This window comes from Saimiri boliviensis, chromosome 8, assembly GCF_048565385.1.
Source record: "Saimiri boliviensis isolate mSaiBol1 chromosome 8, mSaiBol1.pri, whole genome shotgun sequence".
NCBI classification, from domain to species: Eukaryota; Metazoa; Chordata; class Mammalia; order Primates; family Cebidae; genus Saimiri; species Saimiri boliviensis.
In genome coordinates, this window is record NC_133456.1 from 122,478,242 (window position 1) to 122,622,420 (window position 144,179).

Here is a 144,179-nt window from a genome sequence, read left to right on the forward strand (position 1 = left end):
ACTGCTTGCGTGTGATGGCCATGTAAGTCTTACAGAGTCTTCCAGAACCAGCTCAGCAAAGGACTCCATGGGAGGCATCGGGGACAGGCATGTTTGCGGAACCGCAAAAAGCAAATGAATGAAGGTTAGTTACCGTATTTCATCAACTGTACGGGCACATTGTTTTTCACATTTTAACGTCTCCAAAATTGGGATGCACTTAAAATCAATGGCAAATAGTAATTTCATCAATAGCCTTGTCTTCGTTTTTTGGAATGAAGCAAATAAAATGATGTATCTTCTACATGCGTTGAAACACAGCAGTTTTCTTTCTTCATAGTGCCCCAGCCTCTCCCTCATCTAGAAGACCCACCAGAGGGCATAGACTGTACCCTTTGGAATATTTGCTTCCCTAATCATTTGTATTGCGTGAACTTTCTCCCTGGACACAATTTTGCCCCTGACATCTTTCAACACTTTCTTGTGGCACCTGCTTCCTTTCTGCCTTTAGTCACAGAGTCTGATTTTGAAAACTAAAAACTGTTCCTGGGTGCACCCTCTGGATTTATAGAGGTATCTCTACGAATAAAAATCTCAATAACCAGGAAAGTGGGTTCAGAATCCTTTCCCTGCAACTGAGACCATCCGAAAGAATGAAACAGAAAGGTGGAGCACTCAGCGGTGAAACTTGATATCTGAACAGAGAGGTCTGTTCTGGGATTGCCAAGGCTGTGGGCTCCATCTCAGGCAGGAAGGCAGCGGCAGAGGCCCTTCCTGGGCACTTCCTAGTAGGATGCGGGGGGCTGTGTAGCTCCATCCCTCTCTGTGTCCCCTAGTCCTAACCCTTCCCCTTCCCCGGCCCCAGTCTCATCTGCCAGCTGCCCCTGCCCCAGACCCCTGATGGTTTTCTCCTGAAGACGTTAGAACCCTCATGTAGACAGTCTCTGTCTCTGCCTCTGCAGAAAGTGGTAAGAGTCTCCTCCTCAGAGCACGCAAGGCTGGATGAGGTCTGCTGTTCCCAGAACCCAGAAACTTGGCATCTAGACCTCTGTGTGTTCCACTCACCTCTTCTCACGTATCCTGTTACGAACAGTAAGGGCCACTATCAGAGCAGTCATTTCCTCCATGGAAGGGACATCTCTCAGGAATGGGAGAGTTTGCACTTGGCAGACCCTGGGACAAAATTACACAGGCGATTGCTTACAGACATCCCTCTTGGCCTTTGTGGTCGCTCCCTTGTTAAACTGAAGACACTACTAACCTTCCCCCAACTTGTTTTGTTTTTTGTTTTTTGGTTTTTTTTTTTTGAGGCAGAGAGCCTCCCTGTTGCCCAGGCTGGAGTGCAGTGGAACAATATTGACTCACTGCAGCCTCAAACTCTTGGCCTCAAGTGATCCTCCCTCCTGGGTCTCCCAAATGGGGTGATTAAAGGTATGAACCCCCCTTTTCTTCAGGGTACCATGTTTTGTTTTGGGGTGAGACAAAATCATCCGTGCTGCCTGTGAGGTGCCGGTCACACCAGCTAGTCACAGAGACACGGGACACACACAAGCTGCTTGGTATTGCTGCCTAGTGAGCGTCCATCTGCCCTGGGGCTAAGACTCAGCTCATTGGTGGTTTAACTGTGTAAGGGGCCACGGGTTGCCAATCAATAACTATTGTAACTCTTTTTACCAACAGATCTTTGATTTTATTAGAACCACGATGGTGCCCAGTTAAGTGGACTACATTTCCAAGACTCCCTTGCAGCTGGTTTGACCATGTGACTAAATTCTTGCAAATGGAATACAGTCCTCCTGGGGGATGCCAGGGATTGGTGCCAGGTCCCTGAAAGATACCAAAATCCATGGATGCTTGAGTCCCTTATAGAAAATGATGTAGTATTTGCATATAATCTTTATATGTTCTCCTGTAAACCTTAAGCCTTCTCTAGATTATTTATGATCATTAATACAATATAAATGCCATGTAGTTATTATACTCTGATATTTATATTCTTAAGTTGTTGTATTGTCATTTTTTTCTTGATATTTTTGATCTGGAGTTGGTTGAATTTGTGGATGCAGAATCGTGAATATGGAGGGCTGACAGTATATGCAGAAGAGTATAGAACTTCCTGGAAGTCTCTAAAGGAAGCTAACTTGTCTGGGAGGAGAATTTTTCCTCGTCAGCTGCCTGGAAAGGGTCCAAGATAACCAGCACTCCAGCATCCATCTTGGACGTGAGGTTATCTTGAGGATGGAAGTCATTGTGCAAGGATGCTGGAACAGGAAGGTACAAGGAGCTCAGATCCTTGATTGCCAAGGAGCTTCCGTGCTAGTTCTGGACGGCCTGCCTCTGGACGCCTTTGAAGTGTGAGAGAAATAAGCTTCCACTTCACTTAAACCCCTGCTAGTTTCAATTTTCCAGCATCGGCAGCTTAACCCAATCCTAGCGAATGCATTTAGTATTGGAAGAATATTACCTTTGAATTTCATGACTAAATAGGGGATCGTTCTGTCATCCTCCTAGGATGTAACAAGCTAAAGGGAACAGCGTGGATTTTGGGATTAACGTGAATAGGTCTGAATCCCTGCTTGGCTGCTAGCTGTGTGGTGCAAGCAATAATTCGGCCTCTCTGTACCTGTTTTGTCTCCCATGAAATGGTGTGCATTAAATTAATTAATGCGCATAATATGTGGTGCCCACAGTAAGAAACCAACAATGTTAGTTTCTCTGTCTTTCTCTCTTCCTCAGGTTGTGCATTTTATTTTCAATATTTACAAAAAGTGCTAAGTATAGGTTGAATATGCCCTTATCCAAAATGTTTGGGACCAGAAGTGTTTCAGATTTGGGAGTTTTTTGGACTTTGGGATATCTACATTTACATAATGAGATATATTGGGGATGGAACCCAAGTCTAAACACAATTTTTTTTTTGAGACAGAGTCTCACTCCGTCACCCAGGCTGGAGTGTGGTGGCGTAATCTTGGCTCACTGCAATCTCCGCCTCCTGGGTTCAAGCGATTCTCCTGCCTCAGGCTCCTGAGTAGCTAGGATTACAGGCACCTGCCACTACACCCAGCTAACTTTCATATATTTAATAGAGATGGGTTTCACCATGTTGGCCAGGCTGGTCTTGAACTCAAGTGATCCGCCTGCCTTGGCCTCTTAAAGTGCTAGGATTACAGGCATGAGCCACTGCGCCTGGCAAAAACACAAAATTCATTTATGTTTCATACACCCCTTAGGCACATAGCCTAAAGGGAATTTTACATAACATCTTAAATAATTTTGTGTACCCATCACTTGTGGCATGATGGCATTCAAAAAGTTTTAGATTCTGGAGTATATTGGATTAGGGGTACCCAACCTGTAAATGCAGATTTGGTTTATTTCTGCAACAGCTGACCCTGCTATCATAAGCTTAGAAATATACCAATGGTGCCAGGCACAGTGGCTTATGCCTCTAATTCCTACTTTGGGAGGCTGAGGCTGGTGGATCACTTGAGGTCAGAAGTTGAAGACCAGCCCGACCAACATCACCATGTTTCTTCTGAAAATACAAAATTAGCCGCGTGTGGTGGTGCATGCCTATAATCCCAGCTACTTGGGAGGATTCTCCATCTGAGGCAGGAGAATCACTTGAACCTGGGAGGTGGAGATTGCAGTGAGCTGAGATTGTGCCATGGCATTCCAGCCTGGATGACAGAGCAAGACTTCGTCTCAAAAAAAGAAAAAAAAAAAAAAAGGAAAGAAGGAAATAGAAAAGAAATATACTAGTGGAGTTTGGTTAGGTAAAAATACCCATGGTTGGCCAGTGTGGTGGCTCACGCTTGTAATCTCAACACTTCGGGAGGCCGAGGCAGGTAGATCCCCTGAGCCCAGGAGTTCAAGACCAGCCTGGGCAACAGGGCAAAATCTTGTTTCTAAAATTAAAAAACATTAAAACAACCAACCAACCATGGCTAACATAGCAGGAAGCACAGGACAGAGTGAGGAAATCAAGAAAAGAAACAGGCAACAAGGTCTCCCGAATAAATCTCCTCTAACTCTAAGAGAAGCTGGGCTTTCCAGCAGAAACCAAACCAGAGGCCCCTGGAGCCCATAGGGGCTAGCACTCAGTTTCCCATGGAGTTTTGGTCCCCAAAACCGTAAGCAATGCAGGACCGGCAGCTTTTCCAGCCAGTCAATTGCAAGCTGATCGCTTGGGGAAACACTGGTGTGTGGGGTCGAAGCAGAAAGGCAGTTTAGCTGGTGAGACACAAACATCTCCAAAACAAGTGCGTTTAAAAGGACCCCAGCAGCCAAACTGTGAGAAAAGCAGTCTATGTGGGTGACTGCAGATTAATGCCTTGGGCTGACTGCCCAGTTTATAAACACCCCAGTGCCCTGCCCTAACGTAAGAAAAATATGTTGGGAGAATTCAATATTGTCAGTCCCTTGGCTGGGCCATAGCGACGGCGATGGGGAGACACATGATAAGTTACTGGAATGGGAGAAGTGGACCACCCTGGTGGGAGAAATAATGGCAGGACTCCCACCCTGGCCGTGACCCAGTCCGCAGCCACGTACAGACATCGTTTTCCAGTTGTTTTACTCTTGAACCCTCCTGGCAGGACAAAAGACCCTATGGACTTTCAGGTTTGCCAGAAAAGAGTTATATAAGCTTAGAGTTGGAAGGAGCCAGCCAACGTAGCTCAATTCCCTTCTCCACTTACAGAGTGAAGTGTGTTAGGGAAAGGGGGTCCATGTCACAGCTAGTTAACGGCAGAGCCAGGCCCAGGATGAGTCCCCCAACTCCTGGGTTGTGTGTTTCATCTTCTAGCATTAATGTGGGATTTTTTAGTCATATGTTAATATGTGGATTCAATTACCAACCAACTAGGGGATAATCCTTACTTTAAAACCCACGTCTTAATGTGATCTGAAATTTCAGACTAGCTAGAGGGCCCTGCGACGCTCACGCTTTGGGGCTCCGCACACATGGAGCCAAGGAAGAAGCAAGGGAACCAGCTTACAAAAGCTTATGGGAGACAGAGGAAGCCTGCATTGGAAAGAGGGGTCATGTTTTTAAAAACTCAGAAACAACAGCTTAGAGCTTTATTGGTCTGATGACAGACTCAGTTGGAGAGTATGTTGCACTGAGTCTCTGTCTGCTTCCAGAACCGCCCTGCAAGAAGACCGAGGCCTGGAAGGTTAAACCTACACACGGCCAGGCCAGTGTTTTCCACTAAGGTCCTGCTCCAGCTTCCTTCTCCGTGTGCCCAACACCCATAATGTGCTGGAGGCTCTCTATATGTTGGATTAGTATTTTTGTGACAGTCTCACTCTGTCACCTGGGCTGAAGTGCAGTGGTGTGATCTTGGCTCACTGCAACCTCTGCCTCCCAGGCTCAAGCGATTCTCCTGCCTCAGCCTCCTGAATAGCTGGGATTACAGCCTGCCACTATGCCCAGCTAATTTTTTACATTTTTAGTAGAGACAGGGTTTCACCAGGTTGGCCAGGTTGGTCTTGATCTCCTGACCCCATGATTTGCCCACCTTGCCCTCCCAAAGTGCTGTGATTACAGGCGTGAGCCACCACGCCTGTCTTTTTTATTTTTTTTTTGAAATGGAGTCTTGCTCTGTTGCCCAGGCTGGAGTGCACTGGCATGATCTCGTTTCACTGCAACTTCTGCCTCCTGGGTTCAGATTCTTCTGCCTCAGCCTCCCGAGTAGCTGGGACTACAGGTGCGCTCCACTACGCATGACTAATTTTTGCATTTTAGTTGAGACAGGGTTTTACCATGTTGGCCAGGATGGTCTCAATCTCCTGACCTCATGATCCACCTGCCTCAGCCTCCCAAAGTGCTGGGACTGCAGGTGTGGGCCACTGTACCCAGCCTATATATTGGATTTTTTGGTTCTTTTGGTAGGAGAGGCTGGGGAAGACACAGAAACGCACCTGTGGTCCCAGCTACTAGGGAGGATGAGGTGGGGAGAGCGCTTGGGCCCAGGAGCTTGAGGCCGCAGTGAGCCACGTGGTTAGTGAGAGTCAACATTCGCACCTAGTCCCTGAATTAACTCTAGGCCTCTTTCCACAACATGAGTAAGCCTTGGGGGAGACATAAACAGGAGCTTTACCTCCCGAGAAATCCCAGTGGAGACCCATGGTGCTGGAACCCTGTGGACTACCTGTCCCTGCGTTACCCACACCATCTGAGCTGCTTCCCTGCAGCCCACTGCCCTTCAGGAACCAGCGTCCAGGGCAGCTCTTGCACCCACAGTCAACGACAATGGACACAGGTACTTTCATGCAAAATCTTTATTTGGAACATGTGTGTTACCGAGCAGGCCAGCCGCCATCCTGAAATAGCAAGGGTATTTACATTGTGCAGAGAAACACAAGAGCTCCTTGAAGACATTCATCAGTGCTTTGCCGGTATTTATCTGCTACTTTGTCCTGCTTCTCTGTTCCCTGTGCTCATTATTCTTCACGCACCCTCACCTCGTCACCTTAAGGCATCCTGTACCAGCCTGATCTGGGGGCAGTGACTGCAGCCAGCAATCGGCCATTGCCAATTGTCTTTCTAGGACCCTTTCTACCTGCCTTAGGTATTAATAGTGCCCAAAGAAAGAATGAACAAATGAAAGTTTCTGTAGTTAGCTGGGCATGGCGGCACGCACCTGTGGTCCCAGCTACTAGGGAGGATGAGGTGGGGAGAGCGCTTGGGCCCAGGAGCTTGAGGCCGCAGTGAGCCATGATCACGCCACTGCAATCCAGCTTGGGCAACAGAGCAAGACCCCGCTGTAAGGGAAAAAACCGTTTCTTTGGGGTTGCAAGGCCTTGTCTTCACCAAATTTTAGAAGTTCTCCCGACCCCCTGAGATGTTTCTGCTTAGCTTCTCTGACAGGCCTGACTGTGAGGGCTCGAATTTCAGCTGACCCAGGTGGAGAGTACTTCACTGATTTTTATAATCTGGAAGTGACTGCTTTTCCCCCTGGCCGGGACATATGGTTTTCATTTGTTTGCTGCCATATGCTTTTCAACTTGAACTTGCCTTTGTCTTCTTGCTCCATGACCATGAATGTCTCACATCTCGGCCCTGCCGCGGGGCAGGGGTGAAGGAGGGTGGTTAGTTGTAAGCCCCAGCAGGACCTGCCTTTCATACGGAAAACGTTCCTCCTCACCCCCATCAAGGCATGGGGATGAACGGCCAGACACTCTGGGCTTGCCTTTGGGTTTCAGTTTCAGTCACTAAGCAGAGACCACAGAACAAGGACCTCCCTGTCCTCTGCTGTGTTCGTACACACAAGTATCACAGAGGCTTGCCGAGGGCAAAGCCAGGAATCTGCAGGAGCCTGGACCACCTCCCCACACTGCTGATGAAGCAAGGACTGTTTCGACGGGCAGGTTGCTAGCCCGCGTCAACCTTTTCAGGAGGACTCAATCTGAATTTACGGTCTTCATCACTCCCTTTTGATTTCTTTCCAACAAAACGTGCAGGCTGGAGGCCATTCTTCCTTTCATGTTATTTTATCATCCCCCCCTTAGCGTGGTGGGTCCCAGAGTGGACCAACCCACACTCCTGGAGGTCCTCCCGCCAGGCACCTCTTAAAGGTCACTGGAATGTCTCTTAAATCCTGGCCTGAGTAGCAACTCTCCTCCCACAGACAGATGTACAGAATCTGCAATCGAAAACAAAACAAAAGGAAAATGCAAAAATCCCCCAGGCCTGCAACAGCTTTGGCTTAAGAAACATACTCCCGCCCCACATCCTATCTCTTCAGCTTCATCTCCCCTGCACAGATGGGTCTGGCAGAACAGTGCTCCCAAACTTCTACCAACTTAGGATGTGGGAAATGTTTCCCTAAGCTCAAAGGCGGATAGACAACTCTGCTGCACTGGTCACTTTGCAAGAGATGCTATCCTGACACTTAATTGCCTATTATTTAATCATTTAAAACAAACAAATAATAACAAAAAAACTGAGCCAGAACACTGAAACATGATCTCTGGGTGTGGGGTGGGGGGGTCACAAGATGAAATGGTAGGTGAATGTTATCTTCCACCAGCCCCTTCTGCCTCTGAGTTGGAAAAGTAGCTGCTTCAACAGATGAGCTTCATCCTCTTTCTTCAGAAGCCCTAAACCGAGATGCTGTCAGAGTAAGTCATGTTGCTGCTGCAAAAAATGGTCAGGGTCTGGTTTTAGAGTCATTTGAGTTTCGAAACCTAAACTTGCATTAACAATGGCCCTTCACCAACAGTAAAATGGAGCAGCGTAAGTTCGACTTAGAATTTTCACGTGAATGAAAACCGTAACCTACAACTCTAAGGAAACCAAGATCTCAAACAACAGATTCATGTTTTAGGGACTTTAAAGAAGAAATCCAAGCAGTTATGCGCATGAACATAATCCTGAAGACCCAATCAGGGGCTGGACGCACGGTCAGTGAGGAGTTTTTCTGTAGTCTGCAGAAACATGAGGTTGAAAGCGATAATACAGATATTTGGTTTTCAGTCATTCAGAAATTTTTCAAAGAAAGGCAATTTGAGCCAAATTACCATCATTTTCCCCTTCTTTTGCAAACTCAAGAAATACTAATACAATGCATATGTAATTCCTCATGTAATTTTCAGTCCAAATGGTCAAAATTACAACTTTTAATTTAATTTTATGAGCTCCAAATTATTCAACATCAGCAATAAACTGTGTGCATGAAATAAAGACAAAAACAAAATACAAAAACTTTTTCTTCCAGCCACAAATAATAACGGAGTTATGTATGTTTGAGAAAGAGAAACAATAACTGAATAATTAGTGTTAAATTCAAGACCCCTCTGGGAAAGCTGTTGTTGATTATAGGCTATTATTTACCTTAGAATATGAAAGGTTAAAAGTCAAAATTTCAAGTTAAGCTTATAAAGTTGCCTTCCCCTAAAAGAAGATTTACATGTAGGCTTAAATTTAGAACAATTAAAGTATAAATACTGATAATTTCAACTTAATTCAGAATGGTTTCAGAAAGATACGATACAACAATTTAAGATAACAAAACAGAAGGGCATCATATTTTGGTTTGAGAATCACAGAACGTACTATAGTATTTTTTTCCTTGGGGATCCTTCTCTTTCTCTTGAGAAATGAGCTAAAATTAAGTTATTTTGATTCAAAGAAGCATTTAGATGGTATCAACAAGTATGTGTATATATATGTGTATGTATATAAATGTATACATACATATACCTTCTTACGTTTGCTTTTAAAGAGGGAAGTAAAGGGCGGAAACAGTGGCTCACGCCTGTAATCCCAGCACTTTAGGAGGCCGAGGCAGGAGGATCACGAGGTCAGGAGATCAAGATCATCCTGGCGAACACAGTGAAACTCCGTCTCTACTAAAAATAGGAAAAATTAGCCAGGTGTGGTGGCACGCACCTGTAGTGCCAGCTACTCGGGAGGCTGAGGCAGAAGAATCACTTGAACCCAGGAAGTAGAGGTTGCAATGAGCTGAGATTGCACCACTGCAACTCCAGCCTGGGCGATAGAGCAAGACTCCTTCTCAAAAAAAAAAAAAAAAAAAAAAAAAGAAAAAGAGGGAAGTAAGACCCCACAAAGACCTGCAGGTGCCTCAGCCCTGACTTGGTACTACCAGGTAACTTGAATGATTCACCAACTACAACAGTGTCCCAACTCTTCCCTACTGGATTTTTTCTAGGAAGAGGAAGTTTTTGTCCAGCCCGACAATTGCCGCTGTGAAAACTGGAGCGCAGTATAACTTTTCGTAAGAGCTGAATTCTGGACTGCAGATGACTGTTTTGAAAAGATTTGGAAAGATTGTTCGGGACGACTTAGATTCTGTTTTGCTCGTTACAGTCCAAATACATGAAGTTCTTATGAAATAAAATGGTACGGTGCAGATGAGAACAGGCCAGGAGAGTCCAGCCAGCCGTTTTAGGGCCAAACGACAGATCACCCAATGGTTCACATTTTAGGAATTTGAAATGTCTAAAAATAGATAAGGTGGTTTCTCTAAAAGAAAATAAAATGAAAGAGAAGGGGAAAAAATAAAAGGAAAAGGAGGACAAAGTGAAGGAAGGAGGGAGGGAGGGAGGGAGGGAGGGAGGCAGGCAGGAGGGAGTGAGAGAGACACAAGAAATGATTTAGGGAATGTTAGTTATCAAGAATATCTTACTTAGAAAGAAAGAGAAAAATGCATAAAAAATGTATGAACTTTGTGCAGGTTAATGCAATATTAAACACAGTAGGATACATAGGCCTCATAATACTTTTGAAATGGCATATATATAATGTCCCCAAGCACTTTTTAAAAATACGCAGAGACTAATTCAGGACCATTCTAGATAAAAATACATATTTCTTTAAAGGGGTGGGGTGGCGGGGTGGAGAGAAACATATGGTCTCAGGGATCCCCACACACATACAAAGATAAAACTATGGGTTTTTTTGGTAATTCTAGTTGATATGGCAGCAAAAATTGTCATAACAATGTTGGCTGGTTTTGAGAGGGTTATTTTCAAATATAACCTGATAGCTACATTTGTAAAAAAATCTTTGTGAAAAGTTTATTTTATTAACCCTGTGATATGTCTATATTGACATTTTCTAAGATAAAATAAAAGTAGCAGAGTTGTGAATGGGTAAGGGACAGAGCTTTAAAGCAAAAGTGAACCCTCTTTGGGTTCCTCTCACACGAAGGGATACAGACTCTTAAATAAAATAATACTTCCTTAAAAATCTGCTGCCTAACAATTGTTTACATCATAGAAAAATAGCATTTTTGTAAAAAGAAATATAGTCACTTTGTTAAAATGGTCTATTTTAAACCAGCAATTGTTTTTCATATAAAGAATTTCTAAATACCCATACAGAAAATAAAAATAGATAATACTGAGTGCAAAGCAGACAATGGCATGTTTGCAAATGATCAAAATATTTCACTGCCAGATAAATAATACTCTTAGTATATTACAGTACGAGTTTTAACTTTTTAGGAACTTAAAAGATATTGCTTTTATTCTCTGATGGCAAGTTACTTATAAGTAAAGTTACTTCCAGCAGCAGAAGGCCAAATTGATTAGAAATGGATCATACCTATTGATTCACATTTCCCCTGAACTGAAAATGCTGAAACGCCAGGCAATGGCCTGTGTCCCCAACTCCTTCACAGGAGCACGGATCGCAGGCCATGGAGACACAGAGGGGGCGCACACCATTCACGGGCCTTTCCAAAGCATTTGCTAGACCTTCCACATTCAAATCTTCACCCAGAACAAGAGCAACACCAAACTATTTACCAGCTTGGTCAAATCTCCCATGAGGGAGAGTTTCTGTGAAAACTCCTTCCTAATCACAGGCATTAAATCTTCGTGCTATAAAAACAGATGGTTTCAACGGACGATTGCTCTATCGCCACAAAGCAATTCTGAGAGGGTGGCAAGGTTCCTAGTGGCAGTAGTAAAGAATGTTACCAGGATGCTAAAACCTGGCAGCTTCCAGCTTCTACATGGGGAAGTGGGGCTGATAGACGAAATCTACCAGCTACTTGAGAATACTCAATTAGCAATGGAAGGCAAGCTCCACCAGCATTTCCTCACACCCTCTCCACTCTGCTAGGGTCATAGGAATCTGTAAAAAAGGGAAAGAAAATGCAAGAAAATTAGTGGTATATTCAACTCTTCTATTTTCTGTTTAATCCTTAGACCATAAATTTGTCTAGGGAACAAAATCTACAAGTGTATAAAGGCTAATTTTTAGATATTTTAACAATCCTGTTTTCACTAAGGAGTAAAAAACTATTTGTTAAAAAGGCTGTTTTCAAGGAATGTGCATAGTCATTCCCCAGACACAGATGGGAAAATACGAACTGCTGACAACTTTGGCGGCTCCTTCCCGTTCACCGTGGAATACACTTCACTTTAAACGCAGTGTTTCCAAACTGGCTGTGATGTGTTTAGCTGATATTAAGGGGATGTCTTATCTTTCTTTCTTCTTCTTCTTCTTTTTTTTAATTTTATTTTTATTTTTTGGTAAATTACAGCTCAAAAGAAAGCTTGCTTTAGAATATGCATCTTTGTGATCAAACGCTGTCCCCTGAAGGCTTGAGGATCCTGAAATCCGGACACTGGGCTGGCAGTGAGAGGCTTTCTTTTTTTTTTGAGACGGAGTTTCGCTCTTGTTACCCAGGCTGGAGTGCAATGGCATGATCTCGGCTCACCGCAACCTCCGCCTCCTGGGTTCAGGCAATTCTCCTGCCTCAGCCTCCTGAGTAGCTGGGACTACAGGCACGCGCCACCATGCCCAGCTAATTTTTTGTATTTTTAGTAGAGACGGGGTTTCACCATGTTGACCAGGATGGTCTCGATCTCTCGACCTCGTGATCCACCCGCCTCGGCCTCCCAAAGTGCTGGGATTACAGGCTTGAGCCACCGCGCCCGGCTGGCAGTGAGAGGCTTTCTGTCTCTCATCACCACCGACCGGCAGGCAGGCCCAGGGCTGGATGCTCGCTCACCTGTCTGCACAAGGCTTCCAGAGCCTTCCAACACAGGTGTGTACGAGTCTGGGCCATCATGCTGATCCATTCTACTGCTAGTAATGGAAAAATCCCAATCTGTGCCCAGATGACCTGGATTTCTAAAACAGGACACGATACAGAAGAGCAATCATCCTAAACTGTCACTACTGCTGCTGCTGGGTGCTGCCAGGTCCCACAACCTCCAGTTCACAGACGTCTGTCTGGAATCCAGAGAAACCTGAAGCTCACACATGCACCTCCTGTGCTGAGATCTTCCTGCCATAGCAGCTCAAAGGCTTCTTAATTCTTAAAGAGAAAATGTTTAAGCAATCTGGAAGGACTACAGCCATTATGGAAACATTATGGAGGTTTCTCAAAAAAATTAAAAATAGAACTACCATATGATCCAGCAGTCTCATGACTGGGAAAGGAAATCAGTATGGAAGAGATATCTGCAGAAGAGATATTTACAATAGCCAAGGTCACTGCAGCATTGTTTACAACAGTCAAGATAGGAAGCTACCTCATCACTGAGGTGTTCGTCACTGGATGTGCAGATAAAGAAACTGTACATACACAAACAATGGAATATGATTCAGCGCTAAAAGATAAGCAAATCCTGCCATTTACAACAACGCATGCGTGAAACTTAAGGACATTGTGGTAAGTGAAAAAAGCCAGACACAGAAAGACAAATACCGCATGATCTTACCTATATGTGGAATCTTAAAAAAAAAAAAAAAAAAAAAAAAGGTTGAAATCACAGTAACAGAGAGTAGAAGGGTGGCTGCCAGGGGCTGGGGTGAAAGAAAAGGAGAAATAGTGGCCAAAGGGTACAAACCCTCAGATGCACAGAAATGAAGCACCCAGCTTTGATGGGTGAATAAGTACTAGAAGTACTTAGATGAGTAAGTACTAGAGACCTTCAGTTACTCACGCCATCGTGTACACTTGGAATTTGTGCAGACAGTACATCTCGAATGTTCTCAGCACACACTTGAAAAACTGGTAACTGTGAGGAGATGACTATGTTAACTGCCTCGACTGGGGTACTCACTTTACAACCTATACATGAATCAAAGCACCATGCTCTGCACCTTAAATATATGCAATTGTTGTCAATCATGACTCAATAAAGCTGGGAAAAAAAGAAAAAGGAAAAAAAATAGCACGGCTCAGCATGGTCAAAAAAGGTGATTCATGGGAAAGAAAGAAAGAAAGGAAAGAAAGACAGAGAAGAGAAGAGAAAAAAGAAAGGAAAGGAAAGAAGGAAATCTGGCAGGATTTGACAGTTAGAAAAACAATCTTTGGGCTGGGCTAGGTGGTTTGCACTGGTAATCCCAGCACTGTGGGAGGCTGAGGCAGGTGGATCACCTGAGGTCAAGAGTTCGAGACCAGCCTGGCCAACATGGTGAAACCTTGTCCCTACGAAAAATACAAAAATTAGCCAGGCGTGGTGGTGCATGCCTGTAGTTCTAGCTACTTGGGAGGTTGAGGCAGGAGAATCACTTGAACCTGGGAGGCGGAGGTTGCAGTGAGCTGAGATCTGGGATCGCACCACTGCACTCCAGCCTGGGCGACAGAGTGAGACTCCATCTCAGAAAAAAAGAAAAAGAAAAAAAAAAATCTTTTCTGAAATCCATCTGGACAACTGTGCATTGCAAAGGCCATAGACATTCCAGTTTCTCCAGCAGCAAAATGTCTTACACATCCTCCTGACTCCTTTTCAACCTGGCTGAGACAGGTTTACGACACAACAGGTACCACGACTGTGGCGACTGAGACAGCGCTGAGAGCACTTGGAGTCCTCCATCACCAACCAGATGGGACAGTCTCTGCACTAGGAAGAGGAGTCTGCGCCTGCTCAGACATCACCATCGGCATGCAGGGGCAGTCTGGCTAAAAGGAAGGGGAGTTCACATAAGTTCCTTCTGACTACTGAAGTTTAATGACATCCATGAAACGTTGTAAGACATTAATAGCTGGGTGCTTCGCTTCTGTGCTCAATCAGCCTCACAGTGTTCACCTGAGAGGGTCCTCCTGCGAGCAGAGGTGTCTTTTTCTCCGTTGAGAAGAAGGTGGGCAGTCACTAAATGATGAGAACATGTGGAGGTCACACTTCTGGCTACCGGGAGCATCTATTATTAAGATGCTCAGTCTCTTCCAGGCTAAGCCTCACATTACATAACACTGGGCACTGAACAGGCCATGCCATGTCTGTCTGTACCACACTACCCAATGCACACACCCTTTGGGGCCCTTATTATCTGTGCTGTGTTGTACCTATCATATCAAGTGTCTTTAGATTACAAATGGCCATTTCAGCTCACATCTTTTTAGTGGTCTTTTGTGCCAGGCACACCACAGACACCTCCACAGGACAAACCTGCCGCCTGCAGTCCCATGGGCTCCTTCTTCAGCTCATGGACTGTCTGGGTCCCATAAAAGTATAATGTGGGCCACGAAACATTGTATTATTTCCTAAAGACAGGGTCTCACTCTGTCACCCAGGCTAGAGTGCAGTGGCACGGTCACAGCTCACTGCAGCCTTGAACTCCTAGACTCAAGCGATCCTCCTGCCTCAGCCTCCCAAGTAGTTGGGACTAGAGACATCCACTACCAGGCTTAATTTTGTTTTTTATTTTTTGTAGAGCTGGGGGTCTCACTATGTAGCCCAGGCTGGTTTGGGGCTCATATAATCCTCCCACCTCTGCCTCCCAAAGTACTGGGATTATAATCATGAGTTACCACGCCCAGTCATCAGTATTTTGAATTTTCTAGTAGCTAGGTTAAAACAAATAAAAACCGGTGAAACTAGTTTTATAGTATATTTTATTTCACCGAGTATATTAAAAATATTATCATTTTAATACGTAACCAATATAAAAATTATTGAGATATTTTAGGGTTTTTTTTGTACTAAGTCTTTAGAATCTGATGTGTCTCCTACATGTACAGTACTTCTCAATTTGCATGAGCCATATTTCAAGTGCCCAGTAGCTGTATATGATGAGGAGCTATGATATTGGACAGCACAGGTCTAGGGTACAGGGTGGTTACCTGGAGAATTAAGAATCCTGTTTCCTGTGGGATCCGTTTCATCTGAGGACAACACACTGAGGCCTACCTTAAAAGGTAGTAATGCCCCGAAGATGTCCTAACATCCAGCCTTCTAATGGAGCCATCTGGCATCATGAAGCCTTCCCCCTTCCCTTCATTTCGGGCTTCACACAGGTACCTCTTTTTTCTTCCCTTGGATTCATATTAACAGGGTTTGCAACAGAGGATGATGGAACCAGGAGGTTCCGTGTATGATGAGAGCCTGGGATGACACTTCTGCATTAGAGCCTAGGTCACCCAGCAAAGATGGGAGTCCGTGACCTGAACTGGCTTTGCACTGCTGATTTCTTAACCAGAGGCACAAAAGACCACTACAGACATGTGAGCTGAAATGACCAACTTTAATCTAAAATAAAGACGCTTGATGACGCAACATAGATAATAAAGTTCTAGAAGGGGGTGTGTGTAGGGTGAGGTGGTGCAGGTGGACACAGCATGGCCTTGTTTTACAGTTCCGGCACACGGGCTGAATTTAAGTGGGCCACGGATTTAGGAGCAATGAAGCAGTTCTAGCATGCTGCGGTCATGGGGGCAGCAGTGGGGCGGGGAGGGAGATGAGGAGTCTCGTGTTTAAAATCATTAAATGCTTCAAAAGGAAAGCCAAGTCCAAGAGCTTATCAGTGACATGCCAGCAAGGCTATGGGGTCCCCTTCAGCTGAGGACAACGCACTGAGGCCTACCCTAGAGGAACAGTGAAGGGACTCTTCAAACTTGTGAAGGAACAGTGAGTGGAAGAGTGGACATCTGTCAACAGTTTTACTACCTCTGTCATGTGACCTGCTCTCAAAACCAGTGGTTTTGAATACTGAAGCCTGGTGACCATCACATGAAAGGCCTATAAAGGGCCACGTGAGCCAAACAGATGTGAGTAATCGCCCCTAATGGTGCTCTCCCCTCCAACCACGGTCATGCACCACAGAACAACGTTTTGGTCAATGATGGGCCACACATATGACAGTGGTCCCGTAAGATGATAATGAAGCTGAAAAACTCCTATCATCTAGTGACATCATCATGTCATAGTGCAATGAATTTTAAACAAATGTGGTGTAGCCTAAGTGTACAGGGTTTATAAAGTCTACTGCAGTGTAGAGGAATTTTCTAGACCTTCGCATTCAGGACCTCCACTCACTGACTTGCCCAGAGCAACTTCCAGTCCTGCGAGTTCCATTCATGGTAAGTGCCCTAAAAAAGTGGTCCTTGTTTTTTGTTTTTTGTTTTTTTGACACAGAGTCTCGCTTTGTCACCAGGCTGCAGTGCAGTGGCTTGATCTCAGCTCACCGCAACTCTTCCTCCCGGGTTCAAGCGATTCTCCTGCCTCAGCCTCCCAAGTAGCTAGGACTATAGGCATGCACCACCATGCCCAGCCAATTTTTGTATTTTTAGTAGAAATGGGGTTTCACCATGTTGGCCAGGATGGTCCTGATCTATTGACTTTGTGATCTGCCCGACTCAGCCTCCCAAAACGCTGGGATAACACATGTGAGCCATCACGCCCCACAGTCCTTTCTTTTTTAATATTTTATACCATATTTTTACTGTGAATTTTCTTTCTTTTTTATTTGTAGATGGACTTTCTTCACTCCTGTTGCTGAGGCTGGGGTGCAATGGCATGATCTCAGCTCCCTGCAACCTCTGCCTCCCAGATTCTCCTGCCTCAACCTCCGAAGTAGCTGGGATTGTAGGTGCCCACCATTACACCTGGCTAATTCTTGTATTTTTAGTAGAGACGGGGTTTCACCACGTTGGCCAGGCTGGTCTTGACCTCCTGACCTCAAGTGATCGGCCCGCTTTGGCCTCCCAAAGTGCTGGGATCACAGGCATGAGCCACCATGCCTGGCCTGTACCTTTTCTTTAGACGTGTTTAGATCCACAAATGCTTACCACTGTGTTACAGTTGCCTGCAGAATTCCACACAGTAACAGGCTGTACATGTTTACAGCCTGGAAGCAATAGGCTCTACCATGAAGCCTGGGAGTGTGGTAGATTCTACCATCTCGGTTTGTGGACGTGCACTCTCTAAGGTGTTCACGCAACGATGAAACTACTAACAATGCATTTCTCAGAGTAAGCCCCGTCATTAAGTGACACATGACTGTACTTGAAAGTGCCCCAGGAAGCTGTCAACATGAGTAGCTCTCTGCCTGTAGATTTTTGGCCATTTTATGGTGTATTAGCAACTGTATCAGATGGAGAAGAGAAAAAAATAATTAGGTTCTCTGCTTGTTAGTAGCGATGGTTAAAAAAAAAAAAAAGGTCACGAGGAAGGTGTTTTTAGTAACTGGCTAAAATTAAAATGTGCACTACCTGGGTGTTTTTAGGTACCTACTGGACCTTCTCATTCTAAATGGTCAAGCTAAAAATCAAGGAAGTGCTTTTCTGAACTGGAAATTTTGTCTTATCAAATATTCCCTGGACAGGGCACCATGGCTGAGGCGGGAGGATTGTTTGAGGCCAAGAATTTAAGACCAGCCTGGGCAATGTGGCAAGACCCCATCTCTACAAATAACTTTAAAAAAAAAATAGCTGAGTATGCTGGTGCATGCCTGTAGTCCCAGTTACCTGGGAGGCTGAGGCTGGAGAATCACTTGAGCTAGGAGTTTAAGGCTACAGTGAGCTATGATCATGCCACCGGACTCCAGCCTGGGCAACAGAATGAGACTCTGTCTCAAACAAAACAAAAAACCTCCCTGAAATAGGTATCCATGAACTGAGACATAGAAATATTTACCAACTGGTATTTTATTATAACAAGATTAACTTGTCTTATTTTAAACTCCTTACAATTCTCAGGAAGCCACAGAACTGAGAAAATCATCCTGATTTTACAGATGAAGAAACTCGCTTTAGAAGTCTCTGACAAGTTTTAACTAGCCTGAAAGTCTAGTGGGCATATTTTTTGAGGAGGAAGGGGGGACTGCAGAGGAATTACGCTGAAGGCTATAATAAACCCCAGCAGCTCAGAAAATGGGCAGGTAACACTTTTTCCACCATAATGGCAAAGCCTTCACATTCCCGGTATTCTCTACCACAGCAGAGCCCCAACGCGTCCAACTAGAGGATCCAGCGGAGCCCCGACCAAGGATTAGTTCAATCACGTATTTTGCATACGGAGCAGATGAGCAACGCCTGCTAACACCCCTAAGAACCTCACTGTATTTGGGGAAAACTTGAACGTGCCCATGTACATTTTCTTGTTCAATGGAAATCTCTGACTACTTCCAACCGAAACAGCTGCTGTCTCCTATCTGCTTCAAAATTCTTGGGTTTCAAATCAGAAAACAGAAAGGGGTGGGAGGAGCAGAACCACCTGCTGGAGTCTGGGAAGGAAAAAGGAAGGGCCCGGCTCAGGAGAGGGCGTTCCCCTAACTCAACTCGTGGCGGCCAAGGCTTCCTTTTTTCCCTTATTGTAAAACAGCTTACATTGGGCTGGGCTCAGTAGCTCACACCTGTAATCCCAGCACTTTGGGAGGCCAAGGCAGGCAGACACCTAAGGTTAGGAGTTCAAGACCAGCTTGGCCAACACAGTGAAACCCAGTCTCTACTAAAAATACAAAAATAAGTCAGGCATGGTGGCGCGTGCCTGTAGTCCCAGTTACCTGGGAGGCTGAAGCAGGGGAATCGCTTGAACCCAGGAGGCGGAGGTTGCAGGGAGCCGAGATGGCGCCACTCCAGCCTGAGTGACAGAGTGAGACTCTGCCTCAAAAAAAAAAAAAAAAAAAAAAAAGAAAGAAAAAAAAGAAGGCTTGGACTAAATGACAGAAGGTCCCTTCCAGTCCATGGCTTATGATGGGGATCTTTTGACATTTATCTTTTGACATTTATCTTTTGACATTCTGATCATTTCTAGGATCTATAATTGATTGATTCCCAGGCTCTGAAGAAAATGCCTGAAACAGACATGCCAAGAATTCTCTGAACCTGTTTCTTTGAGAGTTGAGATGGTAAAGTCACGATGGGGGGAAATCTCTGTCACCGTGGATGGGAACCTGCCTTGTGGTTTTATGTTATCAGAGGAGGCTCCAAAAACATATTAAGGGAAGACGATGGAGAGGACTCAAAGGAAGACACCTCACCTGAGTTTAGCAGTCGAAACTTAGGGGACCTTCAGAAACGTGGCAGGTGGGCAGGTTTTCTGGGGGCTGGGGTGTTGAGAAAGCACAAACTGAATTTTGTCTAGGAAACATTTTTACTGAAACCTGAAAGTTTCATGAATCGCATGGCAGTGGAAAAGGGAAAAAAATGGAAGTGTAAAGAATTGTGGAGGGTGCCAATGTAAGGCAGCAGAATGGGAATGGTGGTTTATTCAATCAACTTGCTAGGCCATCTTTTTTAGGCTGGTAAAGGGCACTGAGGGCTGTTAGGGTGAACGTGCCTGTGACTTGAGGAGAGTAGAGAGTACATGTGCTGTGTCTCCAGCGAGATTCCCAGGGGCCGGCACCAAGGCTGGAATGCTTGATTGATTTACCTCTTCACATTAAGAGGCTTGAAAAGTTGTTTATGTAGACAACACGTAGTGGTTTACATACTTTCTCTAAAGATATATTCACTTGAAAGACACTGCAAGAGGCTGAGCATAGTGGCTCATGCCTACAATTCTAGCACTTTGGGTAGCCAAGGCAGTAGGATCACCTGAGCTCAGGAGTTCGAGACCAGTCTGAGTAACATAGTGGGATCTCGTCTCTACAAAAAAGTTAAAATTTAGCTGGAGATGGTGGCGCACGCCTGTGGCCCCAACTACTCGGGAGGCTGGGGTGGGAGGATCGCTTGAGCCCAGGAAGCAGCGGAGGTTGCAGTGAGCAGAGACTGCGCCACTCAACTCCCACCTAGGCAACACAGTGAGATGCTATCTCAAAAAAATAAAATAAACGAAATATACTGCAAGATCTTGAATTTTAAAGACAGCTTCTGCACCATTCTTTGAAACTGAGGACTCTTTTGATAAAACATTTCCCAGGGTCAACTTGATCTATCTGAATATACAGATTTACATTATCCACCAACCTGGTATTTTTAAAATAAGGACTCCAAATGTATGCCGAGCCCCTGCCTGCCTGATTCCTCACCTGGGCACCAGAAGTCTTGATCCAGGCTCTTCTCCTTTTGCGCTGCTGGATGCTCCTTCTCTTCCTTGGAGATGCAGTCCTTGGAGACAGTGAGTGAGTGGCCCCCTCTCCAGGCGCGGTCCCCGCCGCCAGGAGACACGAGGCCTCCCGGGAGCCCGGCCTGGCCCTTCGTGGTGGCCTTCAGTTCCTCAGCCTCCTCCAGGCAGTCGGCATTCCTGGAGCTCAAGAATCTCATCCGCGACACGGAACTCACCTCTTTCATTCTCATCAGGCGGTCAGCGTCCGCTCTCCTAGGCGGGGAGGCTAACTTCTCTTGTAAACTTTCGATCACTTTGGAAGGGCTTCTGAGTCTCTTTTCTGAGCCTGCCACACTTGGGGGTCCTTCTACCAAATGGAACAAAGTGGACCTGAAGGGTGGTTTTGCCTCCACATCCTTTTGTTCGAAGAACTTGGACTCCGAAGGGCTGGGCTCAGGCTCAGGGACCGGGGCTGTGCTGGTGACCACCCCGTCCACATCTGAGTCCTCAAAAGCCTGAGGAGCCCGCTTGGCACTGTCCCTGTCTCCTACAAAGAGAGGGCTCTTGGTCCAGCCGCACTTCCGCCTGCCATAAAAGGAATCGGTGGACACCCTGGGGACAGCTGCCGGTGCTGGGCTAGATGGTGACTCTTCCTGGGGGGACTCTGGGGTGCAGGCACTTGCGGCAGGCTCAGCAGGATGGTTCTGTCCTGCTCTCTGGGTGCCCGGCAGGAGGGACTCCACTGCCACCTCAATGCCCAGGATCCTTGCAGCTCTGGCTTGCAAGGACTCACCTGGGGGGATTTCTACCACACTCGCTTCACCCAAAGACCCCTCTAGCTCGCTGGCACCCTGCTCTTGCCCAGGGGTGAGCCCCACGGACCGTAAGTCTGGAGCTGAGAGCCCTCGGTTCTTGTTAGACAGGGACAGCGGGAGCCCTGCGCCCCTCTCTCCACCGCTGTCAACCTGCCGAGGGACCGCTTCGCTCGGTTTCACAGAGCTGAAAGCACTGGTGAATTTCTGACCTCCCTGGGGCTCCCTAGGTTCCTCTGGATAGGACAGGGGCACTGGTTTTGCGTCCCTTGATCTTGAAGACATGCTCGTCACAGGAACTGGACTGCCTGCTAGCCCGTCCATGCCGTTGCTAACCTCCGGGTGTCTCTTCTGTACACTCACGCTTCCATCTGCTGACCAGAAAGGTGCACCGCCACCGTCTTCCGCGCGACAGCGGCCCGGGGATGGAGGCCAGGCACGCGGGTGGCCAGGCCCCCACTCGTCACTCCAGCTCTCAGACTTACTCTCACCTCTTCCCGACCTGCACACGGGGCTCTCTGGCACCCACATCCTCGGCTGTGGCTCCCCCCTCATTTCCGGGCTGTTTCCGCGGAAGCCCACGTTCCCCTGCTGCGGCTCCGCCTCGCTTTCCTCGCTGCTGCTGCTGCTGCTGCTGCTGCTGCTGCTGCTGCTGCTGCTTTCTTCGTCTTCCTGGAGCTCCTTGTTAAAACTTTCTAACTGACTGATCAAATCCCAGGGACGACGGCTGACCGGTTTCAGGAGAAACTGCCCGAAGAGTTGTTTACTGTTGCACGGGCCTGTGGGCTCCCCCTTCACCACCTCCCGCTTAGGCTCAGGGTGGCCTCCGAGCCTGTGGACATCCACGCAGGGCTGACTTCGGCCTGCTTTTGGCACCAGTGCCTGATCTACGGACAAGGAAGTCCTTGAGAAAGCACTGTTGCTGGACGGGCTGAGGGACCTGTGACCTTTCAGGTGACGGGCACTTGGCCTCTGTTTGTGGTCACCGTAAGGGAATGCCGTGTGCGTCTGAGCTTCGGAGGCAGCAGGGTCTGAACCTTTGGGACTCGGGGATGCATGACTCGACCCTCCCGGCTTTGCACCAGGGAGCAGCTGCGAGCTTTGGGGTTCCTCGGAGAAGCTGGTTTGAGTTTGCTGATCCCTGTACCGGTGCCCTGGCCAAGAGCCAGAATGCTTGAGTTCTCTGTGCTTTGTAAGGTGGATGAATCTGAGGTCATTTGTTTGTCTGTCTTCTTCTGGTTCCCCCAGCTCTTGTTTTTGGAACTCTGTTCGACCCCCCATGCTTCCTGTGAGGGCCTGCAGCTCCAGGTCGGTGGAAGACATGCTCAGCAGACTCTGTTCTTGCAGAGCTGGGCTCTTATCAGACCCATTCTTTTGATCAGCGCTGGGCTTTAAGTCATTGTTGTCCATATCTCTATCTGGCAGATGTGACTCTGATTTCACTGGGATAGAAACCAAACAAAATATAGTCTCGTTCATTTTTTTCTTTGAACTTTTCTTGGTGCGACTCCCAGCTTCGAACTTTTTGAGCTTGGTTTGAGTTTCACAGGTGCTCTCGCCCTGGGTGTATGGGGAGGAAGCTTGCCTCTCGGTGTGCCTGTGCTGGCCGCCTCTCACGTCAGGCCACTGTCCCCTTGCCACACAGCGGTCTCTCTGGTTGGGGAGGCCACTGTTTTCCCCATCCTCAGGGAGCTGGCCCCACAGCCACCGGGGGCTGAGATTGGCCAAGACCGGGCCCCTCTCATCCCCTGACGGGGGTATCAGGCTCTGTGGATTCCAGGTAGCACCATCAGCCTGCATTCCTCCATGAGCCGGCTCTTGGGCAGTGACAGGACTGGAGTTATATGATTTATTGTCAAGTTTTATATCTTCACAGAAACCCTGGGGCTGAGCTAGTTTAAAATGTCGTAACCGTGGATCATCAAAGGGAATGTACTGAACGAAGCCGTCGTAGGCAGTGACAGGTCGGGAGTGTGCAGGGAGCCCCTGAGGCGAGCAGGGGCTGGCACCATACTCATTCCCAGTTCCAGGGGGGCCCGAAGGAGGCTGACCGCTGGCCCCGGCCTTCTCAGTCGGAGACTGCTGTTGGCTGTGACCGCCACACACATCTACGGGCGCCGTGTCTTCTAAGTAGGGGTTTGGGATGTTCTGTGGGGGTGACCTGTAAGAGGGCGGAGGCACGTACACTGGAGGTTCCAAGCCCGGGTCCGACAGGCAGAGCTCGTGCCTGGGGACATAGGCATCCGTCTGCTGGCTGTCCTGAGAGTCACTGCTGTCTGCTCCTCCCCTCGATTGCTGGTGTGAGCCATAAGATGGGGGCTTCAGAGGCCTCCCAAACTTAGGCCGGGGAAATGGGGCCGAGCAGCCACCCTTCTCCGAATTCCTCGCGGAGTCCAGATTTGGTGCGCAAGTGGGAGGATACGGTGGCAATTTAGGTGAATGCCTGTCATGTAATGGAATGGGAATTTCCGTGCAACCCAGGCTCTCAGGGGAAAGAACTTTAGGCAGTGAGCGGGATTTCCCTTTGTTCTGAGAATTCAACACGTGTTCTCCTTGAATGAATGGGTGCAGGTCTTGAAACAGTCTCTCCCTATCCCCATCAGACATCTGCCTCCCTAGTTTCCGTGGCTGGCTCCAGCTTTCCAGGCTGACGTTCTGCCACTTGGCAGGGGCCGACATTCTCACCTCTTCTTCCCACACTGCCTTCTTCATCACATGCTCTGACCTTCCTCCGGCTTCCCATGGACCCTCCCTCACACGGACAGGCAGGCTGTGGGCTTGGGCCGGGCCTCTGGCCTCCAGGTCCTCACGACCCCTCGGCTTCTGGCTCCTGGCTGCCTGCCGACCTCTCCTCCTCTGGCCTTGATCGTTACCAGTCGGGGGATGAGCGGACCATGCTGAGGCGGGATGATTATAGAACCTACAAAGTGAAGAGGCACACACGTCAGGCACAGAAGGAACATGGCTTCATCGGCTTCTGGGACTGGCGTTCAAAGTCAAACTCAGGTCAGCAACTTTGAAAACTTGGTTCCCAGCCACAGTACTTGCCAGCTTTAAAGAAAACATATCCCATTAATTATGGTTGGAAGACAGCCATGTGTTTTGGCATCAAGGGCCAAGAAGGGGCAGCAGCGGGCGGCCCACGAGAATACACGGATGTTGGGTGTACTCCAGAGATGTCAACGTCCTTATAAACTTGAAAATGCCCAAGTAGGGGGACCCGGCACTGTGGCTCATGCCTGTAATCCCAACACTGTGGGAGGCCAAGGTGGGAGGCTGTCCTGAGGCCGGGAGTCCGAGAACAGCCTGTGCAACAGTAAGACCCTGTCTCTACATAAAATTTAAAAATTAGCCCGGCTTGGTAGTGCCCACCTGTCTCAGCAACTCCAAAGGATGAGGGAGAACTGCTTGAGCCCAGGAGTTCGAGGCTGCGGTCAGCTGTGATCGCGCCACTGCATTCCAGCCCAGGCAACAGAGTGAGATCCTGCCTCGTGAGAACAGAGATGCCTGAGGGAACAGGGGTTAACCCTTCAGCAGTGCTTCTCAAGGTCTCGTCCTGGACCACTTGGAGCACACTCCCGGCTCAGTCCAGACATCCTGTGCAATCTCTGGGAGGCAATCTGGGAACCTGCTTTTAACAACATTGCTTTTCGGCAGCGGTTCTGAAACTCTAGTGAGAATCAGAGTCACCGAGTCCTGGAACTGGCGAGACACAGATCACTGGGTCCTGCCCCCAGCTTCTCATCTGGCAGGTCTGGGTGGGGGCTTTGTCATCTGCAAGTTCCCAGGTGATGCTGAGGCTGCTGGTGATGCCCAGGGGCTTACTTTGGGAACCATCATTGCTGGTGGCTGTTCACCTTGACTGTGGATTAGAATCCAGGAGGACTTCAAAAACCCAGATGCCAGGCAGGATCCTAGACACATTACATTACGATCTTAGACATGTGGGTGGTAAATGGGGGGGAGGCGGCCAGGCATCTGAGCTTCTCCAAGTGTCCCCAGGGATTCCCAGCGTGCAGCCAAGAATGAGAAAGTAGTCTCTCACGGAGTCCCTTCATCTCTCTGATGGGAAGCATTACCCAGCGGGCTTGTAAAATATACACAGTACCAAGTCTCTCCCTCTGAAAGTTCAGACTTGGCAGGTCTGGGTTAGGGCCCAGGCATTTGTATTTATATTTTTATTTACATATTTATTTTTGAGACAGGGTCTCACTCTATCACCCCGGCTGGCTGCAGTGGTGCAAACATGGCTCACCACAGCCTCTAACTCCTGGGCTCAAGCAATCTTTTCACTTCAGCCTCCCAAGTAGCTGGGACTGAATACAGGCACACCACCATGCCTTCCTAGTTTTTAAGATGTTTTTGTGGAAATGGGGTCTTGCTATGTTGTCCAGTCTGGTCTTGATCTCCTGGCCTCATGAAATCCTCCTACCTTAGCCTCCTAATATGTTGGCATTACAGACATGAAGCACCATGCCTGGCCCATCTTTTTTTTGTTTTGTTTTTTGTTTTTGTTTTTTTTTTTTGAGACTTGAGTATCACTCTGTTGCCCAGGCTGGAGTACAGTGGCACAATCTCAGCTCACTGTAACGTCTTCCTCTTGGGTGCAAGCGATTCTTGTGCCTCAGCCTCCCAAGTAGCTGGGATTATAGGCGCTTGCCATTACATCTAGCTAACTGTTCTATTTTTAGTAGAGACAGGGTTTCATCATGTTGACCAGGCTGGTCTTGAACTCCTGACCTCAAATCATCCTCCCACCTCAGCCTCTCAAAGCGCTGGGATTATAGGAGTGAGGGACTGCACGGGGCCCCATCTGTATTTTAAACAAACACTTCAGAGAATTCTTATCCTCAATTTTGGGAAACACTGGTAGGGCTCACATTAGGGGAAGAGGGGAGCCCTGTTTACGGGGCAAAACTCTCTGCAAGGCAGGAAATGGTAGTATCAAATGCAGGGTGCTGTTCACTACTGGGCCACACATTAGGATTTCCGTGTGAGTCTTTTTTTTTTTTTTTTTTTTGAGACGGAGTTTCGCTCTTGTTACCCAGGCTGGAGTGCAATGGCGCGATCTCGGCTCACCGCAACCTCCGCCTCCTGGGTTCATGCAATTCTCCTGCCTCAGCCTCCTGAGTAGCTGGGATTACAGGCACGAGCCACCATGCCCAGCTAATTTTTTGTATTTTTAGTAGAGACGGGGTTTCACCATGTTGACCAGGATGGTCTCGATCTCTCGACCTCGTGATCCACCCGCCTCGGCCTCCCAAAGTGCTGGGATTACAGGCTTGAGCCACCGCGCCCGGCCCGTGTGAGTCTTTAAAAGATACCAATGCCCAGGGCTCATCTCCAAATACTTGGATGTAACTTGTCTAATGACGAGCCAGTATATTTCAAAATCTCCCAAATGACTCTAGCACGCCTCCAGAGTTTAGAATCACAGTTCTAACACAACCAAAAGAAAGTATCTGAAGAACACTGTTATTCAGCTTAATGTGCGGAAATATTAAGCTACTACCTATGAATGATCAAAGACTAGGGCCATATAATAGGGAAAAAACCATTAACTGGAAGGAAGTTCAGGGGACTCAACAGTTTTGATTCACCATGGGAGAGGCTAACATTGAAAAATGTTTCAAGTCTAAGATAGCTGTTGGCTTTTTAAATTATTAATGTATTCATTGTTGAAAATGAATGTTGGAAAATACAAAAAATTACAAAAAAAAACAAAAATTGCTTATAATCTTCCTACTCAGAGATAGTTACTTTGATGCATATCTTCTTGCCTATGTGTGTGTCAGCATGTGAGTTTTTGAACAGCCTGAATAGTCTACTAGGTACCTGGTGTTATGTGAACATTTCTCGACACTTGTAGCACCAACAGCAGCAGCCGCTTACCCGGTGGTTGCTGTGTGCTAGGTTCATGCCAGGCGCTTTCTGCGTACTAACTCATTTAAGCTTCACCAACATCCTTCTGAGGTAGAAGCTACTGTCATTTCCATTCCACAGAGGCGGAAATGGAGTCCCAGGTGTTAAGTAACTTGCTCAATACTAACATTTGCTGGACACCATGCATGGTGCTAAGCCTGCCAAGTGAATTATTTCATTTTGACGTTACCATTACCACTATGTCCCCCTTTTACAGATAAGAAAACTGAGGCATAGGTAGGTTAAATGATTTCTCCACATTACACAGCTTGCAAGGATTTGGGAAAGAGTTCTAAGCCAAGAAGTGTGAACCTAAGGTGCATCACTTAACCCCGGGTTTTACTTCTTCCATCCTAATGAAAACCCCTCAGGTGCTTAATGTTCATGGACGAATTACATTCCATCACACACATGTGATTTACTTAACCCTTTACAACGTTGACATTGATGTGGGTTCTATTCTAAAACACTTTGAGACACACCATTATACACAAACACGTGATGCAGGTCTTAGATCATTTAGAGTAAATCCTTAGAAAAGAAGTGAGTAGCTCATGTGGGATGTTGTGTTATGCATATTGTCAATTTGACCTTAGATAAACCATTTATAGTCCCTCCTGTAGTGCAGAGAAGAGCTGAGAAGAGCTGGCCTTGCTGAACCTTTTCTTTTTCTGTTCCTTTTTTTTTTTTGAGACAGAGTCTTGCTCTGTCGCCAAGCTGAAGTGCAGTGCAACCTCCACCTTGCGGGTTCAAGCGATTCTCCTGACTCAGTATTCTGAGTAGCTGGGACTACAGGTGCATGCCACCACGCTAGGCTAATTTTTCGTATTTTTAGTAGAGATGGGGGTTCACCATATTAGCCAGGATGGTCTCGATCTCCTGACTTCGTGATCCACTTGCCTTGGCCTCCCTAAGTGCTGGGATTACAGGTGTGAGCCACTGCACCCGACCACTGAACCTCTTCAGTCCTAGTTATTACAACGACTTTTCCCCATAACTTCTCATTACCTTTATTACGTTTCTTTTATTGCATTACTTTTATTTGCATTTCTTTGATTACTAATGAGGTCAATTTCTTTTTCTCCATGTACTTAAATGTTATGACACATTTTGGGATTTCAAATGATTCGGGCAACACAGTCTGCTTTTCAGCTGGTGGCACAGCAGAGAGAACACAACACCAAACCAGGACGTGCGAGGCTACCCGCTCTATATGGCAACAGTGCGTGAAGCCTGTAAGAGTCCCTGCGGGGACGGGGCTGCAGGAGCGCCCCCCCCCCACCCCCTCAGAGAGGCAGAAGGCTGTGGGCAGGAGCCTCTGGCAAAAACTTAGATTTTTATTGCTACTATTCTTATTTTGGAATTACCTCTTTGCCTTAAAAGGTAGGGATAGCCCCTCAAATTCTGTATCTAAGGCCGGGTGCTGTGACTCACGCCTGTAATCTCAGCAGGCTGAGGTGGGTGGATCACCTGAGGTCAGGAGTTTGAGACCAACCTTGGCAACATAGTGAAACCACATCTCTACTGAAAATCCAAAAATCAGCCAGGCATGGTGGCGGGCACCTGTAATCCCAGCTACCGGGGAGGCTGAGGTGAGAAAAATCGCTTGAACCCAGGAGGCGGAGGGAGGTTGCAGTGAGCTGAGACTGCACCACTGCACTCCAGCCTGGGCAACAGAGAAAGACTCCATCTCAAAAAAAAAAAAAAAAAAAAAAAAAAAAGCCAGGTGTGGTTGCTCATGCCTGTAATCCCAGTACTTTGGGAGGCTGAGGTGGGACCAGCCTGGCCAACATGGTGAAACCTCGTCTTTACTGAAAATGCAAAAATTAGCTGGGTGTGGTGGCAGGTGCCTGTAATCCCAGCTACTCAGGAAGCTGAGGCAGGAGAATCATTTGAACCCAGGAGGCAGAGGTTGCAGCGAGCTGAGATCGCACTATTGCACTCCAGCTTGGGCAACAGGGCGAGACTCTGTCTTAAAAAAAAAAAATTCTGTATCCACTCCTACCCACGATGACTTGTTAGGCAGCCACTTACAGCAAAGCTTAGTTACGGGCTGGAAAAGTAGAAACTTCCAAAATCAATCTGAGGTAAGACATCTGCCACTGAGCAGCCTCTGCTCCTGTGTTGACAACCTGTACGTGGTGTAAGCTGTCTTAACACCAGGCACAGTAGTAGGAGGACACAATTTCTGTGTCGCTAATGTTGTCATTGAAATTCTGTTTTGAGCATTTGGGTTTTGAACGCTCAGTAGAGGGCTTCCTGGTGAGGTTCTATAAGGATGCGTCATTTTGGAAGCCATCGCCATTGGCCCTCCTGCACAACCCCTTCCTCCCTCCCTCCCTCCCTCCCTCCCCACTTCAGGGAGCCAGGATTCCAGCTCCAGAAGCCACAGTCTTCCCTTGGGGACGCCTGTGTGACCGCCCATCAGTAGCCTGAGAAACACTATAGAAAACGAAACACTGAAAAGTCTTCAGCACCTACTGTCTACAGGCTCTCAGATGCTATAGAAAATCCAAGGGCAAGACTTAAAAATGACAACTTAATAAGGCATTACAATTGTTACACCCCACCGTGAAAGCCTATAAGAAATCATGAGGAAGTATGTGGGGGGGGGGGGGGACTTCGCATCAGAAACAATCCACCTCCCACCTCTGCTCTTAGGCTCATGGAGAGTGGGCTTTTAGTAAGGACCGTTCTCATTCCTGACAGTCCTGTGAAGGCCTTCCTGGAATGCCTGACTTTAGGGAGGAAACTGTACCCCGTGGCTTTGACGCATTTTCTCAATTGATATTCGGGTTTCACAGTGTGCTTAGGGAAGGGGCTAAAATCCTAAGGTGCTGCTTGTGCAAGCACACACCATAAGCATAATTAGAAGACAGATGAAAAATGACAGAAATGGGACGAGGATATAAACAGCCCGTCACTTCCTACGGAGGAAGTGTGGTTTTCTTCTCTGCCCAAAATGTCACATTATCACTTTGACTTTGTCAAAACTGCCATATATAACAGACCAAAATGGCTGAGAAGTTTGGGTTAAACTTCCTTCTGTTTGCACAAGGTGCCAAAATTCCGATTTAATTAAAATACAGGTTATCTGGGGAATCTTAAACTATCTGTTTTACAACGCTGTCCACAGGACATAGAAAACTCTAAACCATCTAATTAATAAACATCTATTTTGTACCTAGTAAGGGGCGGGCTATGGCAGGTGCAAGCGGACCCCCCCATGGGGATCGCTCTGGTAGATTTCTCCTTCAGACAAGTTAGCAAGAATGGCTCTTTTTTTTCTTTCTTTTTTTATTTTTTAAAGACGGTGTTTTACCATGTTGGCCAGGATGGTCTCGATCTCTTGACCTCGTGATCCACTGACCTCGGCCTCCCAAAGTGCTGGGATTACAGGCGTGAGCCACCGTGCCCGGCAAGAATGGCCCTTCTACTAGCTTCACTATAGGACGCCCATCACTAGCTAAAATGACGCCCATCACTGCTGCATGTGGTTTCAAAGCCAAAAATATGTTTTCTGATATGTTTAAGGAAATGAGATCAAATTTTTCTTTTTAGAAAAATGAAACTAATTGGCTTACATTTTAGAAGACATTAACAATGGCACTTTTTAGAAAACATGCTGAACACATTAACACAGGGTGAGAAAAAGATAAGAAAAGCAAAGTAGAATGTGATCACCCAGCAAAACTGTGTCCACAAGTTCAATGGGACAAGTCAAGGCTTTACACAGAATTCCTGGGTGAATGGGACGGAGATGAGACAGAAGTTAGACTTGCTAACAGCCCCATGTCTAATCTCAGGAGAGACGAGGCCAACGAAACAGCCACTAGCAACTGCTTGAGAAATATCTAGAATATCATCATGTGAAAAACAACATGTCTAACCAAAAATGAGCAAATCTATTCATTGCATATGCAGCAGCAGCTAATTATGAGAAAAATTAGGAGACAGTTCTGTTTGTTCACATGAATCCTTCTCAACCACAATGGAAAATGATACCCTTGTTTTAAAAAGTGAAAGCCTCCTTAGAATAGCAACATTTGGGCCGGGCACAGTGGCTCACGCCTGGAATCCCAGCACTTTGGGAGGCTGAAGTAGACAGATCGCCTGAGGTCAGGGGTTGGAGACCAGACTGACCAACATGGTGAAACCCTGTCTCTACTAAAAATACAAAAAATTAGCTGGGCACAGTAGCGGGCACCTATAATTCTAGCTACTTGAGAGACTAAGGCAGGAGAATGGCTTGAACCCAGGAGGTAGAGGTTGCAGTGAGCTGAGATCGAGTCACTGTACTCCAGCCTGGGTGGGACAGATCGAGATTCCGTCTCAAAAAAAAATAAAAAATAAAATAAAATAAAATAACCATTGGCTCACATTCTCCGTCTTCTCAGTGGCCTCCAGAGTCCTCATGAGCCACACTGACTTGTTATCACCTGGGCAGCTACAGCCTGGCACTGGGCCTGATACCCAGGAGATGGGATGGATGTGTGGTTTAACTTAAGAAATCAGCTAGAGGCTTGCTGCCCGCCTGAATGAACTGGGGGTTCTGTGGGAAGTGAGAGAGACGGTTATCCTTCCCTCCTTCATGAACAAACTCCTGAGGCTGGTCCTTCCGTGGGGCCCCTCAAAGTCCAGTCGGTTGTGCTTTGCTGTGGTCGTTGCAGTGGGGCTGGGGAGGCCTTTGTCTAGCGATCACTTCTTGGTCCCCAAATCTGCAGTCTAGCAGATGCCTGCTGCTTTCCATCACTTTCCAACCCGAGTGGCGTGCTCTGGACCAGTGGATGGTCGCAGCACGCTGGCCTAGCCTGTTCCTTCAAAAGCCACTCCCTTTCCGGAGGGGTCTGTAGCTAGGCATCGGTGTCTAGACTGAGCACCAAGGCTGTAGGTCTCACTGAAAGAGCCAGGAGCAGGCTTCTTCCCCAGCTGGGAGAAGGCGTTTTGGGCATCTCTTTAGAGCGACTCATATTTACCAACCCTGGTGTCAGGTGCCTGACATGCTTCTGTGATGGCCAGAATTTGCTCTGAAAGCTCTCCGGGTCTGGAAGCCTGCAATTTCATTTTTTGGCACGCCTCAGTCTATTCAGTAGGCCACCCTGTGCAAATAGCCCCCTGACACAGGGTAACAAGTGGGCTAATTTTGGAAAGAGGGGATCTGGGGCCTGGAAAAGATGAAGACTGAAGTATAGAGGTTAGCATAAAATTAAAGGTCAGTCAGAAAAGAGAAAACTGCTCTGAAAATACAATGGATGAATATCACTCTTCAGCAAAGTTCAATTTGAGCAAGAATTGTAGGTTGCGCTGGCAGAATTGTAACGAGAAAATCCACAAACGCCCAGTGGGACTGCTAATGCATTGTCAGGCCTGCTTTTTATGATGTCGCAGTGAATGACTCTAGATGACAGACAGGGCAGATTCAGTTAAAACATAAAGTACCCGGTGGACTATTTCCAGAGGTTACAGTTTTGTTATTTTTTTTAAAAAAATCCATAAACATAATAATGGGTCTGGAAGAGGAAGCATTAACAAATTTTAGGACTTAGAAGTGATGCTAAATTTGGACATACGAAGAAGGGGCACAGGAAAGCAATTCAAAGGCCCTCGAGTTATCACGGTGCACAGAGGAAATTAAGTAGGAGGCGTTTTGGAAAGGCACCCACTGACATTGACCTGGATGGAAGCCCTTGAAGTCACAGTTCCTCCACAGCAGGGGCTTTGAACTCCTGTGCTTGGGTCTGGCTTCCACAGAGACGACCTCAGAATGGGGAAAAAAAAAATGTTGGAAGCCATCACCACTATAGTGCCAACCTGACCAGCCACAAAACCATAATATTTTTAAGATGCTGATTGCTAGAAAGGGACACAAATTGCTTTTCTGTGGTTGCCAGCAGGTTTCTGAATCGTATTTGGGCTGGCACTTCAGTAGGCTTTTGACTTTGCAAAGTCTAGTGAAGAACTTTTATATACGCAAGGCCAGTCAGAGACCGAGCTCCACAGGCCCTGCCCCCGGGAACGGAGTTTGGGGTTGTTGCTTCCTTTTCATAAATTAGTAAATTCACAACTGGTGCTGATGTGAAGGATGGCGCCAGCTTAGACACTGTCATGGCAAGTCTAGCAGTGTATCTTTTTAATGCACGTAACAAAATCAAGTGCTGGGAGAGCACTCGTGGAAGGGAGTGTCTCAGTGATGTGGACCACTGACAAACCTACAGGTAGAGAAGATGGGAGACCTGGCCCAGAGGCTCACACCTGCAATCCCAGCACTTCGAGAGGCTGAGGCAGGAGGACTGCTTGAGCCCTGGAGTTAGAGACCAGCTGGCTAACATAAGGAGACCCTGTCTCTACCAAAAAAACCCAAAAAACAAAAAAACAAAAAAACTTAAAAAACATTCAGCTAGATGTGGTGGTGAGTGCCTGTGGTCCTAGCTACTCGAGAGGATGAGGTGGGAGGAAAGCGTGAGCTTGGAAGGTCAAGGCGGCAGTGAGCTGAGATGGCGTCAGTACACTCCAGCCTGGCGAGAGAGACACCTGCCTCAAAACCAAAAAAACGAAAACGAAAGAAAGGACAAAGAGGAGAAAGAGGAGAGAGAAGCAGGCTGGAGAAAGGGACAGGAATGAAGGAAGAAGGGCCTAAGGGCCATGTGGAAGGGAAGGAAAATGAGGAGGAGAACAGGTGGGTGGAGCTGGTGAGGGTCCCGGGGTGGCCGCCAGCTGTGTGCCCTAGTGTCCTGGATGAAGAGCATGAGAACCTCTCACTGTGAGTCAAGGCAGCTCTGAACCGCAGCCTTCCTGCAACGGGTACTTCTGAGGGATGAAAGCTGGGTCACAAACCCCTAATCTCTGACTCACGCCAATTATTTAAATGAGCCCACTCCTTTTACTGATTATCACGGCAAGGACGCGCTGACGATTGCCTTCTAATTTAAACCCAAGAAGCCACACTAGGTGGCCCTTACTCTGCGGCAGCCCCCCTACAGGGCCATACGCTGGCACGGCTCCCACGCTGGGGTCCCGCTGATAGAGGACCCTGTCCCTCCACATCAATGAGCATCCTGGGAGCATCCCGGGGCCTCCGGGAAGCTACCCCTAAGGTGTCTTCACAGGCAGGGACAGGAAGCACTAGAGAAATGGGTCCCCAGCCAAGTGACCAGGCAAAGTCCTGGTGACCGCACTCAGGGCAGACACCGTTCCTTCCTACAATGTGCAGCCCTTCCCACCTGATGGCTGGACAGCCAGACTGGCCTCGGCTTCTGATGCCTCGTGTGTATTGCAGGGACAGAAGCCTTCCTTTTGAGTTTTCTGGGAGGGATGAAATGAGATAATATATGCAAAGTTATTCATCACTTTCTTGTGGATCTCCTAACTTGAGGAAGGAAAGGTACAGATGGAGAGAAGTATGAGAAGACACTGTCTGTGGCTGGGCCTGGGGAGGCCGATAAACCTACGGCCGACACCCAAAGATGGCTGCCTGGGGTCATCAGAACAGTCAAGGCTTGGGGTGCCTGCCGGGGGGTGGCTTCTGGCTTCTCACCATACCAACAGGGAGCAGTGTTGCAATGTTTCCAAGAGAGTGTGAGCAGCTGCCCTGGGCATTGGAAGGGCGGCATGGGTTTAAAGGCCAACGACGTGCCTGTCCAGCAGAACGCTGTCTGCAGCGTCCTTAACCGCCCCCGCCTCTGACGCTTCATCTGTACTGCAGGGACCGACTAAGCCTTCCTTTTTGAGTGTTCTGAGAGGAATGAGATAATATATTCAGAGTGTTTAGCACCATGTCTAACACAGAAGCAGCCCTGGTTTCATTTAGTATACACTCAATTAAAGCACACTCTCCATGGAGGAGCTTATCTTGAAGCTCTATTTGCTTGATGACCTGGAGCAGGGGTTGCGGGCGGCGCACAGGAAAGGGTGAAGAACCGAGTGTCTGTCTGAAGGTGATGGTTACTTCAGGTCAGTACTGGCTTTGTCTAAGTGGTAATCAACAGGCCTTCACAATGCCAGGAAAGGGTGACACAGCTGACTGTCATCACAAGAGGCTGCTCCTCCTGGAGATGGCTGGTCTCTGGGGAAGAAGCTACACCCATTTCCACCACAGGGGAGCAGAGCAAATCAACATTTCATTTATGAACACAAGGCAGGAAGAGAAGCCCTAATCCATCAGCTCTCCTGCCTATCTAGTAGGTAGGCAGATTCTTTCAGAATTTTCTCTTTAGTACGAGCACGTCAGATATTGCCTTCACCGGCGTGAACCAGAGCGCCACCACACAGAGGAGGACCAGCCTCGTTTCTCATTTGCCTTTTTCTTGCACCACGCTTGCTTTCATGGATTCATTCATTTATTCGATGAATATTTACGGAGTGTCCCTGGTGCCTCTGACCCCTGGTTCTTCAGAAGCCAAGATGAAGCCAAGAAGCCAAGTGACGCCGGGAAGGCTGTCACTAAGGGTAGTTCCTGAGAGCTGGAGGGGCCCTGTTGCTGGGTCTCTGGTGATGACACCCTAGGGAGGCCACCTAAAGGCCCCCAGGCCCACAGCAGGTGCACAGCAGCTGCCAGCGACACCCAGTCCTTTGTCGAGAATGCAGAGGCACAGCCATCCTCGAGGCACAGCGACTGGACCTAAAGACCCACTCGGGTCTCTTTTGAACCCACAGGTCACATTCCCACCCTCATTTCCTAGCTCTCCAGTTCTCTAGCTGAAGGCAGAATTCCACGTGAATGGCTCTCCTCTTGGGGACGGCGTGACCACCAAGATGCGTGAGGCCCTCGGTGGGGCCGCCGCTGAATCATCTGGCGCTCCAGAAGCCTGCGCCTCCTCGCCACTGCACTTCCAGAAGCTCACGATCAAGGACACAACCTGCTTTCTAGCGGGGAAACTGGTGCTGGTAAAAGTCACATGGGGCACATGTGGGAGACAGGACCAGTGTCCATGCCCTTCTGGAAGGTTCCACACTTATGAATGAGACCAAGGAGAAGGCCACATAGAAGACACTGGGGGAAGAGGTGGCCTGGGTCTTGCTGGTGTTCATGAGCAAGCCAGCTTAAGACAGACAGACTCGGCCCCATGGCCAGGTCAAAATACCAACAGTTAATGCTTAGGATGGGAAACCAGTGGTGAGAAGGCAAATCATGTTTGGATGTCTAAGTTTGTAAAACAAAGAGGAACATAGAAACAGATGTTAAAATTGAAGCATTCTCTGTTTTTAGAAAACCCTTATAAAGCAGGATATGATTTACGAGAAGCTTTAAAAGCCCCTGAAAATGAACTGTTTACCATATCCAGTAGCACTATCTAGAATGGATGTTTACTGATCAAACAGAAACCTCCCAAGATGAGGGCCCCAGACCGCCACATCAGAAACTCTCCCTAGGTCCCTAAGTCTCTCATTAGTTAAGACTGCTGCCGATGACAGGAGATAATTACAAGTTATTCTCATGGAAACTAACACAAAAATCTTACCAGAATTCCTGGGGCTATGCAGAGGAGAACCAATTATGCTGTAACTTTCAGCTTCAAACTTCTGCTATGTTAAGTGTATTTTACAGTTTCCTCTGATTATAATATTTCAAAGGAAACACATTAAGGAAACCCTGAGTGCCTGATAACAGCCTTTTACATATTTTAATGGTCGTTAAGTAGTATTTAGTTTTGGCTACTTGTATTTTAAGCATGTAGTTTCCTCCATGTGTAGATAACACAGTTTTTCCTCTTTGCTCATTTCCTCTGTGTGTGTGTGTGTGTGTGTGTGTGTGTGTGTGTCAGCAGGCAAGTTCTGGACATGGCCTGTGGGTCTTTTCCTGGACCACATAAGTGAGTTTCATGCAAAGCCTACAGCCAGTTTCATCACTACAATCTGTTAACTGAGACCATTTAGGAGTGGGCTAGCATCTAGATGAGCTCTCCGTGAGGTCAATGACTTAAAAGGGGGAAAGTGCCAGGTCTTTGGCATTACTTATCAAATGGTCTCTGAAAAGAACATGTTTTGGGGTACACGGGCAGTCCCTGTGGCCTGGAAACTGTCCCAGTTTCCTGTGGCCTGAAAACCCCCAGCCCCTGCAGTGGGGAAAGATCAGGCACTCCCTCCTCGCCATCCGACCTCCCTCTCCCTGTCCAGCCCTCCCCTCCAATCAGAGGAGGCAGACACCCTAACCCAGACTCAAGCATCCACCGGCTGTCCAAAACTCTTATTTTTTCAAAAGTTTCAATCAAGATGTGCAGGTGGTTGTCAGCAGTGGGCTCTGAAACTGAGCCGGCAAGGGGAGCAAGGGCGGAGTCTAAGTCTCTGCCAGTCAGAGGTAGGGGGAGCAGAAGCTGCCAGGGAAGGGAAGAGGGGCGTGAACAGGTATGCGGAGACGCAGAGATGGGTGGCGATGCGGGACAGAGCTGAATGAGTCCGCAGCGGAATCACCCACAATCCAGGGATATGCGCTCTTATTCCCACATCCAAGGAGGCCAGCCAGTCTTTCTCCGTTTTCTATGAATGGTCCATGAATCTCTCCACGAATCCTTACAACAGCCCCTCCTTTTCCATTCAGGTAGTTTCCACTTCCTGCCTCACAACGGACCTACAAAGGAGGGAAACGTAACCGCAAGGAAGTCTTCAGCCCACTAGAAGTTTTGCTGACTCTTCTCTGGCTGTTACTTTTTCCTCCCTTATTCAGTGGTCACCCCACGAAAGAGTTTGCGTCGAAGGGTAGATTCCATCAGGATGGCTCCCTCAGCTGCCCACTAGGAAGCCAATATCCCTTCTTTTCCAAGAGAACCTTCCCAAACTAGCCTCTCACAAGTCACGGGTAGAGCCTCCTGCACGCCCCGTCTCATTTCAGCCCAATGTTCTGAAACACTCTCGGCATCTAAGTGCTAGGTTTGATCCAATGGATTTATGTTTTTAAGGAAAATGTGAGTGTTTACTAAATGCAAAAAGCTTGAACAGTGATTAGCCAAGTCAGAGATGAATCAGATATGGTACCAGCCAGCAGGAAGCTGATAATCCCAGAGGCCAGGAGAAAATGCTGGAGGAATTCATAGGAGAGCGCGATTTCAACAGAAGAAACTCCACGAAAGGTGAACTGCTGGGGTGCTTTCCAGTGGGAGACGGGGTGGAAGGTCTTGTGGGTACTTCCTGACAGGCTTAGAGAGTGGGTGCACACAGCGGCCCTGTGGGGCAGGTACACTGGGCATGCGAGAAGGCACAGAATGGGCAGCTGGGCTCAGATGAGAAGGTTTGCAGGGCCCACTAAAGAGCTGGGGCTGGGCCGGGTGGATTATATGCCTGTAATCCCAGCACTTCAGGAGGCTGAGGCAGGAGGCTCACTGAAGCCAGGAGTTCGAGACTGGCCTGGTCAATATAGTGAGACCCTGTCTCTATAAAAAACAGAAAAAATTTGCCAGGTACAGTGGCACACACCTACAGTCCCAGCTACTCAGGGGCTGAAGTAGGAGGATTGCTTGAGCACAGGAGTTCAAGGCTGCAGAAAGGAGTGATCACTGCTGTTCTCCAGCCTGGGTGACAGAGTGACACTCTGTCTAAAAAAAAAAACTGGGCTTGAGAACACTGACAACCAAGGGGCCAGGAGGACCCCTAAGCCAGGGGTCCCACAGTCAGTCTGCACAGTCCATCTGCTGTGCTTTAAACGCTGATAAAGTTACCAGCCACACGAACGATGGCCCAACACACTAACATGTAGCTTTCAAAAACAATTAGTGTCTACTCATCAATCGACGTCATCTATGTATGAAAGAGAATGAACTCTTGGTCCTTCTCCCCTACAAAAAATCTCCACGGCGCCTCAGAGGTTTTTAGCGGGCCCCGTTGCCGTTCCTCACACAGAAGTGTCGCTCGCCTCCTGTCCCAGATGCTCAATAGGACTTGATCTGCTAATAGTGAGAGCTCAGAGCACACGCCCCTCAGCACATTAGAAAACAAGTATCCTGCATGCTCGAAAAGCTCATCAAAGCTTCATATTTATGTTCTTTTTTTTTTTTTTTTTTAAGTTTTACTAGATGTCCCTAGAGTAAGAAAGGGAAAAAGAAAAAAAAAAAAAATGTTTTACTAGATAGAGCCGGTTCTTAAATCAGAAACTCTGTTCTAAACGGATAGTGATCATTAGAGAGGAAAAAACAATCCTGACCATTCTCACCAGACAATGCTGCTACTCCAGCTAAGCCCCAGATGACGGATAATCCCGCCTTCCACGTATGCTTTCTTTACGACGTCCACAGAAGAGCGGCGTTATGTGCATTATCTTGTGGAGACAGGTCAGGATGCAGTCTTTATAAGCCTCTCCAGACAGGAAAGGGATACAGCTGGTCTCTTAGAGCTGCCACATGTCCATGCCTGCCAGGGGAGGGTCCAGGGCAAGGAACTGAGAAAAGGCCAACCCGTGAGGGTAACCCCAGGGAGCTCAGACTCAACTTCTCCTTTCAGATGAAAACAGGCCTCACCTGGGGAGAGCACATTCGGCCCGTGTTGCTGTGGGGGTGGCGGAGTTGCGGCGCAAGCTGAGCTCCCTCCACTGCTGCACTGAGTGGCCATGGTTGGCCACCGACATCCTCTGGGCTTTGTGTTTTCTATGGTTTAAGTGTTTATTCACTCCAAAACTCAGGTTGAAATTTAATCACCATTGTAACAGTATTAAGAGGTAGTGAGGTGATGAGGGCCCCACCCTCCTGGGTGGGATTGGTGCCCTTATAAAAGGGTGAGTTCAACCCTCTCTTGCCTGATCTCACTCTCACTCTCTCACCTTCCACCATGGGATGGCACAGCCAGAAGGTCCTCATGAGATACCTTGACCCTGGACTTCCCAGCCTCCAGAACTGTGAACTGATAAATTTCCATCAGCATCAATTACCCAGCCTGTGACAGCAGCACACACTGGACGAACGCAATGTTCTTCCGTCATAAGATAATAACACTGCCAACATGCCTAGGTCTCCACTATCTTGCCTGAATAAAACAAACACATTTTCATTCAACTCCTGTGGCCTTCTGAATGACCTTGACTTCCATCCTTCCCGGGACATCAGTGGGGTGCTGAGGACTGGCCTAAAGTATAGGGACACACTCTCGGGCAGCCTCAACCAAGAAACTGCAGAAGAGGAACCCTCGTGTGCCTTCCCAATCACACTGATGGCTTCAAGTTGGACAGGGCTCTCCTGGGCCCCGGGTGCCCCCTAGACCGAGAGACCAGCTCAGCTGAGGTCACCATGTGGGATGGAGGAGGCAGCAAGACCACAGCTGTGCTTTTGAGTAACCAAAGACTGGGGTCCGACAGCACCATTTATTCATCAGATGCAGAATTCACATTAGCTATCGTAGTACTGGCTTCTCTTCTTTTTTCTCTTTTTTAAATTTAAGCTGTTAACTATTGATGCCTCTTTACTTCCTCCCAGAGCACTTTGTTTCTGATAGGGAGAAATAATTCCTCATGCTTACCTTTCTGTTTCCCTCCAATTTTCAGTTCTCTATTAGGTACCTAAGGGAAAAAAACGTCTTTCATTTCCAACCAGGGAATCTTGCGGCCAGTCTCTGAGGCTTGGGGCACTGGCATGGATGTTTGCAAACACGCCTGCCGTTGCTGTTTCTACCCTAGGTGCCAACCTTCAATCCAAAAGCTGCTCTATACCACGTAAGTGAACCGGCAAACCTCAGCAACATGGACAAGAGGCCAGATCTCTGGGGAACTCCGTCATCTGTATGAAAGCACCCCAGGGCTACAGAAAGCCGCTTATCTGGGCCCTTCACTCAGGACGGGAAAGAAAGGCAGCTTGCGGATCTGATTACGCCCTGGTCCTCAGGAACCTGTCACCACCCCAGGGGCTAGTTTTGGATGAGGTTGGCAGCCGCACTGCCCACACAGAATTCTAAAGGGGATTCTCCTGCCTCCCACCATGGGTGGGACCCGGTCCCTCGAGTTTGAAGGGGGCCCCATGTAACCTACACAGTCCATCTGCAGGGATTCACAGCCCTGTCTTTACTTCATTAGAAACTATCCGCTCTGCCTTCCAACAGTTGCTACAATGGGGGAAAGAATAAATGGGACTCATGAGCGTCTATTAAATGACCACGTACGCCCAGTACTGTAAGACTCTGTACAAGACACAAAAGAAACAGGAGACAAGGTACCACCTCAGTACCTTGAAATCCAAGTTGGAAGATACAGACATACTCAACACGAAAGCAGAAACAACAGAAGGCACAGAAAAAAAAAAAAAAAACAACACCAAAAAACACCAAACACAAGCACCAGTTTGTGGGACAGTCGATAAGGCTATCTTAACCCTCAGCCAATGCCTCCATAAGCCCCTCTTCCAGCTCCATGCTGGGCACGTCTTTCAGGGAATATGGCGGCCAAGAACGTGAAGCCATGACAGTACCCGACACAGGTGTGAGTTCTGAAGCACAAGGTGAAAGAGAAACAGCTTCCAGCCCCTTCTTCACTGTAGCTTTCCGCCTGAGCCTGGCTCCATCGGCGCTGACTCCGCTTGCCCCTCGCCACAGAGGCAATCTGACTTGGCATCTGAAACCTGTTTTTACTACACTGGGCCAAAACAAGGGCTTCACCTTCGCTTTCGTCCAATAATGTGTTAAGTGCTCGGACACTTGAAAACAAAATCCTTTCCATTTTTGCCTGAAAAAAACTGTCAACCAACAAGGAAGGTCCTTTCTCTGCCAGGGTGACCTCTAACCATGGAAGGCACGTCCATCCCCATCAGACTTGCCCGTTTCGTGTGTGTGTGTTTGTTTCTCTCGCAGAAAGGTCCCTGATTCCATCTGTGTCCTTCGTCCATAGCTGGCTGCTGACATGCAGTGACATAACGTGCCCTGTAGACTCAGAGCTCTTCTTCCTCAGTCTGTGCCTGGTCCCAGTGCAACACTAAAGGCAAACGCAGCATTAGGAAGAAATGACAAAGGTTTCCTCCAGGTGGAAACTGGAGGAAAGGTTTCAGGGCTTCTCTCCAGCCTGGCTCTGTGGCAAGCCGCCGAAATTCTCTCTTTTTTTTTTTTACCATCCTGTTCCCCTAGCCAACCCACCCCCTCTTTTTGTTGTAAGGGAACACCCACAGATGCAGCTGGATTCAGAGGGGATGCCCGCATTAGGGCCAGTTGTGTGCAAGGAAAAGATAGGTCAGAAGCCAAAGGAATGATGTGAATACACAAGAAGAAAGGTTTTGTTTCACAAACAGAGGGGAATACAGACCCCTTTTCAACTCTGTAACCTACAAAACACTGAATTGTGTTCAGAAGAAAGCCAAATACACAATGAATGGGTGCATGCTTGTGAACTAGCTTTTATAAAGTTCTAAAATGACTCCTATCTGAGGTAAGATGAAGAGATTACAAGGGAACCGAGAAGCAGAGTCCTAACAGGGTATTTAGCATGATAGAATGTGCTCACTCACTGCTGTTTATTGAAGGCCCCTTATGGCCAAACCCTGTGCTAAGTGCTGCTAGAACACCCGGAATATCGCAGTGGAAACAAGTGATCCTGGGCTGGGCATGGTGGCTCACGACTCTAATCCCAGTGCTGTGGGATGCTGAGCGGGGAGCATTGCATGAGGCCAGGAGTTGGAGGCCAGCCTGGGCAACATAGCAGACTCTGTCTCTACAAAAAATAAAAATTAGCCAGGTGTGGTGGTGTGCACCTGACCCAGCTATTCGAGAGGCTGAGGCGACAGAATCGCTTGAGCCCAGGAGGTCAAGGCTGCAGTGAGTTGTGACTGTGCCACTGCCGTCCCCTCTGGGCAACAGAGAGAGGCCTTGTCTCTAAAAAAACAACAAAAGGCCGGGCGCGGTGGCTCAAGCCTGTAATCCCAGCACTTTGGGAGGCCGAGGCGGGTGGATCACGAGGTCAAGAGATCGAGACCATCCCGGTCAACATGGTGAAACCCCATCTCTACCAAAAATACAAAAAATTAGCTGGGCATGGTGGCGCGTGCCTGTAATCCCAGCTACTCAGGAGGTTGAGGCAGGAGAATTGCCTGAACCCAGGAGACGGAGGTTGCGGTGAGCCGAGATCGCGCCATTGCACTCCAGCCTGGGTAACAAGAGCGAAACTCCGTCTCAAAAAAAAACAAACAAACAAACAAACAAACAAAAAAAACTGTCCTTCTGTCTGACACCGTTTCTCCCTCCTCGGCCCCAGCCAAACACAGAGCTGAAAGAGTCTACCTACACGTCACCCGCTGCCAAACTCCGGAGTCAAAAGAAAACGGTGGGCTGAGAGTGACCCTTACCCCGCGTCGGAGGTTCTGGGAGCAGAGACGCTGTGGGGCTCCCCGTGTCCTCTCGGTGTGCTGCGGCGGCTTTCGGAGTCACTCACGTGTCCTTTCCCCGCGGGCGTCCTACGATGTGCGAGGGCCGCGGAGCCATCCTCATGCCCGTTCTGCAGGCCGTGGCCCGCTCGTGTCCCAGTCCTCGCTGCCTGGCGCCCCTTGGGGTTATCCTCGCGCGGTGCCGGGAGGTCTCTCGACGGTTTGTATCCATGAGAGATCAGGAGGTCTTCTACACTGTACATGATGCCCGGCTTCAGCAAAGCTCGACCGCTGGAACCATGGCGGTGGCAGGACCCAGCACTGCGGGACAACAGAGAGCTCTGTTTGTGACCAGTTCTCCCTGGAGCTCAGTCTGACACCCCCTCCTCCCGTCACCCCCATCGAACCAGACCGCGGTGATGGACACAGCACAGAACCCGCACAGGAAGAGGGAACGCGGGCATGGCTCTCCATTTTGTTCACGTAGAAAGTGGAAGCGGCTCTGGCTCCAGAGGACCTCAGCCTTCGCTGACTGCCTCTGGTAGAAGAGCATGTGGCATCGCTTGAGCAGTGATGTGACTAACACTGTCCACCTTCCCCTCGCCCCACTCACCTACAGACAGCAGGCGGAAGGGTGAGGCCAAAAAAAAATACAGACCTGGGAGCTTCCATGGCTGCTTCATGTTTCTAAAAAGAGAAACTACCAATATCCAGCTTAATCTTAGGACGCGCTCCTGCTTTCATCTTGTAGACATACCCTTTGCTCTACGAGAGAGTGAGATCTTTAATCAACACAGTCATGATACACTTCAGCGGAAGTGATCGAAACAGCAACCACCAGGGCAGCCACCCCAGGGCAGTTAACTGGCAGCCAAAAATAGATTTTAACGAACACACTGATCACATACGCCCTACTCACTGCACAATCCCAAAGGTCTCTTCTCCTCATGAACCTTTTTTTTTTTTTGAGATAGACTTTTGCTCTTGTCTCCCAGGCTGGAGTGCAGTGGTGTGATCTCGGCTCCCTGCAACCTCTGCCTCTGGGTTCAAGCGATTCTGCCTCAGCCTCCCAAGTAGCTGGGATTACAGGTGCGCGCCACCACACCCGGCTAATTTTTTGTATTTTTAGTAGAGAAGGGGTTTCACCATGTTGGCCAGGCTGGTCTTGAACTCCTGACCTCAGGTGATCCACCCACCTCAGCCTTCCAAAGTGCTGGGATTACAGGCATAAGCCACCATACCCAGCCTCCTTAGAAAACTTTTATGAACCAAATTTCTTCCCAGTGGATCTTGGGGAAAAGTTTTGCATCTCTCAGCCAAGGATGTCCACACCCAAATCAACAGCAGCAACTTCCTCCAGTGTAAGTTGCACAAAGACAAGAGTACCTACAAAGAAGAATGAAAATGGGCAGAAATCTATGTAAGTGCAGAAGAGGTAGAGCTGCCCTGTTTATTCCTACATGAGAACATCCTTCTTCCTGAGTCTTCCCTTTGATGATAAGGCGTAAGACAGACTGGTCAGATGGATCCACCCATCGCTGCTTCCATGGGGGTAGCGGTAATGCCGGCCTGGGTGAGGCACAGCCCCATCAGAAAGCTGGGCCAGCTTCAGCCCCACTTCGCTGGTAGATGGAAACAGAGCCGCTGCAGCCACAGCGAACAATGGCCAGGAAACGCCTGCTGGCCCGTGTGCAGGTGAAGGAAGACGCCTGTGGCCTGTGCTTCCTGTCACTGGGAGCTCTTATTCGGGTCTGCCGCATGGTTCTGCTCTGCCTGTCCTCACTCTTCATCACCTGCTAGATTACAGTAGCAGGGAAAGTCTTGCCTGTCAGCATGGAGAGTATCGGACTTTGGAAGTTGATAATTCTCCATCATGTCCCTACATTTTATGGAAGCTGACAAGCTCTGGCAGCCACTGTACTAATAGAAAAATCTCCATAGCAACTCTGCCACTCCTGACACTTCTACCGCATGTCTTTTGGGGAACTGTACAACTTGGGTCACTCGCTTCAACAGACAAGGAAGGACCAGAGAAGCGAGCATTTGTTCTTTGATTCAACAGAGCAAGTTCTGCCATGCGAGAGCTGACAGAGGCCTGAGATCCCATCACAAGCACAGGGCATCAGGAACACAGTCAGGCTTTAGGGCAGGGTCTTTGGTTTGTTCGATGCTTTATGCCCAGCAACTCACACACAGTATGCACGCAATAAATACTTTTTGAGAAAATACACAAATGAGAGAAAGAGCTAGGTTTTTAAGAATAGTTAGGAGTTCATTAGGCAAAGAGCACGTGTAAGTTTATGAGAAGGGGAACTGGCATTGAAAATAGATTATGAGTAGAACTATCCCAAGGGCAAAGAAATGGGGCCAGGCACGGTGGCTCATGCCTGTAATCCCAGGACTTTAGGAGGCTGAGGCAGGTGGATCGCTTGAGGTCAGGAGTTTGAGACAAGCCTGGCCAACATGGTGTGATCCTGTCTCTACCAAAAATACAAAAATTAGCTAGTCATGACGGCAAAATCCCAGTTACTCAGGGGCCTGAAGGAGGAGAATTGCTTGAGCCCAGGAGGCAGAGGTGGCCATGAGCCAAGATTGTGCCACTGCACTCCAGCCTGAGTGACACAGCAAGACCCCATCTCAAAAGAAAAAGAAAGAAAGAAAAGAAAGAGAGAAAGAAAGAGAGAGGAAGGAAGGAAGGAAGGAAGGAAGGAAGGAAGGGAGGGAGGGAGGGACGGACTCAGTAACAGAATCCTGGCAACCTGGAACAAAGTCCCCAGACTCACTGGTTCAATATCACACACAGGATCAGCATCTGAGTTAAAGTTAGCAGTAGGTCTTACGACACTCAGTTTCTCTCTCTTACTATGCCGGGCTCTTTAAAATAAAAGCAAATTGCACTATACTCCAGCTGGCCGTCGAATACACTGAGGACAGGCATGTGCAGCCCACAGCTGGTTATGCTGCAGTCCGTTTGTCAGAACGGCAGAGAAGACATTATGCTCACAACACACAGATGTGGTTCATTTTCTTACTGGGGCTGGACAGGTTGGTCTAATATGGCTATGTGTTTGCACGGTAATTATATTTAGCGAGAATATCTTTCAGCTGTGGTTAATCGATTCTTCCTTCTCACCCAGTCCAATAATCTCTTCCTCTACAAACTCCAAGGAAAAACCTGAACTGTAAACCCAGAATTGCAACACATATTAACTAATAACATCAACTATTCGTGACCATCTATAATGTGCCAGATTCTGTACTGATACACCTTCATCCATTCCATGCTCCCAGCGAACTTCTTAATGTAGACAGGAATGTCTCCATTTTCACAAGAAAACTGAGGCTGACTCCAAGGTTACACAGCTTGTATTAGATCCCAGGTTTAAACTAGGTCTGTCTAGCTTCAAAGTTCAGGCTACTAATTTAGGCTCACCCATCTATATTTTCTTCCTTAACATCAAAAGAAGTTTCCTAGGCTGGGAGCGGTGGCTCACGCATGTAATCCCAACACTTTGGGAGGCCGAGGCGGGTGGATCACCTGAGGATGGGTGTTCGAGGCCAGCCTGACCAACATGGAGAAACTCTGCCTTTACTAAAAATACAAAATTATCTGGGCGTGGTGGCACATGCCTGTAATCCCAGCTACTCAGGAGGCTGAGGCAGGAGATTTACTTGGAACCTGGGAGGAGGAGGTTTTGGTAAGCTGAGATCACACCATTGCAATTGCACTCACTCCAGCCTCGACAACAAGAGCAAAGCTCTGTCTCAAAAAAAAAAAAGGCCGGGCGCAGTGGCTCAAGCCTGTAATCCCAGCACTTTGGGAGGCCGAGGCGGGTGGATCACGAGGTCGAGAGATCGAGACCATCCTGGTCAACATGGTGAAACCCCGTCTCTACTAAAAATACAAAAAACTAGCTGGGCATGGTGGTGCGTGCCTGTAATCCCAGCTACTCAGGAGAACTGAGGCAGGAGAATTGCCTGAACCCAGGAGGCGGAGGTTGCGGTGAGCCGAGATCGCGCCATTGCACTCCAGCCTGGGTAACAAGGGCGAAACTCCGTCTAAAAAAAAAAAAAAAAAAAAGGAAATTTTCTAATTTACCAAACAATCCATAAATAAGGAAAGATAGAAGCCATGGTAGCATTAAAATTAAAAACCATGCGTTTAAAAGGAAAAAAAATTTCCTTTATTCTCTAGGAGCAGGATGGCTCTTCTAGATGGCTCTTCTCACACACCACACACAGGCACACGTGCGCACACACACACACACACACACACACACACATAAGAGTTGATGCCTCACCTGACTATAATGTCTTGATGGCAATGATGGTGTTAATGCTTAAATGCTCAGTAATATGATTCATTCTTGAATACACCATGGGCAATTGCTTTGTGACCTTCACAGACCTCTTTGATCATTTTGGGTTTTGAGCTTTTCATAAATAGCGTAGGGTTATTATCATAAAACACTTTGTATGAAACTGAAATGCACACAAACAACATCTATAATAAGTGGGAGATAAGTAACTTAAAAGAATAAATTCTAAAAGAAAACAAAATGTCCTATATAGAAATGGCCGTTCTTATCTGCAACATTAATAGAATTTGGACTTAATTTGAGTAGACAACAGCAAACCACAAATGGGTTTGGGCAAGGGAAATCTGGCAGGAAAGCAGAAGACTAAAGCGGATAGAGGAAGAACAGATGGGAGACCTGTAGTTACAAGTCCTTTCTATTGTATCATGCAAGCGGGGCTGGAAGAGGGGATTTAAAAAAAAGGAATAATAAGAGTAATTTTCAGGGGGAAAAGTACAAAGGATTTTAGCCTCGGTGATGAGGATAATGATCATTCCATTAATAGAAATATAGAAATTGGAAATAATTGTTGGTTTGAGAAGATGACAGCTAGTTTGATTTTGATATCACCAACCTAGTCTCACAAAATTCTCTTTCCCCAAATCATCATCATCAAATGGATTTTCATCAAAGATTAATTATTTGTCTTTCCAAAGAACCTGATAAGACCACTTGCAGTGATCTTATTGGGTGGTACCTTTTTTTTTTTTTTTTTGAAACGGATCTTTGCTCTTGTTGCCCAGGCTGGAATGCAATGGCATGATCTCGGCTCACTACAACCTCCACCTCCCGGGTTCAAGCAATTCTCCTGCTTCAGCCTCCTAAGTAGCTGGGATTACAGGCATGCCCCATCACGCTCAGCTAATTTTGTACTTTTAGTAGAGATGGGGTTTCTCCATGTTGGTCAGGCTGGTCTCAAACTCCCGGCCTTGGGTGATCCGCCAGCCTTAGCCTCCCAAAGTGCTGGGATTACAGGTGTGAGCCACCATGCCAGGTGGGTGGCACCTTTTCTAAACTCTTTAAATATGAGCTTTACCGTGTCTATTCAAATGGAAGGGATTATAAAATTAGGTAGTTCCTGCTAACGATCCCCTGGCATTGGGCTGGGGCTGGGTTACCTCCCCCTTCGCTGTTGGGATGAGTGTCTATTTCCCCACGGTACATGGTGTTTGTGAGCCTCAGCCACTGCACAGAAGGAAAAGAGAGAACCCTTTGGGTCTTAGTCTTCTCCTGAAAGAGTAAAATGAGAAGGCTGAACTAGAGGTTCTTAAGGTTCTTCTAGCTCTAGGAAGTTGTCCTGTCTTTCTAGCCTGTTCTCGCCTGCAAAGAGCAGCAGGCATCGAAGTCAGCTGCCTCAGGAAAAAGAGTACAGCTTGTGGCCATGATACAGAATAGGGCTAAATAGGTCATCTGGAGACAGAACCTCTGACCTTGGCCTTATTAGCATCCACGCAGAGGCCACCCGAGAGAGCAGAGAGAAATGGCCACCCAAGGAGGAAAGGAGTGGGCTGGGGGAGGCAGGCCAGGAGCGAAACACCCAGCAATTCTCTATCCCAGAGTGTGGGCGCTGCACGCTTACGCCAATGTAAATTCATCAGGGCACTTGTTTTACACGGGACGTGCCAGGCACTAGGCTGAAGAATATAAAGACACATAAGACCCAGTCAGCACCCTCCCTTGCGGATGCTATTGTCTAGGTGGTATTATTTCAATTATGGATCTTCTCATCACTAGGGGCTAAGACCAGCAAATGAATACCATTTAACAGGTACCATTTTCTCCTCCCTTTCCAATTATAAAAATAAACATTTTAATTCTCATATTTACAGTTACAATGCTTCTCAAGACAGTGAAAGGAAACAAAACATTAAGGAACTCATTAAATCAACCAAAACCTTTTTCCTTTTTAAAACTGGCCTAGAACACAAACTAAAAATTAACTTTAAAAAGAGACACGAATGTGCCATTAAAAAGATGAAAAGCATGATCACCCTAACCTGTAATCAAAGAAATGCAAATGAAACCAAAATGCCATTATTCACTTACAAGATGATTAAAGCTTTTAAAAAGCAATGTATGTTATTGGGAAGGGCATGATGAGCTGTAAGGGCTCTTCTGTTTCTGTATGTAAAAATAGCGAGGGGGTGCAGGCTATATGTAAACGAAAATGAGTATTTCCCTTCTTAAAAGTGATTAGTCAGGTGAGTTGGCTCACACCTGTGATCCCAGCACTTTGGGAGCCTGGGGCAGGAGTATCACCTGAGGTCAGGAGTTTGAGACCAGCCTGGCCAACATGGTGAAACCCCATCTCTACTAAAAATACAAAATTAGCCAGGCATGGTGGCGCCACCTAGAAGACTAAGGTGGGAGGATCCCTTGAACCCGAGGTGGAAGGTGCAGTGAGATTGTGCCACTACACTCCAGCCTGGGAAACAGAGCAATACTCTGTCTCAAAATTTAAAAAAAAAAAAAAAAAAAAAAAAGTGATTAATATGTAACAAAATCTTTAAACATCTGAAACCCCTAATTTCACTTCTTAGGATCCGTCCTAATGAAATAATCAGAGATACACATAGTTTTATATAAGGTTATTTATCCAAGTGTTAATTATGATAATAACAAAATTAGGCTAAATGTCTAATTTAGTTTAAAAAAAAAAATTCTGGGCTGGGCACAGTGGCTCACACCTCTAATCCCAGCACTTTGGGGGGCCGAGGTGGGCGGAACACCTGAGGTCATGAGTTTGCGACCAGCCTGGCCAACATGGTGAAATCCTGTCTGTACTAAAAATACAAGAAAAATTAGTCAGGTATGGTGGTGTGTGCCTGTAGTCCCAGTTACTCGGGTGGCTCAGGAGGAAGAATCGCTTGAACTCAGGAAGCGGAGGTTGCAGTGAGCCAAGATCGTGCCATTACACTCCAGCCTGGGCAAGAGACTCTGTCTCAAAAAAAAAAAAAAAAAAAAATTTCTCGTACATCCATATGGTGGACTATAAAATACACACACATGCATAAAATTATGTTCTCAGGTATACAACAGCACAGGGAAATGCTAATGATGCCAGCGAAATAAGAAAGACAGGATACAGAACCCTCCATTCAATGTCATACCAAATTTGTTAATATACGTATACACTGGAAAGGAAAAAACACGGAAGGGAGACATACCAAAATATCGGCAGAGGTACTGGACTCTGAGTTTTTAAAAAATTTCCTTATTTGTACTTTACTGAATCTTAATGATGTTCTATCATTAAATGTATCAGGACCAATCATATGAAATTGTCATTTTGCAGGTCAAAAATAGTCAAATATCAGCAATTTCATATACTTACTATACTTAATATTAACTTCATATACTTAATATTAACTTAAGTATATATAACAACATATATAATAATACTGTTTCATTAGTTAATATATTACTAACATTACATTATAACTTAAGTTGTATCATCAGAAAAAAAAACTTTCAAAAATGAAATGCTGCTTAGGTTAGATTAGAAAAACACATCTTTAGAAATGTTACGTAGTTGGAAGACTCAATGACAATAAAAGAAACCTGAAGAAAAGAATAAATGAATAGTAAATTTTTAAAAGGCTCTAGCATATGGTACATATGCCATATCTGCCAGAGAGACTCTTAACCTGTTTCCAGGAAGCCAAAATCACATGTGCTGCTGAAGAAATCTAACACAAGATTACAACCAGCATTCTAAAAAGGTCTTAATTAGACAGTTACTCCTCTAAAAGACGTAAAACTTCTCAGTTGTATTCACTGACATTCCATGCTTAAGATGTAATTGGTCCCTCAAACTGTTGGCAGTTCAGTATAAATAGCTCTTCAACGGACAACATTTAGGTCTAATGCTATGATTAATAATATATAACAAAGTACTTTCTTTAAACAAGAGGTAAATTGCCAAGACATAAAACAAACCAGAATAGAGCATGTTGCTAACTGATATGGAGGTTTTTAATACTTTCCACGGATTTTTTTCCTAAGGGTAGAATTGTGTGTTTCCCTATGAACAATAGAATTGCCCTTTCCCCTTCCAGTCTTAATCATAAAGTAATGCAACAGTTCCAGTTGAAGTTCTGGGACAGCAAGTTCTCACAGACTGCTGTTACCGTACCACACGTGTGCAGCCTACCTCCGCCAAGGCACTCCCGTTGTTCAGATCTCACAAGATGTAAAAAAGCATACTTAATCTGTGAAGTAATCATTTTAGGAGGACAATCTTAGGTTTCTTTAAGGTGACAAAAAACAAATGAGTTGGAAAACTTGGGTCTAAGATCAAAAGGATCTTGGAACGTTAATCTTGCTTGGGTGGATTGGTATTATGGCATTTGTTCAAAAAAGGAGAAAGAAAAAGAAAAAAGTCCCCAATACTATGCACTGAATTTTTTTCGTAAGTATTATTATCTGACTCCTCTTTTTTTCTTTCCACTACTAATGTGACCACACACATATATACACTTAGAAACACACACTTTCGAGGCCGGGCGCGGTGGCTGAAGCCTGTAATCCCAGCACTTTGGGAGGCCGAGGCGGGTGGATCACGAGGTCAGGAGATCGAGACCATCCTCGTCAACATGGTGAAACCCCGTCTCTACCAAAAATACAAAAAATTAGCTGGGCATGGTGGCGCGTGCCTGTAATCCCAGCTACTCAGGAGGCTGAGGCAGGAGAATTGCCTGAACCCAGGAGGCGGAGGTTGCGGTGAGCCGAGATCGTGCCATTGCACTCCAGCCTGGGTAACAAGAGCGAAACTCCGTCTCAAAAAAAAAAAAAAAGAAAAAGAAACACACACTTTCCCTTGTCTTCTCTTTCAGCTCTAAATTCTGTGTCATATAGTTATTGCTTTGGCTAGCAATATTTTTTATGAAACCCTAAGTACCTTATTAACATTTCTGAAAGACTAGAAGTCATTAAGAAAGGACTCAAACTGGATAAGACTTTTAAATCTTTTGGAATGTTTCGCTATTTGCAATAAATAGCTGTAAAACATAATCATCATAGGTTAGACCTTTATGCCCTTATCATCATATATGTCAAGCCCCACATGTAAAGATACCTAAAATATTCCAATAAACTTACCCTACTTTTGGTTTTGTTTTTAAACATCTTTAGAATAAAAAAGAGCCAAGTCTTTATAAAGGTATTCAACTTAAATTATTTCATATGATCTTTACATTTTTATTTATTTTCTAAGTGCAAAAGGCATGTAAAGTGATTTGAAACGTAAAGACTGCAAATTTCAGTGCTTAACTAAAAAGAAAAAGTTCCTAGTAGCCCCACCGTGCCAAGAGATAACCAGTAGCAACAATCTGGTTTCTGTTTCTCTAACTATTCTTCCTACACAGACAAGTTGCTTGTTTTTCTTTTTTTTCCCCTTCTTTGGAATACATCTTAGTGCTTCTTCCTAACAGTATCTAAATTCTTTCATTTACATACAGAAGAAATATCTTTACAGATAAACTATGAAGACAACCAGTGAGCACAAAACTGTAAGGATACTTCAGGATCTGATAACAAACCTGCCAGTTTAGCTAGGCGATTCCCAAGTGTATCTACAGAAAGTTGTTGAAAAAGATACTTAGTTCCAGAAAGTAAAGGCAATCATCCAAATTTTAAACAAGATCTCTTCAATTCAAATCAAGATAACTGTGGTTTTAGTATTTGAGGGAGGGGTTCCTGTATTTTTGTAAACACCATTTAGCGCTTAAAGAATATATCAAAGCCCAGTCTCTCCCCAGTCCTTCCCTTTCCCTGGGCTGCCAGGGTTTGCAAGTGAGTGGACCTCCTCATTCCTTCAATCAGCAGGCCCTTGAAACAAAGCACAAGAGCAAGGTTTTAATGGGAGAGATAACCCTTGTCATCCAACGGAGGAAAAACAACATCTGTTAAAAACCCAAGTAAACCGCACTAATGGGTCCAGCAATAAGCCCAGAGGACTTCAGGCATATAGTCTTTGCTTATCAAAATAAAAACCACAACAGAACAATTGTTTCACTCCAACGCTCTGTCTTCTAAACTCTCTCAACTCTCTCCAGATTAATTAGCGTGGAGTTTAGCCAAGCTCATTAAAAGAAAAACCCCGGACTCCTAAGGATGACTGGTGTTTACTGTCCTCCCAAACTGGCCAGTGAGAACTCAGGGGAGCCACAGACTTCTGGGCTTTCTGTAGTAATAGGATTCCTAGGATTTCTTTTTAAATTGCATGTTAAAAATTAGACTACAAGAATCTTTTCATATTTACTTCTTTTTAACGGAAAACAATTGGTCCTTATTTATTTTCCTTGTGCACCTCCCAACCCCGTTACACTTTATAGCTACCAAACAACAGACCACAGGTTTCTGAAGTCTGTGACCACTCCGATGAGTTATTAGATAACCCTGATGAGTTTGTCGAGTCCTCCAGAGCCTGTGGACACTCAGGCCAAACTTTTTTTTTCCTGAAACAGGCTTTCCCCACCCACCCAAATCCCCTAATTCTTGGGCCTGCCAAGGGCCTGACCTCCCATTCTCTGTAGTAAAGGGTGAAGTTTTACAGGAGGAAGGCCCAGTAGATTAAAGGCCTCTGTTCAACAAATATTTGCTCGCCCACTCCAGCCGGAGTAACAGTTTGCCACACGCTGCACGCGGAGTGACACTTAGAGACTTGAGGAAGCTTGTTAAGCTGGTGACTAAGAATTAGATACCTCATGTCAAGGTAAATAATTAAGTCCCAATCTACAGAACGTTATGGAAAACCAAACGACTTTACCAAACTCCCAATTTCACAAAAGCCAACACAAGTCCCACGAAACAGAATCTGCATACGATTTCCAAAGAAGCCTGTATGCATTCGTGCCTTGCTGGGTGGTCTTAGAATTCTAAAATGACCTGGGACATTCCCAGAGTTTTACCTGTACAACCATAACCACACGGTTTACACCATGCAGACTGCCTGAATCCTACCCATCGGGTCCCTTCCCCAAATCCCTGAATTTTGCAACCCTCACCGTCAATCTCTGGGATGTCTATTCCTTGTAAATCCGAAAAGACAAAACGCCGGAGAAGGAAAACAAGTTGTGGGAAAACACGTTAAACTGTCAGGACAGACAACTCCGGGAGTTGTGTGGTCTGCACCGCCCCACCCCTCTCCCCAAGACTAAGACCAAACTACTGGATTTGGGGAGGGAATGAGGACACGGGAGGCGGGTGGAGAGGGAGCGGGGGTGGGAGAGTGGGTGTGGGATGGTGATGTGCCCACGCTAATTCCCCCAAGGCCTCTGCTTCTTCTGAAGCACGTGAATGAGCAAACACCAGGACATGCCCAGGTAGCGCTGGCCTAAAGTTCTCGTTTTGATTTTTTTCTTCAGTAGTTAAATCACAGCTTCTTTACAAACGCCCAGAAGAATCCCAGGCGCTCTACTTCTTGACAGCATGCGAGAGGGGAGCTTTTAGCTGCTGGTGCTGGGCCCCACTGTGGCCAAGGCATCGAGGTAAACCCTGACATTCTGGGGGTGAACGGACCCCGACTGGGGATAGAGGAAGCAGAGGGTGCCCGCGGAGATCTGAGCGCAGAGACTCTGGGTGGGCGGGCTTCAGATCCCATAAATGAGCTGATTAACAGGATTTACAGCACTCCCAGGCGGGGCTCCTGCCCTTCTCCCACCCCACGCGCAGCCGGGAGCCCGGCAGCCCCGGGCACTCGCTGGGAGGCAGCCGCGATTAGCGCCCTAATCCCCAGCGCAGACCGCGCGGAGACCAGAGCCGGGCCGCGGCGGGAGCCTCCACCGTCCCGGGCAGTCCCGACCGCCGGGGCAGCGTGGGAACCGGGACCTCGCGGACCCCGCGCGCCGGCTGTCAGCTCCGGGGTGAGGTCCGCCAGGTAGGGGCGCGCGGGCGCGGGAGGGGTTGGTGGACACACGCTGGGGGGGGCGACTTCGAGAGCGGAGTGAGCGACCCCCGCCCCCGGGGCCCTCGGTGCGCCGAGGGGCGACGCGAGCGCTAACGCCAGCCGCGGCCCGCGGTGCCCGCCCTGGGACCCCCGCGCCCCGAGCGGGGTACCTGAGGGGAGGGGATGCCCCTCCCGGCCTTGCAGGCGCCCCCCATCCCGAGGCGGCGGGGCCAGGCGCCGCGCTGGGGGCCCGGGTGGGGCTGCGGCGCGGGGTGCGGACATCCCCCACCGCCGGGGTGGCTGGGATGGGAGCGACGTCCCGGCTGGAGAAGTTGGGGGGAGCGCGGGAGGCAGCGGGTGAGGCCCGCGAAGCGCCGTGGGAGCGGCCCAAATGGACGGTGGGACCCAGGAGGGCGACACGCCGGGACTTACCGAGCGGCTCCCTCATGCCGCCTCGCGCCGCCGCCGCCGCCGCCGCCGCCGCCGCCGCCGCCGCAGCTCAGGCCGGCTCGCCCGGCACCAGCGCGACCCGCCCCGCCTGCAGCCGCTGCGGCCGAGCATGCCCGGAGCACTGCCATCCGCCCCGCCCACCGCGCGGGCCCGCCCCGCCCCGTTCCGCCCTGCCCCGTTCCGCCCCGCCCCGCCCACCGCGCGGGCCCGCCCCGCCCCGTTCCGCCCCGCCCCGCCCCGTTCCGCCCCGCCCCGCCCACCGGCCGGGCCCGCCCCGCCAGGCCCCTCCCACCTCCTCGGCTCTAATGGTGGTATCCGGGCCAGGAGCTGCCTAGGCTTTTCGGGCAGTCTGCGTGGGTCGTGCGGAAGGCACAGGTGGTTTGACCACCCTTTCCTCTTTTCCTGTCACTTGGGTTTGGGCCATGTCAATCCTGCGCAGGTGTCCAAAGGCACATACACTCTTACGGATACACACAAAACACAAACATATTCATATACACTCACACAATTACACACAAACACACAAAGATATATGCAAACACACTCATGTGCACCCACACACAGATGCACAGGAACACAGGAAACAGGCGCACACAAACACATATACAGGACACACAGGTGCACACAAACACACAATCACAGACAAGTCCACACAAACACACAGTCACACACAAGTGCACACAAACGCACCCCTGTACAGTCACACAGAAATACACACAAACACACCCGTATACAGTCACACACAGGTGCACACAAACGCACCCAAATATAGTCACACGCAGGTGCACACAAACCCATCCATATACAGTCACACGCAAGTTCACCCAAACGCACCCATGTACAGTCACACATAGGTGCACACAAATGCACCAGTACACAGTCACACGCAAGTGCACACAAACGCACCATATGCAGTCACCTCCAGGTGCACACAAACACATCCATAAACAGTCACACACAGATGGAGCCAAACACACTGACACATATACATACATACACAGGAACACAGTACAGCAATACACACACACATACACACGCACCCACATAACACATTGATGTTATGAAGAGCAGAAAACAGTGATGGTGACAACAGCTTGGGATTTACTTCTTTAAAAAGAAAAGTCTTGGAGTCAGCTAGAGAACTGGAAACCACCTTCAGATCAGCTGGCCCATCCTCTCCAGTACAGATGAGGAAACTGATGCCAGGAGTAGGATTCCTGGGTATGAGGGGAGATAGGAGGAGGTGAGTGGGAGGGTTCAGAGCAGAGTGAACATTTCCTGACCCCAGACCCACTCCATGTTTCTCTTACAGTGGGAAGGGTCAGAAAGATTAGACTGCTGCCTGGGTCTGCTCAGGGCAAACGTTTTCATAATTTTGGAAGGCAAACACAAGACAAAAAAAATGTGAAATATTGCTGATGCATTCGGGAGAGACAGGGAATGTTAGTTAAGTCCACCCAGACAAAACATGGATAGCACAGCAGACTGGTGTCCTTGCCAAATGAGTTTTTAGAAAACTACTGAGCCACATCATGATTTTAGAAGTGTATTTGCTGTCAGAACACCAATAAGTAACGTTTTTTGCTCTATTACCATGCCTGAACCCTTCATATACATTATTTCTTTTGATCCTCATCATGGTTTGATCATGGGGGCACCACTTTACAGAGGAGGAAACAGACTCAAGGAAGGGTACAGTGGCAAGCTGCAGAATCTAGCCCAAGACCCCTGCTCTGAACCACCAGAGCAAGGTCGTCTCTTTGTTCTCTTGAATCATATGTTCGTCATGGTTACTAGGAACATATAATCTAACAGAGCAAAAAAGTGAAACACTCTATTGCTGGAAAAGAACGAACAATGTAATTGAGTGCTGTGTTGTGCATTATCAGGAGTGCATGGGAGGAAACCAGATGAGGATGATGGGAGCAGGCAGCGTGATCAGGGGCTCGAGAGCCAGGTAGCTCTGAAGTCAGGTAGCTCTGGTCCGGGGCTTGGCTTCTCTGCCACTTTCAAGATGTGGCACGTTACTTCCTTTAGTCTCACTTTCCTCTCTAACAAAATGGGGGTAATGATGGTTTGTATCTCATAGGAGAGTCATGAGAATTTCTGCCTCCAGCCCCAACTAACTGCCCCCCAAAAAAAAGAAAAGAAAAAAAAGAAAAAGAAAAATTAGCCAGACATGGTGGCTGTAGTTCCAGTTACTCAGGAGGCTGAGATGGGAGAGCTACCTGAGCTGGAGAGGTCAAGGTTGAAGTGAGAAAAAAAAAAAAAAAGAGAATTCAATGAGATGATGCCTTTTCATCACTTAGTTCAGGTACGTGTAACAGTGAAGAAAATGGTGGCTGGGAGCAATGGCTCACACCTGAAATCCCAGCACTTCGGGAGGCCGAGGCAGGCGGATCATCTGAGGTTGGGAGTTCGAGACCAGCCTGGCTAACATGGTGAAACCTTGTCTCTACTAAAAATACAGAATTATCCGGGCGTGGTGGCAAGTGCCTGTAATCTCAGCTACTCAGGATGCTGAGGCAGGAAAATCACTTGAACCCAGGAGGTGGAGATTGCAGTGAGCTGGAATTGTGCCACTGCACTCAAGCCTGGGCAATAGAGTGAGACTCTGTCTCAAGAGAAAAGTAAAGAAAAGAGTAGCTACTACCACTAATACTTGCACCATTACTGCTGTTTGAGTTGGAGCCACCAAGGAAGACTTTGAAGGACAAGTGGCTAGGGAAAGACACAAAGGCTGGGGAAATAGAATTTGACAAAATGTAAAAGACGAAAAAGGAAAGGAAATGCAGACGGTTTCTGTGTGTGTGTGTGTGTGTGTGTGTGTGTGTGTGTGTGTGTGTTTTGTTTTTGTTTTTGTTTTTTCTAAGGAGTCACAGTTATTAACAGCAGTGATATTACCTCTTGTCAAAAAAGCATCGTTAAATGATGGATTGCTTCAATGACTTATAGAATTCCTGTTTCTTCCCAATTTGCCAACTCAATGAAATAACTTTTGGCTGGGGTGAAGTACCTCTGTGTGCCCATCATGGTGCAGACACCTGGGGAGCCAAATATTCCCACTAGAACATTTATCGGCCAGTGAATTGAGATTGGGATGTGTTTCCTCATAGAACAATGTCATATTGTTGGGTTTCTGGGTCAATGCCATGGACGTTTTATAATGTACCTAAGTGCTGCAGAGTTGCAATACAGCAGAGTCGAGTTGCAGTAAATCAGAAAACAACGCTGATTCAGTGCTAGGGACTAAGCTAAACCAAACCAAATCAAGTTTAATAAGAAATCGTATTTTAGCAGAAAGGCTAGCAAAGGCATATTCAATTAAGGGAAGGTAATGGGATTGAAATACTGAAGATTCTAGAGAAGATGACTTCACAATTTCAAGATGCTTGTGGTTTCTTGACCCTGGCTCTTTATCCTAACATGCTCATTTCAAAATGTTTGGCTTCCCTCTCTCCTCAGTCCTGATGTATTCCTAGCCCCACTCTAATGTTTTCCTGGCATGACTAAGGCCATTTCAAACGAAGAAGCAGAATGAAAAGATGGGGAGAGAAGATGGTGGTGAGGCTGTGAATGTGTGGAGAGGGGCAAGCAGAAAGGTGGAAAGTTTTTCTAAAGCTCTGGGAATAGAATTAACAAAGAGAAAAGAGGGTATAATAGTCTGTTCTCATGCTGCTAATAAAGACATACCTGAAACCAGGTAATTTCTAAAGGAAAGAGGTTTAGTGGACTCACCTTTCCACATGGCTGGGGGGGGGCCTCACAATCATGGCAGAAGGCAAAGGAGAAGCAAAGGCACATCTTACATGGCAGCAAGCAAGAGGGCATGTACAGGAGAACTCCCCTTTATAAAACCTTCGGGTGTCATGAGAACAGCAGGGGAAAAACCCACCCCTGTGATTCAGTTAGCTCCCACTGGATCCCTCCCACAATGCATAAGGACTATTACAGCCTAAGGTGCGATTTGGGTGGCGCCACAGAGCCAAACCATACCAGAGTAAGGTTGAAAAGATGCATGAGTATGAGCAGATGATTAATTATAAATGTAAGATGATAATAAACACAAAAGGTAGTGAGGAAAACCTACTGGGTCAGTTTCCCTACCAGTCGCCAGTACATGGACAAGGGACAGCGGACAAGAAATAAGAGAAACCAGCCTAACCTCCTAATCCACTAATCCCAACCCACTCCCACTTTCCTGCAATTTGGGTCCCTGGCTTCCGCCTACTTGATCCTGGGAGATAAAAACACAGGAAAAATTTCCTATCACTTATGAGATGTAAAATGCAAACTGCTATTTGAAAACAGCACTTGGCATGCTGCTGTTAGAGGTCTGGCCCAGCCCTGGGAGAATGTGCCAGGGTCCAGCCCCGGATGCCCAATGTCCCCGCCTTTCTTGAGTCCCGGAGAAGGGATTTCACAGACTCAGGAAGGAACTTGGATTATTGAGTCATTGGGCAGATGTGCAGTAACCAGAGAAATAATGCTTAACAGCCTGCTTAAGGAAAAAAAAAAAAAAAAAAAAGCCAAGACCTTGTTTCTCTCACTTACTCTAGAATAACCCTCCTCCCTTTCTACGTTAGGGCCCTTCTCTGTTGATTATAAGGTTTCCTTTAGCTGATTTAGATACTGATTTTTTTTTTAGTCTGTAAAGACACTACCAGTTCTCATTTTTTAAAAAATTAATGCTTTTTTGAAAAAAACATTAATTTGTTGTCTTCATTGACACATAATAATTGTACATATTTATGGGGTACAGTGTGATGTTTTGATATATGCATACATTGTGTAATAATTAAGCCAGGGTGTTTAGCATATCCATCTGCTATAGTTTGAATATTTGTTCCCTGCAGAACTCATGTTGAAACTGAATCCCCAATATGGAGTGTTAGGAGATGGGATCTTTTTTTTTTTTTTTTTCCCGAGATGGACTCTTGCTCTGTTGCCCAGGCTGGAGGACAATGTCTTGATCTTGGCTCACTGCAACCTCTACCTCCAGGGTTCAAGTGATTCTCCTGCCTTAGCCTCCCAAGTAACTGGGATTATAGGCGAGCACCACCACACCCAGCTAATTTTCATATTTTTAGTAGAGATGGGGTTTCCCCATGTTGGCCAGGCTGGTCTCAAACTCCAGACCTTGTGGTCCAGAGGCCTCGGGCCTCCCAAAGTGCTGGGATTATAGGCCTGAGCCACTGCTCCCAACTGAGAGATTAGATCTTTAAGAGATCATTGGATCATGAAAGTTCTGCCCTCATGAATGAATTAATCTATTTATGGATTAATAGATTAATGGGTTAATGGATTAATGGGTTATCATGGTGGGGAGCTGGTGGCTTTATAAGAAGAGGAAGAGAGACATAAGCTGGCACATGAGCACGTTCAGCCCCTTGCCATGTGATGCCCTATAACACCTTGGAGTTGACTCTACAGAGCCCCCACTTGCAAGAAACCTCTTACCTGATGCAGCCCCTTGACCTTGGACATCTCAGCTGTAAGAAATAAATTTCTATAACTGTAAGAAGTAAATTTCTTTTCTTTATAAATGACCCACCTGCAGGTATTCTGTTATAAGCAACAGAAAGACTAACATACCATCACCTTATACATGTACCATTTCTTTGTGTTAGAAACATTTAAAATCCTCTCTTCTATCAATTTTGAAATACACAATACACTTGTTAGGTACAGTTACATTTCTCTGTGATAAAACACCAGAATTTATTCCTCCTAAATGAAACTTTGTACCCATTGACCAAAAAAACCCACATTCTCAATAGAATCTGGAAGTCTCATTGGCTTGTTTTAGAAAGTCAGGCAATGGTGGTTACATGAAAACTGGCAAGGATCTTGTGAGAGTAGATTGGTGGGTAGCAGAGGCCAGGAAGCCTGGAACTGAATAAAGAGAAGCTGATTAACGGGTACAAATATGCACTTAGAAGAAATAAGACCTGGCATTTGATACATCAGTAGGGTGTCTATAGTTAACATTAAGCAGTTGTTATTTCAAAATAGCTAGAAAAGAATACTTTCAATGTCCCTAGCATAAAGAAAAGATAAATATTTAAGGTGATGCATGTCCCTATTACCCTGTTTTGATTATATCAATTTATGAAATTATCACATGGACCTTGAAAGCATATATATATGTTTTATTTTGTTTTATTTTTGAGATGAGCTCTGACTCTGTCATTGAAGCTGAAGGGCAATGGCATGATCACAGCTCACTGCAGCCTTGACCTCCCAGGTTCAAGCCATCTTCCTCAGCCTCCCAAGTAACTGGGACTATAGACACACACTACCATGCCCAGCTCATTTTTCTATCTTTTGTAGAGACAGGCTCTCCCTGTGTTGCTTGAAAACAACTCCTGGGCTCAAGCAAAGCTCCCACCTTGGCCTCCCAAAGTGCTGGGATTAGAGGCATGAGCCACCGTGCCCAGCCCTACGTAATTATTTTTAACCAAGAACTAGAAATCTGTTTCTCAAAGTCTGCTCCATGGACCACCTACACCAGGATCAACTTGGGAAGGGAGAGTTGACTAAAGGCCAGATTCCTGGACCTCATCAAACCGATGCAATCAGAATGTTTAAGTTCTACCATTGAGATCCTGGAATGCATACTCTAAGAAAGTGCCCAGGTGATTCTCACACACAGTGAAGTATGAGAAGCAGGGATGAAGCACCATAAACAGACATGGTGTGTGTCAAGAGAGGAATGGATTGACTGGCACATACTACACAGTGCAAAGACAGCAGCCGTCGACAGCATTGTGTGATGGTGGACAGTCACATAGCAATGTCCTTCGGTAATCAAATGCGTTACATGTTTACTGTTGGCTTAGAAGATCTGATGCTAACTGAAACAAACTCTACTATGCTGGGGACCAAGAAGAGAGTGACAAACAGTTTTTCAATCACATACCTTCAGAGTGAGGAGATGGAATCTGCACAGTTACTTCATGAGAAAAATCATTTCTAATTGCTTGCTCGATTTGTGCCAGCTTGTTCTCACATAAAGCCACATATTAATGGAAAACAACTTCTCTGTCACACTCACTATAGCAAAGAGCTGCTGTTTACTAGGGGTAGACAGAACATTCCAAGCCTCCCCCTGGCTGCAGTTTATAAAATTCTTTGCCAAATTCATAAGGAAACCCCTTGAGCAGTGGTGCCCTCCAGATAATGGCAGTGGCTGTCAGGGATCTCACTGGTATGGAGGGATGCCAATGTGGCTTCAAGCAGACAGGGTGTGGCCAGCAGCAGAGTGGTCCAGACGTGGGCAACCCCGGGCTGCCTCTCCCACCATCCCTCACCAGCTAATCAAGAATGAATCAAAACTAACTCAAGCATTTTTTAACCCCATATGTTTTGTTTTTAAAATGGGAAATAGGCTGGGCTCGGTGGCTCACATCTGCAATCCCAGCACTGTGAGAGGCCAAGGCAGGCAAATCACTTGAGGTCAGGAGTTTGAGACCAGCCTGGCCAACATGGTGAAATTTTGTCTCTGCTAAAAAAATATGTGCTTGTAGTCACAGCTACTCGGGAAGCTGAGGCATAAGAATCACTTGAACCCAGGAGGCAGAGGTTGCAGTGAGCCAATATGGCATCACTGCACTCCAGGCTGGGCAACAGAGTGAGACCTTATTTCGAAAAAAATTAAAAATAAAAATAAATAGCCAGTGGTACATGCCTATGGTTCCAGTTACTCAGGAGGCTGAGGTGGGAGGATTGCTTAAGCCTGTAAGTTCAAGGCTACAGTAAGCCCTGATCACGCGACTGTACTCCAACCTGGGTAATACAGCAAGACCTTGTCTCAAAAAAAAAAAAAAAAAAAAAAAAAAAGAACTATGAGAATAACTATGAATCACATGAGTTGTAAAAAGAATGCCTCCATTTTGGGAGAGAATGGTGTATCAGGCTTTTATTAAGTCAGCGATGGTTAACAATACAAAAATGACATCAAAGTGGAAAGGAGAGATGAAAATTACCTTTTTTTTTTTCTTTTTTTTTCTTTTCTTAGACAGGTCTTGCTCTGTTGTCCAGGCTGGAGTGCAGTGGTGTGATCTCAGCTCACTGCAACCTCCGCCTCCCAGGTTCAAGCGGTCTTCCTGCCTCAGCCTCCCTACTAGCTGGGACTACAGGCATGTGCCACCAGGCCACTTTTGCCTCCCAAAGTGCTGGATTACAGGTGTGAGCTGAGAACTGCCTTTAATATCACGTTTCTCATGTGCCAGGCACTAGGCTAGACCTTGACTTATGTCTTTCCATGTACAAAAGGGTGGCACTGATTAGCAGGATTGTATGATTTTTAAGTTACAGTCATACATCACTCAGTGATGAGGATATGTTCTGAGAATTGTGTTGTTAGGCAATTTCATTGTTGTGCAAACATCCTAAAGTGCACTTACACAAACCTAGGTGGTGTCGCCTACTACACACCTATGCTGCAAGCTGTGCAGAAGGGACCCTATTCAACGCGGCAGGCAGTTGTAACACAGTACTATTTGTGTACCTACAGAAAAGGTACAGTAAAAATACAATATAATCATCTTGTGGGACCACCATTGTAGATGTGGTCCATGGTTGGCAGAACTATTATGCAGTGCATGACAGTGATTATTCTAGTTAAGTGTAAAAGAGGATGTGGTGGCTCAAGCCTGTAATCCTAGCAGTTTGGGAAGCTGAGGCAGGTGGATCACCTGAGATCAAGAGTTCAAGACCAGCCTGGCCAACGTGGCAAAATCCTGTCTCTACTGAAAATACAAAAAATTAGCTTGGCCTGGTAGCGGGCACCTAGAATACCAGCTACTTGAGAGGCTGAGGCAGGAGAATCACTTGAACCCAGGAAGCAGAGGTTGTAATGAGCTGAGATCGCACCACGGCACTCCAGCCTGGGCGACAAGAGCAAAACTCCCTCTCAAATAAAAAAAAGCATGTCAATCTCCCATGAAAGAAAACTTTCCATTTCATTATTTGCCTGCCTCCCTCAAATTCCTATCACACAATGAAGCTGCTGGTGCGATACTGCATTTAGCAGAGTATATCCTGGATTTGCTTGGATGACACTTGGTTCAGCTACTGGATTCCAAATTCCTGGTAGAAGACACCGTTCCTCCCCATCCTAACTGTGTTTTCGTAGTTGGTTTATTTGGCCTTCATTAATCACCGGGCCAAACTACCAGCCAAGGCTGCGGACACCTCCCCCGTGATCCAGAGCCTACTCTCTCAACTACCTCCTTATCTCACTCGCTCAGCAAGCCAGTGTTTTCCCAGCCCCGAAATCAACCCAGGGCCAAGTCCCAGACAGCTGGGGCTAACTGTGTCCCAAAGGCCACTGGAGTTATTCCGACTGGCCAATCCTAAGCTCTTTCCCTTGCCTCTTCTTACCTTTCCTGTGAGAATCCCAGTAACGGCTGTGACTGGGGTCTTCTCCCTCCTCTCTGCCTGCTGACGAACACTGCTGCTCCCCCAGGCCCTGCGTGGCCTGAGCTGTCTCCTGTTTACAGGCCAACTGTGAGAAGCTTCAATCTTTGCTCTCAATAGTATTGACCTCTCAGACATCACTTAGTCACCTTTATAAATTATGACCCAGGCACTGATCAGTTTCTTCGCTGACCACAGCCTAGCACCATACCTTTGGACGGTAGATGACACGTCTGTTGAATAGGATTGCTGAATGTCTCTGAAGCGGAAATGGTTGCTTCAGCTCACATTGTGGAAATCCTGGGTGGAGAATCTTCACCGTAGGAGTGGGAGCCAAAGCATTAGCTGAGGGCTGGGAGTGGCCAAAGGAGTGAGTAAAATGACCAGAACCGTCAGGCGCAGTGGCTCATGGCATCATCCCAACGCTTTGGGAAGATGAGGCAGGAGGACTGCTTGAACCCAGGGGTTCGTGACGAGCCTGGGCAATATAGCAAGACCCCATCTCTACAGAAAATTTACAAGATCATTAGCCACGTGTGGTGGCATGTGCCTGTAGTCCCAGCTACTCAAGAGGCTGAAGCACAAGGATCGCTCGAGCCCAGAAAGTCAAGGTTGCAGTGAGCTGTGATTGCACCAATGCACTCCAGCCTGGGCAACAGAGAGAAACCCCGTCTGAAGAAAAAGAAAATAGCCAGAATGGTTAGAAAACGTCTAGGCTCTCTTGAATTCTTTATCAATTTGTTTTAAATCTGTTGGGAGTTTTATTTTTGCTTTTTCTGTGTTCTAACTTAAACAGCTAACCATCCCAAAACTCTCCCTGGTTAGCCTCTTACGGGCCTGAATGATGTGTATATCAAGCAGATGGCGTGCTAGTTGTGAGTTTTGTTTAATCCCACAAAAAGCGAAACTTCTAAAGCAAATCAATCAGATCATGCAAATAAGAGCGACTACAGAGGATAATTAGTGGTTTGTAGGAAGGCCACCCATAAACATGAAATATAAGTCTGAGAAAAGAAAATAAATCAAATGAAAGTCAGCTTATCAGCCGCAGTTGGAAAACAACCGTGAAAGTCCAAAGCCAGCATCTTATCGAGCTGGAACAATTGGTCAGTGTCTCTGAGGCCCTGGTAACTGTTGAAATGTTTCCTTTCCCGCACCCCCCACTCCCTGCCCTGATAATTTAGTGCATTTTTCCCAGTCAGCACTGATAAGATCCAGCAGGATGTCCCGTGTCATCTGCACATGTCGTCCCTAGAGTCAATATCCTTGCGTGGGTACCCACAGCAACTTCCTTGTGAACGAATGCATTGAGCACGACTTTCAAGTCAGCAGGGAACTACACACATTTTGTAGTTTTCTCAAACTAGTGGATGTATGAATTATTTCTCCGCATCTTTTTACAGTCTTCCATATAGTTCTGGATGCCTGGAATGTGTATTAGATCTTTTGCTGAAACCATCAAATACCTGGAGGTTACTATAACTAACTGGTCACAGATGTAGCATTAAATCCACCCTGACTTTTTCCCCTCTGGCTATAGCATATGCCAGAGCTATAGTTTTATACATCTTGGAACCGATGCTATTCAGAAACAAAAGCAATACCTATTTCAGGGAGCACTACTTTATTTGGGCATCAGGGGCTATTTATTGACCAGGGGCCTGTTCATCAGTAGACACATCTAAATATGGGGTTATGGTGGATTTTATATATTAAAATATTAATACAGTGGTTTATTTTTTATTTTTATTTTTGAGACAGAATCTCACTCTGTCACCCAGGCTGTAGTGCAGTGACACAATCTCAGCTCACTGCAACCTCTGCCTCCCAGGTTGAAGCCATTCTCCTCCCTCAGCCTCCTGAGTAGATGGGATTACAGGCGCGCACCACCACACCTGGCTAATTTTTGTGGTTTTCGTAGAGATGGGGTTTCACCATGTTAGCCAGGCTAGTCTTGAATTCCTAGCCTCAAGCTATCCATCCGTCTCCGCCTCGCAAAGTACTGATATTACAGGCATGAGCCAACACGCCCCGGCCTAAAGTATTAATAAAAATGTAGAAGAACATCTCCTAGTTCTTCTAATTCTTTGCTGCGACCTCACATGACAAATTGTCCTAATGTTATCATTATTGCTGTTTTTACTTTTCCCGGCTCTCCTTCCCAGTGAAGCGTAGTATCAAAGATGCCCTAGCATGTGGGAAACCTCTGGAAATGGTGACAGACTGAGGACTCTGAGGACAAAAATCTTCTGTTCATCAGTAGACACATCGAAATGGCTTCGTCGAAGCCATTGTAGGATGGTAAATCTGATTTCAAGCCACGTAATGTACAAATTTAAGGGTTAATTACTATGCATAAGAAAATATACTTAAAAGTTAAGGCCAGGTGCAGTGGCTCACGCCTGTAATCCCAGCACTTTGGGAGGTCAAGGTGGGCAGATCACCTGAGGTCAGGAGTTCGAGACCACCCTGGACAACATGGTGAAACCCTGTCTCTACTAAAAATACAAAAATTAGCCTAGCTACTCTGGAGGCTGAGACAGGAGAATCACGTGAACCCAGGAGGGAGAGGTTGCAGGGAGCCGAGATTGGGCCACTGAACTCCAGCCTGGGAGACAGAGTGAGAGACTGTATCTCAAAAACAAATAAAGAAATAAAAGTTAAAAGACAAGCTTTTCACATGTCGATTTGGAACACTAACTAGATTGATATGAACAAAATAAAAAGGAATTCCAACACTAATATATTATTGCTTTGGAAAAACAGAATACACTCCTCTTCTTCATGAAGGCAGGTCAACAGAGGTTAATATTATAAGCTCTGTTCACTCAATAACCCTTGTTCACCTGAGAGTATAATACTGACCTCAGGAAATCTTGACTGAACACTTCATAGTATTTCAATAGTTTTAAGTCTAAATGCTTTTTTAGCAATGCTGAAAAGGCACATACTATATGCAATACTATTCTGGAAGGAAGGAAGAAGGGAAGGAGGGAGTGAGGGACAGAGGGAACGAAGGAAGAAAGGAAGGCGCTCAAACAACCCCAGATGCATCAGATAGTAGACTCATTCTTTCCTGCGATGATTCTTGGAAGGAGAGAAGGAAGGAATGAAGAAAAGAAAGGAGGGAGGGAGGGAGAAAGGGAGGGAGGGAGGGAAGAGAAGGAGGGAGGGTGGGAGGGAAAGAAGGAAGGAAGGAAGGAAGGAAGGAAGGAAGGAAGGGAGGGAGGGAGGGAAGAAACAAACGAGAATCTTGCTATCCTTTCCATTTGTAAAGGCTCAATGGAATGGTCCTAAAATTTCTCAATCACCTTCCATCTCTGTAATATTTTTCCCACAAAAAGTAAATGAATATAGAAATAGTGTCCTCCCATGGTTCTCAGCAAATGAGGGAGCTGCTCATTAGTTCCATTTAGTCCCCAGAAACGGAAGCCACCTCCCGCATGTAGAATACGATGGTCCAGGTGCTTTGCGTGTCTCTCATTCATTGTCACGCGAACTTCATGGAGGATGCAGCATAAAAACAGTTAATGCTTATAGAATATTGACTCTGCACTAAACATTTTCATGAAATGTCTAATTTAATTCTCATAACCAGACTGTGGATCATTATCATGTAAGGAACTGAGGCTCAGAGACATGAGGTCATTAGCCTGGAGACACACAATGAATGGCGGCATGGAGATCCAACCCAAATCTGTCTGACCCTAAAGCCTACATAAGTATTCCTCTTCCAGGTTAAGTTACCTCTTGATAAACAGGGAAATTGGGAAGCACTTTACCTTGAATACATTCAGCTCCCCAAATGGGGCCATCAATTGCTTTGTAGTTCATGAGATCCACAGGGAGAGTGACCAGGTGTTCCTAAGAGAACCTGTCCCTGTGAAGGGAAATGTTAGGATTGGTCATGCCTCATGGCTCTCAAACTTTGGTGCACATTACACTTAAAGAAATTGTGGCTGAGTGCGGTGGCTCACACCTGTAATCCCAGCTCTTCAGGAGACTGAGGTGGGCGGTAGGTCAGGACCTAGAAATCAGCCTGACCAACATAGTGATATCCCGTCTCTATTAAAAATATAAAAATTAGCCAGGCATGATGGCAGGTACCTGTCACCCCAGCTATTCAGAGGCTGAGGCAGGAGAATCACTTGCCCAGGAGGCAGAGGTTGCAGTGAGCTGAGATCGTGCCACTGCACTCCAGCCTGGGTGACAGTGAGACTTGGTCTCAAAAAAAAAAGAAAAAGAAATTGTTTTAAGATTCCTGGGCCCTACCTCTAGCTTCTTAACCAATAACAGCCAAACTCTACTTCTTTTTCTTTTCAAATGATCCATAAATTTACTGACTTATAATTTCATAGACTCAGACTATGATATTTCCAGTCTTAACAGTTTATTTTGTAACAGTTGTTATCAGATGTCTTGCCATTAAAAACTTGCAAAAACTTCCCTCCCTCCCTCCTTCCTTCCTTCCTTCCTTCCTTCCTTCATTCCTTCCTTCATAGTATTGCATATAGTATGTGAATTTTCAGGTTAAAACAAAGCATTTATACTTCTTAAAACTATTGAAATAACATAAAGTGTTTAGTCAAGATTTCCTAAAAGGCAAGATATTTAGAGCTACTTCCATTCTGCCAGGGAACCCAGAGAGCACAAGATTGTGAGATAACACTTTAATGAGAAGATTCTTATGTAACGGGAAATGTGAGCTTGATCTGAGCACATGGCTGTGAGTGTGTGTGTGTGACACCTGTGTGTGAAGAGGGCAGTAAAAGCTGGCTTTTATAGTTTAGAAGAGTAGTCTCAGTGTGGGAAATCTTGGCAAACATGCTGTGGACAAAAGAGCCCCGATAGCAAATTGACAGTATTCTTTGAGGCATACAGGATACATTGACATCTCTTCCACTGGGTATTGACACACATTGTACCTGTGGCTAAGACCTTACTTCACTTCCTTTCACGACTTCTTCCACATTTAACTGGAGGGTGCCAAGCAGGCAACTGGCGGAGCTGAGAGGAATGGGACCGTGTTATAAACTCACGGAAAGTTGCAGTGATGTCAAGTACTCTCTGGGTACCTTGAGCCAAATCCTCAGCCAACCTGGCTGTCTGGGCCTGGCTTCCACATGTTCCCAAGCTGACGATATCTCCCCTCACAGATCGGGGGTCACGGGTGGGGTGCTGCTGATGTGCTCAGCTCTGCACCCACCTAAACATACAATGACGACTTGCAGGCAGAGAACAGGACCCGCAGCCCTGCTCACCTCCAGCTGCCCGCAATCCCCTCATGGGAGGGGAATTCAGAGGTGATCCAGTGTGTTCAGTGTGGCATGCCTGTAGACGAAAGGAGAATTCAGAAAGGGTCTGGAAGACGTGGTTACAATCCTCAGAGGTGGGTAGTGGTGGAGGAGACCGTGAGGCCTGTGTCTCCTACGGTACCATCACCATCCCACACAGGACTGCTTTCTCCTATAGGAAGGAACACCTCCTCTCCATCCCCCATATTATACTCCTGTTTTTTTGTTTTTATAAAAGACAGGGTCTCCCTCCGTCACCTAGGCTGGGCTGCGATGGCACCATCTTAGCTCACTGCAGCCTCGCTCAAGCAATCCTCCTGCCTAACCCTCCAGATCTGCTGAAACCACAGGTGCATGCTACCATGTATGACTAATTTTTAAATTTTTGTATAGGCAGGGTCTCACTATATTGCCCAGGCTGGTCTTCAACTCCTGGTCTCAAGCGATCCTCCTGTTTTAGCCTCCCAAAGTGTTGGGATAACAGGCGTGAGCCAGCATCCCAGGCCAGACTTGGTTTTGAAGGGTTTAATTATTTTGTTTAAATTCTGATTCCACAATCTAGAAATACATGGACATCTAGGAAACGTCTTATTTTTCTACGAAGTAAAAGGCCCTGGAATCAGAAGGAAACAGATTGAGGTTGTCCTACTCTCCAGAGAGTAGGACAAATGAGCTTTAGGAATGGAGGATCCAGTACAATCCTAGCTCCCCTCTGAGGTTATGAAGAAGCGAATGCCGTATAAGCTTATGCATCGCTTCTGACATGTGTTTAGCTGGGTTCATTAGGAGCAACACGCTCTACTCATTAAACCCGTAGGTCTGGTGACATTTCATGCAGCATTACTCCAACTCTGCGGAATGGCCCAATTGATGTAATATTCACATGGGTACCAATGATACCAGATAATTGCTGTTTAATAAATGGGCTAATAGTCAGCTAAGGAGCTAGTGTACCCACGGTTTCCTTCCACTGTTAGATTTCAATCCAAAACCCTTCCCTATCTTAACCCACCATGGGAAGCTACATGCACGACGAATACAAATTCTTGCATAAAATGAAACCAATGTCGCATCAGAAATGCCAAACATCAAACACTAGCAGATGCCAACCTGTCAGAATCCATGCTGTCAGATTCTGGAGCAGCGCACTAGAAAAATGTGATGTGAGCTGGAGGGGGAAAATGCATTTGAAATGAGGGCGGGTTGTTCTTCTTTTCCTGATATCTGTGAAAGGGGGATGAAGTCCCTCGGAAGAATGAGGGCAAAGAGCAAAAGAGGTCCCATGCATGTGGGTCTACTCTGTCTGCACACAGCTTGACACCGGCATATCCTCACTGTATTTCCCAGCATTGTCATTTGTTCCGCATCGTCTTGACCAACAAATGACAAATGGACTTAGCCTGATGCTTCCTGAGGCATATATGGTTTTACTTCCAGCTTATAAATATGGTTCAAACAGGGACATTTTCTTTTTTCTGAGACAGAGTCCCACTCTTGTTGCCCAGGCTGGAGTGCAATTCCCTCCACTACCCAGGTTCAAGCAACTCTTCTGCCTCACCCTCCCAAGTAGCTGGGATTACAGACGCCTGCTACCACATCTAATTTTTTTTTTTTTTTTTTTTTTTTTTTTTTTTTTTTTTTTTTTTTTTGTATTCTTAGTAAAGACAGCGTTTCAGGCTGGTCTCAGACGCCTGACCTCAGGTGACCCACCTCAGCCTCCCATGCCCAACCAACAGGGACGTTTTGAGCATTTAGTACCAATACAGAAATCTGACTGTTTTTAGATCATTAAGGTTTTTATTTGATCAAAATAGTTACAATGTACAGGTGTTTGCTGATTGTAGAAACCACAGGTGAAACTGGTTTTCATTGTCTTTTTTTTTTTTTTTTTTTTTTTTGAGATGGAGTTTCGCTCAGGCTGGAGTGCAATGGCCCGATCTCGGCTCACCGCAACCTCTGCCTCCCGGGTTCAAGCAATTCTCCTGCCTCAGCCTCCTGAGTAGCTGGGATTACAGGCACGCGCCAACATGCCCAGCTAATTTTTTGTATTTTTTTTTTAGTAGAGACGGGGTTTCACCATGTTGACCAGGATGGTCTCGATCTCTTGACCTCGTGATCCACCCGCCTCGGCCTCCCAAAGTGCTGGGATTACAGGCTTGAGCCACCGCGCCCGGCCTCATTGTCTTTTTTAAATTTTATTTTGTATTTCTTTGAACTAGGATTATCTCTCAAGATTTTCAGTGTCTTAATCCCCCAAGACTGTGGGTCACGCTCAGCCAGATATAGAAACAGGGCTTCCCTTTTCAGAAAGAGGTGGTGTCCCCGGGCTGTTTGGCTACCCCATTTTTAATTGGGAGTGAAATTAGGAAGGATTAATGTATATGCAGCTAGAACAACATATAAGAACACGTGAGTATAGTGCATTGCTATCCATTAGAGTCTAAATTAAAACTCAGCTGTGATGGGACCAACAGACAGCCTGTTACCTTCAACTTCTCAGGAATGAAAGTCAGCATGAGAGCAAAGCCATCACACTTGTCAATGGTAGAAACAAAAGACATACTACTCTAAGCTTGTGCGACCCAGCTAGGAGGGCTGAAATGCTTACTCATTTTAAAAGGAATTCTCAGGGAGGGGAGGAGGCACATTCCCCAACAGAACTAACTTGCCCAGAAGGGAAGGCAGAAAAATGGACACATATTTGATTGAACATGGAAAAACGGATGAAGACATTAGGAATTGCAGAGTATATTAATGCCTCTGCAAGGCAACATGGGCGGCCCAGTGAAACCTGCCTCCAGAGTCACAGGGTCAGTGACACCTGCTTCACAGAGTCTGAGTGTCTAGTCTTCTTGGGTGCAAGGTTACATATTTACAAACCCCTGGCCAGAAGACGGTATAGGGAATAGAGACACCTAAGCTGTTAGCAAAGAATTCAGCAAATAGAATCAAATAAAATTGACCTTTTTTTTTTTTTTTTTTAAGACAGAGTCTCGTGCTGTTGCCCAGGCTAGAGTACAGTAGTGCGATCTTGGCTCACTGCAGTCTCCACCTCCTGGGTTCAAGCGATCCTCCTGCCTCAGCCTCCTTAGTAGCTGGGACTACAAGTGCATGCCACCACGCCTGACCTTTCTATGCTTTTGTTTAACCATTTAAAGTATACGTTTCAGCGGCATTAAGTACATTGATGGTTGTTGTACGACCATCACCACTCTTCATTTTCAGAACTTTCTATCATCCCAAACAGAAACTGTATTCATAAACAATAAGTCCTCATTCCCTTCAGTCCTTCATAACCTCTGCTGTATTTTCCATCTACAAATATACCTCAGACAAGTGGTATCATATAATATTTCTCATTTTATGTCTGGCTTATTTCTCTTCGCATGTTTTCAAGGTTCATTCCTGTTGCAACATGCAGAATTTCACTCCTTTGGAAGGCTGAATAATATTCAGTGGTACATATATGACATTTATCTATGGACATGAGTTTTTTCCACCTTTGGCTATTATGAATAATGCTGCCGTGCACACTGCAAAAATATCTGTTTGCGTCACGATTTTCAGTTCTTTGGGATATATACCTAGAGGTTGAATGGCTGGATCACATGCCAATTCTACGTTTAACTTTTTGAGAGACTGGTGAACTGCTTTCCATAAGGACTGCACCATTTCACATTCCCACCAACAGTGACGGGAGGGCTCCAATTTCTTCACATTCCTGCCAACATTTCTTGTTCTGCTTTGTTTTATACACAGCCATCCTAAAAGGTATGAAGTGTTATCTCATTGCAGTTTTGATTCGCGTTCCATACTACTTCTAATTCAGTCACTAGAGATAGGTATGGCTTTTCCTCTGAAATTCCAGTAGCTTCTCTTGGTCAACAAAACAATGTGTGTATGAAGCCTATTTCTTCACAGATCTTGGAGCTGCTCAGCAGGGATTTCACCTTGTCACTGTCACACCACACGGCACCGAGAGACTGATTGGAATTGAAGGAAGGCAAACAGCTGAATTGAGAAAGACTTTGTACTCTCTCTGGGGCAGGATGAAGGGTTTTTCTTTTCTTTCTTCCTTTCTTTTTCTTTGATACGCCAGCATCAGAGAACTGCCATTTAGTGCAAAGCAGGCAATTCACCCATCAAGCCTGTGAAGGTGGTTGAAGTAGCTGCTCTGATGGCTGATTGGCTGGACAAAAGCGGCCATTGTGGGGCTGACTGGTTTTGAGGATAACGATGATACTCTGAACTGACAGCAAGACCATGAAATTATATACCTGTGATGGAAAGAGCTGGATCTTGAACAAAAGTCATTCCTCTAATGATCAGCTAATGGCAACAGGCCCCCTTTCCACTACTACATGAAAAGTCACAGGACAACCGTATGTTCCTTTTTAGAAGTAGAAGTATGTGAGCTGCAGCAGATACATCTCTGATGATAGTTCGGAGGTTGGTGCCCCTGATTCTGGGGCTGATGCTGGCACCATTCAGGAGAGAAAGGTTGTGGCTGGCATTCTCAAGTACATGCCACTAAAAGAAGGTCATGTGGCATGCTGGTCTTATTCGTGTGCCCTTGAAGCTGGGAGCTTCACTTGATTTGTGGACATGGAGAAATAAGAGTAGTGAAGGGAGGTAGCTAAGTGTCTTGCAAATCTGGCTCTAGGCTCTAGAGCTCAGACTTTAGGGAGACTATTCCAGCCAACAGCAGGGAAACTCACCTCTGCCGGTAATGCAGGCCTAGAAATCTAGCTGAACTTGTTAGTAAGTCAAGAATAGTAATCATCACCGGGGCTTCTGGTGTACTGGCAAGAGAGACCAAAAAGGTAATTGAAGTGATGGAGATGTTACTTTTTCAGATGGACTCTTTCGAGGGTTTTTTTTTTTTTTTTTTTTTTTTTTTTTTTTGAGATGGATTTTCGCTCTTATTGACCAGACTAGAGTACAATGGTGTTTTCTCGGCTCACCACAACCTCTGCCTCACCTCCCCAATTCAAGCGATTCTCCTGCCTCAGCCTCCCGAGTAGCTGGGATTACAGGCATGCGTCACCACACCCAGCTAATTTCGTATTTTTAGTAGAGATGGAGTTTCATCATGTTGGCCAGGCTGGTGACCTCAAGGGATCTGCCTGCCTTGGCCTCCCAAAGTGCTATTACAGGCATGAGCCACCACACCCGGCCTCTTTTGAGTTTTACGAATAAAAATTTCCAAGAGAAATAATTTGATTGGCCTACTTTTGCCAGATATAGGTGAGGGGGGGGAATGGAGTGGAGGCAGCAAACCACATTGCCATGTCTGTACCTATGCAATAATCCTGCTTGATCTGCACATGTGCCCCTGAACCTAAAGTACAATTAAAAAAAAGAAAAAAAAAAAAAAAAATATATATATATATATATATATATATATATATATATATATATATATATATAAAATCACCCTGACTAGGCAAAGCTTCTTTGCAAACCTCTTCCTGGTTCCTGGTCATGGATTGGCTGCCCTTGGGTCAGCTGATTTACCAGGTTCTGATCAGCTGAGGGAGCTTAGTCATGTGACACACAACATGGCCTCTCCTATGAAAGAATAGAAGACAGTAGACAAGAGAATTTCTTGGGGTCAGTCAGAGACTGTGTATCACACCTATAATTGATGGGTCTGATACATTCATACCTTACTCTACGCTTATGAAAGCCAAACAGTTGGACTTCACATTTTTCCCTCTTGCCTAAAACTTCCAGTGGTTTCTGCAGATCACGAGAATATGTCACAAAAAGAATTTAGGTCAGGCCTTACTTGCTTTTACAATTGTTTCTAATCATCAATATTCATCATTTACTTAATTTTTCAAACAACTCCTCTTCCCACAGAGACAGCAAGAATGATAAAGAATGTCTATATAAGTCTCTTGGCAGAAAAAAATCCTATAAAATAGTTTCCTTACTGAACTACCTGAGTTGAATAGTTCAGATGTTTCCTAGAGGAAGGCCAAGTAGGCTCAATTCTCTTCTTGCCCAGTGGTTTGGTTGAATAGTCAGTCAGTGAGTGTGGTGGGGTGAGGATTACAAGTTCCTTTTCCCTTTTGAAATTCTCATCTTAGAAAAACTACCAGGTTTCACCATTTGCGCCTTTTTTCTTAAATATTTAGTGTTGGGTTCTCTTACCGCCTGTTCCCTTCTTCCTGTCTTCAAACAGCAGCACTGAGACAACTCTCCTCTCAGTTTTTGAGGTTCATGGCTTTGAGTCAGCTTCTCCCCCACCCTTCTCTCTCTTTCCCCAATAGTGAGTCATTGCTGAGTCCTGGGTTTGTACCCTCTTGACCCATCCCTTCCAGTATATTCCTGCACTTTGGGCAGTAGTCTCATGTCTGGGGCTCTTCTGTTGGCCTTACTCTACTGACTTAGATTTCCTACACAGCCTGGAGAGCAATCTGACATAACTCTCATTTCGATCATGACATTTCACCATTGACAAACCTATGGTCAATCCACTGTCAAATTCAAATGCTTGTATCACATGCTTCCTAACTGTAAGTTGCCAACCTCATGATTCATCGACTCACCCCCAGTCAGCCCCCAGTCTCCCCATTCTGCAGGCCACTGACCCAGGCCCCCTGCCCCGTCAGCCTTTCTGCAGGCCATTTCCCCCTCTGGAATCGTCCCCTTATTAAACACGCCTGTGCCCCTGTCGAACCCAAGTCCAGGAGCTATCCCCCAGCAATTGACCGCAGGCCCGCACGTGCTGCATACTTTCCGAGAACTGCCCTCTTATGGCCAAACGGCATCTTCTTGTCCATGCTGTCTGCTACTCAGATGACCCCAAAGCCTCTTTTGCACAGGACACCAGAATCTTCCATGACTTGTTCTCAGTTTAGGGAAAGAGAAAAACAGATTCTCTCTTCTCACCAAAGCAGCTCTATTTTAGACTCGCATCAGGCGTACTTATACCAAAACCACTAAAGAACAATGGAATATACCTTTTCTCTCTGCCCCAAATCTCCTTACTACTGACCACCTGGGGTTCGCCAGATGAAGGCCAGTGCCTCCTGAGGTGAAGCCTAAAAGTCATCTGTATTACCTGGAAGGGATAAGACATTATTGACACCTAGTGAATTTGTACCATGGACTAGTTTAACAGATTGGCTAGAGCATGCAAAATAAAGGAACAGAAAGAGGTTAGCTATATTTTGATATGTTATAGTCAATCTGGAATTTCTTTGGTTACAAAGGGCAAAAACCCAGTTTGAACTAACCTGGTCAATTTATCTTGGAATACTTAATTGAATGACAGGATTGGAAGAAGGGTTGAACAAACAAGTTGGGTAAAGGCATAGAGCTGAATCTAAGCCCAAGATGTATTTTTTATTTATTTTGTTTTTATTTTTGAGACAGAGTCTTGCTTTGTTGCCCAGGCTGGAGTACAGTGGCACATTCTCTGCTCGCTGCAATCTCCACCTCCCTGGTTCAAGCAATGATTGTGCCACAGCCTCCTGAGTAGCTGAGTCTACAGGCACGCGCCATGATGCCTGCCTGATTTTTGTATTTTTAGTAGAGATAGGATTTCACCATGTTGGCCAGGCTGATCTTGAACTCTTGGCCTTAAGTGATCCACTCACCTCAGCCTCCCAAAGTGCTGAGATTACAGGTGCGAGCCTCTACACCTGGCCTCCTGAGCCCAAGATTTAAATGCCAGCAGGTACCAGCAGCAGTACCAACATGCCCCTGTCTAGAAAAGAAACCCATGTCCCTGAGAGCTGCTCCTAAAGGGATCACTCCCATCTGCTGCATAGCAGCTCCTGGAATTGGTAGACACTTGTTTGGAAGCTGTGTGTAGTATTATAACCTCCAGTATCGCCTACAATTCTGTTGCACTAAGAACCTCCTTTAGCATTTAGAGATATCAAATGCGTTTATAGCTAGAGGGTCAGTGGTTACATTACATTTTCTTATTTGCTGAAATTTAAACTGAGCTACATTTGTTTAATTATCTATCTTTTATATCTAAGCTATATTTGTTTAAATATGTGCTTTAACCTTTTCCCTTGAAATGAATTATTATGAATATATATTTATATCTCACACATAATGGTGATGATTAAAACTTTAAAAAGTGCCTTGGAACAGATGGTAGTTTTAGAACAAAACAGATCCATTAGCTGTCAAATCCAGCTTCCCGTAGGATGAAAAATAGAGTTAGTTCTCAGGTAGTGCTAAGAAAAGCTCTCACTTAATCTAATACCTTAGGTTATGAATTATTTTGTAAAAAAAAAAAAAATTGGCATGGAAAAACTATGACAACTCACAAACTGCAGAAAATAATATAAATATAAATTCATATGATTCTCTAAGCAAACAACACAAAACCTAATTGAAAGTGTATTTTAAAAGGCACAGTGGCTCAGGACTGTAATCCCAGCACTTGGGGAGGCTGAGGTGGGCAGATCACCTGGAGGTTGGGAATTCAAGAAGAGCCTGGCCAACATAGTGAAACCCCATTTCTACTAAAAATACAAAATTAGCCAGGCGTGGTGGCACATGCCTATAATCCTAGCTGCTTGAGAGGCTGAGGCGGAAGAATCCCTTGAACCCTGGAGGTGGGGGTTGTGGTGAGCCGAGATCATGGCATTGCACTCCAGCCTGGGCAACAAGCCTGAAACTCTGTCTCAAAAAAAAAAAAAAAAAAAAAAATTGGCTGAGCATGGTGACATGCTGGGCATAGAGGGCACACCTGTAGTCCCAGCTACTTGGGAGGCTGAGGCAGGAGAATTGCTTGAACCCACGAGGTGGAGGTTGCAGAGAGATCTCGCCACTGCACTCTAGCCTGGCGATAGAGTGAGACTCCATTAAAAAAAAAAAAAAAAAGATACAATTGATTTGGAATTAAATGGTGCAAATTTCCAGGATTTTCCAAATACACATAGTTTTCTTGTCCGCATTTGTGGAATCTTTTATTTCTTTTCTTAACCATGAGAAGAAGGAAAAAAATAATCTCCAATTATATGGAAAGAGAGATTTCTGGAACCAGAGAAACCCTTAGACATCACTAGAGATGATGCAATGATTTATCCAAGGTCAGACAACGATTTAGAGTCAGAGCAGAAGCCGGAGTCAAGTCTCCTCTCTTTTATCCTTTCTACCACCTCCATCAAATACTGAGCAGTCATTTTCTAAAGGAATGGTTCTATAAATAGTCACTCATGTCAGATTTTCTGTATGTGTATTTTCATGTGGATCTACTAAGTAAAATGTTTTGATAAAAGATCTTTAAACAGCATGTTGCATGACCATCAACAGTTCTCAAGGTAAACAAATAGATTGGTGGATGTCCTGTTCTACTCAACAGAGACAGCAGAGTTCTTTGTATACCACAGAATACAGAGTCTAGAGACAGCTACAAGTACTATCATACTTAAGCTAAAATGCCTATTTGCTGAGCCATCAAATCTGTGTTTAAATAATGCAATTCATAGTTTGACATGGAAATGAAATGAAACTTCTGTCCATCAGCACTAGCACAAGTCAGGCATGAATCAGAAACGTAGGTGTTTAAGCCATAGGAAAGCAAGGGTGGCTGAGCATGATGACACATACTTGTAATCTTAAAAGTTTGAGAGGCCACAGCAGAAAGATCACTTGAGCCCATGAGTTGCAAACCAGCCTTGGCAGCATACTGAGACCCCATCTCTACAAAAGCATAAAAATAGCTGGGCATAGCGGTGCACACTTGTAGTCCCAATTCAGGAGGTTGAGGTGAGAGGATAGCTTGAGCCCAGGAATTCAGAGCTGCAGTGAGGAATGATCTTGGCATTGCACTCCAGCTTGGGTAGCAGAATGATTGAAAAAAGAGAGAAAGAGACAGAGAGAAACAGAGACAGACACAGAGAGGCAGAAAGCAAGAAAGAAAGAGAAGAAAGGGAGGGAGGGAGGAAGGAAGGAGGGAAGGAAGGAAGAAAGAAAGGTAGAAAAGAAAGAAAAAAGAAAGAAAAAGAAAGGAAGGAAGGGAGAAGAAGGAAAGAAGGAGGGAAGGAAAGGGAGGAAGGGGAGGAGGGAGAGAGGAAGGAAGGAAGGAAAAAAGAAACGAGGGAGGGAAAAGAAAGGAAGAAATGAAGAAAAAAGCAATTTCACAGAATCTGAAAACTTCACTATTATTCAAGAAGTGAGAAAGATAAATAAATTTGCCTTGATAGAATGTGACTGTTAATTTTATGTGTCAGCTTGCTGAATCAAGGAGTGGCCCAGGTATTTGGTCAAACATTCTTCTGCGTGTTTCTGTGAGGCTGTTTTTGGAGGAGCTGAACGTTGACGTTGGTAGACTCGAGTACCGTGAATCACCCTCCCTAATGTGGGTGGAGGCCTCAGTCCGCAGCTGAGGCCTCCATAGAACAAACAGACGGACTTTGTCCTAAACAGGGGAGAATTCCTCCTGTCCTTCGGCCTTTGAACTGGGATGTTGGCTTTTTCCCACCTTCGAACTCAAGGTGAACACTGACTCTTCCAGGCCTCAGGCGTGCTGGCCATCGGTTCGGAATGTATACCTGTATACCATCAGCTCTCCTGGGTTTTAGGGTTCCCAGCTCACCCTGAAGATCTTGCAACTTGTCAGCCCCCACAATGGCATGAGCCAATTTCTTACAATAAATCAAATTTCTATCCATCCATCCACCCACCCACCCACCCACACACATCCTATTGTTTCTGCTTCTCTGGAAAACACTGGTGAATACATAGAGCAATTATTTGCACTCTGGAAGTAATCATTGTCACTCGATCTAAGTTCATCTTGTTTATACATTCACACAGTTTTCAAACTGGTTTGCCATCACATTAATAAAATAAAGAATCTTGATATGAGAGCAGTAGGTATCCTGATATTTATCAGTTTCGTTTCTTCCAGTTATATAACTTTTCTGGTTTTAATTTTTTGGTTTCTTTATGAACTCAGGTTTGGTTTTATATTTTTCCCTATTTCAAAGGAGTAAACTGATTGCTTTTTGGTGTGATTTATACACTTGGTGTCAGCTTGCCTCAAATTGGGACATCAGGGGAAAAGCAGGCTTACATAAAATGACTTTGTGACTTTGTATTGGTCTTTACATTTCACTCATATTTCTATGTTTATCTTTTATATAAAAGCTACATGATCATGAAAAGCTACTTGACAAGGATGAGATGCCCTTTCATGATGGGAGGAAGAAAGAGCTTCCCAGAGAAGGGCAATGTGAGTTATACAAAAAGCGAGAACTGGGTTCAAGACCAAAGATGTATATGGGGAATCATGTGTGGGGGTGGGCAGTGGAAGCAATGGGTTAAGCAATGGGAAGCAATGAGTTAAACCTAAAAAAGTGGCCCTTGCCAGGAGCGGTGGCTCATGTCCATAATCCCAGCACTTTGGGAGGCCGAGGTGGGCATATCAGGAGTTAGAGACTAGCCTGGCCAACATGGTGAAAACCCACCTCTACTAAAAATATAAAACATTAGCCAGGCGTGGTGGCACACATCTGTAATCCCAGCTACTCAGGAGGCTGAGGTAGAAGAATCGCTTGAACCCAGGAGGTGGAGGCTGCAGTAGCCGAGATCACACCATTGCACTCCAGCCTGGCCAACAGAGCAAGACTCCATCTCAAGGGAAAAAATAAAGTGGCCCTCCAGCCACTTTGCAACTGAGCAGAGTCCTGATCTCTAGCATCTGCCATGACTCAGTTACCTATTCCATTGTCCTAATAGTGCCCATGGGTTTAAGGTGATGTCCAGTCCATGAATTGCCTGATGCCCTACACGTCTGCATAGCAGGAATCTATGACATTCCCTAGTGTTTGTTTAGCCAGTTTCAAACACCAATCTGTCCTTCTCCTAGAAAGTCTATTTGTTTAAATGAACTATTTTGAAATGTTAAAATTCAAAATTATGTGACAAACTGGGTGAATTGTAGGCAAAATTAACTCTGTATATGTCTGTTAACTCTTCAGAAAATGGGAAATTTAGACTTTTTTCAGCATTAAACTATCACCAAAAATTAAAATAAATTTTTAAATATAACTTCTAAAATTTAATAATTTAGTTCTTAAAATTTTTAAATTAAACTTTAAATTTAAAACAACTACATTTAAAAAATTATTTTTAAAATAATGTTTCCTCAAAAAAGGAAAATGTACAAAGTACACTATTGATTATCTTTAAAAAAAAAATCTAGAAACAAAGTCTACTTATTGTCTGCCTCTTTTACACATTGAACTTTTTCCCTCCACATGCTGAATGGACAAATTCATGCGACCAGCATGTCAGCTGGGTAGGTCATTATCCCAAAGGGAGCATTTTACTGACAGGGCAGAAGACAGAAGCTACTACTGAGTTTGAAATGAGCTGCATTAGACAATCCAGGCGAGAGCTTACTTCTTTTGGTTTGCAGCTGCCTACAGGATGATGTCAGTAGATGGAAGGGTAAGTTCTGGGTTTGAATGCACCAATTTCTTCAGCTTTGGATTTTCAGCAGTGAATTCAGCAGGCTGAAAGCCATGTCGCAAATCCTGATCGTTAATTACCATCCACCCTGGGTGGAAATCCAATTCTACTAATGAAAAAAGTTGTTCGATGCCTTGTTCCAGCAAACAAAAGTCATCCTTACTTTTTAAACTGCAATACACATACTCTGATGTGCTCTTTTGGAGTACATACTCTGGATGAAGAGATGGTGGGGCTGTCCACCAAGCCTTTTCAAACTGTAGATCCAAACTCTTTCCAATCTGATGAATGTGATTTGAAAGTGCTCCTGTACCTTTTATAAATGAAGAAGTTAGGTCAGCCCGAGAAGTCAGAAGTCATTTTCTAAAAGGTTTACTGATATTTTTCTCTTTTTTAAAAGTGAAAAGTGGGCTGGGCATAGTGGCTCAAGCCTGTAATCCCAGCACTTTGGGAGACCGAGGCAGGCAGATCACAAGGTCAAGAGATCAAGACCATCCTGGCCAACATGGTGAAACCCCATCTCTACTAAAAAAAAAAAAATACAAAAATTAGCTGGGCATGGTGGCATGCACCTGTAGTCCCAGCGACTAGGGAGGCTGAGGCAGGAGAATTACTTGAACCCAGGAGGCGGAGATTGCAGTGAGCCAAGATTGCACCACTGTACTCCAGCCTGGCACCTGGTGACAGAGCAAGATTCTGCCTCAAAGAAAAAAAAAAAAAGTGAAGAGCAGATTTCTTAGTGTTGGTAGATTTTTACTTCTTGCTAAAGAGCTCCTGCTGTCACCTATTACCGTGGGATAAATATAGTAAACCGAACCCTAGACTCAAGGTCCAGAGATTTGGGATGAGGGGAGTCTTGGCTCTTCCCAATTAAGAACACAATGTGGCCGGGCACGGTGGTTCACACCTTTAATCCCAGCATTTTGGGATGCCGAGGTGGGCGGATCACCTGATGTCAGAAGTTCGAGACCAGCCTGATCAACATGGAGAAACCCCATCTCTACTAAAAATACAAACTTAGCTGGGCATGGTGGTGCATGCCTGTAATCCCAGCTACTTGGGAGGCTGAGGCAGGAGAATTGCTTGAACCTGGGAGGCAGAAGTTACAGTGAGCTGAGGTGGCACCAATGCATTACAGCCTGGGCAACAAGAGCAAAAGTCCATCACACACAAAAAAAAACCACAGTGTGGTAGGGGAAGCCTTATTCCTGTTGGTGAGATAGAGTCTCGCTCCAGACTCTTCTCCACTTCTTTATAAACTCTTCCCCAGGCGAAGAGGACAAGTGGCATCCAATTGTCAAGTCTGGGAGGAGGCCTGGTGAGGCGGCTCACGCCTGTAATCCCAGCACTTCGGGAGGCCAAAGCGGGTAGATCATCTGAGGTCAGGAGTTCAAGACTAGCCTGGCCAACATGGTGAAACTCTGTCTCTACAAAAATACAAAAATTAGTTGAGCATGATGGCGGGTGCCTGTAACCCCAGCTACTTAGGAGGCTAAGGAGGGAGAACCGCTTGAACCTGGAAGGCAGAGGTTGCAGTGAGCTGAGATCATGCCATTGCACTCTAGCCTGAGGGTGACAGAGGGAGACTCCATCTCAAAAATAAAAAAATAAAAATAAATTTAAAAGTCTGGGAGAAGGATCTGAACCCAGTCCGGCACCTTATCCTCTGTCTGTTAGAATGTATCAGTTAGGACACACTCTTGGCCAGTTCTCAAGGAGGGTGGCCTGTGATGGTTTAGCAGTAACACTGGCCATGACAGGGAAAGTATACCTCTTGTAGGAGTATGAAGTTAACAAGTTCATTTGGCCAGCAGACTGAAGCATTATTTTCCAGTCATGTTTTTCTCTAATACAATTGCCCAACTCAACTGATTCTGAATGCAGGAAGAGAGAAGGTGGGATGGGGAGGTGGGTATTACTTTTTCATTCCTATTGGAAAAGGTCTAGCATGGTATCTGAAACCTTATTGGACTTCTGTACATTTTTACCTAAAATTCGTGAAGGTGGAGAGTGGGTCTGGTGAAAAAGCAAAGTAGGCTAAGTGTAAAAACTAGAACCAGGAAGTCAGTTTGAGAGTTGGTCCGGCTTCGAACTCCCCAAGATAGTCATTAGCATTAGAATAGAAAACAGGGCAATCATTCTCCCCATGGGAAGCTGGAGATAAAACAGTCACCCTGGGAGTTCCAGCACACACCCTGTTCCCAGAGCCTGCTGGTCTCAGCCAAAGCTGTAGGAGTTCTCACTGCAGGCCTCCTGATTCATTTGTTTACTTAGAGCAAACAGGGAGATCGGTCAGCTTAGTGCTCAGGTTTTAAATCAAATAGTTTGGGAGATAGCAAGATAAAGGCCTTGATTCAATTTCAGTTTCTTTCTCTTTTAAAAAATAATAAGATTCTGAAATACAATAAACCAAAGGCAGGGACTGGATGAAGTCCATGGGAAGAAAAGAAAACAAGGCACGGATAATGTATCTCTATCCCAAGGAGAGAGGCAGAGTTCGAAAATAATGCTCCTTGGCCGGGTGTGGTGGCTCACACCTGTAATCCCAGCACTTAGGGAGACCTGGGCGGGTGGATCACCTGAGGTCAGGAGATTGAGACCAGCCCAGCCAATATGATGAAACCCACCTCTACTAAAAAAACATAAACATTAGCCAGGTGTGGTGGCACAGGCCTGTAATCCCAGCTACTCGGGAGGCTGAGGCAGGAGGATTGCTTGAGCCCGGGAGGTGGAGGCTGCAGGGCACTTCACTCCAACCTGGGTGACAGAGCAAGACTCCATCCCAAAAAAAACAAAAACCGAAACAAAGCCCACAGATAATGCTCATTAACCAAAATGGAGCTTTATTTCCCCTTTCTAGTGGAAATTTTAGAAACTGTTGATGACAGAAGGGCTGACAGGTTCTAAATCCCGCTTAGGTTCTACGGCGGCAGTGAATCACTGGAGGTGTGACGGACTGAGCACCGGGCTGGGGGTTGAGGCTGTGCCATGTCCTTAGTAAAGTCATTTCCTGCTATGCATCAAGATTTCATCCTCTGCAAAACGAAGGGGCTGAGAGCTTTCTTCCCTTGGTGGGCCTTCCGGCTCCAGTTTCTTCTGCCTGGTGAGAGCAACTTCACGGCAAGGGTGTCGGGGAATGGCTGCTGGCGAGAAGGCAGAGGCTCGGAGAAGAGCATCTGTCTTCCAGCAATTGAATAACACCTCTTCTCACCCTGCTCAGTCTGGCTGCCCCATTTGGCAGCCACTTGCAAACTCCTGCTGTGTTCCCATCTGTCAAATCCCACAGAACATCAGGGATAGAGGGTGTGAAGTGTGGAGGCTTCTTCCGTGTTTTTGCTTTTCGTTGCTACTAATGGCTGTCAGGGCTAGAAATGTTGGAAGACCTTTTCAGAAGGCTGAAATACATAAAAATATCTAGAGTTCATTAGATAATTGCTTCGTAGAATACAGGGTTACCACTACCATTCTTGTAGCCAGTGACACTGTCTGATTTATCCAAAGGGGAAAGAAGTCATTGCAGATGAGTTAATCACTTGGAATAGAGCAGCAGATGCCAGATGTCTAGTGAACAGCGAGGCTTTTCTGTATTTTAAGGTTTTTAAAGTACCCCCACACACATACACATCAGCTCTGCTGTATAAAAGTGATTCACAATACATGAAACCATGATTGTTTCAAAATAAATCCAAAATGATTGATTTGTTTTGTTCCCAATTATGTTTATGAAAATGGTCAAAAAGAATGTGTGTGTCCATATAACCTGGTTCACTTACACCAACAGCTAGAGAATATGTGGTCATTTTCCTTCTCAACCTGATGGGTGCTTATTTAGCTAAATGCTATCATCTTTAGGTTACAAGTTACTACCCAAACAGCTGCTGAGCCCAGCAATATGATAAATGGCGTTCTTTATATTCCTTTATTTCTGAAGCTAATGACACAAAAAATACCGTAAGAGGACATCGAGCTCCCAAACCATTATGAGCACGATTTGGTTACTTGCACAGTGCTTCCGGAACTTTAGAGAAGAAAATGTTTGCACAGGCTGGGTGCTGAGGCTCACACCTGTAAGCCCAACACTTCAGGAGGCCAAGGCGGGTGGATCACTTGAGGTGAGGAGTTCGAGACCAGCCTCGCCAACATGGTGAAACCCTGTCTCTACTAAAAATAAAAAATTAGCCTGGTGTGGTGGCGGGCGCCTGTAATCCCAGCTACTTGGAGGAAGGCTGAGGCAGGAGAATCGCTTCAACCCAGAGCTGGAGGTTGCAATGAGCTGAGATTGTGCCACTGCACTCCAGCCTGGGTGACAGTGAGATTCAAAAGAAAAGAAAAGAAAAAAAGAAAAGATGAGAACATTCTACATCTTATTCTTATCTACTCCTAAATCCCTTTCCATATTCAGTCCAAAGTCCTATCAGACCACGACACGCAGGACTCTAAAAGCTGAAAACCAAGTCACTGTAGGGAACGTGGCGCCGCCAGGCCTCTGGGACACAGCTGTCCTCCCAAGGTGGAAGGCTTGGCCGCTTCCAGCTCATGGTCTGTCTGTTAGCTTCTGCTCTAATTCACATACTATTGATAAATAAGATGGGGGAGCGAGGGAGGGGACTGGAGCCAACCCTCACAGCAGGATTAGCAATGCCAGCCGGATGCAGGCAAAGCCTTGGAATACAACAGGGTGTGTGGCTGGGCCTCCCATTGCCAGGCTGGGCCAAGCTCATTAATCTTCCAGACCCACTGACTTATTCAGACCACAGGTGCATGGGCTGGTCGTCATCTTCATGGCTAAATAAAACCATCAAAACTCTGGAGGAGTAACGATATGGAAACTTCAAGACGACGGACTCTATGTTTATGAGAGGCTTTGCAATATGATTTCTGACAGTTGTTTGGCATCATTGAGAGATCACTAAACAGAGCTAAGAAAAAAAATTCAAAAATAGATGTGATTCTGGAAGCGATGCTAATAGCATAATGGAATCTCTTCCTAAATTTGTCTTTAAAGGAAGCTCTTGTCGAAAACAAGGCTAAGAGGATAAAGATAGGTTACAACGACACATGCGAACTGGCGTCAGATTTTTCTTGGAGGGACGTAGGAGGTAGGAAGGTGGGAAGATGTGAAAACATAACTTTATCAACGACTTGAATTTCCTCATAATAGCAACAACTCTTCTTTGTTTTTTATTTTTAGTTTTTAACAAAGTCTTACTATATTACCCAGGCTGGTCTTGAACTCCTGGGCTTAAGCAATCCTCCCACCTTAGCCTCAGTAACTATATTTTAAATAATTTTATGATTACTTAAGTCCTTGTCTATTTAGGGATACATATGTAATTATCTATAGACATAATAATTTGATGCCAGAGAATTGCTTTAAATAAGACAGGCAAAATACTAAAAACAGTTGAAACTCTTCATTAATGGTGGTTTATAATATTTTCTCTACTTTGCACGAAGTTTTAAACTTTTTTTTGTTTTAAGCCTGGGTGCAGTGGCTCACACCTGTAATCCCAGCACTTTGGGAGGCCAAGTAGATCACCTGAGTTCAGAAGTTTGAGACCAGCCTGGCCAAAATGGCGAAACCCCGGCTCTACTAAAAATACAAAAATTAGCCAGGCGTGGTGGCATGTGCCTGTAATTCCAGCTACTCGAGGGGGCTGAGGCAGGAGAATCTCTTAAATCCTGGAGGCAGAGGTTACAGTGAGCCAAGATCATGCCATTGCACTCCAGCCTGGGTGACAGAGGAAGACCCCATTCCCCACCCCCTACCCTCAAAATATATACTTTTAAAAGTAACTATATTTTGAACTCTTTGCAAGTTCTTTAAAGTTTATCTACTTCAGGTCTAAAAGCAAAGAGTAGGTATTTTATGACACTAGGGATCCTCTGGAAGGAGAAAGGAGAATGGCCGATGAAGCAGAGGAAGGGGAGGGGCTTGTCCGGTGAGTTGCTGTGCACAGGGACCCAAAGAAGGTGACAGGGGCAGGAAGGACTGAAGACAAATATTCTCATGGTGGTGTGGCACTCCAGCTCCTCCTGCCTGATGCTGATAGACAAAGCAAAGTAGCTGGGAAATTCTATAGTTGTCAAAACCACCGCAACCGCGCAGTCTCCCATCTAGCTCCCAAGCCCTGCAAACAGAAGCTACAGAAGGTAGCTCGCCAACGTGCTGTTCTTAGTTTACCAAACCTGGGAAACAATGGGCAAGAAAGAGTCTCATCGTGGAGCCCAGGCACAGCGTTGTATGTCAGGCAGACCACACGAAGAGCGGCTTAGAAACTTCCACAAACCCGGCCAGCATGCTGGGTGCTTGGCAGTGGGAACTTTAACGTTCCCAGCTTTGACTTTCTTTGAACAACCCCCCAAACCTGTGACATGTAATGGCTTATACTTCCGCTGGCACACGGACTAGAATGGTACAAGAGCCGTGTTTGGGGGTGAGAGTGAATCATCTAGCTAATGAAGGAACCTTGCTAACTGGTTAGCTTCTCCACGGCAACTCAGGATTCACCATGTTTCTGCTTGGTACCTCTGGAGGGGTGTTATGGAAAAACAGAATATTCGGTGGCAGCAAAAGATCCCTAAAGAAATGATGCTTATTCTGAAAGTGAAGAGTAGGTGGAATGCTCTAAGTAGGCCATGGGTTTTAGGCAGAAAATAGTGCTTTGGGATAAATTTTTAAATAATGAATTTACCACAATAAACAATTGGAAAAAAAAATAGACTAATAATAGACTATGGAAGGAATTCAAACTTCGCAGATACACCAAGGTTCTAGATACTGAGTCTACCACCGCGTGTCCAACTTTGAGACGGAAAACAGCTGCGTTCTTAAAGTAGATACTGAGACGGTGCCAGAGAAGCAATCTCCTACAGCCATAAGCAAGGGAGTTGATTCACACTGGGCGTGGTTCAAATGTTGATAAAACCCACCACAGTCTCCTAGTTTTTCCACAGAGATCCCAGTGGCACACTCATTCTATAACTTTTGGTGTCCATGTATTTGGGCTGCTTACAAGATAGTGTTCACATCCGGACACCCCCATCAGTTCGGGTAATTTGAAATTGACATTTTAGTAGATCGCTAGTGCACAGAAGCTTCCCAGGGAGAGGTGTGAGACCGATGGAAGACTCACAGCTGGCCCCCTGAAGGACTGCAGAGCAAACTGAGAAAGAGGCTGGCTGGCTCGCTGAATCAATGACGAGTCTCTTAGAGGACTGCTTGGTGCCTTCTGCCCCTGAGCTCCTGCCAGTTACGTCCTGAGCTCTAGCCCCCTGCATGTGGCTCTCTTATTATCAGAACCGCACTCTGATCCTTAGGGCTTAACTCTGGTTGGCACCACTGAAGCCATGGGAACCCTGGGGATAGAGTCTAGCGCAGAGATTCAGCAAGTATTTGCAGATCCAAGTCCTTTTGCAAAAGTCTCCAAAATCAATGCTTAACTTCTTGCTTGTATAGCTGTTGGGTGACCCACTATTGCTTGCACTAATCGGGTCCTCTCTTGAGAGCTCAAGGATCTTGTTCTAAAGAGGTTAGGGCCGTCATGGGATTCTGTCTTGGTCACATAACATTTTTCTAGGCCCATGAGGATTTAGCATGAGATGGTTGATGCCACAGGAAGAAAATTAGTGTGATTCCTTTTTTTTTTTTTTTTTTTTGATGGAGTTTTGCTCTTGTCGCCCAGGCTGGCACAGTCTCGGCTCACTTCAACCTTCGCCTCCTGGGTTCAAGCAATTCTCCTGCCTCAGCCTCCCGAGTAGCTGGGATTACAGGCACCTGCCACTAGGCCCAGCTAATTTTTTTGTATTTTTAGTAGAGGGGGGGTTTCACCTGTTGGTCAGGCTGGTCTTGAACTCCTGACCTCAGGTGATCCACCCACTTCAGCCTCCCAAAGTGCTGGGACTACAGGCGTGAGCCACCGCACCCAGCAAGTGTGATTCCTCTTTTGGGGTTGATAAAGGAAAATCATTAGGAACTTGCCTCCCTCCATTGTCATTGCTTTGTTAAGTCAAGGTGAAAGTTCATCAACTGTGGACTGGGCACAGTGGCTCATGCCTGTAATCCCAGCACTTTGGGAGGCTGAGGTGGCAGATCACTTGAGGTCAGGAGTTGGGGACCAACCTGGCCAACATGGTGAAACCCTCTCTCTACTTACACACACACACACACACACACACACACAAATTAGCCATGCACGGTGATGGGTGCCTATAGTTCCAGCTACTCAGAGACTGAGGCAGGAGAGTCTCAGGATCCAGGGAGGTGGACGTTGCATTAAGTCAAGATCACACCATTGCGATCCAGCCTGGGTGACAGAGAGAGACTCCATCTCAAAACAAAAACAAAAACAAACAAACAAAGCACTGCTTACAGCGGGCTGTTATGAAATATGGAGACACAAAGAAACGTGCTGCCACTGTGCATAGAATATTCACCTTTTGTTGAAAGCAGAAAAGTGCTACTTCTACCTACCTAGTCCCTTAAGCAGTCTGGAGGGGACTGCGTGGCAGACTTGTGGAAAGAAATCAGTTCTCTTCCTGCTCCCAACTAAGACACCGTCTTTGCCTTTGGAAAAACCAGCCGCCCACTCCTAGTTCTTTCCCACACCCCGCGCCGGTTTAACCCACCTGTTCCCCATCGTTTTCCTCCCCCCACCTCCTCCCCGAATTTCTCTTTCCCAGATCTCGCCGAGTTCTGGTGTCTTTTCCCTTCTTTTCCTCCTCCCACGCTCTCTGAAACAAGCACACCAAGTCCCGCATTTTGGGAGTGCAAAGGAGGACATCTAGTTGTCACCAGAAATTAGTTTTATTAATTGTCTGAGTAGGTCGTTGGACCCAGTGATTCAGATTTCAGCCCAGGGTGGATTTGGGCCAGTGCACCCCCAGCTAGGGCGTAGTTCTGCGTCCCTTTGGTCACCTCATCCTTTTCCTCAGCACCCCTCTGTCCCTTGGACAAACTGAATGTTCCTTTTCTCTGCTCTAGAACTCTGGGACCTTCCCTGGCTCATGCCTCTATTCTTCTTTCCTGCGTAGAACTCGCAGTTCCCAGTTTTGCCCATGCTGGCCAAGTTCATGGCTCTCATCTCCGAGTTATTTTCTGGTCCCTGACCCATTTCTTCACTTCTCTTTCAGTTTTGCTGATAGATATTTACTAATCATTAAAATGGATTCTATCCCTGGGGGAATGAGTCATGGCTTTGTCACCTATTGTTCTGAATTAATTCCTGGGCCAGGCTTGCCACAGCCCTGTGGCCTCAACAATGGGCACCAATGTCCCCATTTTCTCAGCTCCACCCAACAACCTACAGCCCACTTTCCATCTCTTCCCGATGCTGAGCTTGCCTCCCCATCCGACCTGCTCCGAGTTTGAACTTGGGGCTAGAACTGTGCATGTTGTTCCCTTCTCATTTGCACTTCACATTTCCGAGTATTGGAGCATTTATCCTGTGTTTTAATTATTTGTTCGCCTGTGGGTCTCCCGAGCCAGATTACAAGCCCTCATGGTCAAGGACTGTGTCTCGCTCAACCTAGAATCACTAGTGCCTGGCTCATGAGAGATGCTCAGGAGAGATGAGGTGAGCAGCTGAGTTCCCCAGAGGAGAAAGCTTACAGCCTCCTATAAGCCCAGCCATAGACAGTACTTCACGCCTAAAGCAGTGGTAATAAATCATGACCAAATCGGTAAGCAACAGGATTACTATTCATCTCAGATACTTTTTGCAGGTCTTTTCTTGTATATGTTTCTAGTTGCTCATTTGTTTGTTTTTCAGTAAGGAGGAACTTCTCTTTGAAACTTGTGGCATGTTAAGTCCGCTGACCACGAATTAGGGAAACAAAGGCAGTGTTTCGCATTTTTTTGTTTCATTGTCAGTAAAAGTCAAGGTTCAGTCCACGGGATCCACAGAGTCATCAGAAGGGCCAGTGTGCAGAGAAGATGACAGGAAAGACGCCATCAGCCGGGGCCATTCTGGTCCCTTCTGCATCCCTGTCTCTCTGTGTCTCCCTGACTCCCCTACCCCACTGTCCCAGGGGCTGGGGACAGAGGCATGTGCATTCCAGACCAACACCAGTGATGCGCGACCCCACCAAATCAGCCTGGGGTTCAACTCCTGCTGCACCACTAACCCCACCTCCCTGAGCCTCAGTTTCCTCATCTGCAAGATGTGGAAAATGCCGCCTACCTTGCAGAGTTGTTACAGGGATCAGCGGTAATGCATAAATGCTGTTAGTATTATTATTATGGAAATCTCTAGGCAGGAATCACATTCTTAGGCTGGCACATAATAAAAATCAAGGAATCACTAATGCATTATTCATCACACCTTGACATGACTTTTATATAACATTCAGCTGAAGTATCTTCGATCTGTGTCTTCTTCATTTGCTATTCTGAGCTCAGAACATAGGATAACTAGCTCATCAGTTCAATGAGCTGGGATTTTTTTTTTTTTTTTTTTTTTTTTTTTTTTTTTAATGAGAGTGTTTGTGCCAACATCTCAGGTTCCTGAACGTACCTGTTCTCCTGAGGTTAAGGTATAAATTGATGAAGGCTCAGGTGGTGTCATGGAATGTCTCAAATAGATTAGGGCTGCATGACACGTGTGTGACTTGTATTCTATTTGGAGACAGTGTGGGAAGGTGAATCTAGCAAGAGCTCAGATTTTCCAGTGAGCAAATGTAGAATTTTAATTAGCTTTGAGTCCATTTCTCTGCTGGAAATAGATCTCTGAGCATTTCTTCAATCGTATTACAGTAATTCTAACAATTCTGAAAGGAATAAGTTACAGGATATATTTGTGTAAGCTTAGCAGAATAAGGAAGGCCACATCCAGTTCTGTATTTGGAGCATGTCTGGAGTTGCTGTCAAATGACGCTCAACAGCATCAATGACAATAATGTAGACCATCCTCTCCACAGTACTCGAAGACTGTGCTGCCCAGTGGCCCTTTCTACGGTAATAGAAATGCTCAAACCAAATCTGCACTCTCTAATATGGTGGGCACTGGCCACGTGTGGCTAGCATGACTAAGAACTGAAATTTAACGTTATTTAATTTTAAATAGTTAAAATTAAATAGGCATATGTGGCTAGTGGCCACCATATTGAGCAACACAGATACCAAGTGGCACTCACTCTAAGCCCCTTGTGGTCTGTGATACTAGTGGGACAAAGGAGAAAATGTCAAAGGCCTCCAAGGCTCCATAAAGCCCACATGCTAAAGCTCAAAGGACACCAGTTAGTTGAGTCCTCTATTTTTCATCCTACAACATATCAGATGCATCCAATTAGAAAAGAGATGCAGGACGGGGTGCCGTGGCTCATGCCTGTAATCCCAGCCCTTTGGGAGAGCGAGTCGGGCGGATCACCCAAGGTCAGGAGTTTGAGACTAGCCTGACCAATATGGTGAAACCCCCGCCTCTACTAAAAATACAAAAATTAGCTGGGCATTGTGGTGTGGTGTAGTGGGCCCGTAGTCCCATCTACTCAGGAGACTGAGACAGGAGAATCACTTGAACCTGGGAGGTGGAGGCGCAGCGCCACTGCACTCCAGCCTGGTGACAGATCGAAACTCCAACTCAGAAAAAAAAAAAAAAAAGAGACGCAGGTACAAAGGTAGTCCTACCAGAAGTGAAAAAGTTTGAAAAGAGAACAAAACTCCAAGGAGAAAAACAACCTGGGATTCCTGCCCAAGGACAAGCAGCCTTTATACCTCAAAGTCATCAAGGAAATGTTAAGAGTTCAACAGCAGATGCTTCAGGAAGGCACAGAGGGAAAGTGAGCAACCCAATCCAGACTTGTGGCCATTGAAGGTGGTAAAATATGGACAGTATTGGTGCACAAATGGGTGAGTTTCGGTCATCTGGAGAGTCTACTGCTGGTCACATCTCAGCCCCTCCTCATAGCACCTTGTGATGTCCTATTGCTCTTGGGAGAAAACCGTAAATAATTACTGCGACCCTCAAATCTGCCCAAAGTAGCTTTGCCCACAGCTCCTGCCTCAGTTGATATGACTTCTCCTGACTTTCTGTTCTCTAGCGGGGCTGGTCTTCCTTCTGCTTCCTGAAGGTGCCGTGATCCTTCCTCCGTAGGACTTCTATCTAGAAGATTTCTTCCACGCTACCTGCATTTCTCCCCCAGCTGGCTCCTAGGTACCCTCAGATCTCAGCTCAAGTGTGCCCCTCGGAAGGCCCCCTGACTCCCCCACCCACCTCCACCGCATTAGACCTGGTTTTCTTGTTAGTTACTCTTCCCCTGCATTTCTTCCCCGCAAACACCTACTTAAATATACACGCGCATCAGTGAGACGAACTGATTTATTCATCTGTAAACTCCAAGAAAGCAGGGATTGTGTTTGGCCTGATTCACTTGCTTTGGTGTCCTTAGTTCCTGGATTGTGCTCAATAAATGCAAAATGAAAGAATGAATGAATTCCTGTTTATTTCTAAGATTTTCGACATGACAAGCGTCCTCCAATCCGTAACACTTTCACATCTTCCTAAAAAAGTCTCTTTCAGCTCTAGGATGACTCATATTCTCTTTGAGTGCCATTCCAAAGTTCTCACTGTCCAATAACTTATTATCATGAAATCTTCAACCTTAAAATTCCACCCACTTCTCCTTTGTTTGCTCCACTTACTACATCGTCCCCCAAAAACTTCCTGATTTTTTTAAACCTTTGAGCTCATGTTGCAAGCTGAATCACATCTGTAGTTCTTTTCTTAGCAATGTATTTGCCCTGATTTTTTTCAGTTTCCTTCACTTGGGTTATCTGACAGCCTCTGAGCCCCTTATTTACTTGATACCAATTACTGATAACTGTTAGTTAATGGCCCGGCACAGTGTCTCACGCCTGTAATCCCAGCACTTTGGGAGGCCAAGGCAGGTGGATCACCTGAGGTCGGGAGTTCGAGACCAGCCTGGTCAACATGGTGAAACCCTGTCTCTACTAAAAATACAAAAATTAGCTAGGCATGGTGGCGTGCACCTGTAATCCCAGCTACTCAGGAGGCTGAGGCAGGAGAATTGCTTGAACCTGAGAGGTGGAGGTTGCAGTGAGCCAAGAACACACCGTTGCATTCCAGCCTGAGCGGCTGAGCGAGACTCCATCTCAAAAAACAAACAAACAAACAAACAAACAAAAAAAAAACAAAAAAAACAAAACTACTTAGAAAGCTGCATTATCTTTTTCTGCTTTATCCTTTACCCAGGATTTTTCTATTAACTTTTCCATAGACTTTCTCTAAACTGTGAATCTATTTCTTATTCTTTCTCTTTTAAAGAAAATTATTTTTAAAAATGGGGAAAATGAAAAGTAAACCTAATCCCAACTCACCGTATTTGAAACAAAAAACGTCATTGCAAAAGAAAGATCTCAGTTAATTATTTCCAAAGCCTTCAGAGGGTTTATTCCTAACTTTTCATTTTCTGTCTCATTCCTAAACAATCAGGGGTTAAACTCTCATTAGTCTAATTACCCTCCCTAAATCCAATCAAGGCATTGTGCCTCAGGCTTCGTTTTCTTTAGAATGAATTTCTTCCCTAGTTAAATGATTTTCCTTTTCAAATAGACTTTATTTAGTACCAAATTCTTTATATAAATAACACTTTTCTTTAGCAAGTGTTTATTAAGCACTTACTAAGTTCCAGGCACTGTGCTAGGGAAATAGCAATGAATAATAAGATGAAAAAAAATCCCTGTCCTCGTGGAGATTATATTTAATGGGAAGGGGTATAATAAACTTATTAATATATATAATATACTTTTAAGTAGTGATAGGATCTACAAATAATCTATATGCCAAATGCCATATACAATGAAAAAATCTGAATTTATACTAAAATAGAGAAGGGTTCATGATTCTTGGTGGAAATTACGACTTTTGTCAACAGAGAGTCAAACTGCACTCCAGCCTGGTGACAGAGCAAGACTCTGTCACCAAAAAAAATTATCATATGATCCAACAATGTTAGTTATTCTTTTGCCATAATATTTAAAGGTGTATGTAAGAAGATAAAGGCAAATAATTCAGATTCATACACTTAGAGTTGGAAGAAACTTCAATTGGTATATGTCAAATGTTAAAATAAATGTTAAATGTTCAAATCGATGTTAAAATAAATGTTAAAATCGCTGAGAAAATGTTAAAATTGATAAGAAAATACCGTTCAAATGTTAAAATACCTGTTCACATGTTAAAGTAGATGAAAAAATGCCTGTGTATTTATGCATAAACACACACACGCACACACACACACACAGAGCCAGTTCTTTTGATCCTTAATAAGCCCTTTCTCTATTGCTACTATAATAACCTACTGACAATAAACACTTAGGTAGTCAATTTTTCAATTAAATTCAACCAACCTTTTCTGCTATATGCTTGTGTGCAAAATAGCTTGCAAAGTACTGTGCAAGGCCCCCAGATGAACAAGATTTAGTTTTAATTTTCAAGAGGTTTGCCATATAACATAGAAAATTCAATGCAAGGCCAGATGTGGTGGCTCATGCCTGTAATTGCAGCACTTTCGGGGGCTGAAGTGGCCAGGTCACCTGAGGTCAGGAGTTCGAGACCAGCCTGACCAACACGGAGAAACCCCATCTTTACTAAAAATACAAAATTAGCTGAGTGTGGTGGTTCATGCCTGTAATCCCAGCTACTTGGGAGGCTGAGGCAGGAGAATCGCTTGAACCTGGGAGGCAGAGGTTGTGGTGAGTCGAGATCACATCATTGCACTCCAGCCTGTCAACAAGAGCAAAACTCTGTCTCAAAAAAAAAAAAAAAAAAAAGATAGAAAATGCAATTCAATGGGAGAGTGGTAAGTGCTATGGCAAAGGCACAATAGTGTGTCATGGGGATACACCAAAAGCAATGAACTCTAGCTTGAGTAGTTCTGGTTGGAACTAGCCTGCAGGTGGAGAGGAAGGTGAAAGAGCCTTAGGAAGAGGAAAGTGAGAAGCTAACTCACAGAGGCCTGTGGGCATGTGGCTCTTTCAGAAAAAGGAAAATTATTCGGAAGTCCTGAGTGTAAAGCCTGAGAGGGTTGCGGTGGGGGGAGTGAGAGTGAAGCAACTTCACAAGGGACTTTACATGCTATGTCAAGGGAGTTTGGATTTGATTCAGTAGCAGGCTTTTGAGCAGAAGAGTAACTTCATTAGAGCTGCGCTTCATATGTGGAATCAACCTAGGTGCCCGTCAACAGTGGATTGATAAAGAAAACGTGAAACATATACACTATGGAATACTATGCAGCCAGGAAAAGGAATGAAATCACATCCTTTGCAGCTGCATAGATGCAGCTGAAGGTCATTATCTTAAACAAATTAATGCAGGAACAGAAAACCAAATACCATATGTTCTCACTTATAAGTGGGAGCTAGGCTGGCCACGGTGGTTCATGCCTGTAATCCCAACACTTTGGGAGGCCAAGGGAGGTGGATCACGAAGTCAGAAGTTTGAGACCAGTCTAGCCAACATGGTGAAAACCCGTATCTACTAAAACCACAAAAATTAGCTAGGCATGGTGGCGGGCACCTGTAATCCCAGCTACTCAGGAGGCTGAGGCAGGAGAATCGTTTGAACCCAGGAGGCAGAAGTTGCAGTGAGCTGAGATTGCGTCATTGCACTCCAGCCTGGGTGACTGGGTGACTCCATCTCAAAAAAACTTTTTAAAAACTAAGTGGTAGCTAAACATTGAGTGCTTGTGGACAAAATAGAACAATAGACACACTGGAAACCACTAGAGTGCGGAGGGAGGAGGGCACGGGTTCAAAAGCCACCTGTTGGATACTATGCTCACTACTTGGGTAATGGGACCATCCACACCACAAGCCTCAGCATCCCATAATATACCCATGTAACAAAGCTGTGCATGTACCTCCTGAATCTAAAACAAAAGTTGAAATTATTTTAAAATTAAAACCATATGCTTGTCAAAAGTTTTTGGTTTTTTTGTTTTGTTTTGTTTTTTGTTTTTTTAATGAACTGTGCTTTATGATTAAACTCAGAGGAGAGAGAAGAGCGGAGGGTTGGGGGCTGGCTGAGAAATGGCAGCTCAGCTCTGTTATTCGCAGGTTACCTGTGGTAATAATAGCATTGATTGAATGTGCTAAGAGCTTTGCATACATTAGCTCATTTAATTGTCACAACATTCCTGCAGGCTAGGAGCTTTTATTATTTTTACCTTACAGATCAGGAAATGAGTTTGAGAGGTTAGTTACTTGCTGGAAAGAGGCAGATTGTAGGAACAGTCAGGTCACTTTGGTTTCTGAATGCACCCTCTTCACTGAGCCCCTGTCCTGCCTTGTATTGCTAAATCCAGGTGGCAATGATTTCTTTGAGACAGGTATGCCTGAGAGAGGTGAAAACAATTTTTCAACATTCTTGTAATGACAGATACCTAAAGAGATGATGAGAAGACAAAAGCAGGGACTGACTGTGCTGTCGCCAGCCTTTCAGCTGTGACGTTCAAACCCTGACGGGTTCCTTTCTCTCTACCTGTTTTCTTTCTTTCTTTCTTTTCTTTTTTTTTTTTTGAGATGGAATCTTGCTCTCTCACTCACTGCAACCTCTGCTTCCTGGGTTCAAGCGATCCTCCTGCCTCAGCCTCCTGAATAACTGGGATTATAGGCACTTGCCACTACACCCAGCTAATTTTTTTTTAATTTTTAGTAGGGATGGGGTTTTGCCATGTTGGCCAGGCTAGTCTTGAACTACCTGACCTCAGGTGATCTGCCTGCCATGGCCTCCTAAAGTACTGGGATTATAAGAGTGAGCCACCATGCCTGGCCCCTTGTAGTTCTTTGAGCTTAAATACCTTGCAAAGTGCCCATTTCCCCATATGATTTCTCAATTATTATCCTCCTGGATGGGCATGCTAAAAAGAAGGCCTTCAGCTCAAATGTGGGGAGACCATGGCTGGGTGCAGGCAGCTCTGCCTTCCTGTCCTCACTGCAATGCTTTCTTACTGTCACTTACTGTCCCATGGCAGTCCTGATTCTTTATTGACACTGGAGAATTGGGACAGAGCCTTGCGCATCCCTCCTGATGGGATTGTTGATGAGTTTTCAGTGGGCTTACACAAATACTCATTTGATTGTCAAAAGTGTTTAAACCAGAGCGACTCCATCTTGAATAGGGGCTGGGTAAAATAAGGCTGGGACCTACTGAGTTTCATTGCCAGGAGGTTAGGCACTCTAAGTCACAGGATGAGATAGGAGGTCACATGACACAAGTCACAAAGACCTTGCTAATGAAACAGCATGCGGTAAAGAACAGCCAGAACCCACCAAAACCAAGATGGTGATGAAAGTGATCTCTCGTCCGGCAGCCTCATTGTTCATTATATGCTAACTACACTGCATTAGCATGCTAGAAGACACTCCCACCAGCGCGGTGACAGTTTACAGATGAAATGGCAATGTTCATTGAGACGGAGTCTAGCTCTGTTGCCAGGCTGGAGTCCAGAAGTTACCCTATGCGGTCTAAAAACCTCATTTCTGGAAATTGCCCACCTGTTTCCTGGAAAACTCATGAATAATCCACTCCTTGTTTAGCATATAATCAAGAAGTAACTATAAGTACAATCAGTTGAAGAGCCCTTGCCACTGCCCTGCCTATGGTATAGCCATTCTTTTCTTTCTTCTTTAATAAACTTGCTTTCACTTTATGGACTCGCCCTGAAGTCTTCCAAGAGTTCAGGAATCCTCTTTGGGGACCTCTTTGGAGCAACATTATGAAGTATCTAAATTAGTGCATGATTGAATGAAATCAGAAAACACATCCTTCAAAAAAGTCAATCCTAAAGCCCCATCATTTCAGAATGAAGATGAAACTTATTTGCTTTTTAATTGCTTAAGGAACAACTACCTGAAAACGTAAAAAAAAAAAAAAAAAAAAAAAAATGGCTATAGTGTGTAATAAAATATGTACCCCTATCCTGGAATGCCCCTTTACTGTCTAGGATACCTTAATCAGTAGGCTATGTTCCAGAAATATGTCAGAAGCCCTATCTAAGAGTGATGGAGGCCAGGTATGGTGGCTCACTCCTGTAATCCCAGCAGCTTGGCAGACTGAGGTAGGAGGATCACTTGAGGTCAGGAGTTCAAAACAAGCCTGGCCAACATGGTGAAACCCTGTCTCTATTAAAAATACAAAATTAGCCAGGTGTGATAGCGCATGCCCTGTGATTCCAGCTACTCGGGAGGCTGAGGCAGGAGAATCACTTGAGCCTGGGAGGTGGAGGTTACAGTGAGCCAAGATCGTGCCACTGCACTCCAACCCAGGTGACAAGAACAAAACTTCATCTTAAAAAAAAAAAAAAATGAGTGATGGCGTTATGAAGGGTGGCTATCATGGTGTCAGGAAAGCGTGCTTGGCTCTCAGAAGCTTTCTCTCTATTCAAGCTCAGAATTGGAGAGGGAAAGGCATCCACATAGCCTTGAATTTGGGAACACTGCTTTGCAATGGGGCAATGAGAATTTTACCAGAAAGACTTCAGACACAGAACCATATTATACACTCAAAGTGAGGGGCTTGTACGGGGAAGATATCTCATTGTTCATTGTTCATTCACTGACGATATCCCAACATTTAATTGTCACACACGAGCACCTGGTGGTGTCCAAAGCCAGGAAGAAATGATGGCAGTGATCATCTCCTCACTGGAGTTCTCCCTAAGTCCATGGGAGGAGACTTCAGCCACTACCTGCTTCTTCCTTAAGCCAGACTTCTCCCGCCTAGATAACAAATGCCTTCTTCGTAAACTCACATTCCAACCCACACATCCATGGAAGAGAAAATCCCCGTGAAGTATAAGGGGCCCTTCTATGCGCTCAACATTTTAAAAAAAGGAAAAGCAGCTCTCATATGCTTTAGGCAAGTTTTCCTAAGTATGTTCCACAGTGAACATTTTCGGAGTAGACTTTTTTCTGTCCTGAATCCTGAGAAGGCAGAGCTTGGAGTCCTTGGTCCAACTTGCTGGTTGAAACAACAGGGGCTTGAGCAGGAGACAGAGGGCCACAGAGCTGCTCTCCACTGCACGCCCTGGCACCCAGCATCTCCCCTTGTCCCCAGGATGCCCCTCCCCAGCCCCCACGCTCGGTTATGTTGATCATCTGTCTGTGTGCATTGAGGCCATTCTGTCCACTCCTCCACCAAGCAAGGAGACTATGATTGGAGGCGCAGCACTGGCCTTGATGGGACAGAGAAGCCACTGTAGGTTCCTGTACCAGGCTGTCTGTACCAGGGGCATCATCACAGACTCTCTGAAATGCACATCTAGGCTTGGTTCATTAAGGACCTTTCACTCAAAGCATCATGGACACCATGGATAGTCAGGGCGGGACTAGTTTCAAGGTGTTTTAGGAAACTTCAGGGAGGGAAAAAGCAGAGAGAGAAGGTGGGCTGGCAAGTCATTGGCAAATCTCTCTCTCTCTCTCTCTCTCTCTCTCTCTCTCTCTCTCTCTCCTTCTCTCTGTCTGTGTCTCTCTCATCTTCCCATCTTTCTCTGGGAAACGCTACCCATTCTCTGAACTTCACTGATACCCTTGATCCTTCATTTTTGACTTTCTAACCAGGGTCTCCATTTCCGTCTCCTTAAGTGCTAGCCCCCTGTCAGCTGCAGGGCCATATCTGCCCCCACTCCCTGGGGGAGTAAACTCAGATCTCTTGTTGTCTTCTCTAATAGAAGGCAAGCTTCCCTTTCTCCTACCCTCAGTGTTCCCATCTCGTTAATGGTACCACCATTTCCCCAAACTTCCAACTGCAAAATTTGAAGCTACTTTGATGGATGCCTCAGCCAGTCACCTAATCTTGTTGTTTTTTGTTTTTTCAGTGTCTTCCTCCTTTCTGTCACTGTCACTCTGCTCTCCTTGCGGCTGCCTGAGTTCTCTCACTATATCAAAACTTGATTATCCAAATAATTGCTTTGCTGCTCCAGCCTCCATCCCCACAATCCAGGGGGTGAGTGGATGATGGAAGAATACTACGATTTGCCACAGCAGCATCAGTTGTGGGTGGGGAGGATGGACAATATGCTGTAGACCCCATGAGGTGTGGACTCCCTGATACATGGGCTCCGTAATATATAAGCCCCTTGATGTATGGACCTGCTGATGTATGAACCACCTGATATATGAACTAGCTCATCTAGAGACCAGCTGATATATGGGCCAGCTGATGTATGGACCAGCTGATACATAGACCCCCATATGTATGGACCAGCTGATGTATGGATCCCCTGATATATGGGCCAGCTGATACATAGAACCCCATATGTATGGACCAGCTGATGTATGGATCCCCTGATATATGGGCCAGCTGATACATAGACCCCCATATGTATGGACCAGCTGATGTATGGATCCCCTGATATATGGGCCAGCTGATACATAGACCCCCATATGTATGGACCAGCTGATGTATGGATCCCCTGATATATGGGCCAGCTGATGTATGGACCCTTAACCACTCATGTGTGAACCTCCTGATGTATAAGCCCCCCAATATATGGACCAATTGATGTATAGACTCATGGATATATGGATTCACTTATGTATAGACCAGACGATGTATGGAGTCCCTGATGTATGGACCTGCTGATGTACAGACCTGCTGATATATGGACCCCTGATGTATGGACCAGTTGATGTGTGAACCTCCTGATGTATGGACCCCCTGACATATGGGCCAGCTGACATACAGACCAGCTGTTGTGTGGACTCATTGATGTATTGGCTCACTGATGTATGGACCAGATGATGTATAGATGCACCGATGTGTGAGCCAGCTGATGTATAGACCAGCTAATGTGTGGACCAGCTGACATATGGGCCAGCTGACGAATGGATCTGATGATATATGGACCTCTGATGTATGGGCCAGCTGATGTGTGAACTCCCTTATGTATAGGACAGCTGATGTATAGGACAGCTGATGTATGGGCCCATTGACATATGGATGCACTGATGTATGAACCAGCTGATATGTGAACCTCCTGATGTATGCCCCCTCTGATATATGAACCAGCTGATATATGGGCCAGATGATGTATGTACCCCCGAATGTATGGACCCCAATAATATGAACCACTGATGTATGAACCTCCTGATGTATGACCCACCAATACATGGACCAGTTGATGTACGGACTCACTGATGTATGGACCAGCTGATATATGCACTTACCCACCCACCACCCAGCTGACATATGGACTGACTGAGGTATGGGCCAGCTGATGTATAGACCAGCTGATGTGTGAACGTCCTGATGTAGCCTCTCCTCCACATGATATATGGACTGGCTGATGTATGGACCCCCTGATGTATGAGTCTTCTGATGTTTGGAGCAGCTGTGGCTCTCCACTCACCGTAGACCTTCCACCCTGTTCCTTACCTGCACACTGCTCCTCCTGGCCATCTGAGTGCCTGACAACCCTTTGGGACTCAGCCCATGGGACACTTCTTGGGTGAATTTTCTTCAAAAAAAATTTTTTTTGTAGAGATGGGGTCTCTCTATGTTGTCCAGGCTGGTTTCTAACTCCTGGCCTCAAGCAATCCTGTCCCCACTGTTGACCCATCTGAAGATGGGAAAGATCTTAGGCCCAGTGCTGGGGAATAACCATAATTTGTTCTTCAGTTATTCTGCAAATCCATATTGAGTTCCCACAGTGAAAACCACAGTCCTAAGTACTAAGATACAATAATGAACAGACAGAATCCCTTCTTCATGAGGCTCACGTACTCCTAGGAGGAGACAGGTAACATTTTATTTGTTCATTTAAATAAGTAAAAATGTGATGTGACATGACGTGATAAATCATAAAGCTATGTATAAGGAAAAATAAAGCCAGAGAAAGGAAATGCGAAGTGAATGACTGGACAAATGGCCAACAAACAGATGAAAAGAGGCTCCGTGTCATTAGTCACGAGGGAAATGCGATTCAAGCCCACAGTGAGCTCGCACTTCACACCCAGTAGGATGGCGATCATAAAAATAACCGGAAAATAACTTTTGGCAAGAATGTGGAGAAATTGGAACCTTCCTACAGCGCTGGTGGGAATGTGAAATAGTGCAGCTGCTGTGGAAAATAGTTTGGCAGTTCCTCAAAAAGTTAAACATAGACTCACCATACGATCCAGCAACTCCACTCCCAGGTAGATGCCCCCAAAGAGCTGAAAATACGGGTTCAAGTGAAAACTTGTCCACCTGCACTCACGGCAGCACTATTCACAATAACTGAAAGGCGGCAACAATTCAAATGACTGTGAACTGACAAAGCATAAACAAAACGTGATATATACACACACGATGGACTATCATTCAGCCGTAGAACAGAATGGAGGACCAACAAAGGCCACGTCGTGGACGAACATTAAGAATAGGATGCTGGGCCAGGTGCGGTGGCTCTTGCCTGTAATCCCAGCACTTTGGGAGGCCAAGAGGGGAGAATCGCTTGAAGCCAGGAGTTCAAGACCAGCCTGGGCAACAAAACAAGATCCTGTCTCTACAAAAAATAAAAATACATTAGCTGGGCACAACAGCATGCACCCGTCATCCAAGCCACTCGGGAGATGGAGGCAGGAAGATCGATGGAGCCTAGGAGTTCCAGGCTGCCTGCAGGGAGCCATGCTGTACCACCGCACTCCATCTCGGTAACACAGTGAGACCCTGTCTCTTCACAAAACAAAATTTAAACAAACAACAACAACAAAAATCATTACGCTAAGTGAAATAAGCCAGATGCAAAAGTTCATATAATGTATGATTTCATTTATATGAAATATCAAGGCCAAGCTCATGCCTGTAATCCCAGCACTTTGGGAGGCCGAGGCAAGTGGATCAGCTGAAGTCCGGAGTTCGACACTAGCCTGGCCAACATGATGCAACCCCATCTCTACTAAAAATACAAAAATTAGTCGGGCATAGGGGTGGGCACCTGTAATCCCAGCTACTCAGGAGGCTGAGGCAGGAGAATTGCTTGAACTCGGGAGGTGGAGGTTGCAGTGAGCCGAGATTGTGCCACTGCCCTGCAGCCTGGGTGAAAGAGCAAGACTCTGTCAAAAAAAAAAAAAAAAAAAAAAAAAAAAAAAAAAAAAAAAACCTCCCAGCAGAGAGGAAGGAAGTACAAAAGTACAAAACAGACAGATGGCTCCAAGCAGCATTCATTAGAACCTGGCTCCATCCTCCTCACTGTCTCTGCCCCTGCCCCCAACCTCTCTTTACCCAGCAGTTCCCTTTCTACCTCTCATCAGGGCATGCCCTGTTGCCGTGTCCCCCAGACACCCCGTACCCTTCCAACCTGTTCTTCCCCTGCACACTGCTCCTTCTGGCCATTTGAATTCCTGACTACCCTTTGGCACCCAGCCCAGGGACCACTTCTTGGGTGTATTTTCCTTTAAAAAGATTTTTTTTAGAGATGAGGTTTTGCTATGTTGCCCAGGATGGTCTTGAACTCCTGGCCTCAAATGATTCTCCAGCCCCAGCCTTGAAAATGTTGGGTGCATTAAAGATTTGAGCACTGTGTCTATGACTCCTCAGCAGTATGACACTGGGCACTCAGCCCCCTCTGTAAGTTTCTCTTTCCCTGTATGTAAAATAAGGGCTGCTGAGATAATAAAAGACGACGATTGGAAAGTGGCTGGCTTCGTTCCCCATGCACAGTGGGGTCTCCTGAATGGTGGCTGTATGATCACTTCAACCTCATCTGTAATCTGAAGCCCTTCATTTTGTGTATCTGATAATGCTGGTAATGTTTCGATAAATGTAGGGGAGACACAGGATAAACACCAAGGGTGATATTTATCTTCTTTGAAAAGGCCTTCCCCCAACCCTGGTAACTATTTCGATGCAGAGCATATATAACGCATGTGAATAAACGTTTGACTGACAACTGATTGATTGATTGATTTGGCTTTAGGTAGGAAAGCCACCTAAAGCCACCTAAATTTCCTAGTAGGTAGGAAATTTTCTTCAAATGCCAATGTAAAGGAAAAATAATAATGTCTCAGGAGAGTTACAGATTGGCAAACTAGGAAACACCTGGTCCAGCCACAATGCGATATATTGAAAGCTTTCATAAGCACAGATGTTTACAAAAATTATAAAACACCACAATCAAAAACAAAACAAAACAAAAAACAGGAGGTGTGGTGGCAGGTTTTTCAGAAAAACGGCTCATTCTGCAAATGAACTGTTCTTTTATCTCAGGAGACCATAGTTAAGAAAATGTTAACACATTTTGCAATAGATTTAAGGCAAGTCTCTAATGATGTATCACTTAGAAAGTCATGAGTTTAAAAAATATGAAAATATGAGATAGTAGAGCTATATTTCACAAAAATTTTAAAGCAGAATCTAGAGAGGTAGACAATAGATACATAATGGGAGGTAGATAGATGGATAGATAAATAGGTAGCTAGAAATATAAACAGATAAAAACAGTGGCACCTAATGACTGGAAGAGCAGCCACAAGAAGGACAACCCATTTAGTTTTATTCAATAATAACATCTGATGCTAAGATAGCGCTGGGAACCGCTCCTGCATGAGCTGGTCACGTGACCAACCTCAGAGCCACTGCACCCGACAGTGAATAAGACCAGCCGACGCTTTTCTACCTTTGTAACCTACATACAACCAAAAGCCATGCGGTGACTCCGACGAGGATCCCTCTTTCTCAGACACCCAGCCCTTTCTCCACAAACAGAGAATTGTTTCTGCAGCTCTGTCTCCGGGAGATCCTTGTTTTTATCACTTTATTCCTCTTTCAGAGAAACCCTCACACGCCCTGCTCATCAGCAAAAAGCTAGAAGGCAGCTGCCTTTTTCAGTGATGACTGACCCTATTTTCTTAAACATCCTTTCAACAAAACAATGGAAAAGGGAAGAAAATATTTACCTGAAGAAATCCCTGGTTTCTTCATGAGCGTCTAAGAATTGAAATTTTCAAAAAGCCCTTCGGATGCATCTGCTGAGAATTTCCTAAATCTAAAATCCTCCTCCAAGAGCAGCTCTAAGTTTGAGCTCTGAATAGAGGCTGTGTGTTATTTTAACCACAAGGTTCTAGTCAGTAGGGAGGAGAGATGGAAATGAGGTATGCTGGCAAACCCAGCACCCATCCACCTCAAGTGAATCAAGCTCGCAGATCTGATGCAAGAGGTTTGAGGAGATTTGAAGAACCCTCAAACCAACTTTTCCTAAACTAGAGATCAAATAACTGTGGAAAATTCCAAAGGAGTAAGATAAGACACTTATGGTCTTTTCTTAAAAAAAGACGTGTTGGTATGCCCTGTCGAATACTGTCCCAAAAGAAGCTTGGTACTGCGTCCACGTGGTCCTGGGCTTTACAAGAGAAAGTTACCTTTCTCGTGGTGGCCTTTCTCCACAGAGAAAGTGGGTTAAAGGTACAAAATAGCAAAGAAGCGTGACTGACCAAGTCAGATCTTTTGTGCAAAAACAAAACCAGTGTCATGAGAATCCATAGGAAGTTGTAGGGTAAGGCAATAGCTATTCTGGAATGTTATTAAGGGAGTATTTGTGTGTGTGTGTGTGTGTGTGTGTGTGTGTGTGTGTGTGCACGCGCGTGTGTGCGGCTCCCCACCTCCCACACAACTTAAAAAGCAAAGATTCAGCCTCAGCTTCAACCAGTTGGAGATCCTCCTCCTTAGTATTTTCGCAAATACAAATGCCGCCTTTGGACTTGGAGGAGAATGATTTACGGCACGCAGAATCAACAGCAAAAATGAAGGCGGCTGAAAGGGCCAGCGATCCTTTACAGCAGCCCTTCGCAGATGCCAGAGGGATTTAACTCCACTTTTGGAAAAAGGCAGCAGTTCTCCTATTAAGCTAGGTCGTAACTCAGTTTTATATAGTGTCTTATATCTCAAAGCAGCTTGAGGTACTTTTGCACTAAAATGTAAATTATCACGTGCACTGTCACCACGGGGACGAAATAGAGCCGCAGTTAGACGGCAGGACAGGCGGCCAGGAGTTGCTTCGAAAGGAGGAAGGAGTGGGCCTGGCCTTCTGGTAGCGGATCCTTTTATCCACGGAGTTCAGTGGGACCTCTTCATTTTGCCCATCACTTACTTCTCTTCCGGAGTCTCCCTATGCCCTCCCCCAGAAGCCTCTTTCCATGCTACCTACACACACAAATTCAAAATGTGCACTAAGAAAAGAGCCAGTAAACCAAGTGGTAAGAGATGGTTTGCAAATTTGATTCTATAGATCTGAAATAAAATCATCATCATCATTATAACAATTCCTAAGGATCATACTATGGAGGGAACATCTACTCACACTACCAACCCATATTCAGGCCATAAATCTCCAATTTCCTTATTCATTCATCAGAGAAAGTCTTTTACACAGGGACCCTCCTTCCTGCCTAGCCACACTGATGGACAGACACAGTTTACCTGGCCTCACCTCCAGGAACTCAACATGGCTGTGTGCCGCTGGTCTCTCATATAGAAGCCTTGGAGCCCTGCCACGTCTCCTCCTCGTCAGTCCCAAGGGTACCTTGTCTTTCAAGTTCTCTGTGGATCTTCTCAGGCTTCCTCCTCCAGCCTCTTATCATATTTTGTTCATTCTCTTCTTGCAGTTCTTACCTTAGTTACACCCTCACTATCTATTTATGTCTTTGCCTTTCTTACTAGACTGTGGGTTTCCTGAGAGCAGACACCATGTCTTATTCATCTTTTTATCCCTAGAATCTAAAATAATCAAATACATAGAGGGGATACTTTATTAATCGTTGTTACAAAAATAGCTCAATCAGTCTTACTCTACCCGAATGTAATCTCAAGGGTGGTAAATAAAAGGGTTGCTTGATAGTCCCTGAAGATGAGGTTCCTAAGATGGTCTTCCTCAGGGCTGAACCCGGCCTTATCCTTCTAACTCTTGCCCCTGGGTGGAGCTGACTTTTACGAACTCTTCTGGTGGCTGCTCATCAAATTTTGAATTTCTAAAAGAAAAGCCTCATTGCAGAAATACACATCTACTGCAGTTAGGAAAAGACTCTTTCTCACAGCTAGAGCTGTCAGGAGATGCTGAAGAGGGCCATGTTTGGTGGGAAGGAGGCTGGGTGTCCCTTAAATTCCCTTCTATGATAACGAACTCTAAGGCAGGCGTCCCCAAACTTTTTACACAGGGGGCCAGTTCACTGTCCCTCAGACCGTTGGAGGGCCGCCACATATGTGCTCCTCTCACTGACCACCAATGAAAGAGGTGCCCCTTCCTGAAGTGCGGCGGGGGGGGGGGCTGGATAAATGGCCTCAGGGGGCTGCATGTGGCCCGTGGGCCGTAGTTTGGGGATACCTGCTCTAAGGCTTGGTAGTAGTCTGGGTTCTCTGGTGTGACACTCTCAGAAGACAAAGTAATCACATGGCCAAGGGAGGCAGATTTGCCCCCATCAGGTCCAGAGCATGAGAGGAACCAGCCTTGGCATGGCAAATGGTGTTGTCATTAGCTTTGTGCCATTATCTCAGTGGGTGACATCACCCCCCTTATTCATATCCATTTTCATGGTCACCGTGTGACACACATTCTGTAGTGAACAAAAATTGCATAGTTATCACACGTATGGCCACCTCACAACTGGTGAACAGTCTCCCTTTGGTAAACTTGGACTTCCCACATTGAGTCCCCCTTCCCCAAAGGAGAAGCCAGGACTCTCATTTCCAGCCTCGTTTGCAGCTGGGGCACACGCAGATGCTGCAGGGCGCACAGCAGCCGCACTGCAAGAGACTCACTAGTAAGAACAAGGAGGAGGCAGAAAAGGAAGCAAATCTATGCTCAGGAGGCCGATGCCACCTGGCAGGGGGACATCAACTCTCTGGCTGGTCTCAGGAAAGGCCTGTGTGGTGTCCTGTTTGGTGTCTGCGTGGCCCCACCTCTGTGGCCGCATGGGACTCAGTGTGTCGCTTGTTCAGTGTTCCTGATTGTACAGTTTCCATGCTTGGCTCTGCTGTCCCAGAGATTCTGTGACCTAGTGGTACCCTTTAATCTACGTGTTTTTTTTTTTTTCTTTAACAACCTAGGGGTATCATTTGCAACTAAGAATGTAAACGTGTATGGTTGATACGGGTACTGAAACAAAACCATTTAGTCTCTTTTTGCTTTCTTGACCAACTCTCAGGATTCGTCCTTCTGGCCTTGATGCAGTTTTGAATGAATATTTGCCATGTGATTTTGTACTAATGCCTGGCTCGTGTGCCTTTGCGCTCATTTTTCTCTCTCTTCCTCTTCGCCTTGTGTCATGGCGTGGGGGAGCGGCAGTGGGCTGGCCCTGCTCCTGTGTACTGTAGACTGTGTCGTGGCTTCCACCTGAGTCCCACCAATTGGAGACATGGTGGAAGGGAAAAGGCAGGAGGGAGGGAGAAGGCAGGGTATCCTCACCCTGCCACCTCACCTCAGTTAGTGTCTCCAGCAGGGCTCCTCGCCTTTGGAACGTGAGCTCTGCTGGGAGAGGCCCTATGGGCTCAGCTTCTGCCAGGGGTTTCTGGCTCTGTGCTTCAGCTTCGAAGGGAGGTGGGGTAGTGGCTTCCTGTTATTTCTGATCTCTCCATTGCCTCACCATCCCCAGTGCGCCTCTCTGCTTTTCCTTCATCTGTGTAACCAATTCACTTACCAAATTTCCTCAATTTTATTTATTTATTTATTTGTTTATTGAGACAAAGTTTCACTCTGTCACCCAGGCTGGAGTGCAGTGGCTTGATCTCAGTTCACTGCAACCTCTGCCTCCTGGGTTCTAGCAATTCTCCTGCCTCAGGCTCCCGAATAGCTAGAATTACAAGTGCCCACCATGCTGGGCTGTTTCGTATTTTCAGTATAGATGGGGTTTCAACATGTTTGCCAGGCTGGTCTTGAACTCCTGACCTCAGGTGATCCACCCTCCTTAGCCTCCTAAAGTGCTGGGATTAGCTGTGAGCCACCATGCCCGGCTAAATTTCCTCATTTTAACGTTTAAAGCAGATCCCATTTTCCTGATTGAACCCTGATTGGCACAGTTCTCTCTGCCACTCCGGTCCAGGTTAAAGAACCAGCACACACCCGTTGGCTGGCGATGGGACTGTCTGGGCAGGGCTTTGTGCTGTTTGATAGAATTCCCCTTCTTCCTTCGGAAAGGACCACTGCTACAGACATGACTACAATGAGGCAGGTGTTAGCAAGCCATCTGTGTAACTCTTCTGGCCTTTTTGGAGAACAAGAAGTAGCGTTCAGAGAGATTTGTTGATGGAAAAAGTCATGATTAGAAACAGCAGCTGATCAAAAACAAAACAAAAAAAAGGTCAGGTGTGGTGGCTTATGCCTGTAATCCCAGCACTTTAGGAGGCCAAGGCAAATGGATCACCTGAAGTCAGGAGTTTGAGGCCAGCCTGGCCAACATGTCAAAAACCCATCTCTACTACAAATACAAAAATTAGCTGGGCATGGTGGCATGCACCTGTATTCCCAGCTACTTAGGAGGCTGGGAATTTTCTTTGGAGGCAGAGGTTGTGATGAGCCAAGATCAAGCCATTGCACTCCAGCCTGGGCAACAAGAGTGAGACTCTGTCTTAAAAAAAAAAGAAAAAGAAACAGCAGCTGAATCCTTGCCTTAAGGCCCAGAAGATCTTATGAAGAATAAGGAAGGTAAAGAAAAGAGCGACCCACAAAGGGTGGTAAATATTCAGCCTTCAGGAAATTCAGAAAATTTTGCCAGCTTTTAGAAAATAAATTATAAGCACTTTTCTATCTAATTCATGGAGGTGTAAATGGGGACAGACTAAGTATGCAAACTATTTTTATGGCATTATTTATAAAACTAAACCTTGATGCCTGACAGTAAGAAAATTATGATTTTCATCACGGTACATTTTACCCTATGGAATAGTTTACAACCAATAGCAGGGTTAACTACAAAGGGATGTAGCAACTGAGGAAATAGTTAAGGCAATGTTGAATAAATAAAACTAGCAGAACCAGATAACAGATCGACTCTGTGATCACAGCCATTCAGAAAGCAAAAATGTCTATGGACAAACTGGAAATGGGTGGGACAAGGATGAATTGATATATGAAGGTGATGTGATGGTAGGTGGATTGGTTTTTATGAAATTGCATTTGCTTTTGTAAAGATTTTTTTTTTTTTTTTGAGATGCACACCCAGCCTGGAGTGCAATGACACAATCTTGGCTCATTGCAACCTCTGCCTCCTGGGTTCAAGTGATTCTCCAGCCTTGGCCTCCCTAGTAGCTGGGACTACAGGTACATACCACCATGCCTGGCTAATTTTTGTATAGGATGTTTGTACAACAATAAGTACTCATCCATACCCTTCTGATATTGTTTGGCTGTGTCCCCACCCAAATCTCATCTTGAATTGTAGCTCCCGTAATTCCCACACGTTGTGGGAGGGACCCTGTGGGAGATAAGTGAATCATGGAGGCAGTTTCCCCCGTACTGTTCTTGTGGTAGTGAATAAGTTTCACGAGATCTGATGATTTTATAAGGGGTTTCCCCTTTTCCTTGGCTCTCACTCTCTCTTGCCTGCCACCACGTAAGATGTGCCTTTTGCCTTCTGCCATGATTGTGAGTCATCCCCAGCCATGTGGAAATGTGAGTCCATTACATCTTTCTTTCTTTATAAATTACTCAGTCTTGGTTATATCTTTATCAGCAGCATGAAAGTGGGCTAATACACCTTCCCTTCCTTTATCTTTCCTTTCTTATCTAGGGTTGTATAATACTAAGTGATAACAAGACAGAGAGAGGCAGGGCTGGGTGGCAGACAATCACCAGGATTTAGGGCACAGGGAAGAGGGCATGAAGTCAGCAGTATTAAGAAGAAAAAAATGTGAAATAGCAGAAACTAGATAATACAAAATTTTAGTGATTTTTAGGGCCTATGCAGAAACAAGTACACATAGGATTTTAAAATTTGGGCTAAATAAGTATATTAGTTCGTTCTTGCATTGCAATAAAGAAATACCAGAGACTGGGTGATTTATAAAGAAAGGAGGTTTCAGGGCTGGGCATGGTGGCTCACACCTGTAATCCCAGCAGTTTGGGAGGCCGAGGCGGGTGGATCATGAGGTCAAGAGATCGAAACCATCCTGGTCAACATGGTGAAACCCTGTCTCTACTAAATATACAAAAAGTTAGCTGGGCATGGTGGTACGTGCCTGTAGTCCCAGCTACTCAGGAGGCTGAGGCAGGAGAATTAACTGAATCCAGGAGGCCGAGGTTGTGGTGAGCTGAGATCGCACCATTGCACTCTAGCCTGGGTAACAAGATCGAAACTCCGTCTCAAAAAAAAAAAGAAAGGAGGTTTTATTGGCCAACAGTTCTCCACATATAGGAAGCATTGCTGGAGAAGCCTCAGGAAACTTAGAGTCATGGCAGAAGGCCAAAGGGAAGAATACGCATCTTACATGGCCAGAGCAGGAGGAAGAGAGAGCAACGGGAGAGGTGCTACATGCTTTTACACAACCAGATCTGTGAAAACTCATTCGCTATCATGAGAACAGCAAGGGGCAAGTCTGTCCCCATGATCCAGTCACCTCCCACCGGGCTCCTCGTCCAACATTGGGGATTACAATTCAACATGAGATTCGGGGGGCGGGGGCGGATCACAAATCCAAACCATGTCAATAACATATTGTAGCTTTCATTTTCAACACTTTACACTTTCACATCAGTTCCCATGTCATCAGCATAGCAGATGGCGACGCTCTTTCTTGCTACAATGACCAGGTGAAGAAACTGATGCTCCTGTAATCCTAGCACTTTGGGAGGCTAAGGCAGGTGGATCACAAGGTCAAGAGATTGAGACCATCCTGGTCAACATGGTGAAACCCCTCTCTACTAAAAATACAAAAATATTGGCTGGGCATGGTGGTGCTTGCCTGTAGTCCCAACTACTTGGGAGGCTGAGGCAGGAGAATTGCTTGAGCCTGGGAGGTGGAGGTTGCAGTGAGCCAAGATTGCGCCACCACACTCCAGCCTGGGAAACAGAGCAAGACTTAGTCTCAAAAAGAAAGAAAGAAAGAAAGAAAAGAGAGAAAGAGAGAGAGAGAAAGAGAGAGAGAGAGAGAGAGAGAGAGAGAGAGAGAAAGAAACTGATGCTAAGAGAAGTTAAGTGACTTGCTCAAATTTACACCACTTAGCAGTGGCAGAGCTAGGCCTGGAAACAACTTCTTGGGTTTCAAGTCTAGCATATTGGTTTCCAGGCCATGGTTGCTTCTAAATAACTGAGGTAGTGGTTGATCAAAACCAGCGTTCCCAATGGTCAGAGTGGTGCTGCCCCTTGATCAGTCTTGAAGCATCCTTCTAAGTGTCCTTGAGTTGCTTTGGCAGAACACAGCCGTGTGTTTCTGCTTCTCCCTCGAGATAAAAGTTGCAGGATTTTCTTATCTGTTATTGGGGAGGCTTCTGGTTGGTTGCAGTGGCTCTCTCCCCACATATTAGTTCCCAGGCTGCAGAAAACCTGCTCATGGAGAACATCAGCTGCTTTAGGAAGGCTACACATAAAAAGGGCTGCCTGCATGATCATAGGACCCCTCACAGGACTGGTGTAGGATTAAATGCTTTTAAACTATGTGTACAGGAATTCACGCAACACCTACCACACAGAAAGTTAGCTACCTAGCTGGTAGTAAGAGTTCCACTAGTCATAAAAATAGGGATAGCAAAATTTTCTTCTTTTTTGTCTCCAAAACTTAATATAACTAACCCATGTGATTTCTTTTTAGCCAAAGTTGCAAGGAGTCCCACTTCTTGTCTTTTTTTTTTTTTTTTTTTTTTTTTTTTTTCCTTTTTTTTTTGAGACAGTCTTGCTCTGTCACCCAGGCTGGAGTGCAGTGGTGCAATCTTGGCACATTGCAACCTCTGCCTCCTGGGTTCAAGCTATTCTGCCTCAGCCTCCTGAGTAGCCGGGATTACAGGCACATGCCACCATACCCGGCTAATTTTTGTATTTTTAGTAGAGATGGGGTTTCACCACATTGGCTAGGCTGGTCTTGAACTCCTGACCTCAGGGTGATTCACCCACTTTGGCCTCCCAAAGTGCTGGGATTACTGGTGTACGCCACTGTGCCCAGCCTTGTCATCTTTTTGATGTCCCATTTCTCACCTTCTTGATTACTTGCTTCCTACATTGGGTCTTGTAAATAGTTTGACATTAAACCTGTTTTGCAAGGAGGTAGGATATAAGTTAGTTGATTATGACATAAATCAGGTAGTTACTGTGCACAGCTCAGCTGACAGAATGGTTGTCTCCCTTGTCTCCTTGTTATATTGTGAATCAATAAATTTACACCACGAGTGTCTAATCCACATGCTGAGCATAAACAGTATCTGGTAGGTCCTATTAACTTAGTTACTGTTCGATAAATGACTCCTGCCAATAACATAAAGCTTAACTTTCACAAGAGGGTGTGTTTCTCTACATTTCTCACTTACGTTATTCCTGGGAAAACAAGCTCAGGCTTCCTTGGTGAAGAAGGCGTCTGTCTGTGTGTGTGTGCTGTGTGGTTTGCTTCTTTTCTGAGGATACATTACCTATATTTCAGGGCACAGTTTACAACTGTGAAAGGTAAATAAATCTGAGGGCACCCAAATCACTAAGCTACAGGGAAAAGTCAAGCTGGGACCTGCTTAGGGCAAACCTGCCTCCCGTTCTATTCAAAGTCGCCCCTCTGCTCGCTGAGATGAATGCATAGCTGATGGCCTCCTTTGGAAAGACTAATCAGAAACTCAAGAGAAGGCAACCATTTGTCTGCCACCTGTCTGTGACCTGGAAGCCCTGTCTCCACTTGGAGTCTTCCTGCCTTTGCTTCAAGTTCCTCCTGCCTTTCCAGACCAATGTATTTCCTACATACATTGATTGATGTCTCAGGTCTCCCGAAAATGTATAAAACTAAGCTGTTTCCTGACCACCTTGGACACATGTCTCAGGACTTCCTGAGGCTGTCACTGGTGCTCATTCTCAACCTTGGCAAAATAAACTTTCTAAATTAATTGAGACCTGTCTCGAATTTCGGGGGTTCGCACAACTTACCATTATGCAGTCATTTGTGTTTCACTTGGTAGGTCCTTACTGAGCCTCTGCTGTATTCCAGGCTCTGAGCTGAGCTATCATGGCGTTTTCAAGTATTCCATGATCAAGCCTTCCTCCAAAGTCAGACAGGGGCTAGTGGTGGGCCATTCGTTTTGTACTTGCTATCTGCTGTCTGGCCTTGTAAACTGCTTTTTCTCTGAATGGTTTTTTGTCTCTTTTATCAGAATACGGCCCCCTCTAGAGCAAACTCCTTATCTTATTCATCTTTGAAAGCCCAGTGCCCCAGTACATTGCCCTAGACATATTAGGTTCTCAATAAACTGTTTGATTGATATTGGTATCACATTATCCCAGTAGTTTGAAATAAAACAAGAAGATATTACAAGGGAAGTAAAATTTGGTGCCTTCAAATAACAACAAAAAAATTGCCATGTGGATATATTAAAGCACACCCAAGACCCAAGGTTAGTGGCTGATCAGTCCAAGCCACAGATTAGGAAGCTGCAGACAAGCATGGCAGCAAAGCCGGTGCAGGAGGCTAAAGGCTGGAACCCACAGCCTAGACAATGACTGAGTAAACGCATGGACGCCCAGCCCAGCAGTGCACTTGATGAGGGCCCGCCTGGGAAGAAGGATGCATGCAGTAATGACAGCGGTCGGGGGTTGTGCTTTCTGAGAACTCATGAGCATGTCATGAACAAAACCATGGCTAAGCCCTAAGTGGAACAGAATGTGTCCCGTACGCTGGCCAAGGAAGCACCATCTTTCAGAGTAGGAGGGACAAAGAATGACAGTTGCCGAGTCAAGCTGGTTTTTCTCAATGCAAAACTGGTGACCAGGGGTAAGTGCTCTTGGTAAGAGTGGTGGCATTTAGTTTGGAAGTAGATGTAATGCAGCATTAAACACCAGGAGATATAAAAGTAAAAATGTAAATATCTCCAGGGAGCAAAAAGCCAGTATCTCAGGGTAAACAGCATCACAGCAGCGAAATGCGACCATGGGCTCCAGTGGTTTGACCTTGCAGAGTACTTCTTGGGAAGAATGCCTTTTGGGATTCATGGGACCGAGCCCAGGGTTCTTGGGTGCTACCATCTAGGTACCAATATTTTGACTTGACACAAACTCCTCTCAGCTCTTTTTGGTCATTCTCGAAACTTAACTTACCATCAGACCTACCCCTGAAAGCTTTTTTTTAAAAAGCAGATTCCTGGGTTTCACCTCTAGAAATGTTGATTCAATAGATTTATTTTTTATTTTTATTTTTTAGTAACATGGTCTTGGCCAGGTGAGGTGGCTCATGCCTGTAATCCCAACACTTTGAGAAGCCGAGGCAGGTGGATCACCTGAGGTCAGGAGTTCAAGACCAGCCTGGTCAACATGGTGTAACTCCATCTCTACTAAAAATATAAAAGTTAGCTGAGCATGATGGTGGGCGCCTATAATCCCAGCTACTTGGGAGGCGGAGGCAGGAGAATCACTTGAACCTGTGAGGCAGAGGTTGCAGTGACCTGAGATGGCACCATTACACTTTAGCCTGGGTAACAAGAGTGAAACTCAGTCCCCCCGCCAAAAAAAAAAAAAAAATAGAAAAAGAAGCATGGTCTTGATGTTTCCCAGGCTACAATGCAGTGGTACAATCATAGCTTACTGCAGCCTTCAACCCGGGCTCAAGCCATGCCCCCCACCTCAGCATCCTCAGAAGCTGGGACTATAGGTATGCACCACCACACCTGGCTAGTTTTTTAAAATGTATTTTTTGTAGAGGCAAGGTGTGGCTATATTGCCCAGGCTGTTCTTGAACCTCTAGCTGCAAGCGATCGTCCTGCCTTGGCTTTCCAAAGTACTGGGATTCTAGGTGTCAGCCACTGGGTCTGGCCTCAGTAGATCTTTTTACAAAAGTCACTGGGTGATTCTGGAAACCTGTGGGGTTTTGAGTATACTAATGTGAGGCTCTTTCTTCCATGTTAAACTTTGCTGGGAATTAAAGGGTGGAAGAAAAGGGGACGCCCTGATTCACCTTCAGTGACGCCTAATTGAGAGGACCCAACTTACACCTTTGACCAAGGAGAGCCCGAGACGTAAGAAAGGAGGGCTCAGGAAGGATTCGCATGCTGCATTGGATGCTCCCAGACTGGAGAAGAGGCAGGGCCTACTTGGCAAGAAAAGCCACAGAAATGAGGCGAAGCCAGGCAAGAGCAGGGAAGACGGACAGCCATTTGGGGCGGAGGGGACACATAGGGGAGTAGCTGGAAAGAAATCTGACTTACAGGTATTTACCAAGTGGCTATATAATTCTTCTTAAAGCACGCTGCTCACAGACAGTGGCCCAGTGGAAAGTGTGACTTGAATCAAGAATTTCCAGCCAAGCTGAAGTTCCGAGACACTGTAATTGTTGGTTTGATTTCACAACATTCCACTTTCCCCCTCCATATCTCTCCAAAGAGCTCATCAGAATGGCATGTGGGCCCGCAGCACATCAAGATTTCCCTTTGTGGGGCTTTGTAAAGACTTCTTGAGAGTTTCCAACTCTAAGATATAATAATACTTGGGCTGAAAATCTAAACACCACATTTCCACGTGAGCATGTACAGCCTGAGTTCTCCTTCAGATGCTCTCCACAGCCATGCCCATTTGGAGAGGTAGCATAGGAGAAGCCCACCAAAGAATCTTACTATGGGTCTTACCCTAGTCTAATCTTTTTCTTTCTTTCTTTCTTTTGAGATGGAGTCTTGCTGTGTTACCCAGGCTGGAGTGCAGTGACATAATCTCGGCTCACTGCAACCTCTGCCTCCAACATTCAAGAGATTTCCTGCCTCAGCCTCCTGAGTAACTAGGTTTACAGGCGTGTGCCACCATGCCCGGCTAATTTTTGTATTTTTAGTAGAGACAGAGTTTTACCACATTGGCCAGGCTGGTCTCGAACTCCTGACCTCAAGTGATCCCCCCACCTCAGCCTCCCAAAGTGCTGGGATTACAGGCATGAGCCACCACGCCCAGCCAGGAGAGCTGTTTTAAGGAGAAAAGCCCTCCTCTATCTTAGCATGGCTTACATGAGAGGAAATGGCTTTAATTTCCAGAAGAGAGGTTAATTTACTTATAAGGAAAACTTTCTGAGTGTAAGGAAGGATTGTTACCGATCAGATAACTGAGGAATTGGTGGACTCTTTTCTTAGAGACTTTTGAGATGAAGAGAAACAGACTTTGGTCTGGAATAGCAGAATTCTGGCAGGGAAACGAAGAGGTCGGGTGGACTGCACCCTTAAAGGTCTCGCAATTCCGACTCTGGTATTCTATAAGATGAAGAAAGGGATTTTTGCCATCATAGCTAGCCCTTGTCTAGTGCTTAATGAGAGCCAGTTGAGTATTCAAGCCTTTCTATGTATTAACCCCTTTAATCCTCATGACAATCTCCTGAGGCAAGTTACTATCTACAGCGGGCCGGTGAGAAAAACCAAGGCACACGGGGGTTAAGTCACTTGTTCAAAGTCACACCTCAGTGAGGGCTTAACCAGGTTTGGGGCCCAGCGTGGGCCTCTGAACTTGCCATGAGAGCTGGTACCTGCATTTTGGTTTTAAACAGGCAACCTCGTTTCCTATATCTAACTCATCGTGCAAGAGAAGTCAAAGTGCTTTATTTGAATCATAATTTTTCTGAGCTTTATTAGGGTTTAGTTGCCAAATAGAAATTGTATGTATTTACAGTGCACATGCGTGCACTGTGAAATGATTGCATCAAGTGAATCAACATACATCATCTCGCTTTTCTTTTCTTTTCTTTTCTTGAGACGAAGCCTCACTCTGCCGCCCAGGCTGTAGTGCAGTGGTGCGATCTCGGCTCACTGCAACCTCTCTACCTCCCATGCTCAAGTGATTCTTCTGTCTCAGCTTCTGGAGTAGCTGGGTCTACAGGTGCCTGCCACCATGCCCAGCTAATTTTTGCATTTTTAGTAGATGGGGTTTCACCATGTTGGCCAGGCTGGTCTGGAATTCCTGACCTCAAGGGATCCACCTGCTTTGGCCTCCCAAAGCGCCGGGATTACAGGAGTTAGCCACTGCACCCCGCCAGTTACGTTTTATATTGAAAACACTTAAATCTATTCTCTCTCTTTTCTTTTTTTTAAGATGGAGTTTCACTCTTATTGCCCAGGCGGGAGTGCAGTGGCACAATCTCAGCTCACTGCAACCTCCGCCTCCCGGGTTCAAGCAATTCTCCTGCCTTAGCTTCCCAAGGAGCTGAAATTACAGGCATGTACCACCACGCCCAGCTAATTTCGTATTTCTAGTCGAGACGGGGTTTCTCCATATTGGTCAGGCTGGTCTTGAACTCCTGACCTCAGATGATCCACCCACTGTGGCCTCCCAAAGTGCTGGGATTACAGGCATGAGCCACCATGCCTTACCTTAAACCTATTCTCTTAGCAATGCTCAAGTATTCAATACACTGTGATGAAGTATAGTCACCACGCTGCGCATTAGAGCTCTTGAACTTACTCCTCCTGTCTGAAAGACATTTTGTATCCTTTGACCCCATCTTTCCAGTCCTCCCCTCCCCATCCACACCGCGAGCCCTGGTAACCACCATCCTACTCTCTGCTTCTATGAGTTCAAGTGTTTTAGATTCCACACATAAGAAAGATTGGGCGGCTTCTGTCTCTCTGTGCCTGCCTTATTTCGCTAAGCACAGTGTCCTCCAGGTTCATCCACCTTGTCACAGATAACCATATTCCGTTCTTCAGAAATTTTACAAGTTGGATAGAAGGAAGTAATTCTTTTAAGATCAGACCCTTTTTCAGCTTCTAGCCAAGCAGGAAACAGGCAACAGCGGTGTGCGCCAGGATGCCGGGCTTGGTGGGAACAGGGCCACCAGGCAGGGCTGGGGTTCTCAGGCCCTCCTCCTGGCCCCAGCTCAGGGTCCACTTCCGTTGTGAACCAGGGTTCAAATCCTTTATTAATTTTCCTCCCCAACCGCCTTGTTCTGACAAAGACATAAGGCAGCTCAAGGCTAAAATCCATTCTTAGTTTCAAGCAAAACAATCCCCTGCTACTCTGAGCCCCCGAAGGACCTTGGATGTAAGTCCTCGTTGTTAATCACATGCTGCAGAAAACTCAGCCCTCTTCCAGTTTCAGGTACAATCAATCACGTTAAACAAAGGAATAACATACCCTCATCTTGGCAATTGTCAAGAGGTGCCTTTAATCCACCAAAGGAAAGGCTATTTTCAGGTCGGAATGGAGATGGGAGAACAAGAAATGATAAAAAGAACTTTCTCCTTAACTAGTGAGGCCAGTTTTCCTCAACCAAAGATGGATGGAAACACTGATGGTAGGTTTCACGACTTTCTGGATAGTTCCGGAAAAGAGATCTTGAGAACTGAATGTCCAGGTTTTAATCTCAGGTATCTCTTCAGTTGGACCACAGTCTCTTTGTTCCAGAGTGCCTGCGACTGTCTACAATCCAGAGGATTTTATTTCTGACATGAAGTGTATTCAGAAGAGAGCTATTTACAACTTGGGAACTTCAGGTGTTTGGGGTTTTCATCTCTGTACCCCTCTGTCCGCCTGAAGTGTTGCTGCTTAGGGGAGCTCCATGTGAGAATTCACCTTTTGGCTCTTATTTCAGGAAATGGGTCAGAAAAACCAAAGCCCAGCCTCACGCCTTCCCTCTTCCCCTTTGTCTGTGGAACAGGGCAACACTACCTCTGTTGTCGGAAGGCCCCTCAAGTCCACGGCCCTGCCTAAAGCGTGGGCAACCCCCACCGCATGATTGTAAATGAACCTACCAGTGAGAGACCTGCAGAGAGTGGCTGGGACCCCCGACTCAGCAGACACATGAGCCTACCAGTAAAACTGGATCTTCATGCCCTACTGTTCACCTCTCTTGATAGATTGCAAGAAGCCTCCTCAGGCTCAGAGCCCAGTGACCCCCACTCAGGTATGGTCCAGCATCCCCTGAGCTTCCACGCATGTCAGAAGGAACGGGGCCACCAAACACGCCAGCCCTGGGAGAGTCACAGGTGGATGCCTCGGAGGTCTATTCACCTCGTGCGACGACCCATCAGGCCCATCGCTGGGGTCCTAAGAATTTGACAAAATGAGTGAACGGCATTGATGGGGGAAGCGACATCCTGAGAAAAATCTAGAAGGGCAGAGAATGTAAATGGACAAAATGGACACAACCCACTGTCACGATGTCAGAAGTTCTTAATGTTATCATCTGGCTGTGGTGACTCACGTATGCCTGCAATCCCAGCACTTTGAGAGGTCGAGGAAGAAGGATTGCTTTAGCCCAGGAGTTCGAGACCAGCGTGGGTAACATAAGGAGATCCTGCTTCTCCAAAAATGTTTTAAAAAATTAGCTAGCTGTGCTGGTGCTCACCTGTAGTCTCAGTTACTCAGGACGCTGAGGTAGGCGGATAGCTTGAGCCTAGGAGTTTGAGACCAGCCTGGGCAACATAGCAAGACCCTGTCTCTATTGAAATAAATAAGTATTGTTTTCAACCATTTAAGAATGGCCGAAGTGACCTGATCACATAGTGAAAAACCCTCACAACACACACCTGCAACATCTTGTTCACAGTGTTGTACGTGATGCACAAAAGTTGTGAGGACAAAATGCCTCAGGAATTTGTAGTGCGCCATTAGAGCGTTTCACTTTGAGGACACTAGTTCATATTCCGATGACTTCGTATGACTTAAAGATTGATGGGTTGTTTGCTTTCTAGAACCCGAGGAGCTCACTGTAACTTCACTTATTTTGACCTCAGTATGGCCTAGAGTTTATGCTTATTAATTTACTTATTTCTAGGTGAAGCCATGTTCAAGGACCTAAATTCAAGGAAATAGACCCAGTAAGAGTTGATGAATAAGAAGCTGTCGCCTTACTAATTCACATGTATTACTTCTACTGTTACTGATTGATGGAGACAGGGGTTTTGCTCCACTGCTCAGGCTGAAGGGCAGTGGCACGATCTTGGCTAATTGCAACCTACACCTCTTGAGTTCAAGGGATTCTCCCGTATCAGTCTCCAGTGTAGCTGGGATTACAGGTGCCTTCTACCACACCTGGCTAGATTTTGTATTTTTAGTAGAGACAGGGTTTCATGCCTCGGGGGTTTTTCTGGGCAACCTAAAGCCTGGCTGTGAACATGGCAAAAGCACCAGCAAATAATCCCTTCCCAATGTGGTCAGACACATTGTCCCAATGGAGGCAGACAGAGGGCTACGGCCTGCCCTGTCTGCTCTGGGTCCAGGCATAAGTCACACCATCCTCACGGCGATGTTAAATGGTCAGGGCTTGAGACTGAGAGACATTGTCATTGGAAGACCCCGGAGATGACAGGAAACCTGGTACTCACTCTCAGGACAGGTTTCTTCATCAGTTATAGCCTCTGTGCCTGGCAAGAACGGGTGCTTTTGTGAGCCACAGGCACCCACCCTCTGATGAGATGGAACATGTCGGGAAACCTCAAATTCTAGGGTGACTTTACACAACTGAAAAATGGCAGCAGCAGGCGCAGTGGCTCACACCTGTAATCCCAGCACTTTGGGAGGCTAAGATGTGCAAATCACCTGAGGTCAGGGGTTCAAGACCAGCCTGGCTAACATGGTGAAACCCTAGCTCTACTAAAAATACAAGAGTTGGCCGGGCGTGGTGGCAGGCACCTGTAATTCCAGCTACTCAGGAGTCTGAGGCAGGAGAATCGCTTGAGCCTGGGAAGCAGAGGTTTCAGTGAGCTATGATCATGCCGTGGCTGACACTCCTGCTTGGGAAGAAAGGAAGGAAGGGAGGGAGGGAGGGAGGGAGGGAGGGAGGAGAAAGAAAGAAAGAGAGGGAGAGAGAAAAAAGAAAGAGAGAGAAAGAAACAAAGATGAAAGCAACAAAAAAATTTAGTGACATGTTAAAGTAATATATACTGACGTGGTAGAAATGTCAAGGTAACGTACACTGGTGTGGTAGAAATGTCTGAGAACTCGCATTGCAGCTGCAGTTTGCCATCTTCCAGGAGAGCGAATTAAAAGGGAAAATGTGCTGTAATAAGATTATTTGCAGCATTTTGGTCACTGCACCCCCTCCTTGAGGGTGCCCTGAATCCTACACTGCCACGGCTCCAAAGCGATCATCACAAAACCTGAGGAACCAAGGAAATTGTAGTTCATGCTATTATGACCTTTTCCATAGGCACAACCCAAAATATTCCATTTTAAAATATGTCCTTGATAACTCTATTGAAACAGGCCACATTTCTCCCATGCTCTCTGTTTCTAAGACAGTCACAGGCCGAAAGAGACCTGAGAGGTGAGGAGGGAGACAGGAAAAGCACCCTCCCACCTCGCAGTCTTGGTCTAGAATGTTCTTTTGCTAGGTTTAGGGGTAGTTATAATTTTTTTTTTTTGGCCTGGAGCCAAATCAATGTATCTCATAGTGACCAAATCATTACTCTCTGTTGTCATCAGGGTGGGATGAGGTCAAATTCCATTTGGTGCCAAACTTGCTTCACACGGTGTCTCCAGCTGGTGGCACATATGCCCTGGCCATGCTTAGGCAGAAGTGTAAAGTTATAAAATGTATGGCTTGGAATGAATGGGGCAGTAGGGCTGTAATTCATCAGACACATGCATTTCATTGTGGAGTCCTGGTTTTAAATCTGCCACATGCGATTTAAAAGGCGTGGATCCAAACCCACCAAGGGCAAGAGACGAAACGCAGCTCCCTGCTGAGCTTGTCTAATTACAGACGTCTGTCACGGTGTTGACAGTTCATTGGCCAGTGCAGCACTGTCACGCTGAGCACCCAATGAGAGAATACTTGACACTGAGTATTCTAGCGTTACTCTGTAAGGCCCTGCACACTGCAAATGATACTGTGGATAAGCCATTCACAAAAGGCTCAGTTGATCCCAGACAGATCCAGGGAGGTTTACTCCAGAGACTGCAGGGCAGAAGGCAAGGATGGCAGGGCCCACTGGTCCCTGCGTGCAGTGAGGACAGGGGATAATGGTGCCACCTGGGCTGCTGCTGATGAGGGTTAGGTGGAGAGAGCTCAATTGAAGTCCCTGGACACCAGGAAAAGGGTGGGCTTCTCATTGTGGAGCTCAGGAAGTGCTGGTTTGCTTTGAAACAAGGAATGCAGCTGGTCTCTTCTCATCTGGAGCAAGGTCTTCTTTCTCCCCAAGATGTGAATCTAAGGTCCAGGAGGCACAGGTGTGAGGGCCTGAAGCACTTTAATAAGGCTAGCTAGACGCCGAACTGGGAGGGACAGATGGTTGGATGCAGGCACGCCCTGAGAAAGTCAGGGAAAAAACCCTTCTTTACAAAGCCAAGAACTTCACACGTGCATGTGTGCACATACACACACAGACGCATGCATGCACACACATGCATACATATGCACACATGCATGCATACACAACACTTTTTTTTTCTTTTCCCAGAAACACACACCCCACTGACACAGGTACATACCATACCTCAGACACACATACGCCCTCAAATAAAATGGTTCATATTATTATTATTATTTATTGAGACAAGAGTGTTGCTCTGTCACCCAGGCTGGAGTGCAGTGGCGTGACCTCTGCTCACTGCAACCTCTGCTTTCGGGGTTCAAATGATTCTCCTGCCTCAGCCTCCCAAGTAGTTGGGATTACAGGTAGGTGCCACCATGCCCAGCTAATTTTTGTATTTGTAGTAGAGACGAGGTTTCATTATGTTGGCCAGGCTAGTCTCAAGCTCCTGACCTCAGGTGATCACCTGCATTAGCCTCCCAAAGTGCTGGGATTACAGGTGTCAGCCACTGCGTCCAGCCATTAATCGTGTTTTTTGAAAGCAGTTTTTATTATTTGTTGAGCCCCCACTATGGGCCGGGCACTTCGCTGGGTGCACTGTGTAGATGACCACTCGCTAGTCCTCACAGCTGCTCTGGGAGCTGTGGTAGTACCGTGTCCATTTTACAGATCAGAAAATGAGGGCCAGCATTTTCTGGCATAAAGCAGCCTGCCGAAAGCGTGCCTATAGAGTTCAAGAAGGGCTTGAGCAGGTCTACCTAACTCCAGAGTCCAAGTTCTTTGCCTGGAAACTATACTTCTGTTGTGTTGGGAGATTTGGGCTGCCCTTGAGAAAAAAAGCAAAATAACCAGTGGGAGTCCAGGGGAGTGAGACCCAGCAGATGAATACACTGGGAAATGTGTTTCTAATTAAATCTGACACAAACTTTTAAAACATTATTACATACAGTGTTGCAAAGAAAAAAAAAATTCCAAATGCCAGCCACAACCGCCTATTAATCAGATAATTATAAAAATACAGACTGCTTTTGTAGATATCTAAATGTAGAAACCCAGCTATGGAACTGAATACGCCCCAGAACTCCCGGGGCTGCTGCAGTCAGTAACCAGGAGAGCTCGCCCACCCTCCTCTTGCGGAGGCCCCTTACTGAAAAATATCTGCTGACAGGGGGATCAACTGAATGGTTTTTAGGTTGACTTAAAACCAGTGGGTGAGTAAAGCATGGTGGCACGTGCCTGTAATCCCAGCACTTTGGGAGACTGAGGACCACTTGAGTGTGAGACCAGGAGTGTGAGACCAGCCTGGGCAACATAATGAGACCCCATCTCTACAAAAAATGCACGTAAATAACTGGACATGGTGGTGTGCACCCGTAGTCTCAGCTACTTGGGAAGCTGAAATGGGAGGAGTGTTTGGGTCCAGAAGGTTGAAGGTGCCGTGAGCCAAGATTGTGCTACTGCACTCCAGCCTGGGTGACAGAGTGAGACCCTGTCTCAAACAAATAAATAAATAAAATAAAAACCAGTGGACTTTAGAAAGCTGCCTGTGAAAATATTTTGCACTTACTGATTCTCTGTGTCATTCATGTGATATTGACATCAGCAGTGCACACTTAGGTGACATGTTTTCAAAGCAGTTGTACTACTGGCTCCTGTCATTTGGGTGGCTCCATCTCCTCCACCCTGTCTTGAGGCTGATAACTCAGTAGGGACAGTGCTCTGATGTGCTGTAATCAGATGTCACAGGTAGAGGCTTGGGTCAATGCCAAATGCATGTTTGACAGACGCTACAGGACATAACAGGATCAAGCTGGTCAAAAACATGGCAAAGCAAGACTTTGACCTTTTATCTTTTTCCTTTTCTTTACTTTTTCTTTCTTTCTTTCCTTCCTTCCTTTCTTTCTCTCTCTCTCTCTCTCTCTCTCTCTCTCTCTCTCTCTCTCTTTCTTTCTTTCTTTCTTTCTTTCTTTCTTTCTTTCTTTCTTTCTTTCTTTCTTTCTTTCTTTCTTTCTTTCTTTCTTTCTTGATGCAGTCTCGCTCTATTGCCCAGGCTGGAGTGCAGTGGCATGATCTTGGCTCACTGCAACCTCCACCTCCCAGGTGGAGGAATCAAGTGATTCCCCAGCCTCAGCCTCCCCAGTAGCTGGGATTACAGGCATCTGCCGTCATGCCTGGCTAATCTTTTGTAATTTTAGTAACGATGGGGTTTCACCATGTTGGTCAGGTTGGTCTTGAATTCCTGGCCTCAAATGATCTGCCTGCCTCAGCCTCCCAAAGTGTTGGGATTACAGGCATGGACTACTGTGCTTAGCCTTTTTAAATTTATTTTTTATTTTTAGTGATAGGACCTTGCTCTATCACCCAGGCTGGAGTACAGTGGTATAGTTATAGCTCACTGAAGCCTTGAACTACTGGGTTCAAGCAATTCTCCTGCCTCAGCCTCCCAAATAGCTGAGACTGCAGGCACAGACCACCACACCTGGCTAATTTTTATTTTGTAGAGATGGGGGTCTTGCTATGTTGCCCAGGCTGGTCTCTAACTCCTGGGCTCAAGTGACACTCCTATGTCCCAAAGCACTGGGACTACAGGCATGAGCCACCAGACTCAGACAAAATTTTGTTTTTCTTCTTAAAAAAAAAAAAAAAAAAAAAAAGTGAATCAAAGAAGAATCTCTGAAGAGGGACAGCTGGGCCCTTGTAATCCTGACACCTGGCTTTCTGAAAATCATCTTGCTTTTAGGGCTATTTTAGGCCAGCCTCTAAGGATCCACTCTTCTTTAAAGCTCTGATCCCAGTGTGAAGATAAAATCCTATTTATTTCCCACAAGACAATTCTGATAACACTGGAACATTTCTTGTAACACCCAGGAAAATAGGAGGAACTTAAAGACGGGTATGTTGGACTCCCACTGCTGACACCACATTAACACCTGCTGAGTGCTTGCAGGGTTAATTCAGCATCCTAACTAGAACTGCTGAGGCTGGCCAGCTGCATGAAAAATATATTCAAACAGTCAAATGTATTACCTCTACTTGCAGAATAATTCAAATTATGGGTTCTCCCACTGAGGACTCAGAAGTCTAATTCTCACAGGAAGCACAGTGCTTACTTAGAGAATCCAGTGAATCGGGGCTCAGGAAACCAGAGCAGTTGTCCCCCAACCCTAATCCCATCTCACCACAGAGAACAGCTGGGACAGTACTGCGGAAAGCCTCCAAAACCGCCTGCAGATGTGGGCAATTCTGAGTCTTCCTGCATTGGTGGATATTATTAGCATAGGCAATCAAGAGCACAACGAAAGACACCTTCAGAGACTAGCATATATTTCTTCTAAAATGTGTCATTGGTTGGCACTTCAACTTTTTCTGTTTCTATTAATTGTATAATGAGCCAGGCTCAGTGGTTCATAGCTGTAATCTCAGTACTTTGAGAAGCCGAAGCAGAAGGATTTCTTGAGCTCAGAAGATCATGACCAGCCTGGGCAACACAGTGAGACCTTGTCTCTATTTAAAAAAAGAAAAACTTTTAAAAAATTAGACAGGCACGGTGGTGTACACCTGCGATCCCAGCTACCCAAGAGGCTGACGTGAGAGATGACTTGAGCCTAGGAGTTCAAGGCTGACTGCGGTGAGCCATGATTGCACCGCTGCACTCCAGCCTAGGCAACAGAGCCAGACCCCATCTCTAAATAAATAAATATGTAAAGAAATGTCTGAGATAATTTTATCAATGGAAGCACTCGTTCTGAATGCCAAATAAATGCACATACACACCGCATCACCTTCTTCCAAGTGGCATGTCTGACTGTTAGCAAAATTGCTGCCAAGATAAAAATATTGATATGTGTGAGTAGGGTTGGTTGGGGGATCTTGATCTGACAAGCCTAAAATAAGTACAGAACCATGAAAGAAAATTTAACTTTGAAATATTAAAGCCAGATTTGGTGGTACACGTGGGTCACTCCAGCTACTCAGGAGGCCAGGATGAGAGGATCACTTGAGCCCAGGAGTTCCAGGCCAGCCTGGGCCATATAGTGAAGTCCCTGTCTCTAAAATAAACAAACAAACAAATAAGATGTGAAAGTAATCTGGATTTCTCTCCTTTGGTGCCTCAAACAGACACCGTAGAAAGGAGCTGGTTGGAGAGGAGTTCTGTGTGCTTAGCCTGCACTATCCTGTTGAACTTCTGCAGCAAACAGCTCACCAGATCCTAGGGAGGAGAAGTTTGCAAGAGTCGCATCTATTACACCACTCCGTCTTTTGTCAGGACCATCCTATGTCAAATGTAACATCATTGTGTTCTTAAAGATCTCCAGAGAAAGATTTCCTTCCTCATCTCCTCTCCCGAATGACACAAAAGAGGACACTCTGGGGAAAATTCTGCAGCCTCTCTTCTCCTTTGTGGTACTACTGCTACACACTGACTGTGTCTCCCCAAAATTTATACATTAAAGCCTTGGCCCCCCAGTGTGACCGTATTTGGTTTGCAGCCTATGAAGAAGTAATTAAGGTTAAATGTGGTCGTAAGAGTAGGGCCTTAATGAAACAATTTTAGTGTCCTTTTGAGAAGGGAGTGTTCTCTCTCCCTTCTCTCTCACACACACACTCTCTCTCCCTCTGCACCTGCATAAAGAAGAGGTCTCGTGAGCACGCAGTGAGAGGGCTGCTGTCTACAAGACATAAAGAAAGAACTCACCAGAAACGAAATGCTGCTGGAGCCTGATCTTGGACTTCCCAGTCTCCAGAATTGTGAGAAAATATGTTTCTGTTGTTTACGCCATGCAGTCTATGGATTTTTGTTGTGGGATTTTAGCCCTAGCAGACTAAGACAACCAATTCCATACAAGGCACGACTGAATCATCCAGGGTTCTCTGTAGCAAGTAACAAAAACTGGCTCTGAGTTGAAGAAATAAGGGATTTAAAGGGATATTATTTGGGACTCTCAGAATTGGTGGGAAGCGGAAAGAACAGGTTCGGCCCAGCAAAACCATGGAAGACCTGCAGAGAAGGGCCATGACAAGTAAAACAAAACACCGGCTTTGCAGCAAGCACTGTGAAGATGCCTGGCACTACTGTGGGGAATCGAACCTCTGAAATTTTTCTCCTTCTCTGTTTCACATGCACCAAATCTAAAGTTCCCAAGAGCAAGCAACTAAGTGGCCAAGCTTGGGTCACTGGCCCACTCATCCTGACCATGGCATGAGACAGATGGAGAGTGGCCTCCCTAGAGGGACGAGGCAGAGGGAGGCAGGAACCAGGATGCCTTTGGGCCAAGACAACACTCAACAGAAAGATGTAATTCCCAGTAAAAAAAATGGATGGTTATTGGGAAGGAAAATGGATGTACTATGACCCATAATGATAACATTTCTATTTTTCCCTGAAAGGAAGGTAGGCATTGAATATGTGGTTGCAATCAAATCCTGGCACTTGCAACATGACTTAAGAACTTTTGTGAGCATCCACATACAACTCATGAAGGGTAATTGTGATCCCACTAAGCTTGATTTTCATGAGCTTTAATTGCAACTTTTCTTGTGCACACTTTTCCTACTCAAGGCTGCTGGTCAAGCAGTGAATTGTTTGAATTCCCACCTGTTTACCACCCAGCTGGCAGCATTGGCATTGGCAGTCGTGTTGTACTTCTGCAGTTTTCTTTCTATCCCCTCTCTGAGTTTGGCTTTTTACAAGTCACGATGATTTTACAAGCATTTATCAACCTAGATCTTAATGTCAGTGGCCGCTGTGAATGTTCCAGGGAAGTAAGGGATGTTCTGCAGTCACAGTTAAATCTATCAGAGCAGAAAATATGGATCCATTTGTCCCAAGTAGAATCCATGTCACATCAAAAGGAGAACCAGTGAGCCACACTAAAGGGCAAAGTGTCTTCTACTTCTCAGTGACCAAGGAACACACGATCTGAGAGCCAGTGTCTAAGAGATGCACCATTAGTAAGAAAGAAAATGCACTTCCAAACTAGGAGACAATATTTTTGTATCATGAAGGAATTTTCTCTTATTCATATTGAAAAAGCTGTTTTGGTCTTATTTTGACCTAGGTTTTATAATAGATTGTTCTTATGCACATATTAAGAGGAAAATATGAGAAAAATTGCTGAGAACTTTGCATTCACACTCTGACTCTGCTGAATTGCTCTTTAAATTTTTGTTTTTAGTTTCAATAGGTTTGGGGGGAACAGGTGGTGTTCGGTTACTTGAAGAAATTCTTTAGTGGTGATTTCTGAGATTTTGAAGCACCCACCACCCAAGCAGTATACACTGTACCCAATGTGTAGTCTTTCATCCCTCACCCCCTCCCACCCTTTCCCCCAAGTCCCCAAAGCCCAACGTGTCATTCTTATGCCTTTGCATCCTCAGAACGTAGCTGCCACATATGAATGAGAACATACAATGTTCGGTTTTCCATTCCTGAGCTACTTCACTTAAGAGAGTTTCCAATTCCATCCAGGTTGCTGTGAATCCCATTATTTCATTCCTTTTTATGGCTGAGTAGTATTCCGTGGTAGATATATAGAACAGTTTCTTTAGTCACTCTGATTTATGAGCAGTTGGGCTGGTTCTGTATTTTTGCAGTTGCAAGTTGTGGTGCTATAAACAATGCGTGTGCAAGTATCTTTTCGTATAATAACTCCTTTTCCTTTGGGTAGATACCTAATAGTGGGGTTGCTGGATCAAATCGTAGATCTACTTTTAGTTTTTTAAGGAATCTCCACACTGCCTTCTATAGTGGTTTTACTAGTTTACAGTCCCCAAAACAGTGCTCCCTTTTCACTGCATCCACGCCAACACCTATTATTTTTTGTGTTTTTGATGATGGCTGTTCTTGCCGGACTGAGGTGGCATTGCACTGTGGTTTTAATTTGCAATTCTCTGATAATTAATGATGTTGAGCATTTTTTCACATGCTTGTTGCCCATTTTTATATCTTTTTTGAGAACTGTCAGTTCATGTTCTTAGCCCACTTTTTGAAGGGAGTGTTTGTTTTTTCCTAATTTGTTTGAGTTCATTGTAGATTCTGGATATCAGTGCTTTGCCAGATGTACAGATTGCAAAGATTTTCTCCCACTCTGGGTTGTCTGTTTACTCTGCTGATTATTTCTTTGCTGTGCAGAAGCTTTTTAGTTTCATTAAGTCCCATCTATTTATCTTTGTTTTTCTTGCATTTGCTTTTGGGTTCTTGGTCATAAAGTCTTTGCCTAAGCCAATGTCTAGAAGGGTTTTTCTGACGTTATCTTCTAGAATCTTTATGGTTTCATGTCTTAGATTTAAGTCTTTGATTCTTCTTCAGCTGGTTTTTGAATAAGATGACAGGTGAGGATCCAGTTTCATTCTTCTACCTGTGGCTTACCAATTTCCCAGCACCATTTACTGAATACGGTGTCCTTTCCCTGCTTTGTGTTTTTGTTTGTTCTGTCAGTGACCAGTTTGCTATAAGTATTTGGTTTTATTTCTGGGCTCTCTATTCTGTTCCAACAGTTGGTCTACGTGCCTATTTTTATACCAGTACCACACTGTTTTAGTGACATTGCCTTATAGTATAGTTTGAAGTCAGGTAATGTGATGCTTCCAGATTTGTTCTTTTTGCTTAGTCTTGCTTTGGCTATGCAGGCTCTTTTTTTAGTTCCATGTGAATTTTAGGATTGTTTCTTTTAGTTCTGTGAAGAATTATGACGGTATTTTGATGGGAATTACATTGAATTTGTAGATTGCTTTTGGCAGTATGGTCATTTTCATAATATTGATTCTACCCATCCATGAGCATGGCATGTGTTTACATTTGTTTGTGTCATCTATGATGTCTTTCAGCAGTATTTTGTAGTTTTCCTTGTAGAGGTCTTTCACATCGTTGGGATTAGGCATATTTCTAAGTTGGGTTTTTTGTTTTTGTTTTTGTTTTGCAGCTCTTAGGAGAGGGTTTGAGTCCTTGATTTGATTATTAGCTTTGTTGCTGTTGGTGTATAGCAGTGCTACTAATTTGTGTACATAAATTTTGTATCCTGAGACTTTGCTGAATTCATTGACCAGTTCTAGGGTCTTTTTGGACGAGTCTTTAGGGTTTTCTAGTATGCGATCGTATTATCAACAGTGACAGTCTGACTTCCTCTTTGCCGATTTAGATGTCTTTGATTTCTTTCTCTTGTCTGATTGCTCTGGCTAAGACTTCCAGTCCTATGTTGAACAGAGGTGGTGAAAGTGGGCATTCTTGTCTTGTTTCTGTTCTCAGGGGGAATGCTTTCACTTTGTCCTCATTCAGTATAATGTTGGCTGTGGGTTTCTTGCAGACGGATTTTATTACCTTAAGTTATGTCCCTTGTATGTCGACTTTGCTGAGGGTTTTAATCATAAAGAGGTGCCGAATTTTCTCAAATGCTTTTTCTGTGTCTATTGACATGATCGTGTAATTTTCATTTTTAATTCTGTTTATGTGGTATATCACATTTACTGACCTACTCTGTATGTGAAACCATCCCTGCATCCCTGGTATAAGCCCATTTGACCAAGGTAGATTATCTTTTTGATATGCTGTTGGATTCGGTTTGCTAGTATTTTGTGGAGGATTTTTGCATGGATGTTCATCACAGATATTGGTCTGTTGTTTTCTTTGTTTGTTATGTCCTTCCCTGGTTTGGGTATTAGGGTGATACTAACTTCATGTAATCATTTAGGGAGGACTCCCTTTTTATCCTGTGGGATAGTGTCAATAGGATGGGTACCAATGCTTCTTTGAATGTCTGATAAAATTCAGCCATGAATCTGTCTGGTCCTGAACTTTTTCTTTATTGGCAACTTTTAAATTGCCATTTCAGTCTCGCTGCTTATTACTGGTTTGTTCAGAGATTTTTATGTCTTCCTGGTTGAATCTAGGAGGATTGTATATTTCCAGGAATTTTCCATCTCCTTTAGGTTTTCTAATTTATGCATGTAAAGGTGTCCACAGTGGCCTTGAATAATCTTTGTATTTCTGTGGTATGAATTGTAGTATCTCCCATTTTGCTTCTAACTGAGCTGATTTGAATAAGCTGTGGACCCCAGCACCTGCTCCAGTGGAGGGAGCAGCAGAGGCAGGTAGACTCCGTGAGGGTCCTTTGTTAATTTTTTGTTCAGTGTGCTGGTTTTATGTTGGTTGGCCTCTAGCCAGGAGATGGTGCTTTCAAGAGCACATAAGCTGCTGTCCTATGGGGAGAATGCGAACTTGCCCTAGGGATGCCTTGTTAAGTATTCAGGTTTCTCAGGAGGTGGACAGAAACATAAAGCTCTTAAAAGATTATGATCTTTGTCTTTGGCTACCAGGGTGGGTAGAGAAAGACCACCAGGTGCGGGCAGGGATAGGCATGTCTCAGCTCAGCCTCTCCTTGAGTGTGACTTACTGCAGCTATTGTGGGGGAGAGAAGTGTGGTTCCCAGTCTAATGGAGTTATGTTCTCAGGGGGATTATGGCTGCCTCTGCTGAGTAACACAAGTTGCCAGATAAGCTGGGGGAGCCAGCAGTCGCAGGCCTCACCCTGCTCCCATGCAGCCGGCAGTCCTAAAGGTCGGTCTCACTTCTAACAGCACTGAGTCTATTTCCAGGCAGCTGGTGACCAGGGCTGAGAACTTGCCCCAGACCATGAGCCTCCCTGTTGAGAAAGCAAGCAGACTCACAGTTTTTTGGCATCTGAGGGAGACTTCAGAGATGATCTGGATCCTTCAAAGGGTCTGTGGATTCTCTTGGCTTTCTTGGTATGTTCCTGCGGTAGTTCTTGTAGCAAAAGCTCATGATGTTGAGTCTCCACGTGCTGCTCTGTCCATCCGAGCGGGAGCTGCAAGCCAGTCCTGCCTTTTATCTGCCATCCTAACCTGAATGGCTTTTTTGATAGAGTCGCCAATAGCTGTGTTTTTCTATATAAGCAGTCCTTTGTGCCATGAAGTGTTTTAAATGATACAACATTTCTTAAAAGAACCCATCAAAGAGCTAAAAGCCAATGGAGCTAAGCTCTTAAGATGGCCCTGCAATTATTGAAGAGTTTGACTTCTTTAACTTCTACGTTAGGAATTGCTACACTCATCTGATTCACTACTTTTCTCTCTCTTTCACCCTCACCAAATAACTTTGTCCCTAGGGGTAACAAGCATCCTCCTGACTGCTCCAGGACCTTTCCAGATGACTGCCACCAGACTTTGATGCTGGTGTTTTTTTTTTTTTTTTTTTTTTTTTTTTTTTTTTTTTTTTTTTAAGCTTAGGCAACGGCAGCTCCGTAATTGCTGATGTCTGGCCAACAGTGATGATAAAACATAGAATATAGGACGTATATAAATTTCAGAAACATTGAAATATTTAAAAAATAGAATTTTAGAATTAATTTAAAAATGAAATGTGAAGGTGCTCTTTAAACTTAGAAACACTGCCAAACGTGGAGTTGTTCAGGTGGCCTTGTTACAGTTATTGTCACTCGGGACTGAGCCATTGGATATGTATACAGTACTGAAGTGGCTATGTTGTTTGGGGTATATACCCAGGATTCGTGGTCTCACGCCAGAAAAATTTAGGACAGGAACACACACAAGGAGTTTAGGAGAGGAGGTTTAATGGACAGAAGAAAAGAGAGAAGGAGTTTAGGAGAGGAGGTTTAATGGACAGAAGAAAAGAGAGAAAGAAAAACAGCTCTCTTTAGAGAGAGAGAAGAGTCTTCTGAATGGAAAAGACCAGCCGGTGGCAGGTGGCAGATGCGCCGAATAGAGTCCAGCTTGAAGAGGCGGTGTCTGATTTGCATAAGGCTCACAGATTGGTTCGATTGGGTGTGACATTTACATAGCAGGGGCAGGTGGGAAGGCTGGTCATTCCACCTTAATCTACTCTCCCCTTGGGAAGGCTGGTCATCCCACCTTAAACTACTCTCCCCTTGGCCAGAGCCATGTTGCCTGCTCCTTACTGTACATGGGGCTGGCAGAGAAGGGAAGATGGAGCCGCCATCTTGCACATGTCTGGTCCCTATTTCCTGCCAGCATTCCCCCGTGTGAGCTCCCAGCTTGCTTGTCTGTGTCTGCAGCTGAACTTTGCAGGCTGCTCTTTGTTAGAAAGTGATTTCTGCCTGGTTTTCACTAAAAAGGAAAGCCTTGCTGAGGACTTTCATGCCCTATCTGCCTAAGTGATTTCTTCTTAACTCCTCTATCAGTGCCATTTTGACCCAGTCATTTTGATGAGTTCATTTTGACCTCTGCACAATTTTTCATAGCCTTAATCACAGCTTTAAATGGTAGAGTGATTTGTGTGCTACCAGGAAATGCAGGCAACAGATACTGTCACTATCTCCACCCCCATCCCATTTCTTATCTTGCTCTGGAGTCTGACCTTGTCCATTGCCCCACACCCTCCTCAAACTTGAACCTTGCCTTGAGGCAAGGTGGAACGAAGCCCTGACAGGGTCAGAGTGCCTTAATTTGAAAAGCTGCCCTCCGTGGGCAGGTGGGCTTTGGGTACCAGTGAGACTGGGACCGGAAGAGAGCCACCGTCTGGACTCTAAGAGGGAAACATTTACATTTAGGGTTAGAAATGGTGTGACAACCATGATCTACAAGACAGAGCATCGGTGGCTGAACCAGGATCAAGGACAAAACTGTATTAGTCTGTTCTCACACTGCTATAAACAAATCCCTGTGGCTGGATAATTTGTTTTTTTAAAAGGGAGAGATTTAATTGGCCCACAGTTCCACAGGGGGTATGGGAAGCATGGTGCTGGCATCTGCTCAGCATCTGGGGAGGCCTCAGGAAACGTACCCTATCATGGCAGAAGGCAAAGGGGAAGCAGGCACGCCTTACATGGCTGGAGCAGGAGGAAGAGAGGAAGTGGGGAGGTGCGACACACTGTAAGATTACCAGGTCTCATGAGAACAGCACCAATGAGATGGTGCTAAACTGTTTGTGAAGGTTCCACTCTCCCATGATCCATCACCTCCCACCAGGCCCGACCTCCAACACTGGGGATTACAGTGTGACATGAGATTTGGGTGGGGGCACAAATCCAAATTATATCAGTTAGCATTGGCCAAGAACGCATGGAGAGTTCAAAGAGTTAAACAAATCAAGTTTGAGGCAGCACTAATTATCTGAGTACAATGATCAGCACATATGGGTTGAAGACCTCCTGTATACTTCCTCCCAGGGCAGGTACTGGATAGGGGATAGGCTGGCCCAGGTCTAAAGAAATGAGTAGTAGATGAACTGGAACTGGAGGGTATGAAGAGAACGGGGCCCGTGGTGGAGTCTGATTACTCCTGGTACACATGCAAGGCTGACACAGGCTCTGATGCTCTTTGAGCATTTTCGTGCAAAGCAGAGTTCTTTCTCTGGCTCTCAGAAGGATTTTCTGATTACTTTCCATGGTTGTTCCCTGGAGTCGTTGTGACTATCCTCAGTGGGACAGTTTAATTCCAGGTGTAGAAACAGCAATAGATGCAGTTTCATCCCATGTTGTTGAACCCAAGAAAAGAAGATGAGAACTCAAGACAAAAATGAAAGTTTCTTTAAGGCACGGCCACCTCACCACCACACTTGCAGCTGGAGTTTCCTGCTAACATGACCCCTGAGTCTTTGGAGGTCCCGGCCAACTGACAAAACAATTTGCTCATGATGGTGGCTCAGTGACAAAGAGGAAATCTCTTATGGACTGCTGGGGCAGCCAAACCTGTCCAAAGAACACAGCTTTCTGTTACTGCAGCCACAGGGAACTACTGGGCGAGGAATTCTTTTATTTTCCACGGTGAATGCTCCAAAGATGACAAGCTCTGCTGGAAATCCTGGGTCCTAGATATATCTGTCTATCCGCACGTCCGGTCCTATTCAGTCCTAAGCAAGGACCGCACCATCAATGAGCTTATCCACAATGACAAACAAGAAAAACGAAACCTGGGTTGCACACCCCTGCACACATCTTGCTTTTGACAGTATTTCCCAGTGTCCTCAAGGAAAGAGAAAGCTACAGAAATGTTTAGTACGAGGAACAGCAGGGCAGAGCGCTGCAGGAAGCTGGCACTGAAGGAATCGTTTTTATGTTTATTACCTAGTTGAGTTCATTTGGTTACCTTTTCGGTCTGGTCAAAAAGTAAGGTTTCTGATCGGTAAGTCAAATTTTTTTTTAGAAGTCAAAGATAAACACAGTTTAATGAGCCATATAATTAAGTAGTTTCTAATCTCCAATAAAACAAACTAAATCTATGAGCAGAAATAATCGAAGCCAGCTTATCTATTTCACACCAAGCCAGAATAACTTCCATGACTTTATTAATGATTTCCCAGATATGATTTCCTCGTGCTGATGCGACAGTCACTTCTTTGAATGTATTATATGACATAGACCATCTTAGGGGACTGCAGTGCGGCAATGATCCTGCTAGCCTTGAAGGAGAGAGCTATTGTGTTGGGAGGGGACCGTTTGGCAGGGATCTATGGGTGGCTTCTGGAAGCTTAGAGTGGTCCCCAACTGACGGCCAGTGAGAAAATGGAGACCTCAGTTCTACAATCTCAAAGAACTGAAGCCAGGCACAGTGGCTCACACCTGTAATCCCAGCACTTTGGGAGGCCGAGGCAGGCAGACCATCTAAGGTCTGGAGTTCAAGACCAGCCTGGCCAACATGGTGAAACTCTATCTCTACTAAAAATACAAAAATTAGCTGGGCATAGAAGTACACACCTGTAGTCCCAGCTACTTGGGAAGCTGAGGCAGGAGAATATCTTGAACTGGGAGGCGGAGGTTTCAGTGGGCTGAGATCACGACACTGCACTCCAGCCTGGGCGACAGAGTGAGACTCTGTCTCAAAAAAACAAACAAACAAACAAACAAACAAACAAACAAACAAACTGAATGCTGCGTGAGCTTGGAAGAGGACCCAGAACTACAGAAAGGAATGCAAGGCTACTGATCCCCTGATTGCAATATTTCTCTACTACCAATGCAGCAATGAACCACCTGCTGTATCCATGCATTTCTTTCCTTCCTTCCTTCTTTCTTTCTTTTTCTTCCTTCTCTCTTTCTCTCTTTCTGGAGACAGGATCTTACTCTCTTCCAGGCCAGAGTACAGTGATGTGATCGCAGCTCAGTGCACTCTCAACCCTGCTGGCCTCCGTCTTGCTGGCCACCGTGGTACCTTTTATTATCTGTATTGCATCATCTTCCTCTCTCTAATTTCTAAGTCTTGTATTTCTCAAGGTTTGGTTCTGAGCTATCTTCTCTTTCTCTCCCATGGGGAATCGAAACTTATGTAATCTCTATAATGATTTCATTACATCTCTAGCCTAGATGTCTTTCCCAAACTACAGTTGTGCATTCTGAAGTCACCTAACATTTCTCTTTGGATAACCTACAGCCGTCTCAACTGAACAACCGAACACATTCAAGACTGAACCCTGGATGCTTATGCCAAACGTGTTTTCTCTCTTGTTCACCGCCCACTCCTGTGGCCCAGACCATACACCTAGGTGTCCTCCTTGGGCATTTCTTTTTCCTTTCTTCTTCTTTCTACCCCCTTTTCCAGTCCATCAGCAAGTCCTGTCAACTTTATCCACCGAATATCCCCTGACCGGTTCCGCTGCCCTCTGCCCCCACTTCCCCTCCTCGTCCAGGCTGCTCTCTCGCTCACTCCTCTGCACGGCCTCCCTGCTTCCATTCACTCTCCACATAGCTGTGGTCTCCTTTCAAAAAGTGGGTCACTACAGCCCATGCTTTAAGCTTCTCAGTGACTTCCCATTGTCCTTAGAACAATCCGAACTTCTTCCTGGGGGTTCTAAGACTTGGTGTGACCCGGGCTCTGATGCTCCAGCCCCACGTGAGGCCACCCTCAACCTTGCTGTCCTGTCTCCTTCAAACCTCTGAACAAACCCAGATCTTCACCACTTTCAGGGCTATATTAGGTTCCTAGGGTTGCTGTTACTAATTACCACAAACTTGGTGGCTTAAAACAACAGAAATCTGTTCCCTCAGTTATAGAGGGCAGAAATTCAAAACCAAGTAGCTTACAGATGAGAAACTCAGGTTGAGAAAAGGGCATATGGGCGATTCCTCAAAGAGCTGAAAACAGAAATACCATTTGACCCCGCAATCCGTTACTGGGCATATACCCAGAAGACTATAAATTATTCTATCATAAAGACACATGCATACATATGTTCACTGTAGCGCTATTCGTAATAGCAAAGGCAGGGATCAACCTAAATGCCCATCAGTGGTAGACTGAATAAAGAAAATGTGGTACATATGCACCATGGAATACTACGCAGCCATAGAAAAGAACGAGATCATGTCCTTTGCAGGAACATAGATAGAGCTGGAGTTCATAATTCTTAACAAACTGACACAGGAACAGAAAACTAAATACCACACGCTTTCCCTTATAAGCGGGAGCTAAATGATGAGAACATATGGGCACACGGAGGGGAACAACAGACACTGGGGCCTACCTGGGGGTGAAGGGTGGGAGGAAGGAGAGGATCAGGAGAAATCACTACTGCAAACAGGCTTAATACCTAGGCAATGAAATGATCTGTACCACAGACCCTTGTGACATGAGTTTACCTGTATAACAAACCTGCATGTATGCCCCTCAACCTAAAGTAAAAGTTTTCAAAAAAAGAAAAGCGGCCACACAGCTTAAAGAACCACTCCCCATTTTCTGCCTACACAACTAAATATCCACAGTAAGGTACCTTTTTGTAACAGCAAATCACTGTCACAAGAACAAAGACCAGAGAGTATCTTTGTCGCATAGAGTCATTCAATGAAGCAAGTGGGCTAGAAGCAGGTTGTGAAAAGCTCTGTGCCTGCGGATATAACTGTAGTTCTTCCATGGGAATAACCACAATGCCCTGTTGGTAGGATTTGTACATTCATAGCTATACAAAAGAAGAATCTGAGATCTAGAAGACTGGGTCGATGACATGAATTGTCTCCCGTGAGAAGAATTTCCTTAGACATGTTTGAACATCCAGTTCTGTGTTTCCCTCTGAGTTGTGTCTGTTCCTGAGGCTTTTGCACTGACCAAAGAAAGGAATTAGGACTCCTTGTGACTCTGTGTATGAGACGCTGCGGGGCTCCACCTCCCTCCTAGCCAAGTGCCGGGCCACATTTGCACCTCTGTCTTCACGTGACTGCTTTGAAAGGGCCTGCTTTTCTTCTCTGAGGCTTTTGGGATCTGGGCAGACACACACCCTGAAGTTATCTCCTCTTAAGCAGATAAACCAGAGATTATCTTATCTTGGTAAGCACAGAAATCTTAGAGGGACAGCCAGTCACCTCCCAGAAGAGTTGGAAAGTCTCCAGGGAGCAAGGGAAGTCATTTGAGGCTGGAGCCTTCTGGAGAGGTTACAGGTCACCCCCAACCATTGTGCATTCAGAGGCCTTCACCAGGAAGGGCCCTCTAGAAACCTGTTCCACTTCTCCCTGCAGCAGAAGAGTTGGCACGAGCAAGAGCATCTTTTACCGCACACACCTGGAGAACAGAAGTCCCCAGCTGCCTCGGCTCCAACCCAGCCCCCACCATTCATGCTTGCAAGGAAGAAGGTCTCTGTTTCACGCCAGTCTTCAAATGCCATATGAGAAGCTGGCAGCCCACATTTTCATCTGCTTTTTAGTTTTATTTTTACTTATTTAGGTTTTAGAGACAGGGTCTCACTCTTGCCCAGGCTGGAGTACAGCGATATGATCATAGCTCACTGCAGCCTCCAACTTCTGGGCTCAAGTGATCCACCCACCTCACCCTCTAAAGTAGCTGGGCCCACAGGTGTACGCCATCACACCCAGATCGTTTTTTTTTAATTTTTATCTAGAGATGGGATCTCGCTGTGTTGCCTGGGCTGGTCTTAAACTCCTGGCCTCAAGAGATCCATCCTCCTGCCTCCTGGGATTATAGGCATGAGCCATCACTCCTGGCCTCATCAGCATTTTAGATGTTTAGTTTTCAAACTTCCATCTCCTCCTATCTTCTGCCCTAAGGCTAGATTAAGGGTCCCTAACTATTTCACTGGTTGATGTCTGACACACAATGAGTCCAGTGGGTGGGGGGAATTTTGGTGAGCAAAATTAAGCCTATTTATTTATGTATTTATTTAAGATGAAGTTTCACTCTGATGGCCCAGGCTGGAGTGCAATGGTGCATTCTCGGCTCACTGCAACCTCCACCTCCCAGGTCCAAGCGATTCTTCTGCCTCAGCTTCCCGTGTAGCTGGGATTACAGGCACCTGCCACTACCCCTGGTTAACTTTTATATTTTTAGTAGAGACGGGGTTTCACCATGTTGGCCAGGCTGGTCTCAAACTCCTGACCTCAGGTGATCTGCTCA

General features: G+C 45.7%; 1 protein-coding gene across 3 annotated transcripts; it reads right to left on the minus strand.

The window, feature by feature from the left end:
* Positions 1-6,249: 6,249 nt before the first annotated feature.
* JCAD (junctional cadherin 5 associated) lies at positions 6,250-108,571 on the minus strand. 3 transcript variants are annotated; one of them, XM_074405192.1, is made up of 4 exons: positions 69,565-69,659; positions 43,646-43,984; positions 20,660-24,408; positions 6,250-11,587 (listed from the first exon to the last, which is right to left on the minus strand). In XM_074405192.1, the coding sequence occupies exons 1-4, from the start codon at positions 69,573-69,575 to the stop codon at positions 11,553-11,555; spliced, it is 4,134 nt and encodes a 1,377-aa protein (XP_074261293.1). In that variant the 5' UTR covers positions 69,576-69,659; the 3' UTR covers positions 6,250-11,552. The 3 variants fall into 3 exon arrangements, with proteins under 3 accessions (XP_074261293.1, XP_074261295.1, XP_074261294.1); XM_074405194.1 differs by lacking the exons at positions 6,250-11,587; positions 69,565-69,659 and adding exons at positions 14,379-14,562; positions 108,425-108,571; XM_074405193.1 differs by lacking the exons at positions 6,250-11,587; positions 69,565-69,659 and adding exons at positions 14,379-14,562; positions 56,342-56,469.
* Positions 108,572-144,179: the final 35,608 nt, after the last annotated feature.

What these genes read in the sequence shown, in the direction of transcription:
- JCAD (XM_074405192.1), bottom strand. An exon ending in CCCAGAACCTCCGACGCGGG is followed by an intron (nt 24,409 to 43,645) that starts GTAAGGGTCACT and finishes TTCACTTTGTAG; the next exon opens with GTTCTATAATCATCCCGCCT. An exon ending in TCAAGACTTCTGGTGCCCAG is followed by an intron (nt 11,588 to 20,659) that starts GTGAGGAATCAG and finishes CCTTTTTTACAG; the next exon opens with ATTCCTATGACCCTAGCAGA.